This window comes from Oncorhynchus mykiss, chromosome 13, assembly GCF_013265735.2.
Source record: "Oncorhynchus mykiss isolate Arlee chromosome 13, USDA_OmykA_1.1, whole genome shotgun sequence".
Lineage (NCBI taxonomy): Eukaryota > Metazoa > Chordata > Actinopteri > Salmoniformes > Salmonidae > Oncorhynchus > Oncorhynchus mykiss.
The window spans coordinates 58,113,647-58,247,668 of record NC_048577.1 but is presented as its reverse complement, the minus strand read 5'-3'; the positions used below and the strand labels follow the sequence as shown (position 1 = coordinate 58,247,668).

The 134,022-nt window shown below is 42.1% G+C and overlaps 2 protein-coding genes across 10 annotated transcripts in view; one reads left to right on the top strand and one right to left on the bottom strand.

Moving 5' to 3' along the window:
• Positions 1-5,162, top strand: part of LOC110486937 (probable G-protein coupled receptor 139) — a 31,783-nt gene extending 26,621 nt beyond the window's left edge. The window contains exon 2 of the mRNA XM_036939773.1: positions 3,986-5,162. Within this exon, the coding sequence (XP_036795668.1) occupies positions 3,986-4,992 (1,007 nt within the window). The 3' untranslated portion in view covers positions 4,993-5,162. The remainder of the gene's footprint in view (positions 1-3,985) is intronic.
• A 47,027-nt stretch (positions 5,163-52,189) lies between these two features.
• Positions 52,190-116,384, bottom strand: LOC110486938 (lipopolysaccharide-induced tumor necrosis factor-alpha factor homolog). Of its 9 annotated transcripts, XM_036941688.1 has the most exons (8): positions 84,232-84,351; positions 84,021-84,105; positions 81,042-81,160; positions 80,831-80,915; positions 66,525-66,721; positions 64,906-64,974; positions 53,692-53,836; positions 52,190-53,508 (listed from the first exon to the last, which is right to left on the bottom strand). In XM_036941688.1, the coding sequence occupies exons 5-8, from the start codon at positions 66,703-66,705 to the stop codon at positions 53,403-53,405; spliced, it is 501 nt and encodes a 166-aa protein (XP_036797583.1). In that variant the 5' UTR covers positions 66,706-66,721; positions 80,831-80,915; positions 81,042-81,160; positions 84,021-84,105; positions 84,232-84,351; the 3' UTR covers positions 52,190-53,402. The 9 variants fall into 9 exon arrangements, with proteins under 9 accessions (XP_036797583.1, XP_036797587.1, XP_036797584.1 ...); XM_036941692.1 differs by lacking the exon at positions 80,831-80,915; XM_036941689.1 differs by lacking the exons at positions 84,021-84,105; positions 84,232-84,351 and having other exon boundaries at positions 81,042-81,161.
• Positions 116,385-134,022: the final 17,638 nt, after the last annotated feature.

Below are 134,022 nucleotides of genomic sequence, written 5' to 3'. Positions count from 1 at the left end.
AGGTTAGTACTGTGGTGAACCTACAGGCCTTCAGTGTGTGACAGGTTAGTACTGTGGTGAACCTACAGGCCTTCAGTGTGTGACAGGTTAGTGGTTCTGACAGGACAGCAACTGTAACACCAGAGCTCCTATGTAGGAGAGCACTTTTTGTAAAACACAAAGGGCCAGTGGTGTACTGGAGGGTATACGCAGGCAGAAGCATATACTCACTTCTGAATCCCTACTGATACAACTTATCAATTATGTAGTACAGTAGAGAAATCATGCACAAAGTAGCCTACACAATCGCAAAGGACGTAAAATATATTCACACGTGTGCTGCACACAGCCTAGTTTCAGTGGAATATCATTTGCAGGCAGCAAGAGCGTGCATCTCTCAACTGGATTTGGCATGCAGCAGCTCACAGAAGAATGACATCGGTAGCTGGTAGAGTAGGACAGATGTTTCAACATGGTATCTACCAGTATATGCTAACTAAGGCAACAATGGGTATACAAACCAGGTATTGAAAAAGTGTTGGTTGGTAGGCTATTTCTGAATGCGCAATTTTCATCATGTGCTGTTTGCATCAGGGGCGTAGACATGGACCGGCCTGGGTGTACAGAGGCCCACCCTCTAGGGAGCCAGGCCCTGACAGGCCCACCCTCTAGGGAGCCAGGCCCTGACAGGCCCACCCTCTAGGGAGCCAGGCCCTGACAGGCCCACCCTCTAGGGAGCCAGGCCCTGACAGGCCCACCCTCTAGGGAGCCAGGCCCTGACAGGCCCACCCTCTAGGGAGCCAGGCCCTGACAGGCCCACCCTCTAGGGAGCCAGGCCCTGACAGGCCCACCCTCTAGGGAGCCAGGCCCTGACAGGCCCATCCAATCAGATTGATGTAGTTTAAACATTGTTGTATATTTAGACCATCACATTTTTGTTTTTGTTTTCTGTAAAAAATGATTTTGACAGTGACAATTTGACAAATCTATAGGAAAACTCTCTTTTAAATGTTTTGTTAGGAAAACATGGGATTTTCACAGAGGTGCCTTTCCTTCGCTGGAGGGACGAACCTTTTGGCAGAATTAGAGTATACCCACTTCTCCAAGCACCACTTCACCACTGCATAGGGCTGATGGAAAGACAGCAGTCACACACAGCATGATGTTAAATCACCACTACACCACTGCATAGGGCTGATGGAAAGACAGCAGTCACACACAGCATGATGTTAAATCACCACTACACCACTGCATAGGGCTGATGGAAAGACAGCAGTCACACACAGCATGATGTTAAATCACCACTACACCACTGCATAGGGCTGATGGAAAGACAGCTGTCACACACAGCATGATGTTAAATCACCACTACACCACTGCATAGGGCTGATGGAAAGACAGCAGTCACACACAGCATGATGTTAAATCACCACTACACCACTGCATAGGGCTGATGGAAAGACAGCTGTCACACACAGCATGATGTTAAATCACCACTACACCACTGCATAGGGCTGATGGAAAGACAGCAGTCACACACAGCATGATGTTAAATCACCCCTACACCACTGCATAGGGCTGATGGAAAGACAGCAGTCACACACAGCATGATGTTAAATCACCCCTACACCACTGCATAGGGCTGATGGAAAGACAGCTGTCACACACAGCATGATGTTAAATCACCACTACACCACTGCATAGGGCTGATGGAAAGACAGCAGTCACACACAGCATGATGTTAAATCACCACTACACCACTGCATAGGGCTGATGGAAAGACAGCTGTCACACACAGCATGATGTTAAATCACCACTACACCACTGCATAGGGCTGATGGAAAGACAGCAGTCACACACAGCATGATGTTAAATCACCCCTACACCACTGCATAGGGCTGATGGAAAGACAGCAGTCACACACAGCATGATGTTAAATCACCACTACACCACTGCATAGGGCTGATGGAAAGACAGCAGTCACACACAGCATGATGTTAACGGATAAGCAGTCCATAAAATAGGACATAATGAGCCAGTAGGGCCCAATCATAACAGTCCAAAATCACAACCATTAACAATTTCCCAATCGAAATGTACAACTTTTAATTCCCATTGCAAAAAACACTTCACGTTTAGCAAACAAAGTAACCGGTGATCTAAAGTTCAAAGTGGAACTTGCAGCGTTTTTACTATTTTGCGGAAATGAAACAAACAGACAATCATAATATCAGTCAAAAATATCAAATTAATATAATTTACCAATACATTTCTTGGTAGTTCAAAACATATTGCTATCAGGTTGTAAATCACAGCTGGACTGCTACATTGTTGCCTCCATTCAAGATTTCCGTTTCAATGACTCAACATTCTGGACAAAAACCGACGAATGTAACTAAGGCTGGAAATGTCAATTACAATCAAACTAGCGAGGGCAATGATCACAAGTCAGTCATAACGTGGCTAATAGGCTAGCGTGTCTATTTATGTAGCTAAAAACACAGAGCCTAATGTTAGCTAGATAACTAGCTAACTAGTTAGCTGCTAGGTGGATATCATTTTATGCCATTGGAAGAGTGGGTGTGACTGACTTTTTCCCCTCATATCGTTTTTTTTGGTGGCTATACACAGCTAGAGATGTAGGTGTCATTTGGTTATCTAGCAAGAACTTAAACGACTGTTATACAGTTAGCATATCTTTTGTGTCGCAAATTCACTCTACCTATCTTCTCCGATTTCAGAACACTCACGTCTGAGTGCAAAACAACTAATGAATTTGCAAAATCCGAAACACCTGCTGAATATGACCAGTGTCAGTAAATATAGGGGGAAAAGGTCATAGTTATTCAAGAACTAGACTAGGTAACACTCTAGATGACATGTAAACAGCCTAACCAGCTCTGCTACAGCGAGAAAAATTGTCAAAGTGAGGTGTTCTCTCATTTGTGTCTGGGAGTAGCTAGCTCGCAAGCTAGCCAATTTTAGCCAGTTAGCTTGAGTGCTTGGTTGGGACAAGCATGCATTGGCAGGCAATCTGCAGAAGGACGAGGAGGCTACAATTCCCCATCATTTATCAGTGCAATTTTGATGGCCAACTAGCTGAAAAAGTTTGAAAGGGTAAATCAAATGTTCCTTCGTTATAATACTAATTTAGAACTCTTATGGTGGTGATTTGTCTTGAATTGGACATTTTTCTGGTCTCGTCTTGACTCGTCACGGAACCCTTGTCCCCCTCCAGATCTCAGTCTTGACTCGGTCTCGCCTTCCTCCGTTCTTTGGTCTTGACTCAGATTCGATTTGCTCCGGTCTTGGTCTTGAACCAGTCTCGCTTTAAGTGGCCTCGAACACAACACTTGTTAGGGTTATGTAAAGGGTTGTTATTTGGTTCTCTTCATGCCAATAAATGGAAGACAAATTCAACTTTGTGTAGACGTGTGTGTGTGTGTGTGTGTGTGTGTGTGTGTGTGTGTGCGTGTGCATGTGTGTGTGTGCATGTGCATGTGCATGTACATGTGTGGGTGTGCTCTATATAGGTAGAGTGTGTGCTGTTTCTGATTGGCTGAATGAGTGTTGTTCCTTGTCAATGACCTCCCCAGTAAAACTAACTCTCTTCCTCTCTCTTTCATTTTCCTTTGGCATAACCCGTTTTCATTCCACTTTCAATTTCAACCTCTCATCATTGTTTTTTCTTCACTTCCATGCTTTTCCTCTCATGTAATTTCCCCATCGCTTTCCTCTCTTTCCTATCTCTGTCTCCATTCATCTCCCCATATATCTGACCCTTGGCTCATACTCTCCCCCCTCACATCCGTTCCTTTCTTTCGTTGCAACAACTTGTTTCCACTCTGCTTTCTATCTCTCCCTCTCGTCTTCCTTTCTCAACTCTCACCTATTACATTTCCCGCCCACTCTCCTCCTCTCCGCTTCTCTGCTTTCATAAACCACCAATCTGTGCCTCCCCACCCTATTCCTTCATCTCCCAAACCTATTCCCTTGTGTCACCCTCATAACCTTCCCCCTCCCCCTCATCCAGCCAACATACTCACTGTCATCATCCTCTCCCAGCTGGTGTTACGGCGTCAGAAGTCCTCCTATAACTACCTTCTGGCGCTCGCCGCCGCTGACATCCTGGTCCTCCTGCTCATCGTCTTCGTCGACTTCATATTGGAGGACTTCATTTTGGGCGCGCCCCTTCCCCCCTCCCTCAACAAGGCAGTCCAGGTCCTGGAGTTCTCCTCCATCCACACCTCCATCTGGATCACGGTCCCCTTGACCGTTGACCGTTATATTGCAGTCTGTCACCCGTTGAAGTATCATAGCGTTTCCTACCCGGCCCGCACACGGCGGGTCATCATGGGCGTCTATATGGGGTGTTTGGTGTCTGCGGCGCCTTACTACTGGTGGCCTGAGCTGTGGCATGGTTTACCTGGAGGTGGTACAGGAAGTGGAGGAAGGGGGAGTAGTAGTAGTGCTGCGCAGCATGTGCTGGTCTGGGTGCACTGTGCGACTGTCTATCTCCTCCCCTGCTCCGTCTTCTTCTCCCTCAATGCAATGATCGTCAGGAAGCTCCAGCGCCGTCGCAGCTGCTTCCGCCTGCGCGGCTACTCCACGGGCAAGACCACCGCCATCCTACTCGCCATCACTTCCGTGTTTGCCGTCCTCTGGGCACCACGCACCGTCGTGATCCTTTACCACCTGTACACGGCGCCGCCGGCGTCCCCGGGTCCCGCCCGCCTTCTGCACCTCCTAACCGATGTGGCGAACATGCTAGCTCTCCTAAACACCGGGGTCAACTTCTTTCTCTACTGTTTCATCAGCAAGCGTTTCCGGACCATGGCGGCCACGGTTCTCCGGACGTTGTTCCGATGCCGTAAGCAGCCGCCGCCGTTCTACGCTGGACACAACTTCTCTATCACCAGTAGCCCCTGGATCTCCCCTGCCAACTCCCACTGCATCAAGATGCTGGTATACCAGTACGATAAGAACGGCAAGCCCATCTGCATCTCCTCGTGAGGAGGGAAGTGTGGAGGGTTTCCCTGACGACCGACCTTGATGATGACCCGATTCTGGGACTCTTTGAGCTTTTCAAATGTCAACAGACATTTAGAGTGGAGGGCTGGAAAGGTGGAGGAGAGGAAAGGAGAGTTAGAGGAGAGGTGATGAGAGGTGGAGGAGAGGAGATGGAGGAGAGGAGAGGAGAGAGGTGGTGGAGAGGAGAGGTGGAGGAGAGAAGAGTTAGAGGAGCGTCTGAGAAGAGGAGACAGAAAGATATGTGGTTGGTGTATGAATACGCAACAATCTATCTATCTATCTGAAGTGAGAGAAAGAATGTTTGAGAATAAGAAAAATAAGAAAAGTTGAGAAATCAAGTAGGAATGTTGCTGAGCACAAACAGCAGAACAGAACTCACAATCCAGCAACAGTGTGTTGAGAACCATCTCTCCACTCGTTCATGCGGAAAAGCAATCTAACAGACTGATCATTCAGCCTGGATAACTGCCTGTCTTTTTGACTGTATTACTGCTCCGACAGTGTCTGACGATGAGCTTTGACTGTGATCAGGGACTGATAAACGAGCATCATGGCGGCTGCTTATTACTGGGTTTTATAGCCAGCCATTTGAAAATGGGAATGGAGAGTGACAACTGAGGAATTCCTCTGTGACATATCAACCTCGCTTTGACATTGGGACGTTTTTGGTACTGTCTCTGATATACTGCTGTCGACGGATGGGGAGGAGGAGGTGATGGGGGAGGGACGGTGGGAGGATGAGGGAGGCTCTGAATCTGAACAGATGGCCATCATCCAACGGGAGCCCTCTCTAGTCAAAGAGTTCATCGCAGAGACACTCAGCGAGAGAAACCACTCACCTTTGAAGAGGTACCCGTGGCATTGATGCTCAAGTCTTTAGTGATGGCATTAGATTATTTGATTCACAATCACTACTGCTGACATTTCCTGTTAATATATAGTGGGTATCAGAGGTGCATTAGACATTACAGGAGACTTTTTATTCAAAAACGGATCTGTGGATGTTAAGAGTGAATTCATCAAAGGTGGAAGGGATTGGGAAAGAACCATCCAATCAGGAGCCATCTCACAGGTGTTGTTAAGGATAAGTAGGAGCTGCCTGTTGTTGTCATGGTGAAGGATTATGGTAGACTTAACTGTTAGATCAGTGTTCTTTTATACCGATCTTGACGACACATACATGTGCAGGTTTTTGTTCTAGCCCAGTACTAACACACTTGATTCAGCGAATTAACTGATCATCAAGCAATTTGAGTGGTTGAATCAAGGTGTGCTAGGTGTGTTAGTGCTGGGACCAGGATTGAAGGAGATTGTTGTAGACGCACAAAAATAAAGCAAAACAATTACAGCAAAACAAGTAGAGGTTCCATAGGATCAGTAATCTTGTAACCATGGATTCCACAATTTTAAAAGGAGGACATTACTACCATTTTAAAGAGTCTTCAATTAAATATGGGTTGTCTTTGATGATTGTCTTAGTCATATTAGAATGAATGTATTTGTGCAGCTCCTCAGACCCTTAACTTTATATCACTGACTAGATCGTGTGTGAGTGTGAGTGTGAGTGTGTGTGTGTGTGTGTGTGTGTGTGTGTGTGTGTGTGTGTGTGTGTGTGTGTGTGTGTGTGTGTGTGTGTCTGTCTGTATGTATGTGAGAGAGCAAGAGAGGGAGAGAGACAGGCAGAGAGAAAGAGAGAGATAGAGAGAGTAAACGAGAGTTAATTAATCAATAACGCCAGAGGTATGGTATATGGACAATATACCACGGCTAAAGGGTTGTTCTTATGCACGATGCAGAACGGAGTGCCTGGACACAGCCCTTAGCCCCTCAGCCGTGGTATATTGGCCATATACCACATACCCCCGGGGTGCCTTATTGGTATTATAACCAGATTAACAATGTAATTAGAACAGTAAAAAGCCAGTTTATTCTCACTCTCACCCTCATAGCTGTATATTTCTATTCTCTCTTCAACCCTCCTCTGTCTGACTGGCACGAGGGTGAGAAATCAGATGACTGAGAAACTATGAATTTATGAAGCCACGACAACTCATAGATCTGTGTTCTGTCCTGCCCAGAAACAACCTATAAAACCAGCCAGGTTGCTCACGATTGACTGCGAAATTTGAAGTCCGTCCAGGTAACCAGGACGTCAGTAGAAGACTTAAAAACCGTCCGCTAGGGGTAATGGTGAGGGCTATTACCATCATGTAGGCTTGGGTTTTGCTAGGGCAATGTGGATGGGGATGGGGGATGGCCGTGTTCGATCCAACTGCTAGGTTATAAGCCTATCCCAAACCTTAACCCTTACCTTAACCATTCGGAATTAATGCCTGAACTTTAAACATCTAGGTACATACAAGTGTCTTATATTGGTTAAAAGCTTAAATTCTTGTTAGTCTAACTGCATTGTCCGATTTACAATAGGCCTTACAGCGAAAGCATGCCATGCGATTGTTTGAGGACGGCTCCCCATATCAACATATTTTTCAACCAGCACAGGCTTCATAAAATCAAAAATAGCGATTAAATAATCACTTACTTTTTGAAAATCTTCCTCTGATTTGCAATCCAAAGGGTCCCAGCTATAACATGCATGGTTGTTTTGTTAGATAAAATCCTTCTTTATATCCCAAAAAGTCAGTTTAGTTGGCGCCATCGATTTGAGTAATCCACTCGTTCAACATGCAGACAAAGGAATCCAAAAAGCTACCAATAAATTTTGTTAAAACAAGTCAAACTATGTTTCTACTTAATCCTCAGGAACCCTAAAATGTAATTTAACAAATAATATTTCATAAAATAAGTATGTTAAATAGAAAAGTAAAATTAGCAAGTGTGCATCCTCTTCGTCGCGCACCCACAGACTGATTTCCAACTGTGACTCCCAGTACCAAAACTCTAAATTCTTCCTTGTTTGGTAAGAAACAAGCCTGAAACCTTGAACAAAGACTGTTGACATCTAGTGGAAGCCATAGGAATTGCAATCTGGGAGCTGGAATTGCATAGGACTCATTGCAGTTTACTTTGGGCACGTCAGTCAGACAGGAAGTGGAGAAAAATACACCCTAGCCTAAAGAAGTTTTAACTGTGGAGTTCCTTTTGTTTTAAACCTATCCCAACCGTAACCCTAAATTTAACCATTCGGAATTAATGCATAAACTTAACCTTAAAAATCAAACGTTTATAGACGAACTTTGGATTCTGCAGTAAGACTGTGAGAGCTTGTTGTATAAAACACATCTCTGTTATTTTCTGTCCAATGAACATCCACACACACATTACACATGCACACATACACATGCGCACACAAACATACACACACACATATCAATGCACAAACACTTTGTGGCCCCTTAGTCCTCAAGCAAAACATGTACTCATCTATCCACATTGGGTGAAACTAAGCCAGAGGGCAAAATACACAAAACATTTCCTTTGAGGGATTCAGCGTGACATGGCCTCATAAATCGTGCATTAAATGCATGTAACATCTGATGAATGGTAGAAATATAGCTCCATCTCTCATATTTGATATCTCATTGTAGGCTATTACCTTCTCAAAGTTGTCCACTGGCCTCTGGAGGGCAGCACACTCAGGCCGGTCACTCGGGATACAAGTCAGTACTCGACGTTCATCCGTCTCTGAGGATGTTGGGGGATGACGTGGAAACCAGCCACTCGAGGAAACAGTGAGCTCTGTTACCTTCAAGCATCTGCCTCCAGTTGCATGTTCAAATCCAGGCATTGAAAGTTGTGTTAGATTTTTTTTAAAGAAGCCTATCCCAAACCTTAAACCTTACCTTAACCTGACCAATAGACAACTAAATAAAAATGTTAACATGACCAACCAAAAAAACAACATGACCATTAACATGACCAATGGGCAACCACCAAAAAACAACAATGTGACCAATAAACATTGATTGGACAGGGTTCAAGTCAAGGTAAAGAGCATGCTGGGTCATTATTGACTATTGACAGTGTATCAGCTGAGGTCAACTATCTTCATTATATAGCTCTAATAACATACCTCCCTTCCATGCTCTGAAGGGTAGTAGTTCTTTTTAACAAATAAGTGTGTGTGTGTATAATTGGAAAGATAATTGCTAAAGCCTGTGATAAGAGTGATGTTGACAGGTTAACAGGTTAACGTTGTTTTGTGATTGTCCATTGGTCATGTTAATGCTATTTTTTGGTTGTCTATTGGTCATGATGAGCAATATGCATCAATACCACAACAGACACTTCAGTACCACTTTATTTGACCAGTTGCAGTGTCATAACATTGTCGTATTGTCATAAACATGACATGCCAAATGATATAAGATATCCTGACAGTTTGTCACTGAATGTCAAGTGACAATCAGTAGTAAAATGTCAAACAGGACTTCATAACTATCCCAGAAAATGCAATGGGAGTGTATCTAAGCAATTATGGATTTTCTTTATTGAAAGTATCCCAACATTGCTAGTGTGACACTGGTTTATAACCCTCGTCAAAGGTTTCCACCAACGTTAATTAGACTGATTACGGTAATTTGATTTGTGAAAGAGTAAACTACTACTGAAAACACCCAGGGGGGTGCAGTTCTTGCCTGAGCTCTGGTTGGAAAACAGATTCAATGAATACGACCCAGGTGTCCTCTCCATTTACCACGTGAGAGACTCTGAAGCAGGTGGGAGGGAGTGGTAGTTGCTATGGTGATGACTAGGGAACACCCACTGTTGGTGACATTAATAACTCATAACCGGATAATCATAATAGGAAACTCTTATCTCTGGAGGCTTCACGCTTTTCTCAAACAGATACTGTAAACCTGTAGAATATACTATTTTATTTTCCTCCACTCTTTCATTTTCTCTCTGAGTGTGTCGGTATGTTTGTGTGTGTGTGTGTGTGCGTGTGTGTGTGTGTGTGTGTGTGTGTGTGTGTGTGTATGTGTGCTTGCGTGCGTAAGTCTTTGTGTGCTTCCACGTGTGCGCGCATCTGTCTGCGTGCAAGAGCTTTCAAAAGTGTGTAAAATATCAAGTCAGTTAAGACAAAAAATGTGTACAGTAAATGAAGCAAAATATCTCTGTACTCTAAATTATTAAATAGCTTATTTATGCTCCTTGGTGTTGATGACCAGTCCACATATAGAACATTATTATTAATAAATTAGCATATCTGAGATTGTATTTCCCTCTGCTTACAGTATGGCAGTCTACTGATAGCTTTTCCATTGTGTGTTTTCTACATGTCAGGCTCTTTTTAAAATCAGTTGTTCTCGTAGCCTGTTACCAGATCTGTTGGTGCTGTATTGACAACTCAAACCAATGACCATAGGAGTTGTCAAGACAGCATAAGCAGATCTGGGATCAGGCTACCATTTCTCCATGACAGCACTTCATAAGACGTGAATTGATTGAATGTAATGCATTGATTGTTTTGGCTAGCATAATTAAGGTGCAATACGTGGAAATTGCTCTGCCATTTCCTGGTTGCAAAAATTCTAATATTTTGCCTAATGTCAGTTTATATGACAAAACAAGCAGCCATTGTGTAGAGAATCATTGTACCATCTAAACTGCTGTGAAATATATTTTCCATAACCAACAAATATTGTATTTTTAGCTGTTTGAAGCTGGTATACAAAAACGAAAGTAAAACAAGCAAAAACGAAACATAAGAATGGGAAGCATAGAAATAGTGCATATAAAACAGTTATACAGCTTCTCGGACTCGCTTTCAATGAGAATGACAGATCTATAACTCAGATTTCTATGTAAATTTGGTCAGGTCACCCAAAAAGTTACATATTGCAGCTTTTACTAATTAATTTAAATGAATATAATGTATGTACAGTATGTATTTGGTTATTTCCTGTGAGAAGGCATGTTGATATTTTATAACTGAGAATAAGATAAAGATACCCTCTAAAAATCAAAGATGTCTGTCTGGTCTTGTTTGTCTCTGTCAATTGTTTTGAACACGTTCACACATTAAATAACACAGTTGAAGTTGTATTGATTTTCCTAATATATTGTGACACACATGGCATGATTTGACGTGTAAAGTAAAATCCTGATCCTTATTTTTTATTTTATAATGTTCCTAATGATGAACAGAATACGTGTACCAAGTTTCATGGTTGTATCAGAAAGTGCACAGATTCAGTATTTTCTTGGCACTTATCTGCCTATTGTGCAAATCAAAAGGTTTTCAAAATGTTGTAACACCCAATGAATATCACAATATCACAAAGTACATACCAAAATCCTCAAAGAGTTGTCATATCCTACATTAATCTGATTTTTCACATTATACTTCAGACCATCACGTGATACTTCAAACAACAAGGAGGTCAAAGACACTCACTGAATGTGTCCCAAATGACACCCTACTCTCAATACAGTGCACTACTTTTGACCAGGGCCCATAAGGTTCTTGTGAAACGTAATGCACTACGTAGGGAATTGGGTGCCACTCACCCACTGTCACCTCTCACCATGAGAGTTGTGCAAATGTTTTTCCATTGTTACAAAATCATTGCATCATAATGAATCGTAATGCTTTGTACAACCTGTGAGTTGCTATTCACGTCATAAACAAGTACAATGTTCACCGTGGGGGAGAACAACTGCTTTTCACCATCTGCGCCTATTCAATATTGCCTAGATTTGCATAGTTATAACAAAATACAACTTTTGGGGTTCTCATAAGGTTACAATGTTGTTTTGATTATTGTTTGAACAGTCGCTAAGATTATATATGACGCGTTTCAGGCAGCTAGGCGTATGTCGCGGGTCACTATTTCACAGGAGAGCCATTTGAACAACTTTTTTTTAATCAAAATGTGTTTTTTGGCAGAAATGCCTTCTTGAACATGTGAACTTTCATGTGCCTTAATAATAAACTTGTATGTCATCTGTAAATATGAATAACACTTTTCAATTACAAGCCTAGTTGGTTTAGCCCCAAAAAAATCAGCAACCTTCCCTCTAGCCATTATTGGCTGAGATAATGAGTGGGCTAGACATGCCGAGAGATGAGTTTGGATTGGTCTGCCATATATCACGCTTCTGTTTGTTTGAGTTGGTCAGTATGTCTAGGTAATCCTGTCTAAAGCAGCTTTTAAACAAATGGATTGTGTATTAAAACTGCATAAGTGTTGCTTTCCACTTTCTGGAGGACTGAGTTTTGAAATCAGTGGAATTCGAGTTTGATAGCTAAGGAGATGGAGAAAACACCTGTCTCCAGATTACATCTTCAAACTAAGGGTAACCATGGCATCCGACAGGAGACGTGTCCAACCATGAATGATGTAAGATAGTCTAGCTAGCTACATTTTCAGATATTACAAGTTTCTAATTTTGACAAACAAAAGCCATTTGCTTGCTTAGCTATAGCCTAATTTTAGCTAGCTGACATTGAATCTGCTTGGTTAGCTACCTGCAGATTAATGCAGGGTAGTAACGTCATGAGATGGGGTTATGCTTTATTGTTTATCCAACTAGTTAGCTATATATATAGACGAAATACTCCACTATGCAAGCAACCATTTCAGGTGCGTTCTTAATTAAATTGTTGCCTGCAGCACAGTTACAGTCACCAACTCTCTGGATAACATGAAAACAGCCTAACAAACTCTGCTAGGGCGAGTAAAACGGTCAGAGTGGGGTGTTCTGGTCTCGAAGTAGCTAGCAAGCTAGCCAATGTTAGCCAGTTAGCTTGGGTGCTTGACTGCCATTGTGAGGTCAGAATGTTCGGATCAACCCTACTCATTGGCCAGAGCGCCCAGCGCACACTTTGAATGCGAAACACTCAGAATTTACGAATGGACAATCTGACAGCACAGTTGCAGTCACCAATGCTCCGGATAACATAACAACCTAACCAGCTCTGCTAGGGCGAGTAATGTTCATTGAGCTGTTCTCTCTCACTTAGATGTCTGGAGGTAGCTAGCAAGTTAGCTTGGGTGCTTGACTAATGTTAGTACATTCAGATCAAACCTTAAAGAGATGGGTGGGGCTAAAGCTTAAGAGGGTGTGAACGATGCTGAATGGGTGTAGACAAAGAGGGGCTCTCCAGGAGTAGTACCAAAACATTCAAAAGCCATTTTCTCAAAAATGAGTTTACAAGTTGAACAAATTCAAAGCAAAATTACTATCCCATTGTTCCTCGAATGTAGTGTATGATATACCATTTTGTTGCTCTAAACCTCTACTTTTACCCAACATTAAAAAAAAAAAATTAAAAAATGTATCTACCGATTTGAGCCTGTCGGTCAAATATTTGGTTGTGATAGTTGCAAAAAAAACTATTTTGGACACAGCAGATATTAGCTAGAATGCTAACGCTCATTGACATGAGGCTGGTAGCAAAGCAACACTACTAGGCAGCAGGACATTCATAAAAGCCTTACAATTCAATTATAATCCAAAATTAGTGTGCAATGCACTCATTCCCAACATGCAAATGGAGGCTTTCTTTGTTGGCGGTCTATGAGAACTCCCCACAGAGGGAAAATTGTGAGAAGTTGTTGCATGCTCTACCCAACAGTGTGGTACCTTGAATTAATGATTGAATTAGGCTGTTTGAGAAGGTTTAAATCCTAAGCAACATGCCTACACATAGTTTGAAGTACAACACCAACATAGCTCCTGTAATAGGTCAAAGCTGTGTGCTGGAAAACCTTGGTAGAGCATGGGTGGAATAGGTATTCAAATCAAATCAAATTGTATTTGTCACATGCGCCGAATACAACAGGTACACCCATAATCTCACACCCACCTTGCACCATACAGAATCACCAAGCCATTAAGGGAGAGGACTGGCTTCTGGAATGTATTCTTATTTCTTATTTCACCTTACAGTGAAATGCTTACTTACGAGCCCCTAACCAACAATGTAGTTTAAAAAGAAATAAAAACACATGAATAAGAATTAAAAGTAATTAAAGAGCAGCAGCAAAATAACAATTGTGAGACTATATACAGGGGGTACCGGTACAGAGTCAATGTGCGGGGGCACCGGTTAGTCGAGGTAATTGAGGTAATATGTACATGTAGATAGAGTTAATAAAGTGACTATGCATAGATGATAACAGAGAGTAGCAGCGGTGTAAAAGAGAGGGGGGGGGGGGGGGGGGGGACGACAATGCAAATAGTCTGGGTGGCCATTTGATTAGGTGTTCAGGAGGCTTATAACTTGGTCGGTAGAAGCTATCTAGAATTTGTGAATTTCCTTTCTTTTTTTGGCTTCAGACCTCTTCAGACCAATCCCTATTCTCACATAAAACCTTTATTTTTTATTTGTTATATTATAACTAATAAAACATTATATTTATATAAGGGACTGGTACTAGTGGTAATACAGTGCCTTTGAAAAGTATTCAGACCCCTTGACCTTTTCCATATTTTATTACGTTACAGCCTTATTATGAAATTAATACAATTATTTGTTTTCCTCATCAATCTACACAACAATCGATAAAGACAACGCGAAAACAGGGTTTTAAGAAATGTTTGCAAATGTATAAAAAAATCAGAAATACCTTATTTACATAAGTATTCAGACCCTTTGCTATGAGACTTGAAATTGAGCTCTGGTGCATCCTGTTTCCATTGATCACCCTTGAGATGTTTCTACAACTTGATTGGAGTCCATCTGTGTTCATTTAAATTGTTTGGAAATTATATGGAAAGACACACCTGTCTATATAAGGTCCCACATTTGACAGTGCATGTCAGAGCAAAAACCAAGCAGTGAGGTCAAAGGAATAGTCCGTAGAGCTTCGAGACAGGATTGTGTTAAAGCACAGATCTGGGGAAGGGTACCAAAACATTTCTGAAGCATTGAAGGTTCCCAAGAACACAACGGCCTCGATCATTCTTAAATGGAAGAAGTTTGGAATCACCAATACTCTTTCTAGAGCTTCCAACAGGACAATGACCCTAAGCACACGGCAAAGACAACAAGGCTTCGGGACAAGTCTCTGAATGTCCTAGAGTGACCCAGTCAGAGCCTGGACTTGAACCCGATCGAATATCTCTGGAGAGACCTGAAAATAACTGTGCAGTGACGCTCCCCATCCAATCTGACAGATCTTGAGAGTGTCTGCAGAGAAGAATGGGAGAAACTCCCCAAATACAGGTGTGCCAAGCTTGTAGCGTCATACCCAAGAACACTCAAGGCTGTAATTGCTGCCAAAGGTTCTTCAACAAAGTATTGAGTAAAGGGTCTGAATACTTACGTAAATGTGATATTTTAATTTGCAAAAATGTCTAAAAACCTGTTTTTGCTTTGTCATTATGGGGTATTGTGTGTAGATTGATGAGGGGAACAGAACATTAAATCCATTTTTGATTAAGGCTGAAGTGTAACAAAATGTGGAAAAAGTCAAGGGGTCTGAATACTTTCCGAATGTGCTGTATATACATGTAAACAGGAGTAATAGTGACACAATCCATGTCTCAAGGCTTACATGTTTTTAAAGAAGGTCATACCAAGGATCCTTTTGCTATTAGATTTTTTTAAGTCCCCTTGAAGTATAAAAAATATATAGAGAAAAAGTATTTATTTTTTTATATTTTTGACATTACTGCTTTTAGCCCATGCAAAAACATCTAAAGAAAGTTTGTTCTGAAGTGTCTAACCTATATGATGTGGGGGTGATTTGCTGGTGACACTGTCAGTGATTTATTTAGAATCCAAGGCACAGTTAACCAGCATAGCTACCACAGCATTCTGCACCGATAAGCCTTCCCATCTGGTTTGCGCTTAGTGGGACTATCATTTATTTTACAACAGGACAATGACCCAAAACACCTCCAGGCTGTGTAAGGGCTATTTGACCAATAAGAAGAGAGATGGAGCGCTGCATCAGATGACCTGGCCTCCTCAATTACCCAACCTCAACCCAATTGAGATTTGGGATGAGTTGGAAGGCAGAGTGAAGTAAAAGCAAGTGTTCAGCATATGTGGGAAGTCCTTCAAGACTGTTGGAAAAAGCATTCCAGGTGAAGCTGGTTGATAGAATTCCCTAGCGTGTGCAAAGCTGTCATCAAGGCAAAGGGTGGCTACATTGAAGAATCTAAAATCTGAAATACATTTGGATTTGTTTAACACCTTTTTGGTTACTACAGGATTCCATGTGTGTTATTTCATAGTGTTTATGTCTTCACTATTATTCTACATTGTAGAAAATAGTAAAAATAAGAAATACCCTTGAATGATTAGGTGTGTCCAAACTTTTGACTGGTACTGTATACTTCCACAATGTTTTTCAACTGGTACCGGGGGACCTTCAGACGAGTCCTGTGAGGCCTGTGGGAGTCCTAGAGTAAAGAAACAAACATGTACGTGTTCTTGAGTCTCACCTTTACACAGAGTTGTCGTATTAATGCATAGCCCAAACTGTTCGGACACTATAGACAGAAGTTGGCAGATCGGCTGTACCGACTTCAGACGAGTCCCAATACGCTCATGTTCGTGATCTTTCTATAGAGGGGTCATAATAGTTTGTAGGCCAAACCGTTCGGACGCTACAGGTGATTTTGTGAGAAGACCGATATTCTGGATGTCTCATGGTCTGACAAACACCTCTCTAGCTCTGTCACCTTTCACCGCAGATGGGATGCCTCATGGTCTGACAAACACCTCTCTAGCTCTGTCACCTTTCATTGCAAATGTGGAAGTGTTATATAGACGGATGCAGTGGATTGAGATGCATTCTATGCAAAAAAACATATCTCTAGCTTAAATGGACAGATTTGTATTATGTTAATTAGATTAAGGGGATTTAACCTGTACACTTACTGAAGTGGATTTAACAAGTAACATCAATCAAGGATCATAGCTTTCACCTGGATTCACCTGGCCAGTTTATGTCATAGACAGAGCAAGTGTTCTTATTGTTTTGTATGCTCAGTGTAGATAGATACTAATGGTAATAGCAATCAATAATCAGTAGTGATAGTAATACATCTCTAGAGCCTTCTGGTCGAGGGCAGTGCAGTTGCCATACCAGACTGTGATACAACCAGTCAGAATGCTCTCCATGGAGCAGCTGTAAAAGTTCTTAAGGATCTGAGGGGCCATGCCAAATCGTTTCAGCCTCCTGAGGGAGAAGACTCACTGCTGCGCCTTCTTCATGACTGTGTTGGTCTGAGAGGACCATGATAAGTCCTCAGTGATGTGGACACTGCGGAACTTAAAGCTGTTGACCCTTTCCACTGTGGCCCCCTTGATGTGTCTGTAGGTGTGCACCAGCCCTGTTTCTTGAAGTCCACGATCAGCTCCTTGGTCTTACTGACATTGTGGGAGAGGTTGTGGTCCTCGCACCTCCTCCTTGTCGCCATTGGTGATCAGGCTGACCACCGTTGTGTCGTCAGCAAACTTGATGACGGAGTTGCAGTCGTGCGTGGCCACACAGCCATGGGTGAACAGGGAGTTCAGGAGAGGGCTAAGCACACACCCCTGGGGGGAATAACGACTCAGAGTCTATTCACCCCTAGTGTGTACATGGCAATGAGGTACAGAGTGTTCCTGCTGCAGTTGGAAGTCATGGTGACATTTAATTGGCCACTCGTTGGTGATGATCACACAGTTAAGGTTCTACAGGTTACACCTCTGTAATTGCGAACTGCGCAGCCATTTAACTGCGCACACATGCACACATGCACACACACACACACACGCACACACGCACACGCGCACGCACACGCGCACGCACACGCACACAAACTTCTGGATGAATTCTGCTGTAATTGTACATACCGTGTTGATCCTCAACAACAACACTCGGCAGGTAATGTGACGTTTGACTGATGATCCGTGACACTGATTGCAGCCTCGAGGGAACGAATGATCAGGCCATCATTTCTACCCTATAACCTGTCAGCCACTAAAACAGTACAGTACCAACCCCCTCTCACTCACCGTGGGTAGACTGCAGAGCTGTGGGACAGCACCCCTGGGTTGATATTCTATTAAAAATCATTCAAATACTTTGAGCGTTTGCTCTCCCCTGCCTGGAGTGCCACGATGGGTGGGGTTTGCAGTTGTGGGATGATTATATTGGTCCATTTTGTCAGGCAAGCTCAATCGAGCACAGATAAAGTATTTCAAATGATTTGTAATAGTATTTGAACCCAGGTCTGGTGTGGGTGGGCTTCAGAGAGCAGTTGGAGAGACATAGAGTGGGATGCAGGGGGATATTACGATGCAGTGATGAGCACCACTCTGCAGTTACACAGCACTGCAGATACCAGCTGGGCTGCTAAAAACACAGGCAATAACCTCATGAATCTGCCTCTCAGACTGACGCACTAATACGGGTCTCTGAGAGAGGTGAGGATGGCAAGATGTCTGAGTGTGTGAAAGAGAAACTGGGGGAGGGGGGTTGAGGGAGGGAGAGAGAGAGAGAAAGAGCGAAAGAAAGAGAGACCAAGAGAGAGGGAGAGGGAGCGAAAGAGAACGATAGCACAAGAGAGGGGTGGGGGGGCGAGAGAGCGACTTGGCTTGTAAAACCTCTATCACCCACTGTCCCAGATGACCTCTATAGCTGAGAATTGACACACACACACCTTTTGAATGAAAGAGTAGAGGCAACTTTACACCTTTACAGATTTGAACAGAGAGGGTTCACAAAACCAGACCCCACACAGAAAGGCGGATGAGAGGAGGAGGCAATCACTGTCTCTTCCTCACTTACAGAAGACACAGCTAGCTAATCAATGCCTGTCTCTTACATAATACTGTTCAGCAGTGGAGGCTGGTGACTTGGACAATTAAGGAGGATGGAAGATCAATGATATAGACAACAAACTGTTTCATAAATCGTGAAAGACAAATTATTTTAACCTAAAACATTTAATAAAGATATTTAAGGTAAAACATTATGGGGAATGGGAATGAGAGCACTATTTCCACAGTGGAAGGGATCACGGCAGGGATTGAATGAGGGTATTGCGCATCAGTTGAGGTGTTTAGAGGCTTGACTTCAGTGCAGGACAGGGGTTGAGGTGTTTAGAGGCTTGACTTCAGTGCAGGACAGGGGTTGAGGTGTTTAGAGGCTTGACTTCAGTGCAGGACAGGGGTTGAGGTGTTCAGAGGCTTCAGTGCAGGACAGGGGTTGAGGTGTTCAGAGGCTTCAGTGCAGGACAGGGGTTGAGGTGTTCAGAGGCTTCAGTGCAGGACATGAGTTGAGGTGTTTAGAGGCTTCAGTGCAGGACAGGCTCACCGTGAGGACAGGACAGGATTTGACTGGGAAGACAAAAAACAACAACACAACACAGTTAGTCATAGGAGCTAAGAACGAGTAAGTCCAAGCAAGGATTACAACCACATTGATGTAAATGTAACAATAACGGGATTGTGTTTGTGTGTGTGTGTGATTGACTCTACATACAGTAATGAGTGAAAACTGACATGGGCTACTCACAGTGCTTGCAGAGGAAACATTCAATGTGTCAGTGGATTAGAGGACACGTCAGACGTGGCTTCAGTTCATGTCTGGAGAGAGTTGACACTGCTAGTGGAGTGTAGTGGTCATCACCTCTTAATCAGGGAACAGGAGGGGATTTAGCTGTGAATACAAATAGCAGATATATTCAATTACAGCAGTGCCATCATCGGTTTAGGCAACACGTTTTTTTTCTCCATGAAGTTAAACTCAGACATTTCAGGTCAAACACAGACTGTGCATCTCGCCCACTTGACACATCAAAGTAGCCCAAGATTCACAAAACATTCCAGGAAAAAAAGCCCTGATCATCCACATACCTGTTGATAACGGAGAACTGCTAGCGACAGCTGATGTCTGTGGTTTCATCCATTTGCCATGCGGAAAAAATTGCTGCGTCAACTTTTCTTTCAATCTTACTTTTAATGGATGATTAAATGGAAGCTTTCAAATCATTCTGAATTGATTTGACTTTCAATAAAAGACAGTAGAAACGTCCACTTGCTCAACAAGCAAAGCATCGTAATGTGCAATTACCTCTGCAAGCTCTTTGTAGTTGCCCTCGTTAGCGGAACCTCCCGCTCATCATGCCCCTAAAAGCCAACTCTTATACAGTGCCTTGCGAAAGTATTCGGCCCCCTTGAACTTTGCGACCTTTTGCCACATTTCAGGCTTCAAACATGAAGATATAAAACTGTATTTTTTTGTGAAGAATCAACAACAAGTGGGACACAATCATGAAGTGGAACGACATTTATTGGATATTTCAAACTTTTTTAACAAATCAAAAACTGAAAAATTGGGCGTGCAAAATTATTCAGCCCCTTTACTTTCAGTGCAGCAAACTCTCTCCAGAAGTTCAGCGAGGATCTCTGAATGATCCAATGTTGACCTAAATGACTAATGATGATAAATACAATCCACCTGTGTGTAATCAAGTCTCCGTATAAATGCACCTGCACTGTGATAGTCTCAGAGGTCCGTTAAAAGCGCAGAGAGCATCATGAAGAACAAGGAACACACCAGGCAGGTCCGAGATACTGTTGTGAAGAAGTTTAAAGCCGGATTTGGATACAAAAAGATTTCCCAAGCTTTAAACATCCCAAGGAGTGGGACTTTTTGGCAACAATGCAAGACGTTATGTTTGGCGTAAAAGCAACACAGCTGAACACACCATCCCCACTGTCAAACATGGTGGTGGCAGCATCATGGTTTGGGCCTGCTTTTCTTCAGCAGGGACAGGGAAGATGGTTAAAATTGATGGGAAGATGGATGGAGCCAAATACAGGGCCATTCTGGAAGAAAACCTGATGGAGTCTGCAAAAGACCTGAGACTGGGACGGAGATTTGTCTTCCAACAAGACAATGATCCAAAACATAAAGCAAAATCTACAATGGAATGGTTAAAAAATAAACATATCCAGGTGTTAGAATGGCCAAGTCAAAGTCTAGACCTGAATCCAATCCAGAATCTGTGGAAAGAACTGAAAACTGCTGTTCACAAATGCTCTCCATCCAACCTCACTGAGCTTGAGCTGTTTTGCAAGGAGGAATGGGAAAAAATTTCAGTCTCTCGATGTGCAAAACTGATAGACATACCCCATGCGACTTACAGCTGTAATCGCAGCAAAAGGTGGCGCTACAAAGTATTAACTTAAGGGGGCTGAATAATTTTGCACGCCCAATTTTTCAGTTTTTGATTTGTTAAAAAAGTTTGAAATATCCAATAAATGTCGTTCCACTTCATGATTGTGTCCCACTTGTTGTTGATTCTTCACAAAAAAAGACAGTTTTATATCTTTATGTTTGAAGCCTGAAATGTGGCAAAAGGTCGCAAAGTTCAAGGGGGGCGAATACTTTCGCAAGGCACTGTATGCCCAAAAAATGCAGAAGTGTCAATAAGCTGCTTGAGACCATACCTGTTTCTTCTTACCTTCTCGTTGTGTTAGGCATTGTGAATATGCAGACCTTCGTCAATTACATGATTGATTAAACCTTTTCCCAGAACCTTGAATCTGTTGTGGTCAATGAAGGGGTTCTTCAACAAAACAAATCACTACGTTGTTGTTAGCGTTAGCTGTCAATTCTGACGGAGACAACTGAACTCCGATAGAAGCAAGGGTCATCAAAAACGTTAAAAGGTTATTAAAACAATTTGAAGAAATTAAACATTGGACAACGGAGGAAGACACTCCAAATATTTTGCATTTTTATAATCCAGCAGTTATTAAATGCATTATAGCACATTAAACAATTGACTGGCACGGACAATGTTGTGCACGGACAATAATTCAACAATTGTGGCAATAGCAGAATACCTTTGGATTAAAAAACAACACGCTTGGCTCCAGATTAAACTTTTCTAAACATACTTTAAATTGTTTGCAAGATCAGACATAATATCACTATATTCCGAGTTTTCATTTTTGGAAGTTGCTTTCATTTCTAATTTGTAAACATTTAAACTGTATTCAATTTCAGCCATTACCGGGGTGTGTTCGACAGGTCATTACAAACATTTCCGCGCTCATAATGTTAATGGGGAAAAGACAGCAGGCACAAGCAAGAGTAGAATGAAAGCAATCAATCCAGTGAGATTTAAGTGACAAGTGACTTTTGCACCCCTCAAACACAGGAAATAGATGGAAATGACAGATTCTCAGGTGGGAGGGGCATGTTAGCAAAGCAAATTGAAATAAATGACAGTAACTCGACACAAAAATTAAGTTTTAAAACCAAGAACACATTATATAATCTATCGCCTCCATTTCCTGTAGTTCGAATAAACTAATTAGAATTTAACACAATTCTAAAAATGCTCAACTATCACTGTTCACTATCTCAAACTCAATCTATCCAATAATGTTACCAACTCACCAAGCTTCTAAATCACACATGCATAATATAAGATGCATTCTCTGGTCCTTTGATTGGATGAACAACATGTCAGTTCATACTGCAAAAGTTTTGATTGGTTGGAGGACGTCCTCAGGAAGTCTTCATAATTACCATGTAGGTCTATATAAGGGGATGAGGAGCACGAGCCTCCTAGGGTTTGTTATGAAATCAATATAGCCAGAGGAGAATGGAAAATAGCTGTCCTCCCACTACACCATGTTGCTACCGTTTAGGATGCTGTTGAGACTACTGTAGACCATTGCAAAAATGAGTTATTTAGGTTATCAGGTATTTGGTGACATGTGAATATATTTAGTATAGTTTGACCTAAAAATAATAACTTTTTCAAGGGAGGCACTCCTCTGAGGTGCCTCCACTGCTGTACAGAGGGCACCGTTATATAGACACAAGACATATTGCAAAAATGTGTTTTAATCACGTATTAGGTGATGTGAATATATTTAGTATAGTTGTATCTGCATCAGAGTGTGAAAAGCTGTAATCAAGGCAAAGGTTGGCAACTTTGAAGAATCTTTGAAGGTTTTGAACCTTTCTATTCTCAAATCAAATCAAATCAAATGTATTTACATAGCCCTTCGTACATCAGCTGATATCTCAAAGTGCTGTACAGAAACCCAGCCTAAAACCCCAAACAGCAAGCAATGCAGGTGTAGAAGCACGGTGGCTAGGACAAACTCCCTAGAAAGGCCAAAACCTAGGAAGAAACCTAGAGAGGAACCAGGCTATGAGGGGTGGCCAGTCCTCTTCTGGCTGTGCCGGGTGGAGATTATAACAGAACATGGCCAAGATGTTCAAATGTTCATAAATGACCAGCATGGTCAAATAATAGTAGTAACATAACAGTAGTTGTCGAGGGTGCAGCAAGTCAGCACCTCAAGAGTAAATGTCAGTTGGCTTTTCATAGCCGATCATTAAGAGTATCTCTACCGCTCCTGCTGCCTCTAGAGAGTTGAAAACAGCAGGTCTGGGACAGATAGCACGTCCGGTGAACAGTTCAGAATTCCATAGCCGCAGGCAGAACAGTTGAAACTGGAGCAGCAGCACGGCCAGGTGGACTGGGGACAGCAAGGAGTTATCATGCCAGGTAGTCCTGAGGCATGGTCCTAGGGCTCAGGTCCTCAAGAGAAAGAGAGAAAGAGAGAATTAGAGAGAGCATACTTAAATTCACACAGGACACCGGATAAGACAGGAGAAGTACTCCAGATATAACAAACTGACCCTAGCCCCCCGACACAAACTACTGCAGCATAAATACTGGAGGCTGAGACAGGAGGGGTCAGGAGACCCATAGTTTATACAGATTGTAAATTAAAGATAACATTTTTTGCCAAAACTAGTATTATATTATTGATCGATAGAATATGACTCTTCAAATGACCCAGTAGTGCTATTTGCAAAGTTGGCTCCAGGTAAATGTTGCAATTCTTCAGCCATTCCTGAACCTGTGACCAAAAACAAGCTACATATGGACAGTAACAAAACAAATGATCTAATCATTCTCTTCACAGCGAAATCTGCAGAGCTGGGATGGTTGTAGATTGTAATGTTAATTCATTATCTACCTAGCAACTAATTTGTTGCTAATAATTGTTTGAGCAAGAACAGGAAGTAGTTAAGTCATGGTTGTAACTGTGGTCAGTTCATCATTAAATCTGCCCAAGAGTAATTGCTCTCCATTGATGTGTTTGTCTACATAGAGAGTCATGCATCCATCATCTAAAGAACATTCAAACTACACCACTTATTGGACAGGATAATCTTCAACAGAACATTTTTGGACTGGCTAAATTCACCTTGCATGTCATAATTTCAGCACACTGTAGAAAAACAAAATCAACTATTTCTGATTGGACAGATTCAGGTGTCCCTCCCCGTTCCGTCCCGTTTTGCTTCTGCCTGCTTCTTACTGTGAATACACTCCAGCATTCAACTTGAAGACATACCCCAGAAGCTTCTGCTATCATCTTTTAGGAGAAACTGAGGACATAAACTATATTGTTTGAAATGATTGAATCTGGCAATGTCACACTCTTGTATTGGCCCTACTGGTATCTTAGTGTGGGACACTGGGAGATTGTTCCTGGAACTCCTTTACATGGCTGGAATCTCATTTCAACTTAGATGACAGGTAAAGTGATGAAGAGGTGTATTAGACTGCCCTGGGCTACCATTACTCTGTGTGTGTGTCTGTGTGTGTCTGTGTGTGTCTGTGTGTGTGTGGCGTGCGTGTTTGCATGTGTTTGCATGGGTTTGCTTGTGTGTGTGTGTGTGTGTCTGTGTCTGTGTGTGTGTGGTGTGCGTGTTTGCATGTGTTTGCATGTGTTTGCTTGTGTGTGTGTGTGTGTGTGTGTGTGTCTGTGTGTGTGTGGTGTGTGTGTTTGCATGTGTTTGCGTGTGTGTGTGTGTGTGTGTGTGTGTGTGTGTGCGCGCGCGCGCGCGTGTGTGTGTCTGATAGATAGGCCACAATATGGCCCTCGATAATTCAATATCACAGCCTAATATTATTTAAGTGTCCAATATCTCATCATTGTAGGGACCTGTTTGTGGCTGGGTGTTGTATATTTGATTGTTATGTAATATATTCCTGTGTGTGTGTGTGTGTGTGTGTGTGTGTGTGTGTGTGTGTGTGTGTGTGTGTGTGTGTGTGTGTGTGTGTGTGTGTGTATGTGTGTGTGTGTGTGTGTGTGTGTGTGTGTGTGTGTGTGTGTGTGTGAATAAAATAGATGAAAGATGAATAAAATTGAAAGGATATGTTCTCCAAACGATTTGAGGGAGTGAGCACATGCAGCTATTCTGTGTTGAGCGGTTAACAAAGAAATAGGTATTCCTGTATGCTTATTTTAGAGTTATTAATGCAACTTTAGTTGTTCTACAAACGTTGGGCAATATTTTTAGATTTTTAATACATTGTAAGGCTGCAAGATGCGACTCTAATGATGATTTGAAAAAAGTCACTTGAAAGGCATCAGCTGTACACACTACATCAGTCACTCACTCACAATTTGACAAGCACTTGATAATGACTTTTGTGGCCAGTGGCCATTCTGCGCTTCTCACTGAGTGCTGTGCGCTCCTGAGTGCTGTCTTTCTCACAGGCTACAAGTGAAGACAGACACATCGGGAACGCAACTGTGCAGTTATCCAATTCTGAGGTACATATTGATGATATCTGAAGAACTGTCCACATTTACTTTTCATCAGCCAACAAGATGAGTCGACCTAAAGAAACAGCAAAAGCACTAGCCTATGTCAATCTACTATCCCCCATAGTACAAAGGTCGGCCTATTCTATTCTGTGTGAGAAATGAATATTCCAAACATAGTCTGGGATAGTTGTGGGATGTGATAGATCCCAAATGAATACAACCACTAGCATCAAAAAACATTTGTACACGCAAGGAGGCTGACGCAACAGATCAGAACATTTAGCTTGACATGTTGATAAACTATTAGGCTATTTCTTCACATTATAAGTGCATCAATGCGTACATGGCAGTAGGATATAACTGCGAATGTTCCATTAGCGGAAAACGCCATTATCAAAAGTGGCAAATGCAATTATGCATGTAATGATTTATTATAAAGGTGCATTTTAATGGTGAAAATTATCTTCCCCAAACTTGAAACTCACGCGCTACTTAAGTATGCCAGTTAGGCTTTACACCCCTTGTAAAGCAGATTAATGTGCTTCATTTTAAGAAGTTATTTGGCCACTTTAGTTGTAATACAAACCTTATTAAAAAATGTAGGCCTATGGGCTAGGCTACATGAGGTGTGCGACTAAGATTCATTGTATTGTTTCTTATGCTGGGCATCATTCACAAGTGATAATATATAATTCAGAAGTGATAGGCTAATATTGTCACCCATCATACTATTCTTGATTTCATTTTGTCTTCACATATACTAATAAATATATGTGTGACATTTGTATTTATTTAGAATTCATCGTTATCATGCACCTGTATGGAAACAGGAGCTGCGGGAAAAAAATACATGTCATCTATACACTTAAATAGTGACTGGAGGACGCTTTTCCCCCTGGTTCATTTTCATGCCAGCCAGGTAGGCTATACACCTGCTGTAAATATAAGCAATGTGCTTAATATTAGGAAAGTTGAGAAATAACTTTACTAGGCCTAGACTATAGAAACCTGATTATTTTTAGTAGAGGCCATCACTGTGTTTTCTCACTCAATTGCATAGCCTATTGAGATGTTGCGCAACATGAGCTCATGGGATCTCATGAAGTGTTCGATTTTTGAATACATTTGCATTGATGTCAGAGTGATTAGAGGGACAATAGAGTGCCCAGTACCAGGCAGTTAGCAAGTTTGGTAGGCTACTAATCACCATCAGCAGCATCAGAGCTTGGAGAAGGCTAATTACTGTGACTAAACGGTCACGTGAAATTTGACTGCCTTCAGGACTCGTGACCCTAGTAACACAGAGAGTATGAAAGAAAACCTTTACATGTCCGGAAAGAGAAAGGGAGCAGAGGATAGAGAAAAAGAAAGAAAGAAAGAAAGAAAGAAAGAAAGAAAGAAAGAAAGAAAGAAAGAAAGAAAGAAAGAAAGAAAGAAAGAAAGAAAGAAAGAAAGAGAGAACTGTGCTATACCCTAAACTCAGTGACTCCTAAGTCAAACCCAGTCACCTGGCACAAACCGCCACCAGCCATAATTTCATCCATAACCTCCTGCCGACAGTGACACCCACACCACCTCATCTTAAGCTTGGCACTTTATGCCCTATTATAAGACACAGAGAGTAAAGCTGAGTCCCAAATGGCACTATTCCCTTTAAAGTACACTACTTTTGACCAGGACGCAGCTGCAGAGAGCAATATGTACGTGCTTCATCATCACTTTATTAACATTTAAAACATTAGCCAGCTCAAACAATGTCTCTTCCTATTGTATGTGTCCCCTGTGACCCCAGTGCTACCTCACATAAATATAAAGAGGACACTGGGTTCAAATGGGTGCATCTCAAGGAGTTGGAGTTCGTTTTGCCACCCTGTATCACCTACCGCATCAGCCCCTTGGGTGAGTGACTGTGTGAGTGATAGGTGACAGCAATATGGCGTCAGCCCTAAGATTGATTGACTCTTGCCTATCAAGCCCCCCCCCCCCTCCCTATTTTTCCAGGTCAGTGGGAATAAAGGACAAAACGCCATTTCACTTCAAACAAACACTGTATAGCCTCGTTAAAACTATAATTCTGATCTCATGGATCATCAGTCCTTGCATCAACAGCTCCGTCTAGGAACCCCCATCCCATAGCTGTTTACCAAAAGAGAAATAAAAGAGTGGCAGGGAAAGCTTTGTTGTTGTTTGAATCCCAGATTGCCCCTTTAACGACAATTTCCCTGACGTTCACAGGGATCACAGTCACGGTTATCACTGAGGATGTTGACACAAGTGTAAATTACTTTTAAAAGGCAAGTGCAATGCCCGGCCAGGGCATATCAGTTGGAATGAAGGGACTTGTTAGTGTAACAGTATAGCTTCTGTCCCTCTCCCCGCCCCAACCTGGGCTTGAACCAGGGACCCTCTGCACACAGACAACAGTCACCCACAAAGCATCGTTACCCATCGCTCCACAAAAGCCACAGCCCTTGCAGAGCAAGGGGAACCACTACTTCAAGGTCTCAAAGCGAGTGAGGTCACCAATTGAAACGCTATTAGCGCACAGCAGCGCTAACTAGCTAGCCATTTCACATCGGTTACACTCACCCCCCTTTTGACCTCCTCCTTTTCCACAGCAACCAGTGATCCGAGTCAACAGCATCAATGTGACAGTATAGCTTCCGTCCCTCTCCTCGCCCCACCCTGGGCTTGAACCAGGGACCCTCTGCACACATCAACAGCTGACACCCACGAAGCATCGTTACCCATCACTCCACAAAAGCCGTGGCCCTTGCAGAGCAAGGGGAACCACTACTTTATGGTCTCAAAGCGAGTGAAGTCACCGATTGAAACGCTATCAGCGCGCACCACCGCTAGCTAGCTAGCCATTTCACATCGGTTACATTAGGACTAATCCTATGTAGGAATGAAGGGACTTGTTGGGACTAGTCCCATGACAGTGACTCATCTGAGAATGGTCACAGGGTCAGTGGGAATGAAGGACAGGATGCATTTTAAGACTGTTTGGACCAGTCCTATTATATGACAAATCTCTCTCACTTGAGTAAATCACCTCATTATTTTCAGATGATCTCATTTAGCTCTTTCGTAGCTTTGTTAACTGTGTGTGCTTTCTATCCCAGTTCGCTCCTCTCCCTGTAGGCTTTACAGACGCTCCCCACCTGGCTGAAACCCTTCTAATTTAATGTACCCTGCACACACAAACCATGTGGAATTCCTAGTCTCCGGCAGCATTTGGAACTGCCAATATGTTGCCCTTAAGTGCTTACACTTTTTTGGCCCTGACGGAGGGCTACTAATCTCTCCTAAGTGGAGATTTTCTCTTTTCCCCTTTCTCACCTGTCTATTTCCTCATGCTGTCACTGTCACCCTAACCAGTCAGGCTTCAAGATGTCTTACTCAACTGATACCACTCTCCTCTGCGTCACTGGAGGTTCTCCGCTCTGCCAAAGCTGACTCTATCTCCTCTGTTCTCATCCTCCTAGATCTATCAACAGCCTTTGACACCGTGAACCATCAGATCCACCCTCTCGGGTATGTGCATCTCAGGCTCTGCACACTCTTGGGTTGTATCCAACCTGGCAGGTCGCACCTACCAGGTGACATGGAGAGGATCTGAGTCTGCACCACATGCTCTCACTACTGGTGTCTCCCAGGGCTCGGTTCTAGGCCCTCTCCTCTTCTCTCGTCTACTCTCTTCTCTATATACACCAAGTCACTCGGCTCTGTCATATCCTCATATGGTCTTTCCTATCATTGCTATGCGAATGACACTACTTTTCTCCCTCCCCCATTCTGATACCCAGGTGGCGACAAGCATCTCTCCATGCCTGGCAGATATCCCAGTTTGGATGTCGGCCCACCACCGCAAGCTCCAAGGCCTCTCCATCATGGACGGCCAATCCAGGACAAATCCATGGTGTCCCCCTTTCAGAATGAAAAAAAACCCTTGGTGTTGGACAACACCCTTTCATTCTCTGCAAACATCAAGTTTCAGCTTCAAGTTTTAACGTCTCATGGACAAGTACGGTGAAAAGCCTCTCTTGAGAGCTCTAAACCCAACAATGCAGTAATCAATTACAAAATGTGGTAGTAAAAAACTATGAGGTAGAGCAACAACACATGAGAGAAAAAAAAGAAATAAAAAGAACATGAGAAGTAAGCATACTATATACATGGTCAGTTCCAGTAGTGTATTAACAATGTCCAGGGATACTGAAGTGATAGCGGTAGATACACTATACTGTACGTACAAAGGTATGTGGACACCACTTCAAATTCCTGGATTCGGCTATTTCAGCCACACCCGGTGCTGACGAGCGTATGAAACCAAGCACACAGCCATGCAATCTCCATAGACAAACATTGGCAGCTGAATGGCCTTAATGAAGAGCTCAGTGACTTTCAACGTGGCACCGTCATAGGTGCCAACATTCCAACAAGTTAGTTTGTCAAATTTCTGCCCTGCTAGAGCTGCCCTGTCAACTTTAAGTGCTGTTATTGTGACGTGGAAATGTCTAGGAGCAACAACGGTTCAGCCGCAAAGTGGTAGGCCACACAAGCTTACAGAACGGGACCGCCGAGTGCTGAAGTGCGTAGCGCGTAAATATTGTCTGTCCTCAGTTGCAACACTCACTACCTAGTTCCAAACTGCCTCTGGAAGCAACGTCAGCACAAGAACTGTTCGTCGGGAGCTTCATGAAATGGGTTTCCATGGCCGAGCAGTCGCACACAAACCTAAGGTCACCATGCTCAATGTCAAGCGTCGGCCGGAGTGGTGTAAAGATCGCTGCCATTGGACTTTGGAGCAGTGGAAATGCCTTTGGAGTGATGAATCCCGCTTTACCATAAATCTGAGTTTGGCGGATGCCAGGAGAACGCTACCTGCCAGAATGCATAGTGCCAACTGTAAAGTTTGGTGGAGGAGGAATAATGGTCTGGGGCTGTTTTTCATGGTTTGGGCTAGGCCCCTTAGTGAAGGGAAATATTAACACTACAGCATAGAATGACATTCTAAATGATTCTGTGAGTCCAACTTTGTGGCAACAGTTTGAGGAAGGTCCTTTCCTGCTTCAGCATGACAATGCCCCGTGCACAAAGAGAGATCCATACATATTTTTGTTTTTCTGAGATTGGTTTGGAAGAACTTGACTGGTTTGCACAGAGCCCTGACCTCAACCCCATCGAACACCTTTGAGATCAATTGGAACGCCGACTACGAGCCAGGCCTAATCGCCCAAAATCGGTGCCCGACCTCACTAATGCTCTTGTGGCTGAATGAATGCAAGTCCCTGCAGCAATTTTCCAACATCTAGTGGAAAGCCTTCCCAGAAGAATGGAGACTGTTGTAGCAGCAAAATGGGGACCAACTCCATATTAATGCCCATGATTTTGGAGGTGTCCACATACTTTTGGTCATGTTGTGTATATATAGGGGTAAGGTGACTAGGCATCAGGGTATATGATAAACAGAGACTCGCTCCTGTAGGTTCATGGTCTACAACATCCGTAGAGTACAACCCTTCCTCACACAGGAAACAGCATAGGTCCTAATCCAGGCTCTTGTCAACTCCTGTCTAGACTACTGCAACTCTCCATTGGCTGGGCTCTCTGCTTGTGCAATCAAACCCCTGAAACTTATCTAGAACACCGCAACACACCTAGTGTTCAACCTTCCCAAGTTCACTCTTGTCACCCAGTCCTCTGCACACGCCACTGGCTTCCAGTCTAAGCTCGCATCCACTACAAGACCATGTTGCTAAGAGTATCTTACAGTTTTTTCCAACTGCTTACACACAAAATCTTTTCATGTCACACTATTTTTGAAACCTCTCACACAAAGTGCCAAACTACACACCAAATATCCAAAACCATAAGCTATTTCTCAGCCTTTCATGGAGGACGAGGACGCTTGTTTACAGATGTACAAGAGACTGCAATTATAAATAAGGTTTTGGCCAACAATGCATTTAGGATTTGAGAGATAGAGAGCATATCTTGAATAATGACACCATATTTAACAACATCAATGCTGTAAGCCTGTCGACCACACAACGCATCCTCCAACGGCACCGAGTGACGATGAAACAACTTTACAAGGTGCCATTTCAGAAAAACTCTGACAGAGTCAAGAATATGCGACATGACTTTGTAGAGGTATGTATGCAACACTACTTCCAGTTCTTCAGACATACCATATTTACTCATCTGTATATCCTTTTGTCTGTTACAGAGAGTATTGGATCTGGATGCCCATGTAATTCGCCGTGAATTTATTTATGTGGATGAGGTTGGCTTCAACCTCACCAAAACCAGGCACCGCGGAAGAAATGTAATAGGACAGAGGGCAATTACCAATGTCCCTGGACAGCGTGGGGGTAATATAACTATGTATGCTGCCATCACTCAGAACGGGGTCCGCCATCACAATGCCACACTGGGTCCGTACAACACCGGCCATATGCTCACTTTTCTGGATGCAATTTACACAATGCTTGTCCCTGATCCAGATCAGGAGCCTGCTAGATTTGTGGTTTTATGGGACAATGTTAGTTTTCACCAGGCTGTTCTGGTCCAAAACTGGTTTGCCACCCATCCACAATTTGTAGTTTTGTACCTACCCCCATATTCACCTTTTCTAAATCCCATAGAGGAATTCTTCTCAGCCTGGCGCTGGAAAGTGTATGATCGTCAACCCTATGCCCGCATGCCACTTCTCCAGGCAATGGAGGACACAGTGGGGACATAGAGGGTGCCTCTGTCCAAGGTTGGATACGCCACGCTAGGAGATACTTCCCTCCATGTGTGGACATAGAGGTTGCCTCTGTCCAAGGTTGGATACGCCATGCTAGGAGATACTTCCCTCCATGTGGGGACATAGAGGTTGCCTCTGTCCAAGGTTGGATACGCCATGCTAGGAGATACTTCCCTCCATGTGGGGACATAGAGGTTGCCTCTGTCCAAGGTTGGATACGCCATGCTAGGAGATACTTCCCTCCATGTGGGGACATAGAGGTTGCCTCTGTCCAAGGTTGGATACGCCATGCTAGGAGATACTTCCCTCCATGTGGGGACATAGAGGTTGCCTCTGCCCAAGGTTGGATACGCCACGCTAGGAGATACTTCCCTCCATGTTTGGCAAGAGAAAACGTATCTTGTGATGTGGACAAAGTATTGTGCCCGCCCCCCCCCCCCACACACACACACAATTGTGTTCTTTACTGTATTCTAAAGAATATACTTTTGGTTTACATATGTTTATGGTTTTGCTGTCTGCTACTGTATACAACAGTAATGTTCGGCCTAATAAATATTTTCTGTTTCTACATTACATTGGTGTTTACAGTGTACTTGTTACCCCTCTCAGCAGATTACTTTCACTGTAGAACATTGTATTGGTGTTTACAGTGTACTTGTTACCCCTCTCAGCAGATTACTTTCACTGTAGAACATTGTATTGGTGTTTACAGTGTACTTGTTACCCCTCTCAGCAGATTACTTTCACTGTTGAACATTGTATTGGTGTTTACACTGTACTTGTTACCCCTCTCAGCCGATTACTTTCACTGTAGAACATTGTATTGGTGTTTACAGTGTACTTGTTACCCCTCTCAGCAGATTACTTTCACTGTAGAACATTGTATTGGTGTTTACAGTGTACTTGTTACCCCTCTCAGCAGATTACTTTCACTGTAGAACATTGTATTGGTGTTAACAGTGTACTTGTTACCCCTCTCAGCAGATTACTTTCACTGTAGAACATTGTATTGTTGTTTACAGTGTACTTGTTACCCCTCTCAGCAGATTACTTTCACTGTAGAACATTGTATTGGTGTTTACAGTGTACTTGTTACCCCTCTCAGCAGATTACTTTCACTGTAGAACATTGCATTGGTGTTTACAGTGTACTTGTTACCCCTCTCAGCAGATTACTTTCACTGTAGAACATTGTATTGGTGTTTACAGTGTACTTGTTACCCCTCTCAGCAGATTACTTTCACTGTAGAACATTGTATTGGTGTTTACAGTGTACTTGTTACCCCTCTCAGCAGATTACTTTCACTGTTGAACATTGTATTGGTGTTTACACTGTACTTGTTACCCCTCTCAGCAGATTACTTTCACTGTAGAACATTGTATTGGTGTTTACAGTGTACTTGTTACCCCTCTCAGCAGATTACTTTCACTGTAGAACATTGTATTGGTGTTTACAGTGTACTTGTTACCCCTCTCAGCAGATTACTTTCACTGTAGAACATTGTATTGGTGTTTACAGTGTACTTGTTACCCCTCTCAGCAGATTACATTCACTGTAGAACATTGTATTGGTGTTTACAGTGTTCTTGTTACCCCTCTCAGCAGATTACTTTCACTGTAGAACATTGTATTGGTGTTTACAGTGTACTTGTTACCCCTCTCAGCAGATTACTTTCACTGTAGAACATTGTATTGGTGTTTACAGTGTACTTGTTACCCCTCTCAGCAGATTACTTTCACTGTAGAACATTGTATTGGTGTTTACAGTGTACTTGTTACCCCTCTCAGCAGATTACTTTCACTGTAGAACATTGTATTGGTGTTAACAGTGTACTTGTTACCCCTCTCAGCAGATTACTTTCACTGTAGAACATTGTATTGTTGTTTACAGTGTACTTGTTACCCCTCTCAGCAGATTACTTTCACTGTAGAACATTGTATTGGTGTTTACAGTGTACTTGTTACCCCTCTCAGCAGATTACTTTCACTGTAGAACATTGCATTGGTGTTTACAGTGTACTTGTTACCCCTCTCAGCAGATTACTTTCACTGTAGAACATTGTATTGGTGTTTACAGTGTACTTGTTACCCCTCTCAGCAGATTACTTTCACTGTTGAACATTGTATTGGTGTTTACACTGTACTTGTTACCCCTCTCAGCAGATTACTTTCACTGTAGAACATTGTATTGGTGTTTACAGTGTACTTGTTACCCCTCTCAGCAGATTACTTTCACTGTAGAACATTGTATTGGTGTTTACAGTGTACTTGTTACCCCTCTCAGCAGATTACTTTCACTGTAGAACATTGTATTGGTGTTTACAGTGTACTTGTTACCCCTCTCAGCAGATTACATTCACTGTAGAACATTGTATTGGTGTTTACAGTGTTCTTGTTACCCCTCTCAGCAGATTACTTTCACTGTAGAACATTGTATTGGTGTTTACAGTGTACTTGTTACCCCTCTCAGCAGATTACTTTCACTGTAGAACATTGTATTGGTGTTTACAGTGTACTTGTTACCCCTCACAGCAGATTACTTTCACTGTAGAACATTGTATTGGTGTTTACAGTGTACTTGTTACCCCTCACAGCAGATCACTTTCACTGTAGAACATTGTATTGAAATGTAGATATAAGCCTATGAAAGACCAAAGAGCTTTAGATTTAGAACAGTGTTTACATGGTATATCCAGAAATGTACTATTATGAAAGACCAAAGAGCTTTAGATTTAGAACAACAGTGTTTACATGGTATATCCAGAAATGTACTATTATGAAAGCAGTGTTTGCCATTTGATGCAAATGCTTCATTCTGACATGTGTTTATGGCATTTTGAATGCAGTGTTACATTTTGAAGGAGATGTGAGGTATATTGCGTTTTGTGTGTGCAGTTTTGGAAATTGTGTGTAGAGATTTGAAAAAAAGGAGACAGTTTTGAAAACATGTGTAAGCAGTTGGATAAAACTGTAAATGAATCCCACGGTGAGCACTGCTAAATGACTAAAATGGAAACGCAAACATTATTATGATGACTCTGATAGACCCAGGGTTAGTGTGACCCCATTTTCCTGCAGGTCCATGTGCCTCCAGGTCACTGTGACCCAACTGAAACACAGATTGACTGACTGTTCTGTGCACAGTTGTATGTGTCTCAAATCGCACCCTATGCTCCCTGGACCAAAGTAGTGCACTATATAGGGCACATGGGTGCCATTTGGGACAAATCCTCTGACTCTCAGAGAGTGTAGTGTTTGCATGCAAATGAACTCATAACTTCAGCAGTTTGTACATTAGCTGTAATTTTCTCATCTGTGTCAGTATAACAACATGCAAAGAGGATAACACGGGGGCAATTATCTGCATTTACAATTCTACTGTATCTGAACTATATATAGAAATACTCCTGTCATCTACATATAAATACAGTATTTTTTTAGATAAACAGTACATCAAACTGAAGGTTCATAGATCAGGTACAGGGCTTCCGAGTGCTGAACAGAGTGGCCTTGTGCTTTCCACCTGATCCTATTACCTTCATGAAGGAACAAGTTGTTTGATCTGCTCTCCTCCCTTTCCATCAAGCCAAGGGGCTAACACTGCAGCCTCCTCCTCTGCTAGACGTATTACACCTGGCTTCGAACAGTATTTTCTCCCCTTAAAATACTTTGAGCATTTGAATGAGGCTACCTGACTGCCTGCAGTTCATTTGCAATGGTTCCATTGTGCCAGGCATGCTCAATCAAGCACAGATTAAGTATTTGTGACAAACCAGATTTAAACTCAGGTACTATTTGATCGACTCTCCTGACACATCTATTCTCTCAGAGTGTGTGTGTGTGTGTTTGTGTGCGTGTGTGTTTGGGTGCGTGTGTGTTTGTGTATATGTGTGTGTGTATGTGTGTGTGTGTGTTTGTGTGCGTGTACATGTGCGTGTTGCACCTCTCTCCTCTCAGTTTCCCAGCCCCTCCATGTGAACACTGTACCTGTCTAATGTATTCTGTTTCATTCAGCTGCCTCTCCTTTCATCTGGACAGATAAAGGGCCTGGTCTTAGAGCAGTGTTTAAATCAGCATAGTTAAAGCCACAGGACAACAAAGAGGACCGTGGCTCCAGATACATCAACACAAACACAAACTACAAAGACAACAGGAATGAAGGGAGAGTGGGGGACACGTAGCAACTGCCTAATATTAGTTTGGATGGGCGGGGTGGGTGAGGGGGGGGGGAGGGTCTCTCTGTATCTTTGCAATTAGTCTTAATATTAATAGATTTGTAAATATTTAAATGAACACAACAAACACAGACAAACTAGATGGAGAAACCCTCACCGTTTTTTTGCCAGAAGAAAAATGGATGTACGGTAAGATATATTGCTTGTGCTGCAGCAACTCTTTACACAGAGCTAGGATTAACAAGCTAACAACTTCAGTTCTCTTTGTCCTTGACACACACACACACACACACACACACACACACACACACACACACACACACACACACACACACACACACACACACACACACACACACACACACACACACACACACACACACACACACACTGCATAAATCCTGTCCCTGGCTTCAGACCGTACAGTATTTAATAAGGATGGCACCCTATTCCCTATATAGTGCTCTACTTTTGACCAGGCCACATAGAGGCATCCCATAGCGTATTAGTCAAAAGTAGTGCACTATGTAGGGAATAGGGTGCCATTTAGGAGGCAGACAGAGAAACACTCACCTCCCTGCAGAGGTCATAAAGGAATGGACAGAAGGATGGCTAGAGATTTAATGAGACTGTGGAGGAAGGCAGCCGGGAAGAACCAGACTGTATCCCCAATGGGACTGCATCCCAGCCCACGGGGCCTTGGTCAAAGGTGCACCATATAGGGAATAGGGTGCCATTTAAGACGCACATCTAGAATTGATCCAGGATTGTCTTTACCTTGTATCCTCTACGACCAGTTTACTCTCTCTCTCTTTACTCTCTCTCTTCCCCCTTTCTTTTCTGAGGTCTTGGCCAGGCCAGGCCATCTCAGTGGAACAGTGAGTGATGGATGAAGAAGTGTTACTCTACTCAGGCCAGGACATCTCAGTGGAACAGTGTGATGGATGAAGGAGCATTATTCTACCCAGGCCAGACCATCGTAGTGGAACACAGAGTTATGGATGAAGGAACAGTATTCTACCCAGGGCAGGCCATGTCAATGGAACACAGAGTGATGGATGAAAGAACCCTACGGCAGCCATAATGATTAACTCACTCTCTCTGGCACTCCTCCCCATCTTCCATCCTCTCTTTTTCTCTGTCTGTTCTTACTGCTGATCAACATGCCTGATAAATGGGCAGAGCTGAGAAGGTGGTGGGTTAGTTTTAAACTCTCTCCCTTTCTCTCTCTCCCCTCTTTCTCTCACTCTCGCTCTCTGTCTCTCTCTCCCCTCTTTCTCTCTGTCTCCCCTCTCTCTCTCTCTCTATCTCTCTCTCTCTTGCTCTCTCGCTCCCTCTCGCACTCTTTCTCTCATACACAAATGACAAGATAAGGAGTGTCCACACACACACACACACACACACACACACACACACACACACACACACACACACACACACACACACACACACACACACACACACACACACCTCCGTTATCTGCGAAGTACCCACAAGGGAAATTCAGGACTTGAACTCTTTGGGCCTGTTCTATGACAAAAACCTTTCATCAAAACACAGTCTTTCACTGTAAACCTGCTGAACCCAGCACAAAATATACTTACAGTCATAGTATGTAACGCTTTATGGATTTTGCATCTGGTTAGAATGGAAAAAGTGTTGATCAATAAATTGCAGTGGGACCAGGAGAATAAATATTGTTGCTGTTGATTCATTATAATTAAAAGTGAAATGCTTAATCAATAAAGAAGGTAATTTATTGTAAAATCAAGATACTGAATACTGTCAAAGTGTGGGTTCATAATGATGCCTTAGAGTCAGAAATGATTGTATATTCATCTCGGCAAATGGGTGTCTGTATATGTTAACGTGTGTGTGCATGCGTGTGCGCCTGTGCTTGCCTCAGTGTTTGTACATGTGTGTATCTGTTTGTCTGTCTGTATATGTGTGTGTGTATGTGTGTGTACGTGTGTATGTGTGTGTACGTGCAGGTGCTTCTGCATGCTTGCATCTATCTTTGCGTCTGTGTGTTTGCGTCTGTGTGTTTCTTCATGCTCCCACACAGCTATGTGAGTTAATCCGTGTGAGTGTACGTGCGTCAGTACAGTATGTGACTGGATGGAACAAAAATCTGTTATGAAAGCCACACCTGAAAGGTCACAACCTCCTGGGGTCACGGAGCTAAAGGGGGGGGGGGGGGGGCAAGTGACGAGGGTCGCTTTGGGGGTAAGGATCTGACCTCATCCTCCGCATCGCCCTTTACCACTCTCCAGGTGGCTGCCTTTGACCCCCCCCACCTGACCTCCACTTCCCCCTGCCTCTACCCAGCCTCCCCCAGGAACCCAAAACAGGAGGGAAAATGACAGGAACATTGATTTAAGGGACTATTATATTATGTTTGACAAGGATGAAAGGGACATTTAAAGCAGGTTTAAAGGGACATTTGTTCTCCTGCTTCCAGCTGTTGGCCGGTAGATCCTGTGCAACTTCAAAGAGAGGAACAGAGAGAGAGGAAGGAGGAGAAAGGGAGGGATGAGAGGAGGATGGAGGGATGGAGGGGGAGAGGAGGAGAAAGGGTGTGGGAAGAACAAAGAGAGAACAAACCAGATCACTTCCATTTCCTTATGTCCTATGACAAAACCAAGCATCCATCTTCAAACACATGTCCTAAACACCTGTCTTTAAACACCTGTCTTTAAACACCTGTCTTTAAACACCTGTCTTTAAACAACTGTTGTTTGTAAAGGTGTGCGTAACTGGTGGCAGTGAAGTCAGACACAGGAGAGCAGAACTAGGTAATAGCCGGAGCAGTTTAATACAATAACCATCATGGGTACAAAACCCGATGTGCACCAGTAACAAATGTGCACAAGCACTAAAAACAAACAATTCCACACAAAGACATGGGGAGAACAGAGGGTTAAATACACAACACTTAATGAGGGAAATGAGAACCAGGTCTGTAGGAAAACAAGACAAAACAAATGGAAAATGAAAAATGGATTGACGATGGCTAGAAGACCGGTGACGCCGAACGCCGCCCGAACAAGGAGAAGAACCAACTTTGGTGAAAGTCGTGACATTATTAAACACCTGTCTTTAAACACCTGTCTTTAAACACCTGTCTTTATACACCTGTCTTTAAACACCTGTCTTTAAACAACTGTTATTAAACACCTGTCTTTAAACACCTGTTATTAATCACCTGTCTTTAAACACCTGTCTTTAAACACCTGTCTTTAAACACCTGTCTTTAAACAACTGTTATTAAACACCTGTCTTTAATCACCTGTCTTTAAACAACTGTTATTAAACACCTGTCTTTAAACACCTGTCTTTAAACAACTGTCCTTAATCTCCTGTCTTTATACACCTGAAATGTAACTGTACTTAAACTCCTGTCTTTAAACACCTGTCTTTAAACAACTGTCCTTAATCTCCTGTCTTTATACACCTGAAATTTAACTGTACTTAAACTCCTGTCTTTAAACACCTGTCCTTAAACGCCTGTACGTCCTCTCATTCCAGTATGATGCACAGGTGACAGAGGAACAATGACAATGACCATATGAGTTGGCAAGGCAATGCAAACAGATTTGGGACCAGGCTAAGACAGGGGGTCATGGAGTAGAAGACTGGAGACCAGAGGACAAAAGCCAACAGAAGTCCCCACTATAAGGGATGTTTTTTTTCCTATTCTTTCACTTCATAGCTCCTTCCCTCTCCCTGATTAGTTTTCAGTATCAGGGGACGCAAATGGGGGTATCCTGACAGCCCATCGATCAAAGTCTGAGCTCCAATCTGTGTGATGCTAACGCAGGTGTCTGTAATTGTAGTCTATTCAGCATACTCACACATATACACACAGGAGTGTGCAGGCATACACACACAGACACACACTGGCCATGGCCAAAATCTGGCTTGTGTATATGTGTGATTTCAGAAACATAACGAGCTCTGACCGGGAAAGTCACAGAAGTCGTAGCTCTAGGACGATGCCTGAGTTTATGACTTGTTATTTCGAGTTGGGTGACAGTTTAAATCGATTTTTCCCAGTTGGATAAAAACAAGTTCTGAGTTCCCTGTTGTCTTGTACAACTTCATATGAACCAGAAAGGAACTTCTGTAGCCCCACCCAGTGACCTTTCGTGTTGTTGTTTTGGCTAATGTTAGCTAAGTAGCTAGCATTTGGAATTATGTATTTGGAGTAAACATGAGTGTACCGTAGGCCTACGCATGAATCAATTGAAGAGTCCCCTGAAGCTTGAATGGGAGATGCAGTAGAGGAATGCAGTGTTGAGGCAGCGGGCTCATAATGAGGATGACTGGCTACTACTTAGAATATTGTGTGGAGAGCTTTCTGTCGCCCTGAGCTGCTGAGGCATCACCCAAGTGGGTAACATACATTGCAAAGGAGAAGTGCAGTGGCTACACGACTCATGCTGGTTCACCTCTACAAGATCGTCACCAGACTCCTTCATCAACCATCTCCCTGACCACCTTCCTCTGATCAAGCCTTGAACTGTTCCTCTCCATCTTTGGAAGATGCATGCACTCAGACTTGTCCTCTATTGGTTGACCCAGCCAACGATAGCTAGGCTACTCGTGATGTATTGGTTGACCCAGCCAACGATAGCTAGGCTACTCATGATGTATTGGTTGACCCAGCCAAGGATAGCTAGGCTACTCATGATGTATTGGTTGACCCAGCCAACGATAGCTAGGCTACTCGTGATGTATTGGTTGACCAAGCCAACGATAGCTAGGCTACTCGTGATGTATTGGTTGACCCAGCCAACGATAGCTAGGCTACTCATGATGTTTTGGTTGACCCAGCCAACAATAGCTAGGCTACTCATGATGTATTGGTTGACCCAGCCAACGATAGCTAGGCTACTCATGATGTATTGGTTGACCCAGCCAACGATAGCTAGGCTACTCATGATGTATTGGTTGACCCAGCCAACGATAGCTAGGCTACTCATGGTGTATTGGTTGACCCAGCCAACGATAGCTAGGCTACTCATGATGTATTGGTTGACCCAGCCAACGATAGCTAGGCTACTCATGATGTATTGGTTGACCCAGCCAACGATAGCTAGGCTACTCATGATGTATTGGTTGACCCAGCCAACGATAGCTAGGCTACTCATGATGTATTGCTTGTTTGTTTTCATATTTTGATGTGCTTTCAGAATGTTATGAAAAGCACTATAGAAATGTAATCAATTATTATTACCAAATTATATCCATTTATTTTATTTAGTAGAGCAAGAATCTATGAAGAAGGCGACACGGAAAGCATCAATAATAAAGTGATACTAGCAGTAGCAGTGAGCAGGTGTATTTGTTCTTTTAATTGATCTAATTGTTGCCATGCAACTGCAACAATATAGCTTAGATGTGAGTGTGCACTTTTTGATGTTGAAATGTTGAAAGTAAAACACACCAACAGCGGCTGTACCTGTATCAATTTATTTTTATTTTTATTACAAACAAGAAACACATCAATGAGAAAACAGAAATCCACTTTGGGCTTAAAAAAAGGACTTCATCAAAAACAACTAATAGTTACATACAGCGTACATAAAACTACTTGTTAATCCCGGACTCTAAAATGGCCTTAAGGTGTGCCTCCTTGGCAGTCCCCTCCTTCTCCCTCCTCCACATCTGGACCCTTCTGGGAGGGAGAGGACGAGATTGGGTGATGGAGTGGCAGTCCCCTCCTTCTCCCGCCTCCACATCTGGACCCTTCTGGGAGGGAGAGGACGTGATTGGGTGATGGAGTGGCTGTGGCCTCCCACCTGATTCTGGTGGGGAAGCTTTCAGCATCTAACATACTAGCTACACATAAAGGCCTGTAAAAGGTGTTATGCTATTCTCTAGAATACTCCTTTCTAACGTGTCTACTGCATCTTCACACTGAGATGAACTTTCTGGTGAAGCGTAGGAAATAGATGGGAAAGTGTTGTTGCTCTCAGAGAAAAAGGGAAACTTTATTATCCAAGTACAGCACCGCAATAAATGTCAAGATAACATATAGTAGAGTACTGTGTATTTTTGCTTATGGTTATCTCACATATTTTTCACTCACGAGGGCAACAGCTGCCCCTTCAGCTCACACTCCTTCACATAGATCATGAAAAGACGTAAGACCAAGTACAACATTAACCAACACATGAGGATAGTAGAACTTTGTGTAGATAAATACTTTATCAAACTGGAGTGCCAAGGTGAAACAATAACGAGAGCAGCTTCCCATTACTTTCACCACCAGCTACCTCATCCCCATACTGTTATTTATTTTGCTCCTTTGCACCCCAGTATCTCTACTTGCACACTCATCTTCTGCACATCTATCACTCCAGTGTTTAATATTGCAATTATTTTGCCACTATGGCCTATTTATTGCCTTATCTCCCTTATCTTACCTCATTTGCACACACTGTATATAGACGTTTCCTATTGTATTATTGACTGTATGTTTGTTTATTCCATGTATAACTCTGTGTTGTTGTTTGTGTCGCACTGCTTTGCTTTATCTTGGCCAGGTCTCAGTTGTAAATGAGAACTTGCTCTCAACTAGCCTACCTGGTTAATGAAATAAAGGTGAAATAAAATAATAAAAAAATAAAAGGTTATGTGCAATGAAACTAGCCTAGACCCATTCAGGCTGTAACCTTTCAGGTAGAAAGTAATATTGCATCGCATGAACATCACAACACAAACCGACTTGACAAGTCAGGAGAACTAGAAGAAAATAGAAGTGTTGGGACCAGCACCGCTGAGGAAAATAGGAATGTAGTAGTAGGTTACCACGTTACTAACGTTAGCTATAACTAGTGGCAGTGCATAGTGCAGTGGCAAGAGAGCTACAGTAACTATGGCTACATGACTAACTCACAACCTTTGTAGCTGCATTTCTCCTGCCATGTTCACCACTGAATTAAATGCCTGGTATAGAGAGCAATAATAATGGCGTCTTTTTGTAGGCACTAACTCAGTCATTATCAGGTTTCAAGGTAAGACCCAAGTCCAGACTGTGTGAAGTAACAAAGTTTATTGTAACCACAGGGTCAGGCAAACGACAGGTCAATGCAGGCAGTGGTCAATAATCCAGAGCAGAGGCCAAGGTACAGGACGGCAGGCAGGCTTAGGGTCAGGTCAGGCAGTGGTCAATAATCCAGAGCAGAGGCCAAGGTACAGGATGGCAGGAAGGCTTAGGGTCAGGTCAGGCAGTGGTCAATAATCCAGAGCAGAGGCCAAGGTACAGGACGGCAGGAAGGCTTAGGGTCAGGTCAGGCAGTGGTCAATAATCCAGAGCAGAGGACAAGGTACAGGATGGCAGGCAGGCTTAGGGTCAGGTCAGGCAGTGGTCAATAATCCATTGCAGAGGCCAAGGTACAGGACGGCAGGCAGGCTTAGGGTCAGGTCAGGCAGAGGTCGGTAATCCAGAGGTGAAGAAAAGGTACAGGACGGCAGGCAGACTCAGGGACAGGTCAGGCAGAGGTCGGTAATCCAGAGGTGAAGCAAAGGTACAGGACGGCAGGCAGACTCAGGGACAGGCAGTGGTCAGGAGGGTGGATACAGAGTCAGGACAGGCAAAGGTCAAAAACCAGGAGGACGAGAAAAAGAGAGACTAGGGAAAAACAGGAGCTGAGACAAAACGCTGATAGGTTTGAACAAACAAGACGAACTGGCAACAGACAGACAGAAAACACAGGTATAAATACCCAGGGGATAATGGGGAAGATGGGCGACACCTGGAGGGGGTGGAGACAGGTGAAACAGATCAGGGTGTGACAGTTGGACAAGGCCTATGGAAATAAAAAAGGTCTGTGGTAAATACAGGCTTAGCAGATCTTCTACATGTTGTTCTATGAGATAATCTTAATCAAATCAAACTTTATTTGTCACATGCACCGAATACAACAAGTGTAGACTTTAGCGTGAAATGCTGACTTACAAGGCCTTAATTAACCAACAGTGCAGTTCAAGAAGAGTTAAGAAAATATTGACCAAGTACTGTAGACTAAAGTGAAAAGTAATAATAAAAAGTAACACAATAAGAATAAGAATAACGAGGCTATATACAGGGGGCACCGGTACCGAGTCAGTGTGGAGGTTATATACAGGGGGCACCGGTACCGAGTCAGTGTGGAGGTTATATACAGGGGGCACCAGTACCGAGTCAGTGTGCAGGGGTACAGGATAGTTGAGGTAATTTGTACATGTAGGTGGGGGTGAAGTGACTATGCAAGTGACTATGCAATAAACAGAGAGTAGCAGCAGTGTACAAAAGGGAGGGGGGGGGTCAATGTAAATTGTCCGGTGGCGATTTTATTAATTGTTCAGCAGTCTTATGGCTTGGGGGTAGAAGCTGTTGAGGAGCCTTTTGGTCCTAGACTTAGCACTCTGGTACCGCTTGCGGTGCAGTAGCAGAGAAAACAGTCTATAACTTGGGTGACTGGAGTCTGACAATTTTATGGGCTTTCCTCTGACACCACCTATTATATAGGTCCTGGATGGCAGGAAGCCTGGATGGCACTACCCTCTGTAGTGCCTTACGTAAAATGCCGAGCAGTTACCCTACCAGGCGGTAATGCAATCGGTCAGGATACTCGCGATGGTGCAGCTGTAGAACCTTTTGAGGATCGGGGGACACATGCAATATCTTTTCAGTCTCCTGAGGGAGAAAAGGTTGTGTTATGCCCTCTTCACGGCTGTCTTGGTATGTTTGGACCATGATAGTTAATTTGTGATGTGGACACCAAGGAACTTGAAACTCTCAACCCTCTCCACTACAGCCCCGTTGATGTTCATGGGGGCCTTTTTGGCCCTCCTTTTCCTGTAGTCCACAAACATCTCCTTTGTCTTGCTCACATTGAGGGAGAGGTTGTTGTCCTGGCACCACACTGCCAGTTCTCTGACCTCCTCCCCATAGGCCGTCTCATCATTGTCGGTAATCAGGCCTTCCTCTGTTGTGTCGTCAGCAAACATAATCATTGTGTTGGAGTCGTGTTTGGCCACGCAGTCGTGGGTGAACAGGTAATACAGGAGGGGAGTAAGTACACACCCTTGAGGGGCCCCTGTGTTGAGGATCAGCGTGGCAGACGTGTTGTTGCCTCTTCTTACCACCTGGGGGCAGCCCGTCAGGAAGTCCAGGATCCAGTGGCAGAGGGCCTAGGGTGTCCAGGAGGATGTTGTTGATGTCAGCCATGACCAGCCTTTCAAAGCAATTCATAGCTGCCAACGTGAGTGCCACGGGGCAGTTGTCATTTAGGCAGGTTACCTTCGCTTCCATGGGCACAGGGACTATGGTGGTCTGCTTGAAACATGTAGGCATTACAGACTCGGTCAGGGAGAGGTTGAAAATGTCAGTGAAGACACTTGACAGTTGGCCTGCGCATGCTTGAGTACTCGTCCTGGTAATCCGTCTGGCCCAGCGGCTTTGTGAATGTTGACCTGTTTAAAGGTTTTGTTCATATCGGCTACCGAAAGTGTTATCATACAGTCATCTGGAACAGCTGGTGCTCTCGTGCATGCCTCAGTGTTGCTTGCCTCGAAGCGAGCATAAAAGGCATTTAGCTCATCTGGTAGGCTCGAGTCAGAGCCGGTGTAATATGATTCAATCTTAATCCTGTATTGACGCGTTGCTTGTTTGATAGTTTGTCTGAGGGCATAGCGGGATTTCTTATAAGTGTCTGGATTAGTCTCCCGCTCCTTGAAAGCAGCAGCTTTCCATGGCTTCTGGTTGGGATATGTACGTACAGTCACTGTGTGGACAAAGTCGTCGATGCACTTATTGATGAAGCGGATGACTGAGGTGGTGTACTCCTCAATGCCATTGGATAAATCCCGGAACATATTCCAGTCTGTGCCAGCAAAACTGTCCTGTACATCAGACCACTTCCGTATTGAGCGAGTCACTGGTACTTCCTGCTTTAGTTTTTGCTTGTAAGCAGGAATCAGGAGGATAGGATTACAGTATGGTCAGATTTGCCAAATGGAGGGTGGGGGAGAGCTTTGTATGCATATCTTTGTGTGGAGTAAAGGTAGTCTAGTCTTTTTTTCTCTGGTTGCACATGTGACGTGCTGGTAAAATTTGGTAAAACTGACTTAAGTTTGCCTGCATTAAAGTCCCACTAGGAGTGCCGATCTCGGTGAGCATTTTCGTCTTTGCTTATGGCCTTATAGAGGTGGATGAGAGCGGTCTTTGTGCCAGCTTCGTTCTGTGGTGGTAAATAGACGGCTACGAATAATATAGATGAGAACTCTCTTGGTAGATAGTGTGGTCTAAAGCTTATCATAAGGTACTCTACCTCAGGCGAGCAATACCTCGAGACTTCTTTAATATTAGACATCCAGGAGGATGTCTAATATTGTCTAATAATGTCTAATAATACCAGCTGTTATTGACAAATAGACACACAACCCCACCCCTCGTCTTACCAGAGGTAGCGTCTCTGTTCTGCTGGTGCATCCCCTCTAGCCCCTATATTGTCCATATCATCGTTCAGCCACGTCTCCGTGAAACATAAGATGTTACAGTTTTTAATGTCCCATTGGTAGGATAATCTTAATTGTAGGTCAGCAATTTTATTTTCCAATAACTACACTTAGCAAGAAGAACAGATGACAGTGGGAGTTTACTCACTCACCTATGGATTCTAGAAGGCTGCCCGATCTGCGGCCCCTTTTCCTGCGTCTTTTCTTCACGCATAAGGCGGGGATCTGGGCCTGTTCCAGTGAAAGCAGGATATACTTCTCTTCGGACTCGTTAAAGGAAAAAGTTTGTTCCAGTCCGCGGTGAGTAATCGCTGTTCTGATGTCCAGAAATTATTTTGGGTAAGAGACGGTAGCAGCAACATTATGTACACAATAAGTTAAAAAATAAGTTATACAAAATTAAAAAACTAACAAAATAGCACAATTGGTTGGGAGAATGTAAAACGTCAGCCATGTTCTTCGGCGCCATCTTGTGCTATCTTTTTGTGAATTTCTAAGCATTTGTCATAAAAAAAAACACATAAAGCACACAAAAGGCTTCATAATACAAAAGGTCATGTTAACTGACTGGTAATACCTCATAGATCAAAACGTTTAAGATCTTCTAACCTCAGACCTTGTTTTCAGTGTTAATCCCAAAACACTATTCTTTCCCTGTCATTTTACCCATAGGAATGGCTGAATGAGAGGTACAGAGGTAAAGCATTTCTATTTTTTAGGACTACAAGCTGGCTAGCTCTATTGTCATCAGATCATGTAACAGTTTGAACACAAGCCCTGGTATTTACTGCAAGTAGCTAGCTAACAATGCTAATATTAAATATGAAGTTATCACTCAACAGCAAGCCAATGGCTAACCCTGTAGATAATGTTACTGTTCGAACTGTGATAACTTATAAAGCAGATCTGTTTTCAAAGATGTAATGTTACGATTAAATTGTTTTGATAATTTGAAGGAGAACAAGAAGCTTCGCTATTCTCCATCTTCAAAGTTATGTTGTTTACGTGAAGAGATCTTGTGATCAAAACTCCCCCCCAATGCATTGTGGCTTTGAAATTCCTTTAAAGTGTGCAGCAAATTCTACTAAATGAAAACACGAAATGAGTATAATATCCTGGCATTTAAAGCACAATTGATTTTCAAAAATGAACATACTATAAAACATATTTTTCCATACTGAGAATGTGTCATGTGTTTCCCACTACGCCTTGATTTGGGTAGCTCATCCCCATATTTAATCCATCAGCTAATAATTGACCCCCCCTCACCCACACACTGTACCAGCAAATTAACAATGGGTACCGTACAATATTTGGTCTCTCTCTCCTCTCAGCTTGATCTACTGCATTACAGTTTCTTCTTTACTCTCAGTTCAGTGAGTTCACAGTGCTTAACAGTCTGAGGAGGTATGCACTCTCTCTCTCCCTCTCAATCGTTCTCCACTCTGCTTAATACAACAGGGTGTGATTCATTTGAATGGTCGGTAGCAACGAAGGCTCCAATAGGTTGTCTTCACCACTCCAACGGGACTCTCTCTTTCTTCTCTTTCTCCTCTCTCTCTCTCCCTCACTCCCTCTATGGTTCAAATCCACTTCACCATGTCTTCAGCCCAGAGACCTTACTATTTGTGTGTATCTGTAATATATTAGAGCTTACCCAAACCTCAAGGGGGTAAACTTCAGTAGCTTATTAGCCCACTTGAGTTGTAGCGAGGACATTTTTCAATTAACTTCTTATGGCTGCAGGGGCAGTATTGAGTAGCTTGGATGAAAGGTGCCCAGAGGTGCCCAGAGTAAACGTCCTGTTCCTCATTTCCAGTTGCTAATATATGCATATTATTAGTAGTATTGGATAGGAAACACTCTGAAGTTTCTAAAACTGTTTGAATGATGTCTGTGAGTATAACAGAACTCATATGGCGGGCAAAAACCTGAGAAGAAATCCAAACAGGAAGTGAGAAATCTGAGGTTGGTCGATTTTCAACCCAGGCCCTATTGAATTCACAGTGGGATGTGGATGGAGTTGCACATTCTATGGCTTCCACTACATGTCAACCGTCTTTAGAAACTTGAATGAGGCTTCTACTGTGTTGTGGGGCTGAATGAGAGGGGAATGAGTCAGGTTACTGGCAGAGAGCCATTTCCTGGTCATGCGCATTTCACATGACATCGACCTGCGTTCCATTGCTTCTCTAGACACAAAGGAATTCTCCAGTTGGAACTTTATTGAAGATTTATGATAAAAACATCCTGAAGATTGATTCTATACTTAGTTTGAAATGTTTCTAAGACCTGTAATATAACTTTTTGAAGTATTTGTCCGAAGTTATGCGGGACCTGCACGAGCGTTTGGCTTTGTATACCTAAGCCCTAACAAAAGTAGCTACTTGGATATAAATAATGGACATTATCGAACAAATCAAGCATTTATTGTGGAACTGTGATTCCTGGGACTGCAATCTGATGAAGATCATCAAAGGTAAGGGAATATTTATGTAATTTCTGATTTCTGTTGACTCCAACATGACGGAAAACTTTATTTGTTTTCTGAGCGCCATCTCAGATTATTGCATGGTTTGCTTTTTAAAAAAGTTTAAAAAAAATCTGACACAGCGGTTGCATATAGGAGAGGTATATCTATATTTCCATGTCTAACACTTGAATTTTCATCGACATTTATGAGTATTTCTGTAAAATATGTGGCTGTCTGCAATACCAGAGATATAAGTTTATATAAATATGAACTTCATCAAACAAAACATACATGTATTGTGTAATATGAAGTCCTATGAGTGTCATCTGATGAAGATCAAAGGTTAGTGATTCATTTTATCTCTATTTGTGCTTTTTGTGACTCCTCTCTTTGGCTGGAAAAATGGCTGAGTATTTCTTTGGCTTGGTGGTGACTTAACATAATCATTTGTGGTGCTTTCGCTGTAAAGCCTATTTGAAATTGGACACTGTGGTGGGATTAACAACAAGATTACCTTTAAAACGGTATAAGATACATGTATGTTTAAGGAATTGGAATTATGAGATTTCTGTTTTGAATTTGGCGCCCTGCACCTTCACTGGCTGTTGTCATATCGATCCCATTAACGGGATTGCAGCCCTAAGAAGTTAACCAAAATCGTAAACTCCTCTAAAAACCAATGTTCCCAATGTTCGTAAAATGATAAAGATGTCACAAGGAAGACGTCACTAACGGCATTCAATAGTTTGAATCACTCAGAGAAGTGATTGTAGTCTGTTCCTCAATACTTTGTAGAGAACAGCCAATTCAGTAAGGCTGAGTGCCCTCTACTGTCAAGACTTTGTAGAAAACAGCCAATTCAGTAAGGCTGAGTGCCCTCTACTGTCAAGACTTTGTAGAGAACAGCCAATTCAGTAAGGCTGAGTGCCCTCTACTGGCAAGACTTTGTAGAGAACAGCCAATTCAGTAAGGCTGAGTGCCCTCTACTGTCAATACTTTGTAGAGAACAGCCAATTCAGTAAGGCTGAGTGCCCTCTACTGGCATGTTGGAACTACAGTTTCACTGTGGGTGTATTCACTAGGAACCAAACGGAGGCAAGCTGCCCAAAATGGGAAACTTTAATTTTCATAAAAAAACATTTTGCTATGGCTTGCTATGGTGTGTACACTCTTAGGGAAAAAAGGGTTCCAAAAGGGTTTTCAGATGTCCCCATAGGAGAATCCTTTTGGGATCCAGGTAAAACCCTTTTTGGTTTCAGTTAGAACCTTTTTTCCCACTGTGGAAAGGGTTCTTCATGGAACCAAAAGTGATTTTTACATGGAACCAATAAGGGTTCTTCAAAGGCTTTGTGTGGACAGCTGAATAGTCCTGTTAGGTTCTAAATAACAACTTATTTCAAGAATGTACTAATGAATACAACCCATTATTCTCACTGAATCCAGTGCTTGACTTGACAGGAATAGGTGCCAGTTCTATTTACATTGAGGTGCAGGAGCTCCACAATACTGTTGAGCTAATAAGAGGTGCAGGAGATCCACAATACTGTTGAGCTAATAAGAGGTGCAGGAACTCCACAATACTGTTGAGCTAAGAGGTGCAGGAGCTCCACAATACTGTTGAGCTAATAAGAGGTGCAGGAGCTCCACAATACTGTTGAGCTAATAAGAGGTGCAGGAGCTCCACAATACTGTTGAGCTAATAAGAGGTGCAGGAGCTCCACAATACTGTTGAGCTAATAAGAGGTGCAGGAGCTCCACAATACTGTTGAGCTAATAAGAGGTGCAGGAGCTCCACAATACTGTTGAGCTAATAAGAGGTGCAGGAACTCCACAATACTGTTGAGCTAATAAGAGGTGCAGGAGCTCCACAATACTGTTGAGCTAATAAGAGGTGCAGGAACTCCACAATACTGTTGAGCTAATAAGAGGTGCAGGAACTCCACAATACTGTTGAGCTAATAAGAGGTGCAGGAACTCAAGCAGTAGAACATTTGAGGTAGTCAGCTCCAGTGAATACGTCAACATCAAATGACCGTACTGTACATGTCCGGGCATGTTGAACAAAGCACAAACAAAGGACTTGAGTGTTTTGAACAGCACACTGGAGTTTCTAGAAACAAACATCTAACGTCTAACGTATGTATTCATCTCTCCCTCATTCCCTGTGTGACCCTTTCTAATTGTTGAAGAGCAATTGTCTTTCATGAGAGTGTGCACTAAACTGGAGCATTCAGTTATCAGGAGCAATTATCAAGTATGTCATTGAATTGGAACTTGAAAACTCACTTAAACTCGTGAAGAGCACTTATTCTATCAGACGTCAACTGTGTCTCAGTTTAATTTCCACTTCCTCTATCTAGCCCAACAGGGACAATTTCTTAATTGTCATACTGGTCTGGACAGATGAAATGTTAGTTACAGAAAGTTGATGGACTGTTGCAGGAAATTTATACAATGAGTTTTACAGGAATTGGAGCGTTCCAATAATCACATCTTCTTCCTGTTGTGTCCATGGGCTAGAGAGAGAACAAGTCATTTCCTCTCAAATCCATGAAGAGAAATGAACAAGTACACACTTTGGAAAAGAGGAGAGATAATTGGGACGCAACCCTGGTGAGATAAAGTTCTAGCACTGTAGCTGTGAAACCAGTGAGGTTTGAAGTAGTCACAGTTTATGGATGACAAATAACTGTTGGCAGTCTGCTCAGGCTTCCTATCTGTTCATAATAAAAAATGCTGAGTCATCTCTTCAATACAGACAACTTTAATCAGAGCTTTACAGAGCAACTAGACAGGAAGTGAAAAGACAACCATAAGATCCATTGTAATTATTGACAATGGTCTTTTATGACAAATGAGTAGTAGAACTTTCAGAGGAAAAAAGAGAACGAGATCGGTGAGGGAACGACTGCAAGAGTGTAATAACAAAAACATCTCAATGTAACAATATTACAATAAGAAGTATGATGGTGAGATATACACATCTCAATGTAACAATATTACAATAAGAAGTGATGGTGATATATACATCTCAATGTAACAATATTACAATAAGAAGTGATATATACATCTCAATGTAACAATATTACAATAAGAAGTGATGGTGATATATACATCTCAATGTGACAATGTTACAATAAGAAGTGATGGTGATATATACATCTCAATGTAACAATATTACAATAAGAAGTGATGGTGATATATACATCTCAATGTAACAATATTACAATAAGAAGTGATGGTGATATATACATCTCAATGTAACAATATTACAATAAGAAGTGATGGTGATATATACATCTCAATGTAACAATATTACAATAAGAAGTGATGGTGATATATACATCTCAATGTGACAATGTTACAATAAGAAGTGATGGTGATATATACATCTCAATGTATCAATATTACAATAAGTAGAGTGGTTTAGAAGTTCCTTTACTTTCATGGACTTCAGACGAGTACAGAACTACAGTGAAACAGCTATAGCGCAGCTACTACCAGTCTTTGGTATCAGGATTCTCTTTGGTAGTCACTACAAGGGTCAAGTCTGGCCAGGGACCTGATGGAGCTTGGCACTTGTGGGTTTGAATTTCCGCTAGGACAACCCATACAAAAATGGATAAAAGCATCTGCTAAATGGCATATATTATGTAGTATTTTGTGGAGCTGAGGGAAGCTCACCACCTGCTCAGGGACTATATAGGATAGACATAACCCTTTTGGCTACCCCTGGGTTGTATTCATTAGGCACCAAATGGAAGAAAATGGACTGAAAAAGAGAGGGACTATCTGGACTTGTCCAATAAGAATGAGTTTTTGTTTCTTCGTTGTAAAACATTTTCCAACATCACATGCCCTAGTGAATACGAACCTCATACATTTACAGAAATGTTGATTTGATTGAAGTGCCATGTCCCAGTCCTTCAGATAAAGGTAGTACAGTCAGGTCAAATGAATATCAAATGCGTTTGTAGACGTAGATGATATTGTTGCAGTTGGGACAGCTGTGATTCACGTCTTTACATGAGTCTACACAGAAAGGGATGGCGCAGCATGGCCAGCACCTAGAGGGTAAACAGTGGAGTTAATGAATTCTCTCTGTCAAAATGGTACCCTATTCCATAATTCACTAATTAAAGGTATGCCTATAGGCTTTAGTTGAGAGGGCTAACACTTGTGTGGTGCACGGGTTTCCTACCCCAGTCGGTCATATACACAGCATAGCATTACAGAATGATTTCTCTCACCCAACAATGAAGAGGCCACCACAGATAAGCCAGGTGAGCAGGCCAGAGTTGGTCTCTGTCTTGGTGACCACGTGCTGCTGGCAGTGGGGACACATGGTCGAACCTCCGACCTCCATCAGGCTAGGAGTCATTATTACCTGGGTCACTAAGGAGAGAGAGAGAGACACACACAAGTTTAGGAGACATTATTACAAGGGTCACTGAGGAGAGAGAGAGAGAGACAAGGTTAGGAGACATTATTGCATTTGTCACTGAGGAGAAAGAGAGAGAGAGACAAGGTTAGGAGACATTATTGCATTTGTCACAGGAGAAAGAGAGAGAGAGACACACAAGGTTAGGAGACATAATTACATGGATCACTGAGGAGAGAGAAAGTTAGGAGACATTATTACATGGGTCACTGAGGAGAGAGAGAGACACAAGGTTAGGAGACATTATTGCATTTGTCACAGGAGAAAGAGAGAGAGACAAGGTTAGGAGACATTATTACATGGATCACTGAGGAGAGAGAAAGGTAGGAGACATTATTACATGGGTCACTAAGGTTAGAGAAAGTTAGGAGACATTATTAGATGGGTCACTGAGGAGAGACAATGTTAGGAGACATTATTAAATGGGTCACAGAGAGAGAGACAAGGTTAGGAGACATTATTACATGGGTCAGTGAGGAGAAAGAGAGAGAATGTTAGGAGACATTATTACATGGGTCACTGAGGAGAGAGAATGTTAGGAGACATTATTCAATGGGTCACTGAGGAGAGAGACAAGGTTAGGAGACATTATTACATGGGTCAGTGAGGAGAAAGAGAGACAATGTTAGGAGACATTATTACATGGGTCACTGAGGAGAGAGACAATGTTAGGAGACATTACATGGGTCACTGAGGAGAAAGAGAGAGAGAGACAAGGTTAGGAGACATTATTACATGGGTCACTGAGGAGAGACAATGTTAGGATACATTATTACATAGGTCACTGAGGAGAGAGACAATGTTAGGAGACATTTTTACATGGGTCAGTGAGGAGAAAGAGAGAGAATGTTAGGAGACATTATTACATGGGTCACTAAGGAGAGTCAAGGTAACCAAGTTCCCCATCAAGTTCAATTTTTTTCATGATTATTTTTCCTAACATTTCCCAATCTTTTATGTTTTTCTTCTGTCCATCTTTCTTTTCTTGCCTCTTCCCATGTCATTTGTCTCTCTCACTTTCCGTCCATCCTTCTTTACAACTTTAAAAGGGGCACCGATGTGACACGGATTGGAGTGTAATTGAAGAGAGTAATGTAAAAGGAACTGTTTAGTGGATCATGAATACAACTTAAATTTCCCTTATCTAGAAAGACAGAAATAAATATGTGAAAGTCAATGCTGACACCTGGTGGTCTGCTGAGTACAACTGCGCTTTAGAAACTTTCTACACACATGCGCAAGTGCACGTGCACACACACACACAAACACAGTTGAATTGCACTTCCGGAATAGTAGCCCAAAGAGAATCAAATAACCTTCCCTTTCTAAAGACTAAATATTTACTCAGGCATCGTTTTGTTCTGCTAAACAGTTCTCCACAGCAGATAAGGTTATTTCCTTTGAACCAGTTTACTGTAGAATATTAACCTGGTCGTAGACCTGTTTGTGCTCATTGTGACAATTGCAGCAATGGCGTTGTAGATTGCACATCTGGGACCAATGCTAGTCGAGTCTGCCTGAGAGCTGAGGAAGGAAAGCTGATCCAGGATCAGAGACCATTCATTCCCACCAGTCTGCTACACATTTTAGAGTGCCTCCAAATCAAATCAATCATGATTGGCTGGCACCTCTCTGGCACAGCACAATAACATCAGTGTTAGAGAAGGGTCACAACCCAAATGGGTGAGAGAGTCTGTGTCTCAAATGGCACTCTGTACCCTATATAGAGCACTAGTTTTGACCAGGACCCATAGGCCCACTATAAAGGGAATAGGGTTCCATTTGGGATACAAAGTCAGAGAGGAAAAGCCTCGTCCAAAACATGGATGGAAACATTAACTGGCTATCTTATGAATGGATGCACAGATGCTGCTTTCTGAACTTTGCATTCTGTAACTTCATATCCCCTGGTTTCCTGGAGTAGCTCTGACTGAGACATTATGTAACTTCATATCCCCTGGTTTCTCAGAGTAGCTATGACTGAGACATTATGTAACTTCATATCCCCTGGTTTCCTGGAGTAGCTCTGACTGAGACATTATGTAACTTCATATCCCCTGGTTTTCCAGAGTAGCTCTGACTGAGACATTATATAACTTCATATCCCCTGGTTTCTCAGAGTAGCTCTGACAGACATTATGTAACTTCATATCCCCTGGTTTCCCAGAGTAGCTCTGACTGAGACATTATGTAACTTCAAATCCCCTGGTTTCTCAGAGTAGCTCTGACTGAGACATTATGTAACTTCATATCCCCTGGTTTCTCAGAGTAGCTCTGACTGAGACATTATGTAACTTCATATCCCCTGGTTTCCCAGAGTAGCTGACTGAGACATTATTTAACTTCATATCCCCTGGTTTCTCAGAGTAGCTCTGACAGACATTATGTAACTTCATATCCCCTGGTTTCTCAGAGTAGCTCTGACAGACATTATGTAACTTCATATCCCCTGGTTTCCCAGAGTAGCTCTGACTGAGACATTATGTAACTTCATATCCCCTGGTTTCCCAGAGTAGCTCTGACTGAGACATTATATAACTTCATATCCCCTGGTTTCTCAGAGTAGCTCTGACAGACATTATGTAACTTCATATCCCCTGGTTTCCCAGAGTAGCTCTGACTGAGACATTATGTAACTTCAAATCCCCTGGTTTCTCAGAGTAGCTCTGACTGAGACATTATGTAACTTCATATCCCCTGGTTTCCCAGAGTAGCTGACTGAGACATTATTTAACTTCATATCCCCTGGTTTCTCAGAGTAGCTCTGACAGACATTATGTAACTTCATATCCCCTGGTTTCTCAGAGTAGCTCTGACAGACATTATGTAACTTCATATCCCCTGGTTTCCCAGAGTAGCTCTGACTGAGACATTGTAACTTCATATCCCCTGGTTTCTCAGAGTAGCTCTGACTGAGACATTATGTAACTTCATATCCCCTGGTTTCCCAGAGTAGCTGACTGAGACATTATTTAACTTCATATCCCCTGGTTTCTCAGAGTAGCTCTGACAGACATTATGTAACTTCATATCCCCTGGTTTCTCAGAGTAGCTCTGACAGACATTATGTAACTTCATATCCCCTGGTTTCCCAGAGTAGCTCTGACTGAGACATTATGTAACTTCATATCCCCTGGTTTCCTGGAGTAGCTCTGACTGAGACATTATGTAACTTCATATCCCCTGGTTTCTCAGAGTAGCTCTGACTGAGACATTATTTAACTTCATATCCCCTGGTTTCCCAGAGTAGCTCTGACTGAGACATTGTGTAACTTCATATCCCCTGGTTTCTCAGAGTAGCTCTGACTGAGACATTATGTAACTTCATATCCCCTGGTTTCTCAGAGTAGCTCTGTCTGAGACATTATGTAACTTCATATCCCCTGGTTTCTCAGAGCAGCTCTGACTGAGACATTATTTAACTTCATATCCCCTGGTTTCTCAGAGCAGCTCTGACTGAGACATTATATAACTTCATATCCCCTGGTTTCTCAGAGTAGCTCTGACTGAGACATTATGTAACTTCATATCCCCTGGTTTCTCAGACTAGCTCTGACAGACATTATGTAACTTCATATCCCCTGGTTTCCCAGAGTAGCTCTGACTGAGACATTATGTAACTTCATATCCCCTGGTTTCCTGGAGTAGCTCTGACTGAGACATTATGTAACTTCATATCCCCTGGTTTCTCAGAGTAGCTCTGACAGACATTATGTAACTTCATATCCCCTGGTTTCTCAGAGTAGCTCTGACAGACATTATGTAACTTTATATCCCCTGGTTTCTCAGACTAGCTCTGACAGACATTATGTAACTTCATATCCCCTGGTTTCTCAGAGCAGCTCTGACTGAGACATTATGTAACTTCATATCCCCTGGTTTCTCAGTGTAGCTCTGACTGAGACATTATGTAACTTCATACCCCCTGGTTTCTCAGAGTAGCTCTGACAGACATTATGTAACTTCATATCCCCTGGTTTCCCAGAGTAGCTCTGACTGAGACATTATGTAACTTCAAATCCCCTGGTTTCTCAGAGTAGCTCTGACTGAGACATTATGTAACTTCATATCCCCTGGTTTCCCAGAGTAGCTGACTGAGACATTATTTAACTTCATATCCCCTGGTTTCTCAGAGTAGCTCTGACAGACATTATGTAACTTCATATCCCCTGGTTTCTCAGAGTAGCTCTGACAGACATTATGTAACTTCATATCCCCTGGTTTCCCAGAGTAGCTCTGACTGAGACATTATGTAACTTCATATCCCCTGGTTTCCTGGAGTAGCTCTGACTGAGACATTATGTAACTTCATATCCCCTGGTTTCTCAGAGTAGCTCTGACTGAGACATTATGTAACTTCATATCCCCTGGTTTCCCAGAGTAGCTGACTGAGACATTATTTAACTTCATATCCCCTGGTTTCTCAGAGTAGCTCTGACAGACATTATGTAACTTCATATCCCCTGGTTTCTCAGAGTAGCTCTGACAGACATTATGTAACTTCATATCCCCTGGTTTCCCAGAGTAGCTCTGACTGAGACATTATGTAACTTCATATCCCCTGGTTTCCTGGAGTAGCTCTGACTGAGACATTATGTAACTTCATATCCCCTGGTTTCTCAGAGTAGCTCTGACTGAGACATTATTTAACTTCATATCCCCTGGTTTCCCAGAGTAGCTCTGACTGAGACATTGTGTAACTTCATATCCCCTGGTTTCTCAGAGTAGCTCTGACTGAGACATTATGTAACTTCATATCCCCTGGTTTCTCAGAGTAGCTCTGTCTGAGACATTATGTAACTTCATATCCCCTGGTTTCTCAGAGCAGCTCTGACTGAGACATTATTTAACTTCATATCCCCTGGTTTCTCAGAGCAGCTCTGACTGAGACATTATATAACTTCATATCCCCTGGTTTCTCAGAGTAGCTCTGACTGAGACATTATGTAACTTCATATCCCCTGGTTTCTCAGACTAGCTCTGACAGACATTATGTAACTTCATATCCCCTGGTTTCCCAGAGTAGCTCTGACTGAGACATTATGTAACTTCATATCCCCTGGTTTCCTGGAGTAGCTCTGACTGAGACATTATGTAACTTCATATCCCCTGGTTTCTCAGAGTAGCTCTGACAGACATTATGTAACTTCATATCCCCTGGTTTCTCAGAGTAGCTCTGACAGACATTATGTAACTTTATATCCCCTGGTTTCTCAGACTAGCTCTGACAGACATTATGTAACTTCATATCCCCTGGTTTCTCAGAGCAGCTCTGACTGAGACATTATGTAACTTCATATCCCCTGGTTTCTCAGTGTAGCTCTGACTGAGACATTATGTAACTTCATACCCCCTGGTTTCTCAGAGTAGCTCTGACTGAGACATTATGTAACTTCATATCCCCTGGTTTCTCAGACTAGCTCTTACAGACATTATGTAACTTCATATCCCCTGGTTTCTCAGAGTAGCTCTGACTGAGACATGTAACTTCATATCCCCTGGTTTCTCAGAGTAGCTCTGTCTGAGACATTATGTAACTTCATATCCCCTGGTTTCTCAGAGTAGCTCTGACTGAGACATTATATAACTTCATATCCCCTGGTTTCTCAGAGTAGCTCTGACAGACATTATGTAACTTCATATCCCCTGGTTTCTCAGAGCAGCTCTGACTGAGACATTATGTAACTTCAAATCCCCTGGTTTCTCAGAGCAGCTCTGACTGAGACATTATGTAACTTCATATCCCCTGGTTTCCCAGAGTAGCTCTGACTGAGACATTATGTAACTTCATATCCCCTGGTTTCCTGGAGTAGCTCTGAATGAGACATTATGTAACTTCATATCCCCTGGTTTCTCAGAGTAGCTCTGACTGAGACATTATGTAACTTCATATCCCCTGGTTTCCTGGAGTAGCTCTGAATGAGACATTATTTAACTTCAAATCCCCTGGTTTCTCAGAGTAGCTCTGACTGAGACATTATGTAACTTCATATCCCCTGGTTTCCCAGAGTAGCTCTGACTGAGACATTATGTAACTTCATATCCCCTGGTTTCCTGGAGTAGCTCTGACTGATACATTATTTAACTTCATATCCCCTGGTTTCTCAGAGTAGCTCTGACTGAGACATTATGTAACTTCATATCCCCTGGTTTCCTGGAGTAGGTCTGACTGAGACATTATGTCACTTCATATCCCCTGGTTTCCCAGAGTAGCTCTGACTGAGACATTATGTAACTTCATATCCCCTGGTTTCTCAGAGTAGCTCTGACTGAGACATTATGTAACTTCATATCCCCTGGTTTCTCAGAGTAGCTCTGACAGACATTATTTAACTTCATATCCCCTGGTTTCTCAGAGTAGCTCTGACTGAGACATTATGTAACTTCATATCCCCTGGTTTCTCAGAGTAGCTCTGACTGAGACATTATGTAACTTCATATCCCCTGGTTTCTCAGAGTAGCTCTGACTGAGACATTATGTAACTTCATATCCCCTGGTTTCTCAGAGTAGCTCTGACTGAGACATTATGTAACTTCATATCCCCTGGTTTCTCAGAGTAGCTCTGACTGAGACATTATTTAACTTCAAATCCCCTGGTTTCTCAGAGTAGCTCTGACAGACATTATTTAACTTCATATCCCCTGGTTTCCCAGAGTAGCACTGACTGAGACATTGTAACTTCATATCCCCTGGTTTCTCAGAGTAGCTCTGACTGAGACCTCATTTAACTTCAAATCCCCTAGTTTCCCAGAGTAGCTCTGACTGAGACATTATGTAACTTCATATCCCCTGGTTTCTCAGAGTAGCTCTGACTGAGACATTATGTAACTTCATATCCCCTCGTTTCCTGGAGTAGCTCTGACTGAGACATTATATAACTTCATATCCCCTGGTTTCTCAGAGTAGCTCTGACAGACATTATGTAACTTCATATCCCCTGGTTTCTCAGAGTAGCTCTGACTGAGACATTATGTAACTTCATATCCCCTGGTTTCCCAGAGTAGCTCTGACTGAGACATTATGTAACATCATATCCCCTGGTTTCCTGGAGTAGCTCTGACTGAGACATTATGTAACTTCATATCCCCTGGTTTCCTGGAGTAGCTCTGACTTTGACCTCATTTAACTTCAAATCCTCTGGTTTCTCAGAGTAGCTCTGACTGAGACATTATATAACTGAATATGTTCACATTTTCTTCTGAATGCGCTGTGCCGGGCAACCGGACAAAACGATACTGTTTCAGTCTGAACTATGTACAGCTATTGTTGGAGGGGGCAGTTTGGGTCAATTCCGGGGCAATAATTATATTCAGGTCACAAGTTGAGGTCACAAGTTGTGTTCAAACATGTAATCTCATGCATTTGGGTTACTCTTCGAGTAAGTTCCTTATTTAGCTTGCATTGACTCCTTTGATTATGTTGTGTGGGTGTGTGTGTGTGTGTAGTCCCCACAAGTATAGTAAACAAACCAAAATGTGACCAACTGGGGACATTTTGTTAGTCCTGTTAGAATTAGTGTTAGGGTAAGAATTAGGTTTAGGGTTAGGCGCTAGGGTTAGTTTTAGGGTCAGGGTTAATAGCTAGGGTTACGTTTGGGGTTAGGGTTAGGGGTTAGAGTTAAGGTTAGGGGTTAGGGAAAATAGGATTTTTAATGGGACTGAATTTTGTGTCCCCACAAGGTTAGCTGTACATCACTCTGTGTGTGGTGGAAGTGGAAGTATCAACTCACCAACTGGCACCGGTCCACCTGGTCCAGAGGTGTACTGTGGTGGAGGTGTGTACACACCTGCTTGGGGACCTTGAATAGGAGAGTAAGATCCCAATCACAATGTGGTCACAATGCAATGAACGTGTTATTACTATACCACCACGTACTGTGGAATAAGATTGTACCTAGTGGTGGAAATGGACTTGATTAAAGGGAGTTTTACATTTAAGGGAGTTTCACAGTTTTATGTAGATAGTTTTCTGACCTCGAAAGCAGTCTGTTGTTGAAGGTTGCTCGCTCAGACGCCTTTCAAGGTAAGGAATTTTTTTTATTCTAAATATGTAACATTTCTGAACTATCATTTTAACTGGGTTAACCCACAAAGGGGGGCCTGGGGGCAAACTGATTCAGATAATTGCACCATATCATCAACAAAATTCACCCCCAGTGAAATTCATTTCCAGTTCCAAATGGGTTCCACCCCATTTCCAGTTCCAAATGGGTTCCACCCCATTTCCAGTTCCAAATGGGTTCCACCCCATTTCCAGTTCCAAATGGGTTCCACCCCATTTCCAGTTCCAAATGGGTTCCACCCCATTTCCAGTTCCAAATGGGTTCCACCCCATTTCCAGTTCCAAATGGGTTCCACCCCATTTCCAGTTCCAAATGGGTTCCACCCCATTTCCAGTTCCAAATGGGTTCCACCCCATTTCCAGTTCCAAATGGGTTCCACCCCATTTCCAGTTCCAAATGGGTTCCACCCCATTTCCAGTTCCAAATGGGTTCCACCCCATTTCCAGTTCCAATGGGTAGAGTGACTGAGACATTATTTAACTTCATATCCCCTGGTTTCTCAGAGTAGCTCTGACAGACATTATGTAACTTCATATCCCCTGGTTTCTCAGAGTAGCTCTGACAGACATTATGTAACTTCATATCCCCTGGTTTCCCAGAGTAGCTCTGACTGAGACATTATGTAACTTCATATCCCCTGGTTTCCTGGAGTAGCTCTGACTGAGACATTATGTAACTTCATATCCCCTGGTTTCTCAGAGTAGCTCTGACTGAGACATTATGTAACTTCATATCCCCTGGTTTCCCAGAGTAGCTGACTGAGACATTATTTAACTTCATATCCCCTGGTTTCTCAGAGTAGCTCTGACAGACATTATGTAACTTCATATCCCCTGGTTTCTCAGAGTAGCTCTGACAGACATTATGTAACTTCATATCCCCTGGTTTCCCAGAGTAGCTCTGACTGAGACATTATGTAACTTCATATCCCCTGGTTTCCTGGAGTAGCTCTGACTGAGACATTATGTAACTTCATATCCCCTGGTTTCTCAGAGTAGCTCTGACTGAGACATTATTTAACTTCATATCCCCTGGTTTCCCAGAGTAGCTCTGACTGAGACATTGTGTAACTTCATATCCCCTGGTTTCTCAGAGTAGCTCTGACTGAGACATTATGTAACTTCATATCCCCTGGTTTCTCAGAGTAGCTCTGTCTGAGACATTATGTAACTTCATATCCCCTGGTTTCTCAGAGCAGCTCTGACTGAGACATTATTTAACTTCATATCCCCTGGTTTCTCAGAGCAGCTCTGACTGAGACATTATATAACTTCATATCCCCTGGTTTCTCAGAGTAGCTCTGACTGAGACATTATGTAACTTCATATCCCCTGGTTTCTCAGACTAGCTCTGACAGACATTATGTAACTTCATATCCCCTGGTTTCCCAGAGTAGCTCTGACTGAGACATTATGTAACTTCATATCCCCTGGTTTCCTGGAGTAGCTCTGACTGAGACATTATGTAACTTCATATCCCCTGGTTTCTCAGAGTAGCTCTGACAGACATTATGTAACTTCATATCCCCTGGTTTCTCAGAGTAGCTCTGACAGACATTATGTAACTTTATATCCCCTGGTTTCTCAGACTAGCTCTGACAGACATTATGTAACTTCATATCCCCTGGTTTCTCAGAGCAGCTCTGACTGAGACATTATGTAACTTCATATCCCCTGGTTTCTCAGTGTAGCTCTGACTGAGACATTATGTAACTTCATATCCCCTGGTTTCTCAGTGTAGCTCTGACTGAGACATTATGTAACTTCATACCCCCTGGTTTCTCAGAGTAGCTCTGACTGAGACATTATGTAACTTCATATCCCCTGGTTTCTCAGACTAGCTCTTACAGACATTATGTAACTTCATATCCCCTGGTTTCTCAGAGTAGCTCTGACTGAGACATGTAACTTCATATCCCCTGGTTTCTCAGAGTAGCTCTGTCTGAGACATTATGTAACTTCATATCCCCTGGTTTCTCAGAGTAGCTCTGACTGAGACATTATGTAACTTCATATCCCCTGGTTTCTCAGAGTAGCTCTGACTGAGACATTATGTAACTTCATATCCCCTCGTTTCCTGGAGTAGCTCTGACTGAGACATTATATAACTTCATATCCCCTGGTTTCTCAGAGTAGCTCTGACAGACATTATGTAACTTCATATCCCCTGGTTTCTCAGAGTAGCTCTGACTGAGACATTATGTAACTTCATATCCCCTGGTTTCCCAGAGTAGCTCTGACTGAGACATTATGTAACATCATATCCCCTGGTTTCCTGGAGTAGCTCTGACTGAGACATTATGTAACTTCATATCCCCTGGTTTCCTGGAGTAGCTCTGACTGAGACCTCATTTAACTTCAAATCCTCTGGTTTCTCAGAGTAGCTCTGACTGAGACATTATATAACTGAATATGTTCACATTTTCTTCTGAATGCGCTGTGCCGGGCAACCGGACAAAACGATACTGTTTCAGTCTGAACTATGTACAGCTATTGTTGGAGGGGGCAGTTTGGGTCAATTCCGGGGCAATAATTATATTCAGGTCACAAGTTGAGGTCACAAGTTGTGTTCAAACATGTAATCTCATGCATTTGGGTTACTCTTCGAGTAAGTTCCTTATTTAGCTTGCATTGACTCCTTTGATTATGTTGTGTGGGTGTGTGTGTGTGTGTGTAGTCCCCACAAGTATAGTAAACAAACCAAAATGTGACCAACTGGGGACATTTTGTTAGTCCTGTTAGAATTAGTGTTAGGGTAAGAATTAGGTTTAGGGTTAGGCGCTAGGGTTAGTTTTAGGGTCAGGGTTAATAGCTAGGGTTACGTTTGGGGTTAGGGTTAGGGGTTAGAGTTAAGGTTAGGGGTTAGGGAAAATAGGATTTTTAATGGGACTGAATTTTGTGTCCCCACAAGGTTAGCTGTACATCACTCTGTGTGTGGTGGAAGTGGAAGTATCAACTCACCAACTGGCACCGGTCCACCTGGTCCAGAGGTGTACTGTGGTGGAGGTGTGTACACACCTGCTTGGGGACCTTGAATAGGAGAGTAAGATCCCAATCACAATGTGGTCACAATGCAATGAACGTGTTATTACTATACCACCACGTACTGTGGAATAAGATTGTACCTAGTGGTGGAAATGGACTTGATTAAAGGGAGTTTTACATTTAAGGGAGTTTCACAGTTTTATGTAGATAGTTTTCTGACCTCGAAAGCAGTCTGTTGTTGAAGGTTGCTCGCTCAGACGCCTTTCAAGGTAAGGAATTTTTTTTATTCTAAATATGTAACATTTCTGAACTATCATTTTAACTGGGTTAACCCACAAAGGGGGGCCTGGGGGCAAACTGATTCAGATAATTGCACCATATCATCAACAAAATTCACCCCCAGTGAAATTCATTTCCAGTTCCAAATGGGTTCCACCCCATTTCCAGTTCCAAATGGGTTCCACCCCATTTCCAGTTCCAAATGGGTTCCACCCCATTTCCAGTTCCAAATGGGTTCCACCCCATTTCCAGTTCCAAATGGGTTCCACCCCATTTCCAGTTCCAAATGGGTTCCACCCCATTTCCAGTTCCAAATGGGTTCCACCCCATTTCCAGTTCCAAATGGGTTCCACCCCATTTCCAGTTCCAAATGGGTTCCACCCCATTTCCAGTTCCAAATGGGTTCCACCCCATTTCCAGTTCCAAATGGGTTCCACCCCATTTCCAGTTCCAAATGGGTTCCACCCCATTTCCAGTTCCAAATGGGTTCCACCCCATTTCCAGTTCCAATGGGTTCCACCCCATTTCCAGTTCCAATGGGTTCCACCCCATTTCCAGTTCCAATGGGTTCCACCCCATGTTCTTCCCTTGATAAGAGCTTGTTTACATATGTCTGGATAAGAGCATGTACTGTGATAAATGACTAGAATGTGCATAGCTAAATATAATGGTCAGGGTTTATTGTGTGCGTAGGTGTTTGCCTGTTTTTCCACACATATCTGGCACCACACATTATTGACATTGAAGGGGAGTGTTTCCAAAGTGGTGTTACAAAATAGTACTTGAAGGATGTAAGTGTTTTCTGTGCTGTAATCCAAAACACAATCAATATGATTCAAAGGAGGAGAAAGAACACAGAACTTTTTAAACAGTATGTTCATACTTTATATTGTGCTCGAATGGTTTGGGAGAACTGAAGAAATAGGGTACTTTCCAATGCCTCCATTCTCCACCAGTGTAGCCAAAGAGCAGGACAGACAGACATACAGACAACCGCCAATCAAGCTGTTTGTTGTTGTTGTGTGTTCTTACTTGGCTTGGGCTGATTGTATCATATCTACAGTGGTTGCCACAAGGGGCAGAGAACGTTCAATTCATCTCCATAGACCCAAATGTGTATTTTAAAAGAGTTTGTTGTGTGTCCTGTCGTCTTTAAGATGGAGTTGATAATGGCAAAGAAAAAATATAGAAACAAACATTCTAAGCTAGAGGTATTTTTTGTTGCAAAAACTCATGTGAAAATGCTTGGTTCTCACATGCAGAATATACAGTAAATCCAGCCTTCTGAAGTACAATATGAACCAGTAGACACTCACCTCCCTGGTAGGGACCAGGCTGGAACCCTGGTTGTGGAGGACCAGGGGAGGCAGGATATCCGCCTGGGGGCTGGGGGTACAAGCCTGGCTGGGGGCCCTGGCCCGTGGCTATCCCCCCATAGTTCATGGGAGGTTCTGGGTGAGGGGCAGAAGTACCATCCCCGGGATAACCTTTCTCCATCTCGACTGATCTCCACCTGCAATGAGGGAAACTGTTGGTTGTGTTTATTTATTTGTATCCCCATTAGCTTTTGCAGAAGTATCAGCTACTCTTCCTGGGGGTCCACAATAAAACAAAAACATGAATAGTAAAAAAACACACTGACACACTGATACCCTACAGAAAGACTTCATGGTATGTTGCCTGAAAATAAATATGTCTGGGCCTCCTGAGTGGTGCAGTGGTCTAAGGCACTGCATCGCAGTGCTAGCTGTGCCACTAGAGATTCTGGGTTTGAGACCAGGCTCTGTCGCAGCCGGCTGAGACCGGGAGACCCATGGGGTGGCGTACAATTGGCCCGCCGTCGTCTGGGTTAGGGGAGGGTTTGACTGGCAGGGATGTCCTTATCCCTTTGCGCACTAGTGACTCCTGGTTAAGAGGGCATTGTGTGAAGAAGCAGTGCGGCTTGGTTGGGTACTGTTTCGGAGGACGCACGGCTCTCGACCTTCGCCTCTCCCGAGTCTGTACGAGAGTTGCAGAGATGAGAAAATACTGTAACTACCAATTGGATACCACGAAATCGGGGAGAAAAGGGGTAAAAAGTAAATAAAATAAATCTGACAATGTTTTTAAGAAGTCCTATGAAACATTATAAGACTAATAAAAATGATTTATTTTGAGCCTATAGGCTACATGAAATCAAAAGGTATTTTGTTTGTTAAACACACTTACCCTGACCACTGTCAACAACTATATATGTTATGGTAGGCTAAGAATATAATGGAATATAACGGAATAAAATACAAATAATATTTTTCCATCACAGGAACATGTGGAACCACTGTCTAAAATCCACATTTCATCTCTTTTTCAACCTCTGCAGATTTTGGAGCAAAATCATGCACTTAATTTAGGCTACATTATTGCATGACAAATGGTTCTGATCAGTGATAATCAAATCAAATAGTATTAGTCACATGCGCCGAATACAACCTTACAGTGAAATGCTTACTTACGAGCCCCTAACCAACAATACAGTTTTAAAAAATACAGATAAGAATAAGGAATAAAAGTAACAAGTAATTAAAGATCAGATAGATGAGAAAACAAATAGATAAGCTATACCACCTTCACTTATTTGCCCAGCCAGAGAATTAACCAAATATACACACAGAGATTCAGTGAAACAAAATCACATTGATGAAGACAAGTCAAAGGTTTTGTGTCAGTAGTAGGTCTAGGCTACTAAGCGACTAAAGAGGAAAATAATCGATTTATTAAGCTACATTCGCATGTTGGCAAAATGTTCTGATCATGGGCAATAAATGAGCCAACTTGACAAGATGATCATGAGCAGCACTCACCTCAACGTAGCTAACATTTCCACAACCTAGCTGTGGCCTATAACCAATATCCAAACGGAGCCTCAGTGAAAAGAAAATAAATCTGACATTAATTGAATTATTAAGACCAGTCCCCACTCGTCTCAGAGCAGCCCGAAACGGCACTGAAGTTGACCACAGGCAGCAGGCTATTGCTTCAATAAAATGTATTATAACAATTGGATGACTTTGGGAGTTTCAGTAAGCAACAATTTGATGCCTTCAATTGAATTAGCCTACTTTTATTCAGATATTTTGGTCATTCAGTGATATTCATTCCCAAAGTAATTCTTTATGGATCCATCCAGTTGTGGTTATTAAGAAAAAGTGCATATGGTGGTGGGCTTTGCGAAGATGGATGAAGTGACATGCCTCGCAAAGTTCAGAAAGGAAGATAGTAGTAATGACCACTGCCTAGCAACCATCAAGACCTTAAAAATCTTGGCACACCCATCCCTTTAGCGGGATCATTTGTCAATATCCGCTGATTGGCAGAGCGCCAAATTTAATTTTCATGAAATCACAAGTGCAATATACCAAAACACAGCTTAGCTTGTTAATCCACCTGGCGTGTAAGATTTCAAAAAACCTTTACAGCGAAAGCTATCCAAGCGTTTATGTTAGGACAGCTCTCTCAGCAGACAAAACATTAAACAGCAAAGTAGATTGCTTTTCTGACTTTCTTGACCAATCAAATTAATCGCTTAAGATCATCCGATGATCTTCGGATGTTTGCACTCACGAGACTCCCAGTTACACAATAAATGTTAGTTTTGTTCTATAAAGATTATTTTTTATAGCCAAAAACCTCCATTTGATTGGCGCGTTTTGTTCAGTAATCCACAGGCTCGTGCAGGTCACGACGGGCAGACGAAAATTCCAAATAGTATCCGTAAAGTTCGTAGAAACATGTCAAACGTTTTTTTATAATCAATCCTCAGGTTGTTTTTACAATAAATAATCGATAATATTTCAACCGGACTTTAGCTTTTTCAATAGGAGAGAGAGAAAAGGTCTGCTCCAAGCTGTTGGTGCATGCAAAACTCTGGGGACACCCAGCTATGCACTGACGCAATGTGATCATTCTCTCTAATTTTTCAGAAAGAAAGCCTGAAACTATGTCTAAAGATTGTTCACACCATGTGGAATCCATAGGCAAAGGAATCTGGTTGATATCCCTTTAAATGGAGGGAAGGCATGCAATGGAACAGAGAGGTTTCAAAATAACAGCACTTCCTAGTTGGATTTTCCTCAGGTTTTCGCCTGCAATATCAGTTCTGTTATACTCACAGACAATATTTTGACTGTTTTGGAAACTTTAGAGTGTTTTATCTGCCAATTATATGCATATTCTAGCTTCTGGGCCTGACAAATACGCAGTTTCATTTGGGTACGTTTTTCATCCAAACATCAAAATACTGCCCCCTAGTCTCAAGAGGTTATTAAGAGTGTAGTGCATGCCAATGCCGCCTCAGCATTACGGCTTCATTTCATACTAAGCCATAGGCAGAACTTTACCACAATCATGACTAGGCCAGTTCGCGGAAATAAAAGGCTTTGATACCGGCTACACCTTTCAGACATAGAGAAAAGGTGAAACAAAGTTGGAGGGATGATAAAGTCGGCGGGATGCTAAAGTTGGTGGTAAAATGTATTGGTTTGACAAGGACAGTGATGCAAATTTAAAATACAATGATATACAAACAACTAAAGCATAATACGAACAATGCAACTAAAAAATGTTGTGTGTGTTAGAGTGCGTCTGTGTGTGCATGTGTTTGTGTGCGTGTCCACATACAGTCCCTGCCGTTCCATATGTTTTTTAATCTGTTTTTAAAAAGGTATTTAGCTTTTTGCTTTAGTAATTGGAGATGGATCGATTATGGCTCTGTATAATACTGTGCGTTGCCGTGAATTCATGTTGGACTTTGGGACTGTGAAGAGACCCCTGGCGGCATGTCCTGTAGGTTGGCTGAGTGATTAACCAACATTTTATTTTTTAATAACTAATAATTAGTTATTAAACAACTAATTGACCGAAGTTGGTTCAATTTAGTTCTTCTTTTTTTTGTGAGCCGAACACGTCATTTCTCTAGAGAGAAATTAAATAATTAATGAGAGAAATCAAGTTAAGAATCATGTGGGATGCTGGGCTGAAGGGAGTTTTTATTAAGCAAATATTCAAAGAAATACAGTGCAGAAATGTGGTAATTAACTGCAATGATCATAATCCATTGCGCCAGTTTTTATTTTAGCTCAAAGACAGATCAGAGAGGAAGAGATGAACCAAGTGCGTTTCTATGGGCTTATTTTGGACCTAAACCTTTCACCTGCCTTACTGCCTTTGGGGAAAATACTCTCATTGTTATGGCATCGTCATTGTATACGGATCTCTGGAAGGATACTCTTTTAAGCCTGCTAAATTAGGTTTGATGCACACAGACCACATCAATGAGGAATGTACGACAGGGACAGAGACAGTTTGTGAAAAAGTATACCTTATCTACTTTGACAAAAGGTTCACCTTCCAACAGAACAATGACCCTAAGCACACAGCCAAGACAATGCAGGAGTGGCTTCAGGACAAGTCTCAATGTCCTTGAGTGGCCCAGCCAGAGCCCAGACTTCAAACCGATCGAACATCTCTGGAGATACCTGAAAATAGCTGTGCAGTGACGCTCCCCATCCAACTTGACAGAGCTTGAGAGGATCTGCAGAGAAAAATAGCGTCATACCCAAGAAGACTCAATGCTGTAATCGCTGCCAAAGGTGCTTCAACAAAGTACTGAGTAAAGGGTCTGAATACTTATGTAAATGTGATATTTCAGTTTTCTATTTTTAATAAAATATCAAACATTAAAAAACTTTTTGCTTTGTCATGATGGAGTATTATGTGTAGATTGATGAGAAAAAAAACAATTTTATAAATTTTAGAATAAGGCTGTAACATAACAAAATGTGGAAAAGGTAAAGTGGACTGAATACTTTCGGAAGGCACTCTACATAGGCAGGGTAGCTAAATAGTATTAGTAAAGACAGTACTGTACTGGGACCACATAACTTTCTTTAGATGGCCTCGCTGGATGACTGCTACTGCCTGAGCAGAGATTAGATGATTAATTTAAGGAACAAAAAATAATAAAATCTAATAAAAACTAAGAAGCAGTTCATCTCTCATCCACCCCTTAACCAGGAAAGACTGGAATGCATCTTGTTGATGTTAGGTATGTGTGCAGTTAAGGGTAAGGCGTGCTGTTATGCTTTGAACCAGCTATAGCTTTGCTAGGTCTTTTCTGAACTTGACCATATTACCGGACAATAATCAAGATGAGACCAGAGCCTTAACAACTAGTACAGTTTATTATTAATCACTCATTCTGATATTGACTAACTCCTTATTTAGACTTTCAGTGAGCTCCCTGGCTTTGGGTGCTAACATATAGAGTGTATAATCATCCATATACAGTCATTCTAGCTTTGTGTAAGACCAGTGGCAATTCATTGGTAAAAATAGAGAAAAGTGATGGCCCAAGGCAACTGCCCAGAGGGACGCCACATTGTACATGTCTGATGTTAGAAAAGTTTTCATTGGGTTCTATTGGATAAATAACTCTCCAACAATGTGATGGCAGGTGATGTAAAGCCAAAGCAAGTGAGTTTCTTCAATACCAATTTATGATCAATAACATGATAAGCTGCATTGAAATCTAACACTACAGCTCCAACTATTATATTATAATCAATCTATTTTAACCAATCACCTGTCCCCTAAGTCAGTGCAGTACAAGTTGAGTGCCCTTCTCTATATACATAAAGAAAATCAGTAGTTAACTCTGGAAAAACAGCATTGTATTTGGTTAAACACAATTCTCTCCATCAGTTTACTAAGAACAGGCAGCAAACTGATTGGGCGGCTGTTAGAGCCAGCAAAGGGTGTTTTACTATTTTTAGGAAATGGAATTCAGGTAGCTTCCTTCCACACCTGTGGACACGCACTCCTTTAGGCTTTGGTTAAAGATATAGCAAATAGTGGTGACAATCCAGTCTGCTACCATTCTCAATAGTTTCCCATCAAGATTGTCTTCACCTGGTGGTTTATCATTAGTGATGGTTAACAATAGTTTTTCCACCTCTCCCACACTAACTTGACCAAATTCAAAACAATAACCCTTCTATTTCATTATTAGATATTTTATACAAAAATATGACAGTTCCCTGTTCAGTGTTGTCATTTCCCTTCTGAGGTTTTCCACTTCACTAGTGAGTCATTGAAATGATTGGCAACACCAAAAGGTTTTGTTGTAAATGACCCATCAACTTCAATGAACAATGGAGATGAATTGGGTTTTCAGCACATGTTATCAGTTTAGGTACTCCAAAGTATTTTTCCATTGTGTTTTATGTCATTTATCTTGGTTTGGTAATATCATTTATTATTTTTGTTAGGCTTAGTCACAACATTTCTCAATTGACAGTATGTCAACCAATAACCTATAACTCTTTAGAATCACGTCTTTGAACCATACAATTTTTCAATGCATCATCAATTCAGGGGGCTCTACAGTTCTCACAGTTGATTTCTTGCACATCAACAATTTGCATAAATCATTTTACAAATACTTCCAGTTCTGCATCTGGATTCACTTCCCCATACGCATCAGATCAACATAAATGTTTAACATCTTCAACAAAAGAGTCCTGAGAAAATATTTTGTATGATCTCTTAGAGCTTACTTTAGGCCCAACCTTTGGCTTTCCTTGTTATTGTCACAGTGTTATGGTCACTACAGCCAATGTTGTTGTGTTGCATTATATTATTATGTTGTATTAAGCACCTGGTCAGAGTTTCTATACCTACCATACTTATTTCCATCTCCTTTTTCTTCCTACCACACTTCCTGCGGGTTGCCATGACAACTTCTCACAAAAAACATGCGTTTGTTTACCTATAGCTTTTCCTACACAACTCTTATTCTATAATTTTTCTTAAAAGAAAAAGTGAATGTGAAACAATGGGGTCAATTGCTGTAGAATACTAAGGAGGAAGTGGAAAACTATGTTTTTCCTCATCTCTCAATAGTGTGTGACTATCCTATGACCATCTGTCTTTGAAGCCCAGGCTTTAGCTCAGTGGACAAACAGTCTTATGGTGTTGTTGAGTGGTGATAAATGTCACAGATCTCACAAAAACTTCCCTTGTACTTTTCTAGACTGGGGTTCTTGAATTGTGGAACTGAAATGTGAGCCAGTTCCCTATTATCTGGTCTAACCAATGAAACACTTCAGACAATAACACATTGGGGTTGTTAAAGGGGTCCCAGAAGAGACTTAACTCAAGCATGTAGAGAAACAGTAGCGACCATTGTCCCTCATCTAAAAAAATGGCACAGAGTAAATGGCAGCAGTTTTACGAGCACCTAACCAATTGCGCTGTGGGTTTTTTTTGCGTTATTTGTAACTTATTTTGTTCATAATGTTCTGTCACCGTATCTTAATGCAGAAAATAGCTTCTGGATATCAGGACAGCGATCACTCACCTCGGATTAGACAAAGATTTTTTTTTCGTCAACAAGCAGGACTCAGAGGACATTCTTCGAACACCCGACAAGGTCAACATCCCCGTTATTGGCAAGAGAAAGAGATGCAGGTACAGAGGTCACAGGGCAGGGTGCCTCGTAAGGATCCGCAGAAGGCGAGTGGGAAAGCTTCCGCTACCGTCAATATTACTTGCCAACGTACAATCATTGGACAATAAATTAGATGAGGTACGATCATCAATATCCTACCAACGAGACATCAAAAAATTGTATCATCTTATGATTCATGGAATCGTGGCTGAATGATGACATGGATATTCAGCTAGCGGGATATACGTTGCACTGGCTAGATAGAACAGCACACTATTTGTAAGACACAGTAAGACACTATTTGCCATCTATACTTTTCGTGGCTGTTTATTTACCACCACAGACAGATGCCAGCACTAAGACTGCACTCAGTCAGCTGTATAAGGAAATAAGCAAACAGGAAACTGCTCACTCAGAGGCGGCACTCCTGGTGGCTGGGGACTTTAATGCAGGAAAACTTAAATCATTTTTACCTCATTTCTATCAACATGTTAAACGTGCAACCAGAGGGAAAATAACTCTAGATCACATGTACTCCACACACAGAGACACGTACAAAGCTCTCCCTCACCTTCCATTTGGTAAATATGACCACAATTCTATCCCCCCGATTCCTGCTTACAAGCAAAAATCAAGCAGGGAGCACCAGTGACTCGGTCTATAAAAAGTGGTCAGATGAAGCAGATGCTAAACTATAGGACTGTTTTGCTATCACAGACTGGAACATGTTCCAGGATTCTTCCAATGGCATTAACGAGTACACCACATCAGTCACTGGCTTTATCAATAAGTGCATTGAGGACGTCATCCCCAAAGTGACCGTACGTACATACCCCAACCAAAAGCCATGGATTACAGGCAACATTAGCACTGAGCTAAAGGGTAGAGCTGCCGCTTTAAGGTGCGGGACTCTAACAAGAAGCGTATAAGAAATCCTGCCATGCCCTCAGACGAACCATCAAACAGGCAAAGTGCCAATACAGGGCTAAGATTGAATCATATTACACCAGCTCCGATACTCATCTTATGTGGCAGGGCTTGCAAACTATTACAGACTACAAAGGGAAGCACAGCCGCAAGCTGCGCAGTGACATGAGCCTACCAGACGAGCTAAATCACTTCTACGCTCGCTTCGAGGCAAGCAACACTGAGCCATGCATGAGAGCATCAGATGTTCCGGACGACTGTGTGATCCCGCTCTCCGTAGCCGACGTGAGTAAGTCCTTTAAGCAGGTCAACATTCACAATTACCAGGACGTGTACCCCGAGCATGTGCTGACCAACTGGCAGGTGTCTTCACTGACATTTTCAACATGTCCCTGATTGAGTCTGTAATACCAACATGTTTCAAGGAGACCACCATAGTCCCTGTGCCCAAGAAAACTAAGGCAACTTGCATAAATGACTACAGACCCGTAGCATTCATGTCCGTAGCCATGAAGTGCATTGAAAGGCTGGTAATTGCGCACATCAACACCATCATCCCAGAAACCATAGACCCACTCCAATTTGCATACCACCCAACAGATCCACAGATGATGCAATCTCTATTGCACTTCACACTGCCCTTTCCCACCTGGACAAAAGGAACACCTACGTGAGAAATCTATTAAATTGACTACAGCTCAGTGTTCAACACCATAGTACCCTCAAAGCTCATCACTAAGCTAAGGATCCTGGGATTAAACATCTCCCTCTGCAACTGGATCCTGGACTTCCTGACGGGCCACCCCCAGGTGGTAAGAGTAGGTAGCAACATATTTGCCACACTGATCCTCAACACTGGAGCCCCTCAGGGGTGCGTGCTCAGTCCCCTCCTGTACTCCCTGTTCACCCACAACTGCATGCCCAGGCACAACTCCAACACCATCATTAAGTTTGTAGACGACGTAACAGTGGTAGGCCTGATCATCAACAACGATGAGACCGCCCATAGGGAGGATGTCAGAGACCTGGCCAGGTGGTGCCAGAATAACAACCTATCCCTCAACGTAACCAAGACTAAGGAGATGATTGTGGACTACAGGAAAAGGAGGACCGAGCACGCCCCCATTCTCATCGACAGGGCTGTAGTGGAGCAGGTTGAGAGCTTCATGTTCCTTGGTGTCCACATCACCAACAAATTAGAATGATCCAAACACACCAAGACAGCTGTGAAGAGGGCACAACAAACCCTATTCCCCCTCAGGAAACTCAAAAGATTTGACATGGGTCCTCAGATCCTCAAAAGGTTCTACAGCTGCAACATCGAGAGCATCTTGACTGGTTGCATCACTGCCTGGTACGGCACCTGCTCGGCCTCTGACCGCAAGGCACTACAGAGGGTAGTGCGTACGGCCCAGTACATCACTAGGGCTAAGCTGCCTGCCATCCAGGACCTCTACACCAGGCGGTGTCAGTGGAAGGCCCTAAACATTGTCAAAGACCCCAGCCACCCCAGTCATAGACTGTTCTCTCTACTTCCGCATGGCAAGCGGAACCGGAGCGCCAGTCTAGGACTAAAAGGCTTCTCAACAGCTTTTACCCCCAAGCCATAAGACTCCTGAACAGATCATCAAATGGCTACCCAGACTATTTGCATTGTGTCCCCCCCATCTCCTCTTTTCAGCTGCTGCTACTCTCTTTTTATCATATATGCATAGTCACTTAAACTATACATTCATGTACATACTACCTTAAATTAGTCCGACTAACCGGTGCACATTGGCTAGCCTGAAGGTGGGGTTCGCCCAGGGAGCCATACAACCTAGAACCACCACTGCTCATTAGTCTGTACTACTATAAGGTCATTACTAACCCACCTGTTTAAACAAATCAACTTAATATCAAGCATTTTACTGGCTGAATCAGGTGGTGTTAGTGATGGGCAAGAACAAATATGTGCACCTCTGTTGAGCCCCAGAATCAGGATAAAGAAACCCTGCTATATGTTAATACTCCCACGTCTCGTTCATCACTCGGCTTATAAGTAAGCTTGGAAATTGAGGCAAGCTATATGTTATCTGGCTGCTGTATAAACCCATTAAGAAGGAGTAATGTTGTAAATGTTGCCTTGAGACAGTGGACTCCCCCTGTTTCCCTCCCTATGTCCCTCTATCTCTCCTCTTATTGATTAGATAAAGCCTCTGGATAACCTACTAAAGCTTTCACATTATCTAAATGGTGTACTTGGACATGGATGAAGTAGTGCATCTGTATTGTAGTGAATAATACATCTGCATTCTGAAGTAGTGTATCTGTATTGTAGTGAATAATACATCTGCATTCTGAAGTAGTGCATCTGTATTGTAGTGAATAATACATCTGCATTCTGAAGTAGTGCATCTGTATTGTAGTGAATAATACATCTGCATTCTGAAGTAGTGCATCTGTATTGTAGTGAATAATACATCTGCATTCTGAAGTAGTGTATCTGTATTGTAGTGAATAATACATCTGCATTCTGAAGTAGTGTATCTGTATTGTAGTGAATAATACATCTGCATTCTGAAGTAGTGTATCTGTATTGTAGTGAATAATACATCTGCATTCTGAAGTAGTGCATCTGTATTGTGGTGAATAATACATCTGCATTCTGAAGTAGTGTATCTGTATTGTACAGTAAAGCTGTTAGTATGGTTGTGTTTTTCAATATTATGAAATTGCTTACTGTAACTGTATATTCAAGCTATATTAAGTTGAGTCTATACAGTAAACATAGTGTGTATGAGGTTGTGTGTCAGTGTTTAAACTCTACCAGTGGAGGCTGCTGACAGGAGGACGGCTCATAATAATGTCTGGAACGGAGTGAATGGAATGGCATCCAACACATGGAAACCTTGTGTTTGATATTTTATTTTTATACCATTACACTCATTCCGCTCCAGCCATTACCACGAGCCATCCTCCCCAATTAAGGTGCCACCAACCTCCTGTGCACTCTACCCTGAGTTGGCTCCTACTCAGAGTAAATACGGCCAGTCAATTTCCTCCAGCTCGGTGCTATCTCATCATGTTTTCATGAACTCACACCAACAATTTTAGTACACAAGTAGTGCCACACCCTAACAAGGATTTCCTCATGACTAACTGTAGATGACAGAAAGACATTCCCTTTCAACACAGTCATTTTAACAGCTTCTCCTCTCTTCTCATAATAATACTATTTAACAGAGGACAGACCAACATAAATCTCTCCTATAACACAAATACTGCTGTAGAAAACAGGATAAAATACAGATGTTGGATCTTAATTTGACCAGTTTGCTACAGCAGGGAAAATATCCTACAGCAACAGGAAATGTGAACTATAATGTAGATTATAATTAAATGGACGTTTTGTAGGGGTTGATACTTTTCAAAGTGGAAATTTCAAACGTTTAAGTTCTCCAGCAAGAGGGTGATCAAATTAAGATCCTACATGTGTAGGCTCCATACAAGATGAATTAGTAGACAAACATTTACAAGTGACGGTCTGTATCCCAGGCTTTAGGCTAGCTCTTAACCCCAAACCTCTACTACAGTATGAAAGGCCGTTCAGGTCTTGTGTGTCAAAATGAACAAATCAAATAACACTATTTGGTAAATCAAATATGACTATTTCACGCGTCAAATAACCAAGACGACCGTGACCTGAACGGCGTCGCATACTGCAGAGCGTAATACTCCTCTCCTCCTTATCCCTCCCAGTCCATGGTCTCCTAAAGGGAGAATCTCTAATCCCTGGCCCAAATACCTGAAGGATTCCTGGGGTGAACGACTGGACTGAGGACCTGGAACTATCCGGTCCTGGGAGAAAAGAAAGACTGAGGTACCTTTGGTTTAAGAGCGAAGAAGAAGTGGTGGGAGGAGGAGAGTGTATGAGAGGGAGGAGGAAAACCAAGCTTCCCAAGACCTACAGTTTCTGATATTACAGGAAATTGTTTAACTGTTGCAACTCTTACCTTACGTTAGCATTGGGACCTCCTGTGTTTTGTGATGCTGTTCAAGTGGTTGCAATCAAAGTAAGGTGTTTTTGCTTTTACCGCAAACTCAGCTTACTGGACCTGGTACTGCTATTGATGTGCATAGGAAACTTCCCGTTGCTGTGTATTACATGTGAAAAATGACTACCCTTTCTGTTAAGCACGTGCACAGATATTTATCAATCCAATGATACACTTCTGTAGCTAAAACAAAGTTTAAACGGGGTTAGAAGTCCAAAATGCACAGGCGTTATGGTGGGACTTTCTGTCTTATGTAACCATACCAAATGTAACATATCATACTAATTTCAGTGTCCTGGATTTACATTTTCTATGTTACTTCTAGTCTATGAGACGAGCTGTGGACAGGAGCGATATGCTATTGGATGAGCTCATCTGCCATCGCCAGAGAGTGATCTGGGCATCTGAGTCAGTGAAACTGGAAAGCTTTTTTAGGACTATAATTTCCTCCTCATATGTGAGTCTCCACAGACCGAGGCCTGAGCTATTGATTGATTCAAGACAAGGTTGTTTTTATTGAACTTCGATTCTCAGTTTGTCAGTGTCAAAGTAGCCTGTCATTTCCATCATTTGTGCTGAAAAAAAGATTTTGCTCAGCCTCCAGTCATGTAAAAGGACATATAATTGCATCAAATGTGGTAATAAAAGGCCCATTTTTTCCTGGACCCTATGCTAATAAAAATGTTCCCCATGTGTGCAACTTCTGTATGTGCCTCTACTGTACTGCTCTATGCCACTATGCAAATGCACTGATATGCATGCAATGCTTTATTATAAAGGAGATTTTTTTTATGCGTTCTGGTACAAATGAAGCACTGAACACAGGTAGTCTAGACTCTAGCTAACCACCCAATACTAACATATCCTCACAAGCCTCTTGTCCTCACAAACCTCACAAACCTCTCTCTATATGGCCAGCCAGCCATATATCATGGCTATATGATGAAGTTATTATTTAAGAGCATTGAAGATGAATCACAATCAGTAAAAAAAAAGTATTGAGCTAGCTAACTAGCAGATTTACATCAATCATCAATATCAACGATCAGCTGATAGCCCACCCTCTTTTCCTGATGTCAATCATGTCTATAGGAGTCACTGTTACTAGCTTGCTTAACATTTGTGATGAGTGAGTGTGTTGTTGCAGAAATAAATAGGCATATGCTAAAACATTTAAAACTCTATATTAAAATGAGTGCCTAGCACTGGGATTGAACACAAGATCCTCTGAGCTGTAGATCTGTAACGAAGCCCGCTAGCTGTTAATAGGTGCTTACGTTGCCCCTAGTGGATGATAGTAAATTGCTATGGAAGTAAAATAAACCAGGATGCCACATTTTGACCATTTCAAATATGCATAATTATTATGTCATCCACTAGAGTCTGGCCTGCTCTACTTCACACTACCTGCTCAACCTAGAGCTGAACATGGAAACCTAGAGCTGAACATGGAAACCTAGAGCTGAACATGGAAACCTAGAGCTGTCAAAACATGGAAACCTAGAGCTGAACATGGAAACCTAGAGCTGAACATGGAAACCTAGAGCTGAACATGGAAACCTAGAGCTGTCAAAACATGGAAACCTAGAGCTGAACATGGAAACCTAGAGCTGAACATGGAAACCTAGAGCTGAACACGGAAACTTAGAGCTGAACATGGAAACCTAGAGCTGAACATGGAAACCTAGAGCTGAACATGGAAACCTAGAGCTGTCAAAACATGGAAACCTAGAGCTGAACATGGAAACCTAGAGCTGAACATGGAAACCTAGAGCTGAACATGGAAACCTAGAGCTGAACATGGAAACCTAGAGCTGAACATGGAAACCTAGAGCTGAACATGGAAACTTAGAGCTGAACATGGAAACCTAGAGCTGAACATGGAAACCTAGAGCTGAACATGGAAACCTAGAGCTGAACATAGAAATCATTACAGGCTGCATAGAGCAGACCTGAGTAAAGTAGATGTTTCCATCAGGTCTTGTGTGTCAAAATGAACAAATCAAATAACACTATTTGATAAATGAAATAAGACTATTTCACGCGTCAAATAACCAAGACGACCGTGACCTGAACGGCGTCGCATACTGCAGAGCGTAATACTCCTCTCCTCCTTATCCCTCCCAGTCCATGGTCTCCTAATGGGAGAATCTCTAATCCCTGGCCCAAATACCTGAAGGATTCCTGGGGTGAACCACTGGGCTGAGGGCCTGGAACTATCCGGTCCTGGGAGAAGAGAAAGACTGAGGTACCTTTGGCTGGAGAGCGAACAAGAAGTGGTGGGAGGAGGAGAGTGTATGAGAGGGAGGAGGAAAAACAAGCTTCCCAAGACCTCCTACAGTTTCTGATATTACAGGAAATTGTTTAACTGTTGAAACTCTTACCTTACGTTAGCATTGGGACCTCCTGTGTTTTATGATGCTGTTCAAGCAGGAAAGTGTTGAAATACCACTGGAGGCTGAAGGAATGAAAGAGTTCCACAAGAACATGCAAACAAAAGAACCTGCTCCAATAAAGTTTCAGTGAAAGAGAAACAGATGAGGAGAGAGAGAGAGAGAGAGAGAGAGCGAGAGAGAGAGTGAGAGAGGGAGAGAGAGTGTGTGAGAGAGAGAGAGGGAGTAAGACATTCATAAAAATAATGATTGTGTTTGAAAAATTGATTGTATTTCGAAGCAGTTTGGGCTGACTGTTCCGTCATTAGCTTTCAGGAGAATCCCCGCCCTTCACAAACTCATATGATGCCTGACCTCAACCTTTCAGTGGTCACACACCAACGCATGCATTGTTTAGGGTGCTATTTACAAAGGTTTGAGTGTGCTCATAGCTTAATCCTACAGTTAACACTGGGCATGAAATATCATGGACTATAGTCTATATGACATAATTGTAAGAATGGATGGAAATCTCAACCATTTAAGGGATTGTCATCCTTACATAAAGGGTGGATAATAAAATTATAATACAGTTAATTATTCATTAATCATTTATATTAAATAGTTATAAAAACATACCACCTATTTTTGTCAATAGGGGAAAAAATCTTACTGTGAGAAGGAGTGGAAACATCAAGAAAACAGCCGATCAATAGCCAATTAATTTACTATGAGATGTCTGAGAAATATTGGACATATTCTAGATATTAATTCTAGAAACAAATTAGTATAAAATGAATATTTCCACAACCTGTTGTAATTTGAACTTCCTGGATGGTGAATATGATTTAATAGTGCCTGGTCTCTCTCTCTCTCTTTGAACCTTTATTTTACCAGTTTAGTCACATTGAGAGTAGAAACCTGTTTTACAAGACAGACCTGGCCAAAATAGCAGCACACAATGGAAAACATGCATCTGTTAATAGTTGGATTCTCTGACTGTGTAAGACTCCACATTATGAACATTAGACGCAGCACATGGTGACAGACAGGGGAATAACTTTGATTGGAGATGTGGGGGGTGGGTTGCGGGGATTCTGGCCTAGGGGGCTCTTCCCCAGCATTTGTTTTTTCCAAATATAGTTCATTTCATTCACTACAACTTCAACACAATCCAACATGGTCCCATGGCATGGAAATAGGAGAAAAACTTAAAAAACATCTAATGAACAGCCTAACCCTAAATTTGAGATATTGCACAGGGCTTTTACCGCAAACTCAGCTTACTGGACCTGGTACTACTATTGATGTGCATAGGTCAAATTTAGGGTTGGGCTGCTCAGTGAATTTCCTGTATTTTTTTGCTACTACTCAACTTGTATGGAAACTTCCCGTTGCTGTGTATTACATGTGAAAAATGACTACCCTTTCTGTTAAGCACGTGCACAGATATTTATCAATCCACTGATACACTTCTGTAGCTAAAACAAAGTTTAAACGGGGTTAGAAGTCCAAAATGCACAGGCGTTATGGTGGGACCTTCTGTCTTATGTAACCATACCAAATGTAACACATCATATTAATTTCAGTGTCCTGGATTTACATGTACTATGTTACTTCTAGTCTATGAGACGAGCTGTGGACAGGAGCGATATGCTATTGGATGAGCTCATATGCCATCGCCTGAGAGTGATCTGGGCATCTGAGTCAGTGAAACTGGAAAGATTTTTAAGGACTATAATCTCCTCCTCATATGTGAGTCTCCACAGACCGAGGCCTGAGCTATTGATTGATTCAAGACAAGGTTGTTTTTATTGAACTTCGATTCTCAGTTTGTCAGTGTCAAAGTAGCCTGTCATTTCCATCATTTGTGCTGAAAAAAAGATTTTGCTCAGCCTCCAGTCATGTAAAAGGACATATAATTGCATCAAATGTGATAATAAAAAGGCCATTTTTTTCCTGGACCCTATGCTAATAAAAATGTTCCCCATGTGTGCAACTTCTGTATGCGCCTCTACTGTACTGCTCTATGCCACTATGCAAATGCACTGATATGCATGCAATGCTTTATTATAAAGGAGATTTCTTTATGCGTTCTGGTACAAATGAAGCACTGAACACAGGTAGTCTAGACTCTAGCTAACCACCCTATACTAAAATATCCTCACAAGCCTCTCTCTATATGGCCAGCCAGCCATATATCCTGGCTATGTGATGAAGTTATTATTTAAGAGCATTGAAGATGAATCACAATCAGTAAAAAAAGTATTGAGCTAGCTAACTAGCAGATTTACATCAATCATCAATATCAACGATCAGCTGATAGCCTACCCTCTTTTCCTGATGTCAATCATGTCTATAGGAGTCACTGTAACTAGCTTGCTTAACATTTGTGATGAGTGAGTGTGTTGTTGCAGAAATAAATAGGCATATGCTAAAACATTTAAAACTCTATATTAAAATGAGTGCCTAGCACTGGGATTGAACCCAACATCCTCTGAGCCGTAGATCTGTAACGAGGCCCGCTAGCTGGTAATAGGTGCTTGCGTTGCCCCTAGTGGATGATAGTAAATTGCTACGGAAGTCAAATAAACCAGGATGCCATATTTTGACCATTTCAAATATGCATAATTATTATGTCATCCACTAGAGTCTGGCCTGCTCTAATTCACACTACCTGCTCAACCTAGAGCTGAACATGGAAACCTAGAGCTGAACATGGAAACCTAGAGCTGAACATGGAAATCATTACAGGCTGGATAGAGCAGACCTGAGTAAAGTAGATGTTTCCATCAGGTCTTTTGTGTCAAAATGAACAAATAAAATAACACTATTTGATAAATGAAATAAGACTATTTCACGCGTCAAATAACCAAGACGACCGTGACCTGAACGGCGTCGCATACTGCAGAGCGTAATACTCCTCTCCTCCTTATCCCTCCCAGTCCATGGTCTCCTAATGGGAGAATCTCTAATCCCTGGCCCAAATACCTGAAGGATTCCTGGGGTGAACCACTGGGCTGAGGGCCTGGAACTATCCGGTCCTGGGAGAAGAGAAAGACTGAGGTACCTTTGGCTGGAGAGCGAACAAGAAGTGGTGGGAGGAGGAGAGTGTATGAGAGGGAGGAGGAAAAACAAGCTTCCCAAGACCTCCTACAGTTTCTGATATTACAGGAAATTGTTTAACTGTTGAAACTCTTACCTTACGTTAGCATTGGGACCTCCTGTGTTTTATGATGCTGTTCAAGCAGGAAAGTGTTGAAATACCACTGGAGGCTGAAGGAATGAAAGAGTTCCACAAGAACATGCAAACAAAATAACCTGCTCCAATACAGTTTCAGTGAAAGAGAAACAGATGAGGAGAGAGAGAGAGAGAGAGATTGAGAGAGAGAAATGGAAACAGAGGAGAGAGAGAGAGAGAGAGAGAGTGTGTGAGAGAGAGAGGGAAAGAGAGCGAGAGAGAGAGGGAGTAAGACATTCATAAAAATAATGATTGTGTTTGAAAAATTGATTGTATTTCGAAGCAGTTTGGGCTGACTGTTCCGTCATTAGCTTTCAGGAGAATCCCCGCCCATCACAAACTCATATGATGCCTGATCTCAACCTTTCAGTGGTCACACACCAACGCATGCATTGTTTAGGGTGCTATTTACAAAGGGTTGAGTGTGCTCACAGCTTAATCCTACAGTTAACACTGGGCATGAAATATCATGGACTATAGTCTATATGACATAATTGTAAGAATGGATGGAAATCTCAACCATTTAAGGGATTGTCATCCTTACATAAAGGGTGGATAATAAAATTATAATACAGTTAATTATTCATTAATCATTTATATTAAATAGTTATAAAAACATACCACCTATTTTTGTCAATAGGGGAAAAAATCTTACTGTGAGAAGGAGTGGAAACATCAAGAAAACAGCCGATCAATAGCCAATTAATTTACTATGAGATGTCTGAGAAATATTGGACATATTCTAGATATTAATTCTAGAAACAAATTAGTATAAAATGAATATTTCCACAACCTGTTGTAATTTGAACTTCCTGGATGGTGAATATGATTTAATAGTGCCTGGTCTCTCTCTCTCTTTGAACCTTCATTTTACCAGGTTAGTCACATTGAGAGTAGAAACCTGTTTTACAAGACAGACCTGGCCAAAATAGCAGCACACAATGGAAAACATGCATCTGTTAATAGTTGGATTCTCTGACTGTGTAAGACTCCACATTATGAACATTAGACACAGCACATGGTGACAGACAGGGGAATAACTTTGATTGGAGATGTGGGGGGTGGGTTGGGGGTTCTGGCCTAGGGGGCTCTTCCCCATGATTTGTTTTTTTCCAAATAGAGTTAATTTCATTCACTACAACTTCAACACAATCCAACATGGTCCCATGGCATGGAAATAGGAGAAAAACTTAAAAACATCTAATGAACAGCCTAACCCTAAATTTGAGATATTGCACAGGGCTTTTACCGCAAACTCAGCTTACTGGACCTGGTACTACTATTGATGTGCATAGGTCAAATTTAGGGTTGGGCTGCTCAGTGAATTTCCTGTATTTTTTTGCTACTACTCAACTTGTATGGAAACTTCCCGTTGCTGTGTATTACATGTGAAAAATGACTACCCTTTCTGTTAAGCACGTGCACAGATATTTATCAATCCACTGATACACTTCTGTAGCTAAAACAAAGTTTAAACGGGGTTAGAAGTCCAAAATGCACAGGCGTTATGGTGGGACCTTCTGTCTTATGTAACCATACCAAATGTAACATATCATACTAATTTCAATGTCCTGGATTTACATTTTCTATGTTACTTCTAGTCTATGAGACGAGCTGTGGACAGGAGCGATATGCTATTGGATGAGCTCATCTGCCATCGCCAGAGAGTGATCTGAGCATCTGAGTCAGTGAAACTGGAAAGATTTTTTAGGACTATAATTTCCTCCTCATATGTGAGTCTCCACAGACCGAGGCCTGAGCTATTGATTGATTCAAGACAAGGTTGTTTTTATTGAACTTCGATTCTCAGTTTGTCAGTGTCAAAGTACCCTGTAATTTCCATAATTTGTGCTGAAAAAAAGATTTTGCTCAGCCTCCAGTCATGTAAAAGGACATATAATTGCATCAAATGTGGTAATAAAAGGCCCATTTTTTCCTGGACCCTATGCTAATAAAAATGTTCCCCATGTGTGCAACTTCTGTATGTGCCTCTACTGTACTGCTCTATGCCACTATGCAAATGCACTGATATGCATGCAATGCTTTATTATAAAGGAGATTTTTTTATGCGTTCTGGTACAAATGAAGCACTGAACACAGGTAGTCTAGACTCTAGCTAACCACCCAATACTAACATATCCTCACAAGCCTCTTGTCCTCACAAACCTCACAAACCTCTCTCTATATGGCCAGCCAGCCATATATCCTGGCTATATGATGAAGTTATTATTTAAGAGCATTGAAGATGAATCACAATCAGTAAAAAAAAGTATTGAGCTAGCTAACTAGCAGATTTACATCAATCATCAATATCAACGATCAGCTGATAGCCCACCCTCTTTTCCTGATGTCAATCATGTCTATAGGAGTCACTGTAACTAGCTTGCTTAACATTTGTGATGAGTGAGTGTGTTGTTGCAGAAATAAATAGGCATATGCTAAAACATTTTAAACTCTATATTAAAATGAGTGCCTAGCACTGGGATTGAACACAAGATCCTCTGACCTGTAGATCTGTAACGAGGCCCGCTAGCTGGTAATAGGTGCTTGCGTTGCCCCTAGTAGACGATAGTAAATTGCAACAGAAGTAAAATAAACCAGGATGCCATATTTTGACCATTTCAAATATGCATAATTATTATGTCATCCACTAGAGTCTGGCCTGCTCTACTTCACACTACCTGCTCAACCTAGAGTTGAACATGGAAACCTAGAGCTGAACATGGAAACCTAGAGCTGAACATGGAAACCTAGAGCTGAACATGGAAACCTAGAGCTGAACATGGAAACCTAGAGCTGAACATGGAAACCTAGAGCTGAACATAGAAACCTAGAGCCGTCAAAACATGGAAAACATTACAGGCTGGATAGAGCAGACCTGTGTAAAGTAGATGTTTGTATGCAGCAGAGGGCAGCATTCATCTGAGACAGAAATTGGTGATTAAAAAAAGTCATTATTGGTAGTTTTTTGTAGTGACGTGTTGAGAATGGCCAGTCACAGGACTGCCAAAAGAGCCTGAGCCAATCAGATGCGGGCAGGGTCAGTAAAGGTCAGTAACATTGTCATTTCTCATTCTAACAAATCGTCAGTAGGAGTCAGTGTTGAATTGACTAATACATACAATTGAGTAATACTTTAATCTGGCGGGAAGTGAACTGGCAAACGGGGGGATGCTGGTATCAAATCCTAGATGCCATTGCCAGCCGTTGTGCCCTTGAGCAAGACATCCCCCCACACCTCTCCTAAACCTGTAAGTGTATGTGTATGTATGTGTCTTTCGGATGTTGGGTTAAAAGAAGAACTCAAATTCCTGTTGGACCTTGTGTGCAAATGAACAATAAAGTGATCTTATCTTAATAAAGTATCATTACAATACCATAATAAGTCAACATTGCATTACGGTAACATGGATCTGTCACATGACAGTGGACTGGATAGTGTTGTTGTGCCACCATTTATATGGTTAATAATACAACATGGTATTATTAACCATATAAGTATTGATCTGATTTGAGATCAGAGGGACAACAGAGGATCCGGACACAGTTTTTCTAGATGAAATATTGATTATGATCACATGTTGTTTTTGGTCATGGTGGTGTGTGTGTGTGTGTGTGTGTGTGTGTGTGCATGCATGTCTCCATTGGTTCTCAGGAGTTGGGTTGTAACTATGCAAAAATACACATTTCTGTTCTCTACACGACAGTGGCGGTTGGTGCCATTTAAGATGATCCTGGTCTTATTTTTTTCAGCATATTGGATAACTGTCTTTCATATTCCATTCAACCAGCTCAGTGTAACATCGATAGGTTAAGGCTACTACATGATACTCACATGTTCCCTATACCCATCATGAGGTTGCTACAAACTAGCCTGTGAATGAAAGTTTACAACGTAGGTGCACTGGTCGAGAGAACAATTTTTGTAATCATGGTGACAGACAGTGACACATTCAATACCGCCTTGCACACTCTTGCCTGCCTCTAGCTGATCTAGGGTGTAATCATCAGTGGCGAACACTAATTTCTATCGGACAATTTCAGAAACGCACGCACGCACGCACGCACACACACACACACACAATCGAAGGGGTTAGAAACACAGGGGTCAGCAACAATTTATTTTAAACATACATGCATTGTGTAACCGCTCTGAAATAACCACATGCATGTGTACAGTTAGGCTTTGAAATCAAATACACACACACAACAACAATGGCATTGTTCACCTAGTCTGTAAGGGATTTTGATTTGATTTGATTCAATGGGGGGAAATATGCACTGAGTACATCCCAGGGGATAACACATTAACGTGAAATTAACTTTTTCCCAATATTATATGTGGTTCAGCTTCAGATGTTCCACCCTGAGCTGTACAGGCAACAGACCCACTGCTTGGGATTCATTTCCTCCAACATGTGTTCTGGGGGGTATATTAAGCAGATACCTAATGATGTTGTTTGTGACTAAGTGGTATTTGACCTCTGTTTAGTGAAGCTAACAGACAAACAGTTGACATGGAAGTGAACCCTGTCACTGTTTCACATGGAGGCCTGAATAACTCAACCAACATGAGAGAGAGACAAAGAGAGAGAGACAGAGACAGAGTGGGGGAGGGGGGGGGGAAGAGAGAGAGACAAATATATAGAGAGACAGAGACAGAGTGGGGGAGAGGGGAGGGGGGAAAGGAAAAGAGAGAGAGACAAAGAGACAGAGAGACAGAGACAGAGTGGGGGGGAAAGGAAAAGAGAGAGAGAGACAAAGAGACAGAGAGACAGAGACAGAGTGGGGGAGAGGGGAGGGGGGGGGAGGAAGAGAGAGAGAGAGGGAGAGAAGGAGGGAGGGTGAGAGAAAAAGTGCAAGAGTCCATTCTATCTTAACTCAAACCCACCTAACAGCAACTTTTCACATTGTTCAACACCACAGTGAAAACAAATTATTCTTGGATAAGTGAAGTTACTGTTAAACATGAACAATGCTCTGTCAAAGCACCTGCCACCAGAGGGGAAATCTCAAGACATTTTCTATTCATCAGTCTGAGACGCTATGATTCAGTCACTCAGAGAGATGGAGGGGATTGTCTGAGTCTCTATAACAGGGCACACACATACTGTATATATATATATATATATATATATATATATATATATATATATATAACCAGATAGGTTAAATGGATCAGGAAGGACCAGGGAGATTGTTCAAGATTGACGTATAAATTGGTAGTGGTGTAAAGTAACTAAGATGTTTTTTGGTATCTGTACTTTACTTCACTATTTATATTTTGGACAAGTTTTACTTTAACTCCACTACATTCCTAAAGAAAATAAGTAGTTTTTACTTCTATACATTTTCCCTGACTCGTTACATTTCGAATGCTCAGGCAGGACCACAGTATTTTATTACCTTTATTTAACTAGACAAGTCAGTTAAGAACATATTCTTATTTTCAATGACGGCCTAGGTGGGTTAACTGCCTTGTTCAGGGGCAGAACAGCAGAGTGTGGTCCAATTCACGCACCTATCAATATAACGTGGTGTCATCCCTACTGCCTCTCATATGGCGTACTCACTAAATACAAATACTGCATTTGTAAATTATGTCTGAGTGTTGGAGGTGTCTGTGACTGATTGCCCTTAAATAAAAAATAAATAACATTTGTGCCTTCTGGTTTCCTTAATATAGGAAATTTGATGCAAAGCATTTACTTTTACTATTTACTCAAGAATGACAATTTATTACTTTTTCCACCACTGTACTTAAAGACAAACACCACCCAAAAACTATATTTTTGTATTTGCTTCATTAGTCCTTTGTTGACATAGTCCCAAAATGTCACAACTCAAGTTTTCAAGATATGTAACTTTAAAATAAAGAAATCATCCCCATATGATGCATTTAGCATCATATGATGTGAAATGCTTCATACAGGGATGATTTCTGTGACTCTGGATCAGAAGGTTGCATGTTTGATCCCATTCGTGGACACTATTTTGTTTTTATTTGATTTACCATATCCCAGGCCTTAACCCTTACCATAGGGAATGTGTGTCTTAACTTCATGTTCAAACCCTATCCCAGGCCTTAACCTTTACCATAGGGAATGAGTGCCTTAACTTAATGTTTAAACCCTATCCCAGGCCTTAACCTTTACCATAGGGAATGTGTGTCTTAACTTAATGTTTAAACCCTATCCCAGGCCTTAACCCTTACCATAGGGAATGTGTGTCTTAACTTAATGTTTAAACCCTATCCCAGGCCTTAACCTTTACCATAGGGAATGTGTGTCTTAACTTTGTTATGGTGAGTGAATGAGGACCCAAAAGCGAACTAACTTAAACAGAGCTTCTTTAATAACCAAACTTAGGTAGGCTCAGATAGACCGGCAGATTCCGACAGGACAGGACAAGGTTACAGCAAACATGACGATAGTCTGGCTCAGGCATGAAACACAAACAAACAAGAATCCGACAAGGACAGGAGCAGAAACAGAGAGAGATATAGGGACCTAATCAGAGGGAAACAGGGAACAGGTGGGGAACGGGTAGTTAGAGGAGACAAGGGACAGCTGGGGGAAAGCGGGGGAGAAAAGGTAACATAACAACGACCAGCAGAGGGAGACAGGGTGAAGGGAAAGGACAGAGACAAGACACAACATGACAGTACCCCCCCACTCACCGAGCGCCTCCTGGCGCACTCGAGGAGGAAACCTGGCGGCAACGGAGGAAATCCTCGATCAGCGCACGGTCCAGCACGTCCCGAGAGGGAACCCAACTCCTCTCCTCAGGACCGTACCCCTCCCAATCGACAAGGTACTGGTGACCACGGCCCCGTGGACGCATGTCCAAAATCCTGCGGACCCTGTAGATGGGTGCGCCCTCGACAAGGATGGGGGGGGGGGGGGGGAAGACGAGCGGGGGCGCGAAGAACGGGCTTAATACAGGAGACATGGAAGACCGGGTGGACGCGACGAAGGTATCGCGGAAGAAGAAGTCGAACTGCGACAGGATTAATGACCCGAGAAATACGGAACGGACCAATGAACCGCGGGGTCAACTTGCGAGAAGCCGTCTTAAGGGGAAGGTTCTGAGTGGAGAGCCAAACTCTCTGACCGCGACAATATCTAGGACTCTTAGTTCTACGCTTATTAGCAGCCCTCACAGTCTGCGTCCTATAACGGCAAAGTGCAGACCTGACCCTCTTCCAGGTGCGCTCGCAACGTTGGACAAAAGCCTGAGCGGAGGGGACGCTGGACTCGGCGAACTGAGATGAGAACAGCGGAGGCTGGTACCCGAGGCTACTCTGAAAAGGAGATAGCCCGGTCGCAGACGAAGGAAGCGAGTTGTGGGCGTATTCTGCCCAGGGGAGCTGTTCTGACCAAGACGCAGGGTTGCGAAAAGAAAGACTGCGTAAGATGCGACCAATAGTCTGATTGGCCCGTTCTGCTTGACCGTTAGACTGGGGGTGAAAGCCGGAAGAGAGACTGACGGAAGCCCCAATCAAACGGCAAAACTCCCTCCAAAATTGAGACGTGAATTGCGGACCTCTGTCCGAAACGACGTCTGACGGAAGGCCATGAATTCTGAAAACATTCTCGATGATGATTTGTGCCGTCTCTTTAGCAGAAGGAAGCTTAGCAAGGGGAATGAAATGGGCCGCCTTAGAGAACCTATCGACAACCGTAAGAATAACAGTCTTCCCCGCTGACGAAGGCAGTCCGGTGACAAAATCTAAGGCGATGTGAGACCACGGTCGAGAGGGAATAGGAAGCGGCCTGAGACGGCCGGCAGGAGGAGAGTTACCGGACTTAGTCTGCGCGCAGACCGAACAAGCAGCCACGAAACGACGCGTGTCATGCTCCCGGGTGGGCCACCAAAAACGCTGGCGAATGGAAGCAAGCGTACCCCGAACGCCAGGGTGGCCGGCTAACTTGGCAGAGTGAGCCCACTGAAGAACGGCCAGACGAGTAGGAACGGGAACGAAAAGAAGGTTCCTAGGACAAGCGCGCGGCGACGGAGTGTGAGTGAGCGCTTGTTTTACCTGCCTCTCAATTCCCCAGACAGTCAACCCGACAACACGCCCCTCAGGGAGAATCCCCTCGGGGTCAGTGGAGGCTACTGAAGAACTGAAGAGACGAGACAAAGCATCAGGCTTGGTGTTCTTAGAGCCCGGACGATAAGAAATCACGAACTCGAAACGAGCGAAAAACAGCGCCCAACGCGCCTGACGCGCATTAAGTCGTTTGGCAGAACGGATGTACTCAAGGTTCCTATGGTCAGTCCAAACGACAAAAGGAACGGTCGCCCCCTCCAACCACTGTCGCCATTCGCCTAGGGCTAACCGGATGGCGAGCAGTTCGCGGTTACCCACATCATAGTTACGTTCCGACGGCGACAGGCGATGAGAAAAATACGCGCATGGGTGGACCTTGTCGTCAGAGAGGGAGCGCTGAGAAAGAATGGCTCCCACGCCCACCTCTGACGCGTCAACCTCGACAACGAACTGTCTAGAGACGTCAGGTGTAACAAGGATAGGAGCGGATGTAAAACGATTCTTGAGGAGATCAAAAGCTCCCTGGGCGGAAACGGACCACTTAAAGCACGTCTTGACAGAAGTAAGGGCTGTGAGAGGAGCGGCCACCTGACCGAAATTACGGATGAAACGACGATAGAAGTTCGCGAAGCCGAGAAAGCGCTGCAGCTCGACGCGTGACTTAGGGACGGGCCAATCAATGACAGCTTGGACTTTAGCGGGATCCATCTTAATGCCTTCAGCGGAAATAACAGAACCGAGAAATGTGACGGAGGAGGCATGAAAAGTGCACTTCTCAGCCTTCACAAAAAGACAATTCTCTAAAAGGCGCTGGAGGACACGTCGAACGTGCTGAACATGAATCTGGAGTGACGGTGAAAAAATCAGGATATCGTCAAGGTAAACGAAAACAAAGATGTTCAGCATGTCTCTCAGGACATCATTGACTAATGCCTGAAAGACAGCTGGAGCGTTAGCGAGGCCGAAAGGAAGAACCCGGTATTCAAAGTGCCCTAACGGAGTGTTAAACGCCGTCTTCCACTCGTCCCCCTCCCTGATGCGCACGAGATGGTAAGCGTTACGAAGGTCCAATTTAGTGAAAAACCTGGCTCCCTGCAGGATCTCGAAGGCTGAAGACATAAGAGGAAGCGGATAACGATTCTTAACTGTTATGTCATTCAGCCCTCGATAATCTATGCAGGGGCGCAGAGACCCGTCCTTCTTCTTGACAAAAAAAAACCCCGCTCCGGCGGGAGAGGAGGAGGGGACTATGGTACCGGCGTCAAGAGCTACAGACAAATAATCCTCGAGAGCCTTACGTTCGGGAGCCGACAGAGAGTATAGTCTACCCCGGGGGGGAGTGGTTCCCGGAAGGAGATCAATACTACAATCATACGACCGGTGTGGAGGAAGAGAGGTGGCCCTGGACCGACTGAACACCGTGCGCAGATCGTGATATTCCTCCGGCACCCCTGTCAAATCACCAGGCTCCTCCTGTGAAGAAGAGACAGAGGAAACAGGAGGGATAGCAGACATTAAACATTTCACATGACAAGAGACGTTCCAGGAGAGGATAGAATTACTAGACCAATTAATGGAAGGATTATGACAAACTAGCCAGGGATGGCCCAAAACAACAGGTGTAAAAGGTGAACGAAAAATCAAAAAAGAAATGGTTTCGCTATGATTACCAGAAACAGTGAGGGTTAAAGGTAGCGTCTCACGCTGAATCCTGGGGAGAGGACTACCATCCAGGGCGAACAAGGCCGTGGACTCCCTTAACTGTCTGAGAGGAATGTCATGTTCCCGAGCCCAGGTCTCGTCCATAAAACAGCCCTCCGCCCCAGAGTCTATTAAGGCACTGCAGGAAGCTGACGAACCGGTCCAGCGTAGATGGACCGACAAGGTAGTGCAGGATCTTGAAGGAGAGACAGGAGTAGTAGCGCTCACCAGTAGCCCTCCGCTTACTGATGAGCTCTGGCTTTTACTGGACATGAAGTGACAAAATGACCAGCAGAACCGCAATAGAGACAGAGGCGGTTGGTGATTCTCCGTTCCCTCTCCTTAGTCGAGATGCGGATACCTCCCAGCTGCATAGGCTCAGCTCCCGAGCCGGCAGAGGAAGATGGTAGTGATGCGGAGAGGGGAGCAACGGAGAACGCGAGCTCCTTTCCACGAGCTCGGTGACGCAGATCAACCCGTCGCTCAATGCGAATAGCGAGTTCAATCAGGGAATCCACGCTGGAAGGGACCTCCCGGGAGAGAATCTCATCCTTTACCTCTGCGCGGAGACCCTCCAGAAAACGAGCGAGCAAAGCCGGCTCGTTCCAGCCACTGGAGGCAGCAAGAGTGCGAAACTCAATAGAGTAGTCTGTTATGGATCGATTACCTTGACATAGGGAAGACAGGGCCCTGGAAGCCTCCTCCCCAAAAACAGATCGATCAAAAACCCGTATCATCTCCTCCTTAAAGTCCTGATACTGGTTAGTACACTCAGCCCTTGCCTCCCAGATTGCCGTGCCCCACTCACGAGCCCGTCCAATAAGGAGAGATATGACGTAGGCGACACGAGCAGTGCTCCTGGAGTAAGTGTTGGGCTGGAGAGAAAACACAATATCACACTGGGTGAGGAACGAGCGGCATTCAGTGGGCTCCCCAGAGTAACACGGCGGGTTATTGATTCTGGGCTCCGGAGATTCGAAAGCCCTGGAAGTGGCCGGTGGATCGAGGCGGAGATGGTGAACCTGTTCTGTGAGGTTGGAGACTTGGGTGGCCAGGGTCTCAACGGCATGTCGAGCAGCAGACACTTCCTGCTCGTGTCTGCCTAGCATCGCTCCCTGGATTCCGACGGCTGAGTGGAGAGGATCCGAAGTCGCTGGGTCCATTCTTGGTCGGATTCTTCTGTTATGGTGAGTGAATGAGGACCCAAAAGCGAACTAACTTAAACAGAGCTTCTTTAATAACCAAACTTAGGTAGGCTCAGATAGACCGGCAGATTCCGACAGGACAGGACAAGGTTACAGCAAACATGACGATAGTCTGGCTCAGGCATGAAACACAAACAAACAAGAATCCGACAAGGACAGGAGCAGAAACAGAGAGAGATATAGGGACCTAATCAGAGGGAAACAGGGAACAGGTGGGGAACGGGTAGTTAGAGGAGACAAGGGACAGCTGGGGGAAAGCGGGGGAGAAAAGGTAACATAACAACGACCAGCAGAGGGAGACAGGGTGAAGGGAAAGGACAGAGACAAGACACAACATGACAAACTTAATGTTTAAACCCTATCCCAGGCCTTAACCTTTACCATAGGGAATGTGTGTCTTAACTTAATATTTAAACCCTATCCCAGGCCTTAACCTTTACCATAGGGAATGTGTGTCTTAACTTAATGTTCAAACCCCATCCCAAACTTTAACCCTCACCCTTACCATAGGGAATGTGTGTCTTAACTTAATGTTCAAACCCTATGCCAGGCCTTAACCCTCACCTTTACCATAGGGAATGTGTGTCTTAACTTAATGTTCAAACCCTATCCCAAACTTTAACCCTCACCTTTACCATAGGGAATGAGTGCCTTAACTTAATGTTTAAACCCTATCCCAGGCCTTAACCTTTACCATAGGGAATGAGTGCCTTAACTTAATGTTCAAACCCTATCCCAGGCCTTAACCTTTACCATAGGGAATGTGTGTCTTAACTTAATGTTTAAACCCTATCCCAGGCCTTAACCCTTACCATAGGGAATGTGTGTCTTAACTTAATGTTCAAACCCTATCCCAGGCCTTAACCCTTACCATAGGGAATGAGTGCCTTAACTTAATGTTTAAACCCTATCCCAGGCCTTAACCTTTACCATAGGGAATGTGTGTCTTAACTTAATGTTTAAACCCTATCCCAAACTTTAACCCTCACCTTTACCATAGGGAATGAGTGCCTTAACTTCATGTTCAAACCACATCCCAAACTTTAACCCTCACCTTTACCATACGGAATGAGTGCCTAAACTTAATGTTTAAACCCCATCCCAAACTTTAACCCTCACCCTTACCATAGGGAATGAGTGCCTAAACTTAATGTTTAAACCCCATCCCAAACGTTAACCCTCACCTTTACCATACGGAATGAGTGTCTTAACTTCATGTTCAAACCACATCCCAAACTTTAACCCTCACCTTTACCATACGGAATGAGTGCCTAAACGTAACCTTTATGGAACGGTACAGAGCACCAGGAGCAACAAAAACACTTTGAAATGTGCCGTTTGGAGCAACTTCAAAATTTGACGTTTGGAGAACGTGGATGAACATCTAATTCTGCAGTGAGACTGCGAGATCTTGTTGAGAGGGACTGTTATCAGAAGGTAAGAGTAAGCAGGCAGAAATTGAATAAAAAGTCACATGATGTACTTTATAGATTGACTCATTCTCCCATTCGTGTATTATGGCCTAACCACTGGGAAATAACACTGGATTGTAATGCTTCAAAACAATGTGTTTATAGGAGGACTGCAAGGCATTACCAAAATAGTTCCCTGACCATTCACACAGCTGAGAAATTCTTCATGTTGGGACATTTATTTGAGAAGTTCTCATGTTGATTATGTAAACACTGTAAATACCAGAATATCATTTTTATTTCATCTCTGTCTCTGTCTGCCTGAGTGTCTGTCTCTGTCAAACACGCATCTCTGAATAACTACTCACACAGATGACTCACACAGAGTAACCTCAACACCGGGCTAAAATAACATGGATTTAGAGCCTATACATGTATCATTCTTGTGCAATTCGTATCTATAGACTACATTTAGCTTTTTCTTTCATTCTTTGTATCTGGAATTAGGGCATACGCCTAAGCTTTAGGGCCTAACTGTATGTGTGCCAAATACATGGTACTTGCTTTCAGCATGGCTAAATGCTTTCAGGAACTTAGGCAAAAAACATTCACTATGATCCACAGAGGCAAAACACATTCACTATGATCCACATAGGCAAAACACATTCACTATGATCCACAGAGGCAAAACACATTCACTATGATCCACAGAGGCAAAAACATTCACTATGATCCACAGAGGCAAAACACATTCACTATGATCCACAGAGGCAAAACACATTCACTATGATCCACAGAGGCAAAACACATTCACTATGATCCACAGAGGCAAAAAACATTCACTATGATCCACAGAGGGAAAAAACATTCACTATGATCCACAGAGGGAAAAACCTTCACTATGATCCACAGAGGCAAAACACATTCACTATGATCCACAGAGGCAAAACACATTCACTATGATCCACAGAGGCAAAAAACATTCACTATGATCCACAGAGGCAAAACATTCACTATGATCCACAGAGGCAAAACACATTCACTATGATCCACAGAAGCAAAACACATTCACTATGATCCACAGAGGCAAAACACATTCACTATGATCCACAGAGGCAAAACACATTCACTATGATCCACAGAGGCAAAACACATTCACTATGATCCACATAGGCAAAACACATTCACTATGATCCACAGAGGCAAAACACATTCACTATGATCCACAGAGGCAAAACACATTCACTATGATCCACAGAGGCAAAACACATTCACTATGATCCACAGAGGCAAAAAACATTCACTATGATCCACAGAGGCAAAACACATTCACTATGATCCACAGAGGCAAAAAACATTCACTATGATCCACAGAGGCAAAAAACATTCACTATGATCCACAGAGGCAAAACACATTCACTATGATCCACAGAGGCAAAACACATTCACTATGATCCACAGAGGCAAAAAACATTCACTATGATCCACAGAGGCAAAAAACATTCACTATGATCCACAGAGGCAAAACACATTCACTATGATCCACAGAGGCAAAACACATTCACTATGATCCACAGAGGCAAAAAACATTCACTATGATCCACAGAGGCAAAACACATTCACTATGATCCACAGAGGCAAAACACATTCACTATGATCCACAGAGGCAAAACACATTCACTATGATCCACAGAGGCAAAACACATTCACTATGATCCACAGAGGCAAAAAACATTCACTATGATCCACAGAGGCAAAACACATTCACTATGATCCACAGAGGCAAAACACATTCACTATGATCCACAGAGGCAAAACACATTCACTATGATCCACAGAGGCAAAACACATTCACTATGATCCACAGAGGCAAAACACATTCACTATGATCCACAGAGGCAAAACACATTCACTATGATCCACAGAGGCAAAACACATTCACTATGATCCACAGAGGCAAAACACATTCACTATGATCCACAGAGGCAAAACACATTCACTATGATCCACAGAGGCAAAACACATTCACTATGATCCACAGAGGCAAAACACATTCACTATGATCCACAGAGGCAAAACACATTCACTATGATCCACAGAGGCAAAACACATTCACTATGATCCACAGAGGCAAAACACATTCACTATGATCCACAGAGGCAAAACACATTCACTATGATCCACAGAGGCAAAACACATTCACTATGATCCACAGAGGCAAAACACATTCACTATGATCCACAGAGGCAAAACACATTCACTATGATCCACAGAGGCAAAACACATTCACTATGATCCACAGAGGCAAAACACATTCACTATGATCCACAGAGGCAAAACACATTCACTATGATCCACAGAGGCAAAACACATTCACTATGATCCACAGAGGCAAAACACATTCACTATGATCCACAGAGGCAAAACACATTCACTATGATCCACAGAGGCAAAACACATTCACTATGATCCACAGAGGCAAAACACATTCACTATGATCCACAGAGGCAAAACACATTCACTATGATCCACAGAGGCAAAACACATTCACTATGATCCACAGAGGCAAAACACATTCACTATGATCCACAGAGGCAAAACACATTCACTATGATCCACAGAGGCAAAACACATTCACTATGATCCACAGAGGCAAAACACATTCACTATGATCCACAGAGGCAAAACACATTCACTATGATCCACAGAGGCAAAACACATTCACTATGATCCACAGAGGCAAAACACATTCACTATGATCCACAGAGGCAAAAAACATTCACTATGATCCACAGAGGCAAAACATTCACTATGATCCACAGAGGCAAAACACATTCACTATGATCCACAGAGGCAAAACACATTCACTATGATCCACAGAGGCAAAAAACATTCACTATGATCCACAGAGGCAAAACATTCACTATGATCCACAGAGGCAAAACACATTCACTATGATCCACAGAGGCAAAACACATTCACTATGATCCACAGAGGCAAAACACATTCACTATGATCCACAGAGGCAAAAAGGACCATGTCAGAGTTGAATTCAAAAAGAGAAAACCTGTGAAATGGTTCTTTATGAGCATCATAAAACCTGATATTATTTCAACCACAATAAAATATGCATCCAAAAGCCGAACTGAAATCTAATCAGAAACATGATGGGTCGTTTTCATAGATTTTAATTCCCTTAAAACCGGTCAAATATTTGGAAATGTTGCATTTTCTCCCGGTCCCTAAAAAACTTTGCTGGGCGAGAGAAGCAGAGATGAAAGAGAAAATTGTGCAGATGTCAACTAGATTGAAGCATTCATTCTATTGATGTATGACATATTTTCTGGTGAGCAAGGTTTTTTTTAGTCTTCTAGGGCAGTGGTTCCCAACCAGGGGTACTAGGACCCCTAGGGGTACTTGGCCTATCTACAGGGGGTACTTGAGAAGACTCGTGAGATAGTAGGCCTACTGGGAAAATGCACTTAAGAGGGGGGGGGGGGTACTTCAGGGGTACTCAGGGCAGAGCAAAATTCAGTTTATATAAAATAAAATAAAATAAACCTTTATTGAACTGACTTGCCTAGTTCAATAAAGGTTCAATCAAAATAAATACAAAATATCTGAATTTTTCTCTGCCCTGAGTACCCCTGAAGTACCCCCTTAAGTGCATTTTCCCAGTAGGCCTATGGTCTCACGAGTCTTCTCAAGTACCCCTTGTAGATAGGCCAATTACCCCTAGGGGTCCTCGTACCCCCTGTAGATAGGCCAATTACCCCTAGGGGTCCTGGGGATACCACACCTAGTTGGTGGAACAGTAACAGAAAAAGGTTGGGAACCATTTTCTATGTTTGCAGGTTAGGGTTTGGTACAGGCCTCAGATTTTCACTTCATCGCGTAAAGTCAGGCGTTTGCAGATGGGGTTTTACCAATTGCGGGCAGGTGTGGGTGAACAAACAGCTGACCGACGCATTACTTCTGAATACCTTTTCACACAGATGACCAACACAGACTAATATATAAGGAGGTGTGAACTTACTGATTCATGTTTTTGGGGGAATTCGGTGGAAGTCACGTGGCTCTCCGTCAGTGTCCTGTTGTTTTGACAAGATTGACAGTTTGCCTTTCTTTTTGGTTGACAGTTAAAACAGTGTTACTTACAGTTAGTCACAGACATGGACCAGAGTAGTGCAGCGAACATACAGGACAGATACAGACCTGCAACTGAGGTAACAGAAAAAGTGCATGTATTTGAGGACGGCTCATAATAACGGCTGGAATGGATCGAATGGAATGGCACCAAACCATGTGTTTGATGTATTTGAAACCATTCCACTCATTCAGCTCCAGCCATTACTACGAGCTAGTCCTCTCCAATAAAGATGCCACCAACCTCCTGTGATTAAATCCAGATAAAGTTGAAGATGATGAACCTAATGCAATGAGCTCCATGGATATTGATGATGACGATATTGATGATGATTGTCAATGTAAGATCCGACAAGCCCAACAAGAAGGGTGGAGTTGGTGCTCAACATCTTTTCAGTGGTGGAAGGAAACCTCCGGCGTTGGTGCAGTGTGTCTGGGGCTGCTGTGTGCTCTCCTACTGGCTGGGATCATAAGTCTGTTAGTCTATCATAGAAATCAAATGACCAGTTACAACAACCTGGCTAAAGAGAGAAACCAGCTGCAGAAAAGCCGCAACAAACTGACTGAAGAGCGAAACCAGCTAGAGACCAGCCACAGCAACTTGATTAAAGAGAGAGACCAGTTACAGAGTGAAACAGAAAGATTGAAAGAGTCTTTAATGGTCAAAGGGTACTGTTCGCAAGAATGGATGAAGTTTGGCTTCAGCTGTTACTACCTCACCACTCTGAATGGAAACTGGGAGGAGAGCAGATTGGACCATTGCTTTCAGTTATAAATAACCTCCTTTCTTATTATCTTCTCTTTTGTCCTTCCCTCTCTTCACCTCTTATCTCCTCTCCTCTCTTCTGCTCTCTCAATTCTTCTCCCCTGTTCTCCTCTCATTTCTTACCCTCTCCTCTCCTTAAATTTCCTTTCCCCTTCTCCTCTCCCCTCCCCTCTGCCTCTGAAGCCCCAGATCCATTCTACCAGTCGATGCTGTATCAGAGCAGCTGGTGTCTCTTGGTGAACCACAGGTGGCACCAAACACACATCCTTTAGGCAACCTCCTATCAACTCAGGTTCAACCCAGAGAGAGAGCTTTGGGAAATATTTTCATACTCATCTTAGACATCTCTCTCTCTCTTGGTCATGCACATGCACGCACGCACGAAAGGGTTGAAAGCAAAGGGTCAGCCGCGGTGCAGCGCCTTTGTAAAAAGCAGAAGTGAAAGGTCTTTTAATGCGCTCTCTCCGCCTCTCTTTCTCGTAAAATGTATATATGACCATCTAGCATGGTTTCTGCTATATTCCCCTGCCAGCTACTTCTCTCCAGCAAATCCTATTAAAGCTATTATCATACACATACACACATCCAGGCTGTATCACATCCGGCCGTGATTGGGAGTCCCATAGGGCGGCGCACAATTGGCCCAACGTCGTCCGGGTTTGACCGGGGTAGACCGTCATTGAATGTGTTCTTTACTGACTTGCCTAGTTAAATAAAGGTTAAATGAAAAACAAATCAAATAAAATACATTTACTCCTAACAGCCATTGGAGAGCTGACTGACAGTTTGAGAGACAGTGGATTAAGATAATATATAATGGTTAAAGATTTCCCCCTATTTTTCTGTTATTGGTAATGGACACTTGACCTAGGGCTCTCATTCTTAAAGACACAAATATCTGTATCTCAACACCTGCACATTGTTTGCACACATGCATGTGTACAGTTAGGCTGTAGACAGGGTGCCAGGTTAGACACTGGCACACATGGCTGCAGGCACGCAGACACACGCACACACACACACACACACACACAGAGAGAGAGAGAGAGAGAGATGGCATTGTTTAAGGTAAGTGACTAAGTGTTTGACCTGTGTTTAGTGAAGTAAAAAGAGAGACAGACAGACAGTAGACATGGAGAGGAACTCTGGGGACAGGCCCAGTTTAGTCTCTCTGTCACTGTTTCACATAGTAGAGACCTGACTGACTCAGCCACCAGGAGAGACAGAGAGCAAGAGGGAGAGATAGAGATAGAGATAGAGGGAGAGGGAGAGGGAGAGAGAGAGAGGGGGAGAGAGAGGTAGCGAGAGAGAGAGAGAGAGAGAGAGGGGGGAGAGAGAGAGGGGGAGAGAGGGAGAGAGAGGGAGAGAGAGAGAGGGAGAGAGGGAGAGTGAGATAGAGAGAGAGAGAGAGAGAGAGATAGAGAGAGGAGGGCAAGCTGTACAAGCATTTGATTGGGCTCCCTTGGAGGGAGGTTGAGGATGCCTGGTTGTCCCTTATGGACGAACCCTGCTTGTGCGCCTATCGAGCGCTCTAAAAGCCTCCACCAATAGGATCATCATGTATGTGTGCCAACAGCCATGCAGCATGGAACACCAGCTAGAGTGTAACACCATGCAGCATGGAACACCAGCTAGAGTGTAACACCATGCAGCATGGAACACCAGCTAGAGTGGAACACCATGCAGCATGGAACACCAGATAGAGTGGAACACCATGCAGCATGGAACACCAGCTAGAGTGGAACACCATGCAGCATGGAACACCAGCTAGAGTGGAACACCATGCAGCATGGAACACCAGCTAGAGTGGAACACCATGCAGCATGGAACAAACAGACTTAACACTGCTTAAGGACAGGCAGCTCCATGTCTCTGTCTGTCTCGCTCTGTCTGCCTGACTGTCTATCTGTCTGTCTCTGTCTGTCTGTCTCTGTCTGCGTGACTGTCTCTATATGCCTGTCATTTGAAGTGAAATATTACATAGTATCCTTGTAAAGATAATGAATATGAGGTTATAAAGTGCTGAAGTTCCTCTTTAAACGAAGTTGGCCACCGGAGATTCACATGGCGTGAAGCAAACTATTAAAATCTTCTGAGAAAGACTCAAACATACATTTCCCACACCAGGCAGGTATCAATTGATAAGCCACAAAATGTGAACCTTTTGCAAAGTGATATGCGTCACGAACTATGAAGCATACATTGCGTTCAATGCAAAAAGATATGCATCAAGAGTAGTGATGCACAAGTCTATAGATTGTGTTCATTGCAAAGAAGTTGGGGATAAAGCAGCAATGGGTGAGAGACACAGACAGACAGACAGACAGACAGACAGACAGACAGACAGACAGACAGACAGACAGACAGACAGACAGACAGACAGACAGACAGACAGACAGTATACATGGAGTAGAACCCTGTGTAACTGCAGAGAGATAATGAAGGACTATGTTGATCAAATCTAACCACAGTTTATTTGTCACATGCACAGAATGCAGCGGGTGTAACGGTACAATGAAATGCTGACTTAAAGCTCTTCCTCAACAGTGCAGAATAAATGTAAGGTAACAAAAGTAACACAAATAGACAAGAGCAAAATAGTAAATGAAAAAAGAGAAGGTAATACAATATTTAATAAATGAACACAAGAACTGACCATTATAAACAATGTGAAACAGTGTGCAGGAACACTGTGGAGGTAGATCAATAGGCTCAGCAGCAGGGTGAAGAAGAGTGTGTGTGTGTGTGTGTGTGTGTGTGTGTGTGTGTGTGTGTGTGTGTGTGTGTGTGTGTGTGTGTGTGTGTGTGTGTGTGTGTGTGTGTGTGTGTGTGTGCGTGCGTGTCTGTGAGTGTGTACCTGAGTGTGTGTGTTCGTATGTGTGTGTGAGAGTGTGGTTGGTATGGGTGCAGTTAGACAGCCAGTGATAACTGCATGAAAATAGGTGTTTCCGGGTATTTTCCAACCTGTACACAATCAGTGAAATTTATTGTGAGCGGGAGCACACTCCTGACCACGCACTGGCACAAGTATTTCCGGGATCGTACACTCCTGATGTAAAAAAAAAGGCCATTATTTTGCACCTGACCTTTCCCAGAGTCCCGTTAGGGTGGATATCTCTCCATCTCAGCTGTCAATCAGAACGCTGAAGTTTCAGCCAATCAGCATGCCCGAATGCACATTTGGACACTGCACCCGCCCACTCTAGCTCAGAGTGTTTATGTGGTTCCAAGAAGAAGACGCAAGTTTTGGCTTGCTACCAAGGTTTTTCATTGTGTTTACTAGGAAGATTGTGCGGGCATCCAAGAAAGTGAGTTGTGGGGTTTATTGTTGGGATGTTTTATGCTACGTAATGATGATTGACTGCAAGTAATTTACCTTAAGTTACCTTGCTACATCTGCAACTGTATTAAAGTAATGTTCTTATCCTGCAGCTTATGTATATTTCAGATACTCCGTGTTGTTCATGTTGCATAAGTGCCAGTTTCGCCTTGATTGCATGAGCATCTGCGCTGTAGATGCATATTTGTCTAGAGTCATTTGTATAGTCTGTATACCCATGCTACCGCAGCGTTTTCATTGTGGCCATTATTGTTGCCATTTGCAGGTGCCAGGGCAAGCCTCTAGAACAGTCTAGACTAGACGTTTCAGAACTGGAGCTCATGCAGGTGCAGTATAATTTATGACCCCAGAGACAGATCTGATAAGATAGGCCTGAGAGAGAGGGCCATATATCTAGCTTGTCAGACTAGTTAGCTCTCTCTCTCCAGTGAGATGTTTATCCACATGTTGATATGCTGTGTGAATATCCCTATTCAGGTGTAATGTTAGGACATTCCTTCCTGTGTAGATCTTCCTATTGTTTAGTTTCCAACACTGTGTTTCTGTTTTTATCTTTCAGAACCACAAGTCCATTTCTAACTGTAACCACAAAGATACTTCAATGATGTGTGGGTTTGTGCAACTGTGTGGTGGTGACCTAGAGAATAAAGCTCTGGATATGAAAACATCTGCCTGGTTTCTGCCGGACTGCCTGTAGTGGGTCAGACCAAAGTACAGCCAGCGTTAAGTCATTAGCTGGTGAGGGTTCAGAAGCCGACCGCTCAGATGGCTCCAGCTGGCCCTTTTTATACCCGGTTACTCGTTAACAAGGATTTCTGGGATCGTACACTCCCAATTATTGTGCATGAACTTAAACTGACGTTTTCTGGTGTCTGAACTGCATGACACTTACACTTGGAAAGAGGAGACATCATAGCGTTACGTCAATACACACCCAACCAACTAGCTAGTACCACTTACGTTGGGGCGGGAATATTGGAATTTCCGTGTCAGTTAGCTAGAGAGATCCCTAGATCCGTAGACACCTCCGTAGAGATCCACTCACTGCCTGTCCGCAACATTAGCTGTGATTTCAACGAGAAGACTTCAAGACTTTCAACAAAGTCAACATCGAAGGACTTCAAAAGAACCATGGTCTAGGAACAATTTACACAGTAGGTCTTACGTTAGTGTGGTGGTTGTACATTTCAAATATTTACTAGCTAGCTAACGTTAGTCAGCTGAAATAAGTGCCAGAGATGAATAAACATATTTTAGCTAGCTAGCTACTTTGTGTTAAGCAAGAGTTTAGGGGTTAGTTGTTGCAAGGTGCTTGAATGCCTTACAAAATAAGCTGTTTATCAAGGTAATAAGACTTACGAGCACACTGTCCTATTGCAGGGAAGTGATGTTTTTTGTTTTTGTGATCGATATTGAAGCATAGAGGTGTTTTATGGAGAATAAATGAACAATTATTCTACTCAATATCCCTACACCCCAGTCTCCTCTGCTACCTCCCAGGGAGGAGGAATACCCTAAACTCCTCGTTCTCACAGGACTCGGGCTAGTACGCTGTTGCCAGGTCAGTCTTGGGGGTGACCCGCCTGAGGTGATATTTTTTGTCTTTGGAAGATTATTTTAAAATAAAAAAATGTAATAAATAACATGAGGTTATGGCTGAGCAGTTATACACGCATTGTTATTATAAAAATTATAAATATTATTCTATTCATTAGGATTGCAATCAATGTGGCAACTTTTGTATTATCAAAACCTTCTGTCATTGTGTTTCTGTCAGACATGTTGGATACAACACTGGGTCGTTGACCAGCAGTGGTTACCCTCCCCAGGACATGTTGCCCTCCTGCTCCTCCGCTGCTGTCTCTTCCTCAGCCGGGGCATGCAAGCTCCCTGTTACCCAGAGGACCCCCATGCACCTCCTCAAAACAGCTATCACATGGGTCGCCCACGTACCCCCCTACTGCCGCCTTATATCCTAATGAGCCCCAGGTCTACCCCACATATGCGATGCCACCCCCTTCACTCCAGGACGAGCAGCCCCCTCTGGCAGACAAAGTGAACTATTTGTAGAACATTGCATAGGAATCAAAATCCTATTTTTGTAACTTACTCTGGTTATCGACCAATGATTTCCATTTGCATAGTTATTTGTTCAATTCTAGAGTTCACTTGCAGCATTTGAATACATTTCTTCAGTTCCTGCTCTGATTCATCAGTCACACACTGTGTCATGTTTCTTTTGTCTTACAGTGCCTTGCAAAAGTATTCATACCCCTTGGATTTCTTCACATTGTATTGTTACAAAGTGGGATTAAAATGGATCACAATTTAATGAACAATCTACACAAAACTCGGTAATGTCAAAGTAGAAGAAAAAATGTACCATTTTAAAGATTGATATAACTACAACGACTAGATTTGAGTTATTTGATTAGTATTCAGCTCCCTGAGTCACAACATGTTTGGCAGAAGGTTACTGCTGTGATTCTTCTTGGGTAAGTGTCTAAGAGCGGTATACATATTACCCATTATATTAGCCCATTATTATTTTTGTAATTCTTCAACCTCTGTCAAGATGGTGGGATCTTGGCTAGACAGCTATTTTCAAGTCTTTCCAAATATTTTCAAGCAGATTTAGGTCTCAACTGTAATTTGGCCACACAGGAACATTTCCTGTCTTCTTGGTAAGCAACTCCGGTGTAGATTTGGTCTTAAGGTGTATGTTATTGTCATACTGAAAGGTGAATTCCTCTCCCAGTGTCTGGTGTAAAGCAGACTGAAGCAGGTTTTCCTCTAGGATTTTGAATGTGCTTAGCTCCATCTCGTTTCCCGAAGTCAAGCTTACCCATACCATGATGCAGGCACCACCATGCTTGGAAATAAGGAGGCAGTTACTCAGTTATGTGTTGTGTTGGATTTGTCCCAAACATACTGTAAGAATTTGTGTTTAGGACAAAAAGTGAATTAATTTTCCGTGTTCAGTTCAGAAGGACGACTATCTTTGTGTCTGGGTGGTTCAATACATAATGCAAAGCATAATTATTAACTTGACCATGCTTAAAGAGATATTCAATGTCTGATTTGTTATTGTTAACCATCTACAGTACCAATCACTGCCATTTTGATGAGGCTTTTGAAAAGGTCCCTGGTCGTTGTAGATATGTATGTCAATCTCCTCCACTTTCAGCCAGGAGAGATACATATTATTAATATTAGCTCTCTGTGTACATCTAAGGGCCAGCCATGAGGCCCTGTTCTGGGCCAATTGCAATTTTCCTAAGTCCTTTTTTTGTGGCACCTGTGGCACCTGACCACACGACTGAACAGTAGTCAAGGTTGCAAGTTCAAACCCCCGAGCTGACAAGGTACAAATCTGTCGTTCTGCCCCTGAACAGGCAGTTAACCCACTGTTCCTAGGCCGTCATTGAAAATAAGAATTTGTTCTTAATAACTTGCCTAGTTAAATAAAGGTAAAATTAAAATTAATTTTCTGGCTTCAATTGCAGTTCTTACTTTCACCACTAGGAGTAGTTGCCAAACTTGTTGACTAAAGGTAGCAGCAGAGACTGAAGCTTTTTTCAGGACACATTATTTTCACTCCAATTTGATACTAAGTGATTTTCGTAGCAGCTTAGGCGAGCATTTTCGTTTACAAGAATATTGCCGGTATCGGTTAGCAAAATTAGGTGAATTACCTCAAAGTTAACTTGTTTTGACATTGCGTTGTTGTTTTTAGCTGAAGAGATGATGTATTGTATGTGTTCAGTGTATTTTTTAACACTTTCAGACATTGTGATAAAAACAATAGTGCACTAAAACTTGAGTTAACAGTGCTACTTTTAACATGTTACAAAATATAAATAAGGAGACACGGAGTGCTAGCTTCTCTGTTCTTTTCACTGGGTTTCTTCCAAAGTCTGAAGAGGAGAGGTGGGTGCCTGCAGCAGTAACATTCTGAATGGAAGGCTCAGAAATTGGAAATCTAAATATTTAACACACTTGAACTTTCAGAATTTGTACAAAACATTACAGAATTTACAATTCCATATGTGGAAACATTGCTACTGCAACATGTTAATGCCAACTCTTCACATGTGAGGAGAATAACCCCATTTCACCACATGTGATCTTGCAATAAATTGTGAAACTAAAAATTAAATTTACACATGTGAATGGTTTTCACTTGTGAACTTGCAATTCCACATGTAAATGGGAGATTTCACATGAGAAAGTTTTTCACATGAGAATGCATATACACATTTCTGAGGTGAAAACCAGTTTTTCTTCTCACATAAAAAAGTGCTGTAATCATGTGAACTCACATTTTTAAGCTCAACATGTGAAAACAGCTATTTCACATGTGAAAACATCTATTTCACATGTGAAAATTTGATTTGACAAGAGCAAATGCAAATTTTGACGTTTTTTTTTTGTAAGGGTTTTGCAAGTGTTAGTCATCCTCATGGTTGTGAAAAATATTTGTATGATGTGCAATCAAGAAAATGTCATTAGTACAACTCAATATACTGTATGAGTCACATGTTAGCGCTGTTATATTTTTAGATTATGTCATAATACATGTCATTGCCGTTATATTGTCAATATTGTCTGCACTGATAATTAAATTCTATAGACAAAATACTCAAATATTATTGTATCATTCAGATGATACAATAAGGTTTCTTCACATTGAAAACAGCAAAGGACTACACCTACATCCCAGAACTTGTAAAGAACCGTGTTAAGACTTGGCTCTCGACTGGGGCTACCAAGGAGAATGATCCTGAGATCAAATGAACCAAGACTCCCTGAAGTGCCATCACCAACTACGGCTGAGCTTCTATAACTTCAAGGAGATGTCGCAACACAGGAAGCAGTTAGCACACTTTTGAGTGTGGAAGGACATGAGCTTTCCCTATTGTCAGACTTGGTGGCTCCCAGGAAGCGTGAAAACCTACAGAGTACTCAGAAATGTTGTTGAAAGAGGGGGGCCTTACAACCAAACTTATAAATAATTTGTAAATAAGGGAAGTTTGTGTGGGAAACAATACATTTGTGTGAGAAACAATATCTGTGTATTCTTTACCTATCAAATAGAAATTATAATTGCATTTTTGGAAGGGTTTTCGTATTATTTACTAAATTGTTATATTTTTCTGGATATCTATGCTCCTGGCGGTTTTAACTTCAAATTCACAGGCCTACAGAAGGGTAGATATCCAAAAAGACGGACTACCCTGGTGTAAATACAGTACAAAACAAGTCTGTCCGATTAAAAAGATCAGGTTAACTACAGGTTTATTAGGGAGATAAACAAGATTACAAGGTAGTCTCTGTAACCTCAAAATAACAAAATCAGAGTAAGGAAAACATTCTGATAAGGTGCTGAACTGGTAAAGTACTAAATCACCCAGACCATTAAAAAAATGGCTAAAATAATATGGTACATTGTAGTTGTGAAATGTGTTCAACTGTTATGTAAACATACTTGGTCATGATAAATAGAATAGTGGAGTGGTGAAATGTGTTCAACTGTTATGTAAACAGACTTGGTCATGATAAATAGAATAGTGGAGTGGTGAAATGTGTTCAACTGTTATGTAAACATACTTGGTCATGATAAATAGAATAGTGGAGTGGTGAAATGTGATCAACTGTTATGTAAACATACTTGGTCATGATAAATAGAATAGTGGAGTGGTGAAATGTGTTCAACTGTTATGTAAACATACTTGGTCATGATAAATAGAATAGTGGAGTGGTGAAATGTGTTCAACTGTTATGTAAACATACTTGGTCATGATAAATAGAATAGTGGAGTGGTGAAATGTGTTCAACTGTTATGTAAACATACTTGGTCATGATAAATAGAATAGTGTAGTTGTGGAAAGTGTTCAACTGTTATGTAAACATACTTGGTCATGATAAATAGAATAGTGGAGTGGTGGAAAGTGTTAAACTGTTATGTAAACATACTTGGTCATGATAAATAGAATAGTGTAGTTGTGGAAAGTGTTCAACTGTTATGTAAACATACTTGGTCATGATAAATAGAATAGTGGAGTGGTGAAATGTGATCAACTGTTATGTAAACATACTTGGTCATGATAAATAGAATAGTGGAGTGGTGAAATGTGATCAACTGTTATGTAAACATACTTGGTCATGATAAATAGAATAGTGGAGTGGTGAAATGTGTTCAACTGTTATGTAAACATACTTGGTCATGATAAATAGAATAGTGGAGTGGTGAAATGTGTTCAACTGTTATGTAAACATACTTGGTCATGATAAATAGAATAGTGGAGTGGTGAAATGTGTTCAACTGTTATGTAAACATACTTGGTCATGATGAATAGAATAGTGTAGTTGTGGAAAGTGTTCAACTGTTATGTAAACATACTTGGTCATGATAAATAGAATAGTGGAGTGGTGGAAAGTGTTCAACTGTTATGTAAACATACTTGGTCATGATAAATAGAATAGTGGAGTGGTGGAAAGTGTTAAACTGTTATGTAAACATACTTGGTCATGATAAATAGAATAGTGTAGTTGTGGAAAGTGTTCAACTGTTATGTAAACATACTTGGTCATGATAAATAGAATAGTGGAGTGGTGAAATGTGTTTAACTGTTATGTAAACATACTTGGTCATGATAAATAGAATAGTGTAGTTGTGGAAAGTGTTCAACTGTTATGTAAACATACTTGGTCATGATAAATAGAATAGTGGAGTGGTGAAATGTGTTTAACTGTTATGTAAACATACTTGGTCATGATAAATAGAATAGTGTAGTTGTGGAAAGTGTTCAACTGTTATGTAAACATACTTGGTCATGATAAATAGAATAGTGGAGTGGTGGAAAGTGTTAAACTGTTATGTAAACATACTTGGTCATGATAAATAGAATAGTGGAGTGGTGAAATGTGTTCAACTGTTATGTAAACATACTTGGTCATGATAAATAGAATAGTGGAGTGGTGAAATTATTTCAACTGTTATGTAAACATACTTGGTCATGATAAATAGAATAGTGGAGTGGTGAAATGTGTTCAACTGTTATGTAAACATACTTGGTCATGATAAATAGAATAGTGGAGTGGTGAAATGTGTTCAACTGTTATGTAAACATACTTGGTCATGATAAATAGAATAGTGGAGTGGTGAAATGTGTTCAACTGTTATGTAAACATACTTGGTCATGATAAATAGAATAGTGGAGTGGTGAAATGTGTTCAACTGTTATGTAAACATACTTGGTCATGATAAATAGAATAGTGGAGTGGTGAAATTATTTCAACTGTTATGTAAACATACTTGGTCATGATAAATAGAATAGTGGAGTGGTGAAATGTGTTCAACTGTTATGTAAACATACTTGGTCATGATAAATAGAATAGTGGAGTGGTGAAATGTGATCAACTGTTATGTAAACATACTTGGTCATGATAAATAGAATAGTGGAGTGGTGAAATGTGTTCAACTGTTATGTAAACATACTTGGTCATGATAAATAGAATAGTGGAGTGGTGAAATGTGTTCAACTGTTATGTAAACATACTTGGTCATGATAAATAGAATAGTGGAGTGGTGAAATGTGTTCAACTGTTATGTAAACATACTTGGTCATGATAAATAGAATAGTGGAGTGGTGAAATGTGTTCAACTGTTATGTAAACATACTTGGTCATGATAAATAGAATAGTGGAGTGGTGAAATGTGTTCAACTGTTATGTAAACATACTTGGTCATGATAAATAGAATAGTGGAGTGGTGAAATGTGTTCAACTGTTATGTAAACATACTTGGTCATGATAAATAGAATAGTGGAGTGGTGAAATTATTTCAACTGTTATGTAAACATACTTGGTCATGATAAATAGAATAGTGGAGTGGTGAAATGTGTTCAACTGTTATGTAAACATACTTGGTCATGATAAATAGAATAGTGGAGTGGTGAAATGTGATCAACTGTTATGTAAACATACTTGGTCATGATAAATAGAATAGTGGAGTGGTGAAATGTATTCAACTGTTATGTAAACATACTTGGTCATGATAAATAGAATAGTGGAGTGGTGAAATGTGTTCAACTGTTATGTAAACATACTTGGTCATGATAAATAGAATAGTGGAGTGGTGAAATGTGTTCAACTGTTATGTAAACATACTTGGTCATGATAAATAGAATAGTGGAGTGGTGAAATGTGTTCAACTGTTATGTAAACATACTTGGTCATGATAAATAGAATAGTGGAGTGGTGAAATGTGTTCAACTGTTATGTAAACATACTTGGTCATGATAAATAGAATAGTGGAGTGGTGAAATGTGTTCCTGTTATGTAAACATACTTGGTCATGATAAATAGAATAGTGGAGTGGTGAAATGTGTTCAACTGTTATGTAAACATACTTGGTCATGATAAATAGAATAGTGGAGTGGTGAAATGTGTTCCTGTTATGTAAACATACTTGGTCATGATAAATAGAATAGTGGAGTGGTGAAATGTGTTCAACTGTTATGTAAACATACTTGGTCATGATAAATAGAATAGTGGAGTGGTGAAATGTGTTCAACTGTTATGTAAACATACTTGGTCATGATAAATAGAATAGTGGAGTGGTGAAATGTGTTCCTGTTATGTAAACATACTTGGTCATGATAAATAGAATAGTGGAGTGGTGAAATGTGTTCAACTGTTATGTAAACATACTTGGTCATGATAAATAGAATAGTGGAGTGGTGAAATGTGTTCAACTGTTATGTAAACATACTTGGTCATGATAAATAGAATAGTGGAGTGGTGAAATGTGTTCAACTGTTATGTAAACATACTTGGTCATGATAAATAGAATAGTGGAGTGGTGAAATGTGTTCAACTGTTATGTAAACATACTTGGTCATGATAAATAGAATAGTGTAGTGGTGAAATGTGTTCAACTGTTATGTAAACATACTTGGTCATGATAAATAGAATAGTGGAGTTGTGGAAAGTGTTCAACTGTTATGTAAACATACTTGGTCATGATAAATAGAATAGTGGAGTGGTGAAATGTGTTCAACTGTTATGTAAACATACTTGGTCATGATAAATAGAATAGTGGAGTGGTGAAATGTGTTCAACTGTTATGTAAACATACTTGGTCATGATAAATAGAATAGTGGAGTGGTGAAATGTGTTCAACTGTTATGTAAACATACTTGGTCATGATAAATAGAATAGTGGAGTGGTGAAATGTGTTCAACTGTTATGTAAACATACTTGGTCATGATAAATAGAATAGTGGAGTGGTGAAATGTGTTCAACTGTTATGTAAACATACTTGGTCATGATAAATAGAATAGTGGAGTGGTGAAATGTGTTCAACTGTTATGTAAACATACTTGGTCATGATAAATAGAATAGTGGAGTGGTGAAATGTGATCAACTGTTATGTAAACATACTTGGTCATGATAAATAGAATAGTGGAGTGGTGAAATGTGTTCAACTGTTATGTAAACATACTTGGTCATGATAAATAGAATAGTGGAGTGGTGAAATGTGATCAACTGTTATGTAAACATACTTGGTCATGATAAATAGAATAGTGGAGTGGTGAAATGGCAGCAGTTGTGTGTTTTAAGGTTCAAGAGTATTTGGAATGAAGTTTTTAGCAAGTTGAACTTGGAGATATCTCTGGTGGTACTGCTGGACAGTAAATGGTAGAACAGTTGTACGTGTTGTTATAGGCTTTGTGACAGCGCTGGGAGTGATTTCCTGTGCTGTCTTCTGGAGTGAGGACATCAGAGCTCTATCTCTACAGCCTAGAGATTACCACTTGGTTCTTGTCCCAGGGCTCCATACTGCCAAACAACATATTGTCTTTATGATGCATGTCTGTACTCCTTGTGATCTGTGCAGGTTGGCCTGTGGCAAAATTACATTTCTGGTAGACCAGACAGAGCGCAAAGTCCCCTCCTCCAGGCAAAAACGTTTCATGTGTGCCATCCTGCTCACACATCTGTCCAGGCTCTGACCGCAGCACTTCCTCTCAAGGTCAGTGGCCATCTCCTGGCAATTCAGGCAGGTGCACCAGCGGGGCTGTCCTCGGTCTGGGATGTCTAGAGATCTTGGCATAGCTTACCATAAATGAGGACTGTATTACAGTACGTTCCTGTTAGGAATGTACTGTAATATCTACTATGTATAACAGATAATGGTTTACATGCAAAAGGGTGCCACACTAATACAATCGATACAAACCATCTTGATAACCAATGTAGCTAATGCAATGACCCCTTGTAGATACCAAATAAAATGCAGTAGCTAGTTGTTCTTCTATGACATCATACTCATATCAATTTGTTTGACATTGGTGCACATTTATCCCTGCTTGACTACTTCACAAAGGTCTGTTCGATTTTTGTTGTTGTTACTAATTAGCTTGTTAGCCTAGCTAGGTAGCTATAGCTAAGGACTAACACAAAGGTCTGGATTGGTCTGACTGTCAGTTACTGAGAGGACCTGAAAATGGGTGGATGGCACAAACCTGACCACCCCAAGGTAAGAGACTACTACTCCAATTACCCTGATCACAGTGTAAGGACTAGGACTGATTATGTGTGTTGTTCCTGATTCTAGGTTCTGAGAGAGTGGTCAGTCAAACACTGTTGTTCCTGATTCTAGGTTCTGAGAGAGTGGTCAGTCAAACACTGTTGTTCCTGATTCTAGGTTCTGAGAGAGTGGTCAGTCAAACACTGTTGTTCCTCATTCTAGGTTCTGAGAGAGTGGTCAGTCTAACTCTGTTTCTACTGCAGATATCATGGGAATGGACAGCCTGTAAATCATGCATCTGAGAACTGTGGGGATTTTAGAAAAATACCATAAGGCCAAGGAATATGGGGAGACTTGCAATGTAACTGCACTGCTGTTAAATAACCTCTCTAATATCTTAATGACAGTCTGAAAAAGACTGTTGTAATTTTGTAGAATGGTACTGTGAACTAGATGTAGCAGAGAAACACACCCAAGCACACACACACACTTCATTCAATAGCTACTGTCAATCAATCACTTGAGTTTTGTAGTTACACAATATATTTAACATATGTTTGCTTATTGTGCTTTAATGAAGCTGTACATAAACCATGTGTAATTTCTGCTCATTCAATAAATAATTTAACCAATTGTTATGAACCCAATAACCAGCCTACGGATATTGTTACACTCGCATTGTCTATGGGTCCTAGGCTTAGTTACGTGCTCTGTAACCTGAATGAATGTGTGCATTTATGTGAGAAATCAGCGTTTGAGGACTGTGTTGGATGTGCTCAGGAGACAGCAACTTACTGAGGTCAGTGCCAGCTCCGTCTTGACTTTATTTGTTCAGATGGTGATGAAAATAAACATACAAAACATAAAACCACAGGCATGCCCAAACTAAAGACTCAAAGCCAAACGAAAAGCCTCATGGCCACCAAACAAACCAGCAGCCACAAGCTGGGACACTGACTGACCATCACCTTAATTGGTAGCACCTGTGTCCTTATCAATCAGGCTCAGCACCTGGACAAGGTTGCTACTGCCCCCTGGGAAAATAGAGTGTTGTAACCTGGATATTTAACAGTCTTATGGCCAGGTATTTATCACTCTTTGCCTGAGCCTTGATTGCACCGGTGCCGCCTGCCGGACAGGAGCATGGAGAACAGTCCCTGTCTCGGTGGCTGGAATCTTTGGCAATTATTTAGGCCTTTCTCAGACAGTGACTGGCATGTATGTCCTGGATGGCTGGGAGCTCGCCCCCAGTGATTCGTTGGGCTGTCCGCAACACCCTCTGTAGAGCCTTCCTGTTGCGGGCCGTGCAGTTGCCATACCAGACAGTGATACAACCAGTCCGGATGCTCTCAGTGGTGCTGTTGTAAAAGTTCCTAAGGATCTGAGGGGCCACGCCAAATCGTTTCAGTCTCCTGAGAGAGAAGAGGGGTTGCCGTACATTCATGACTGTTCTGGATGTGGACACGTAGGAACTTGAAGCTCTTGACCCTCCCTCCACCCTATTTCCTGTAGTCTACGATCAGCTTCTTGGTCTTGCTGACGTTGAGGGAGAGGTTTTTGTCCTAGCACCAGCAAAGGCACTCTCTGTACTTTCGCTTTGTCTGTCTCTGGAGAAAGGAAGGATGAAAAGACACATGGGATAAAAAAAGAAGGGCACTGCTTTCAGTTATAATTAACCACTCAGGGCTCTCCCCTTGCCTCCTTTCCTCTCTGCTCTGCTCTCCTCTCTTCCCCTCCTCTCCACACCTTTCCCCTCCTCTCCACCCCTTCATCATCTTGTCTCCTACCCTTCCCTCCACTCCTCTACTCCTCCACTCCCCTCATCTCCCTTCCCTTCATCTCTCCTTTCCCTCAGAAGTACCATTAGAGTTCCACTCTACCAGTCTGTATCAGAGCAGCCGGTGTCTCTGGGTGATCCACAGGTGGCACCAAACACACATCCTGTAGGCCAGTGGTTAGGCAACCGATTTTGGCCGATTTTGTCGGAGCACATGGTCGGGGGGCCAGAACATAATTATAATATTTTGTACACTGAAAATTGACCACAACTAAGCCACAAAACAGATTGTGTTTGAAAATAAAGATAATTTCATACCTGGATTACATTGAGACAACCTATCACTCAGGATCAACAGAGAAAGAGCGCTTTGGGAAATATGTGCAAAGTCATCTCAGACTAGGAGTGTAAAGGGAGGGTATATTACTGGAAACCTAAGTCTACCAGTAAACTACCAGTATTTTGCTATCTTTCAAGGATTTTATGTAATTTATCACAGGACATCTAGTGGCCACTTTGGGTACTTCAGAATATCACAGGTGTCTCTAATCATCTATGGCCCTCTGTGTGACAAAATACATTAAATAATTAAACAAGATGAAATAAAACAATTGGATAATATTTTACAGCTTTGTCATTGTAAATATAAACCATCAACTTATTGAATACCATTTGTGTTTAATATTATTTTTTCAGCATGAAATATCCTTTATTACAAACTTTATTTTGTTATGTCAACATGTATTTGTTGTCAATGTTTTGTCGTTAAACTGGTGGCAGTTGTGAATAAAGTCAAAAGTTGGAAGACTTGCAGATGTCATTTATTTATGTATTGAACCTTTATTTTATCAGAGAGTCATACTGAGACCAAGGTCTCTTTTACAGGTGAGCCCTGAATTACAGCAATTATAGAAAATACACACATCAAAATATAAATACAAAATGCAAGCAGAAAGAAATAAAAACATGGTCATAAAGAACACATTCATCAGTAATAAGATCCTCAATCATCTTTCTGAATTGCCCTATGGGCACCAAAACATCACATTCATCAGTAATACGCTCCTCAATCATCTTTCTGAATTGCCCTATGGGCACCAAAACATCACATTCATCAGTAATAAGATCCTCAATCATCTTTCTGAATTGCCCTATGGGCACCAAAACATTACATTCATCAGTAATAAGATCCTCAATCATCTTTCTGAATTGCCCTATGGGCACCAAAACATCACATTCATCAGTAATAAGATCCTCAATCATCTTTCTGAATTGCCCTATGGGCACCAAAACATCACATTCATCAGTAATAAGCTCCTCAATCATCTTTCTGAATTACCCTATGGGCACCAAAACATCACATTCATCAGTAATAAGATCCTCAATCATCTTTCTGAATTACCCTATGGGCACCAAAACATCACATTCATCAGTAATAAGATCCTCAATCATCTTTCTGAATTACCAAATGGGCACCAAAACATCACATTCATCAGTAATAAGCTCCTCAATCATCTTTCTGAATTACCCTATGGGCACCAAAACATCACATTCATCAGTAATAAGCTCCTCAATCATCTTTCTGAATTGCCCTATGGGCACCAAAACATCACATTCATCAGTAATAAGATCCTCAATCATCTTTCTGAATTGCCCTATGGGCACCAAAACATCACATTCATCAGTAATAAGCTCCTCAATCATCTTTCTGAATTGCCCTATGGGCACCAAAACATCACATTCATCAGTAATAAGATCCTCAATCATCTTTCTGAATTGCCCTATGGGCACCAAAACATCACATTCATCAGTAATAAGCTCCTCAATCATCTTTCTGAATTGCCCTAGAGGCACCAAAACATCACATTCATCAGTAATAAGATCTTCAAGCATCTTTCTGAATTACCCTATGGGCACCAAAACATCACATTCATCAGTAATAAGATCCTCAAGCATCTTTCTGAATTACCCTATGGGCACCAAAACATCACATTCATCAGTAATAAGATCTTCAAGCATCTTTCTGAATTACCCTATGGGCACCAAAACATCACATTCATCAGTAATAAGATCCTCAATCATCTTTCTGAATTGCCCTATGGGCACCAAAACATCACATTCATCAGTAATAAGATCCTCAATCATCTTTCTGAATTGCCCTATGGGCACCAAAACATCACATTCATAAGTAATAAGCTCCTCAATCATCTTTCTGAATTGCCCTAGAGGCACCAAAACATCACATTCATCAGTAATAAGATCCTCAATCATCTTTCTGAATTGCCCTATGGGCACCAAAACATCACATTCATCAGTAATAAGCTCCTCAATCATCTTTCTGAATTGCCCTATGGGCACCAAAACATCACATGCAATAACATTTTGAAGATTGTTCCACAAATAAGGTGCAAGAAAACTGAAAGCTGATAACTCAGTAGAGACCAAAGGAATTTCCAGAGTTGGCCATCCCTGAGCCCGTTGTGGTAACTCATGTCTAAAGTTTAGTAATGATGTTAGGTACAGTGGGACCTTTTGTAAAACGGCTTTCTGCTGTATATGAAAACATAGCAATGTATCGACCTATGTGACATCAAAGAGGGCCAACCAACTTTCTGGTTGAGAATGCAGTGATGAATAGTAAAACTGTCGCTATAAACGGCTTTAATGAAGTGGCAGCTGCGTTCATATAGATGATGTCGCAATCGTGTAGGACCGATAGGATCGTTGACTGAATAATCTGCTTTCTACTATTTAGCGAGAGGCAGGACCTATTTCTATAGAAGAAGCCCATGTTTATTCTCAGCCTCTTAACTGACTCATCAATATGCTTTTTAAAAAAGACAGCTTTTCGTTTATCCAGATGCCTTGATATTTGTAAGCAGGGACACAATCAATATGGACACAATCCAAAGTACATATGCTTAAATATTTAGAGTGATTTTTATACACTCAAGAGAACAATGTATACTTAGTTTAACCTGCATTCAATACTCATTTCAGGTCAATAAAGTTCTGTAATACAATGAAGGCAGACTATAGTTCAGATGGCGTCTGGTCAACCAATAGCACACAACAGTATCATCGGCATACAAGTGCAGGTTACAATTTTTTACAGACACGTCAACATTGTTCATGTAAACAGTAAAAAGTACAGGACCCAGAACCGACTCCTGCAGGAAGCCTTTCGTAATATCCAGGAAACCTGATTTAACACCATCAGTAGATACACATTGCGTTCTATCGGTCAAGTCATTTTTAAACCAGTTACATGCAGCCTGGTCTCGGCCAATCGATTAAAGCCTGTGAATTAGCAGTGAGTGAGAAACAGTATCAAAGGTCTTTGACAGGTCAGTGAAGAGGGCAGCACAATTTTGCTTTTTATCCATACATTTAACCATGTAATTTATAACTGGGCTCCCGAGTTGCGCAGCAGTCTAAGGCCCTGCATCTCCAGGTCGTTGTGGAGCTAGAGGAGTTAGAGCCCTGTCTATGTTGGTAGATAAGATGAGAGCACCCCTCCAGCTAGGATGGAGTCCATCACTCCTCAGCAGGTCAGGCTTGGTCCTGTTTGTGGGCGAGTCCCAGAAAGAGGGCCAATTATCTACAAATTCTATCTTTTGGGGGGGGGGGCAGAAAACAGTTTTCAACCAGCGATTGAGTTGTGAGACTCTGCTGTAGAGCTCATCACTCCCCATAACTGGGAGGGGGCCAGAGACAATTACTTTATGCAGACACATCTTTCTAGCTGATTTACACGCTGAAGCTATGTTGCGCTTGGTGACCTCTGACTGTTTCATCCTAACATCGTTGGTGCCGACGTGGATAACAATATCTCTATACTCTCTACACTCGCCCGTTTTAGCTTTAGCCAGCACCATCTTCAGATTAGCCTTAACGTCGGTAGCCCTGCCCCCTGGTAAACAGTGTATGATCGCTGGATGATTTGTTTTAAGTCTAATACTGCGGGTAATGGAGTCAGAGCTAATGGTGGGAAACTTCGGCGTCTCAGACACCGTAACAGGAGGAATAGAGACAGGAGAAGGCTCGGCCTCTGACTCCGACTCGCTGCTTAATGGGGAAAACTGGTTGAAAGTTTCTGTCGGCTGAATGAGCAACACAGGTTGAGCATTCCAACAGCATTCCTACAGCATTCCTACAGCATTCCTACAGCATTCCTACAGCATTCCTACATCATTCCTACAGCATTCCTACATCATTCCTACAGCATTCCTACAGCATTCCTACAGCATTCCTACAGCATTCCTACATCATTCCTACAGCATTCCTACATCATTCCTACAGCATTCCTACATCATTCCTACAGCATTCCTACAGCATTCCTACATCATTCCTACAGCATTCCTACAGCATTCCTACAGCATTCCTACAGCATTCCTACAGCATTCCTACAGCATTCCAAAGCATTCCTACAGCGTTCCTACAGCATTTCCCTCCAGAAGCCATGAGAAAGTTGTCCGGCTGCGGGGACCGTGCGAGGGGATTTATACTAACGTTACTATCTGTACTTACTGGTGGCACAGATGCTGTTTCATCCTTTCCTACACTGAAATTACCCGTGCCTAACGATTGCGTCTGAAGCTGGGCTTGCACCATGAGGTGATCGTTCTCCTGTATATTATGAGTACAGCGACTGCAATTAAAAGGCATCATGTTAATCTTACTACTTATCTTCGGCTGTTGGAGGTCCTGACGAACCAGGTCCAGATAAAGCATCATGTTAATGTTACTACTTAGCTTCGGCTGGTGGAGGTCCTGACGAACCAGGTCCAGATAAAGCATCATGTTAATGTTACCACTTAGCTTCGGCTGTTGGAGGTCCTGACGAACCAGGTCCAGATAAAGCATCATGTTAATGTTACTACTTAGCTTCGGCTGTTGGAGGTCTTGACGAACCAGGTCCAGATAAAGCATCATGTTAATGTTACTACTTATCTTCGGCTGTTGGAGGTCCTGACGAACCAGGTCCAGATAAAGCATCATGTTAATGTTACTACTTAGCTTCGGCTGATGGAGGTCCTGACGAACCAGGTCCAGATAAAGCATCATGTTAATGTTACTACTTAGCTTCGGCTGTTGGAGGTCTTGACGAACCAGGTCCAGATAAAGCATCATGTTAATGTTACTACTTATCTTCGGCTGTTGGAGGTCCTGACGAACCAGGTCCAGATAAAGCATCATGTTAATGTTACTACTTAGCTTCGGCTGGTGGAGGTCCTGACGAACCAGGTCCAGATAAAGCATCATGTTAATGTTACCACTTAGCTTCGGCTGTTGGAGGTCCTGACGAACCAGGTCCAGATAAAGCATCATGTTAATGTTACTACTTAGCTTCGGCTGTTGGAGGTCTTGACGAACCAGGTCCAGATAAAGCATCATGTTAATGTTACTACTTATCTTCGGCTGATGGAGGTCCTGACGAACCAGGTCCAGATAAAGCATCATGTTAATGTTACTACTTATCTTCGGCTGATGGAGGTCCTGACGAACCATGTCCAGATAAAGCATCATGTTAATGTTACTACTTATCTTCGGCTGGTGGAGGTCCTGACGAACCACGTCCAGATAAAGCGTCCGGAGTGAAAAAGTTGAATGAAAAAAAGCTGAGTGAGTGAAAAATGTAAAATATAAACGTAATTAAAAAGTAAAAAACGTAAAGTTGTCAGGTAGCAAAGTAAGGTTGGCAACAAAACGCACAAAACCCCCTCAACACGTAAACAAGTCTGCAAGTTGTGTATTGTAGTTGAGTAGGCAGGATTCTGCTCAAATGCTGCTGTAATAGGCCTACATGTGTCTCTTTTGCATGGTGTTTTTGGGTTATTCATAATCAAGCGTTAAAAACCGAAGCCAGACTGCAATATTTTAGTAGCCTAACTAAGACTGTGGCATATGTCTGTACACTTTCCCTCTGCTGCGCACTGTAAACAGGACACACGAAAGCAGCACAATTGAAGTTGAATTCAAAGACATGAGCACATCAAGCTGTTGTTTCATAAAGTAGATCACTCAACTGACTAATTTATACTCGCCGTGTGTCCTTTTTGGCACGCAGGCCTTGTGTTTGACACATGTGTGCTAGCCTATTAGCCACGTTGTGACTGACTTGTGATCATTGCCCTTGCTAGTTTGATTGTATTGACATTCCCAGCCTTAGTTACAGTCCGTTTTTTGTTTAAAATATTAAGTAATTGAAACAAACAGTGCATCCTGAATGAGTGGAGGCTGCAAACAGTGTACCAGTCCAGCTGTGATATACAACCTGATTGCAGTATATGTTGGACTACCAAGAAATGTCTTGGTGAATTCTATTAATCATGCATCGAACTGCATCCATCTATTCTGCCAACAATGCCTTACTGCATACACATCATGGAATTTTGAGTCAAATTGATTATATTTTTTAAAACCTAATAAAATGACTAAATGTTAAAAAATGTATTCTAAGTTACATTAGATTTCCATAGATTTTCTGTTAATTACCAAAATTACTGAAGATTTCGGTAACTTTTGTAAATTACCAGTAGCTTTCAACCCTGTCAAATCAAATCTAACTTTAATTATATAGCACATTTCAGACATAAATGCATAAATGCAAAGCAATGCACTTAACAGGAAAAAAAAACTACATAAAAAACAACGAAAAAAAATATATACATATTTACCACACATAAGAGGATGGAAAAAACAAAAGAATAACAATAAAAACTGAAAGACTAAAAAATGCACCCTGATGAAAAGCCAAGCTAAAAATGTGTGTTTTAGGATCTCTTTTAAATATGCCACAATTTCACTCACTCTCTCTCTATTTTTCTCTCACACACACACACATACGCTCACAAACACACAAACACACACACACATACGCTCACAAACACACACACACACACACACACACACACGCACCGCTCCTCAAGGGCATCATTAACATGTTGAACGGGAAGCACATTGTTCACATTGTAAATGGGAACCAAGCTACCCCAGGAGGAGGACTCTGTAGCCCTCTGCTGTCATAACTGACCTCAGGAAAGACAATGACTAATGATGAGCATCATAGATTGTGACAGAGGGCAGGTGGCTGCCGCAACCTATCAAAGGTTGTTGGACTGCCAATATGTTCTTTTAGTCTTCTGAATTCTTCTATCCATCCCCTTCCTTCTCTTACCATGGCTCGTAGTCCTCATGCATTGTTTGTTCCTCCTTTTGTCTCCAGCAATGTATTTATTGTGTGTTTGTATGTGATTAGATGTTTTATTTGATTTATTATTGTGTCATTCATCTTCATGATGCCCATCCCACATGGACACTGTATTTGCTGTATCCAAAGAAAATGAACATACTTACATATGCATACCCGTCCATACATACTGTACATACGTAACTACATACATACAAACATGCATATATACACACACACATACAAACACATACACACCCATTTGCATTCCTACTGAAATGAACAAATATTTTTATCAAACAAAAACCTTTCAGTTCTACAACTTGTGTTGTCCCATCTTCCAAGCTTTTGATATAAAATGTGTAACCAGCAACGCTATTCTTCTCTGAATAGACATTCAAGTTTTCCTTCAACACTTCTCCCAGCCTGGTCTCATAGACTAGGCGTAACATAGTAAATGTAAATCCGGGACTTGCAAATTAGTATGATATGTTACGTTTGGTATGGTTACAGGAGACAGATAATTAATAAATGCAAAAACTAAAGTAGGATGGTTGGTCGGCATTTAACAAGAACGTCCAGCAAAGCAAAAGTTACGAGTTCAAATCTCATCACTGACAACTTTGGCATTTGAGCTAAATAGCAACTTTTTTTTAGCTAACCCTGTCACTAACCTTAACCTTAACGCTTTTAGCTAACCCTAACCTTAACCCTTAAGCGAACCCCAACCTTAACCCTTTAAACTAACTCCTAAACTTAACTTTAGCTTAACCATGACACCTAACCCTAACCCCTAGCCAAGCTAATGTTAGCCACCTAGTCACCTAGATGGAATTTGTCATACGTTTAGCAAATTCGTAACATAAAATAGAAATTGAAGTTTGTATAGTTCTGGTTTCTGCTACTGCATTTAAAAAAAGGTTACTCTTAAATCATCATTATAAAGTACAGTAAAATAAAAAGTGCAGTTAATTCTCCATCTTCCTTAAATCGCAGACTGCACTTCATCTATGGCATTAAACCTTCCTACTTCAATTGCCAGATGCAGTATCCCAGTTCTCAACTGGGTACACAAGAATCTTTGACTTCTTGTTAGGTGATAGGTGACATTTATGGCAGTTATGGATCAAACTGTAGGTGTTCTTTATCTGGTTTTACGTTCTGCGCTTTGGTTTTAGCCATATATCAACATTTTTCTTTGTAGCTAAGGGTTAACTTGTGTTTGCTCATGTTGACATTTCATCCAGTGGAGGCTGCTGAGGGGAGGACAGCTCATATAAATGTCTGGAACGGCGCAACTGGAATGGCATCAAACACATGGAAACCATGTATTTGATACCATACCACTGATTCCGCTCCAGCCATTACCACGAGCCGTCCTCCCCAATTAAGGTGCCACCATCCTCCTGTGATTCCATCACAACTTGTTTCAAAATATTTGTTGAAGATCAGCTTCCTTATGTCATTGCATTCCTTTGTCCAAGGGTAATTGTGTGTTTTATCCCAGGTGAAAGCCTGTTGAGTTATTCTGTCCTCTGGCATGTCAATAAGATGGTTCCATAACCTTATTTCATTGGGCTCCCATCCCGATGTCTCCTTGAATAGCCCGATTTGGGGCAAGCTTATACACCCCAAGGAAACATCTGTTTTAAATAAAGTTTGCCGTTTTGGCTTCCTTGCTCCATAACTCCATGTTCAATAAGGACACACACATGAATTGCAGAGCTGTGAACATGTACAATAACCAAAGACTTTACAGATTTTCTATTATCTAGCAACGGACTCCAACACTTAAACCTGCAGGATCAGATTAGGACTTTATACACTCCAAAGGTCATATATTCATAGCTACGGACATTCGGGGTGCTGAGGGTGCTGCAGAACCCTCTGATAAATCACAATATAAAATAATATACAAGAAATATCAAAAAAAAAAAAAAAAATAGTGCACCAGACCTTCATTACTCTTGTTTGAGTTGGGAAAATACTCGTCAGCAGAGAAGGGAGAAAAATATTGTTCCAAACGGATAGTGATGAATGCGTCTTACTGTACCCTTTTATATGATGTGCTTATCTGGGTTTTCTCTTGGTTGATCAATAATCTCCACTTTGTACACCAGAGATTGACAGTGTTCAACATACATTGCAAATCATTCTCAGTCTCTTCAAGGTGGACAATATCGTGTGAGGGTTAAATACACAACATGTAATTGATGGAATTGGAACCAGGTGTGATGGAAGACAAGACAAAACCAATGTAAAATGAAAAGTGGATCGGCGATGGTTAAAAGGTCGGTGACGTCGACCGCCGAACGCCACCCGAACAAAAAGAGGGCCCAACTTCGGGCGGAAGTCGTGACACAGTTCTCACACCCCCCTCCCCCCAACAGACACTTACCCTGCCTCCACCCTCCCCAATGGACATTTAGTATTGCTACAGCTGTAAATATATACAGTACCAGTCAAAAGTTTGGACACACCTACTTGTTCCAAGGTTTTTCTTTATTTTTACTATTTTCTATATTGTAGAATAATAGTGGAGACATCAAAACTATGAAATAACACATATGGAATCATGTAGTAAGCACAAAAGTGATAAACAAATCAAAATATATGTTATATTCGAGATTCTTCAAAGTTGCCACCCTTTGCCTTGATGACAGCTTTGCACACTCTTGGCATTCTCTCAACCAGCTTAATGAGGTAGTCACTTGGAGTGCATTTCAATTAACAGGTGTGCCTTGTTAAAATTCATTTGTGGAATTTCTTTCCTTCTTAATGTGTTTTAGCCAATCAGTTGTGTTGTGACAAGGTAGGGGTGGTATACAGAAGTATACATACCCCTATTTGGTAAAAGACCAAGTCCATTGTCACGACTTCCGCCGAAGTGGGTCCCTCTCCTTGTTTGGGCGGCATTCGACGGTCGACGTCACCGGCTTTCTAGCCACCGCCGATCCACTTTTCATTTTCCATTTGTTGTCTTTGTCTTATCACACCTGGCTTCACTCAATCAATTACTTGTTTATTATTCAACCCTCTGTTCCCCTTGTTGTATTTGTGAGTGATTGTTTATTGTATTTTTGGTCCGTCATTGGGTGCTCGTGATGTTACTTTGTACATTTGTCATTTTGAGTAAAAGTACGTTGATTACTCATATTTGCTGTTCTGCGCCTGACTCTCTACACCAGCTACACACAGAACCCTTACATCCATATTATGGCAAGAACAGCTCAAAAAAGTAAAGAGAAAAGACAGTCCATCATTACTTTAAGATGTGAAGGTCATTTAATACATAATAATAAAAGATTTGCTTGGTCCAAGAATCACGAGTAATGAACATTAGACTTGTGGAAATCTGTCCTTTGATCTGATGAGTCCAAATGAGAGATTTTTGGTTCCAACCACCGTGTCTTTGTGAGACGCAGAGTAGGTGAACAGATGATCTCTGCATGTGTGGGTCCCACCAGGACGCATGGAGGACGAGGTGTGATGGTGTGGGGGTGCTTTGCTGGTGACACTGTCTGTGATTTATTTATAATTCAAGGCACACATAACCAGCATGGCTACCACAGCATTCTGCAGCGATACGCCATTCCTTATAGTTTGCGCTTAGTAGAACTATAATTTGTTTTTCAACAGGACAATGACCCAAAACACACTTCCAGGCTGTGTAAGGACTATTTGACCAAGAAGGAGAGTGATGAAGTGCTGCATCAGATGACCTGGCCTCCACAATCACCTGACCTCAACCCAATTGAGATGGTTTGGGATGAGTTGGACTGCAGAGTGAAGGAAAAGCAGCCAACAAGTGCTCAGCATATGTTGGAACTCCTTCAAGACTGTTGGAAAAGCATTCCAGGTGAAGCTGGTTGAGAGTGCCAAGAGTGTGCAAAGCTGTCATCAAGGCAAAAGGTGGCTATTTTGAAGAATCTGAAATATCAAATATATTTTGATTTGTTTAACACTTTTTCAGTTACTACATGATTCCATATGTGTTATTTCATAGTTTTGTGTTGATGTCTTCACTATTATTCTACACTGTAGAAAATTCTAAAAATAAAGAAAAGGCCTTGAATGAGTAGACCTGTCCAAACGTTTGACTGGTACTGTATATATATATATATATATATAATTGTTTTCATTCATACACTTCTCTTTTTTTGACATGCACAATTTCACGGTACCCTGCGAATACATCTGCGACCATGTGACTAATAACATAACCTAATCTAATCCTATAGGATAAACCTTTGAATAACCCTTTTTAGTTCCAGGTAGAACCCTTTTGAGTTATGTGGAACCCTTTACTCAGAAGGTTGTACGTGGAACCCAAAATAGTTCTACCTGGAAACAAAAAGGGTTATTCAAAGGTTTATCCTAAAGGGAACAGCTGAAGAACCCTTTTAGGATTAGATTAGATTATGTTATTAGTCACATGGTAGAAACCTGGAACACACACACATAGAAAATATTGACACCACACACACACACACACACACCATCACACATGCACACACATGTCTCTGTGTACAGACAGTATTTTATCACCTCTCTCCTCTCCTTATCTTTTTCTCTCTATCATCCCCTTTTTCCCATCATCCCTCACACCTCCGATTTCCTCACGTGACACATGACCTCTTCCATATCCATATTTCCATATTTCCTCCATATTTTCCGCCTGTTCAGGGAAAAAAATGCCTAATTTCATGCAATAATCTTTTATAATACCACTTACATTTTTTATTACCACTTAAACGAAAAAAGAAAAAAAAAAGTTCATTTAAAACGTTACTTCATCCAAATGTATCATGCAACTGAGGCAACAACATGTTCGTAGAAAGGAAATGAATAGATCAGATTGCTATTGACACGTCCCTCATGTTCTTTAGACACAGCCTGTTCTTGGATGAGTAGAAAATATCAATCACATTTCTATTCACCAGAACAGACATTGTGTTAATGTTGATGATGTTTGAAACCCCATGGCCTTTTCAGTTATACAGTTACCTGTGAGTTGAATGGACCCTTCACTAAGCCCCGCCGCAGAATTTTGGGCAACCAATCGCAGAGCTCCAATGGATAGCAACTGTCGTCGAGTGCGACACGACACCTCGGACAAGCTCATGTTTGAAACACAAAGACAGTGAGGACAGTGGGAAAAACAGAGAATTACTTGGAAAACCAAGAACCATCAGTTGCTTTCCAAGAACCAGGCTGAAGAGATGTAATCATGAGCTGATCCATCACATTGAAGCTATTAGCTCTTTCTGAAGTGTAAAAAAATACCTTAATTACCACTTAAACAAACCTAATATATAACTTTCATTTAAAATGATACTTTATTGAAGTGTAGCGTGCAACAGAAGAAAGAACATACTGTACAACCAGTGTTCTTTATTTGTTCACTTCTCTCCTCTCCTTTTCCCCCAACAACTCCTTATCTTTTTCTCTCTATTAACACCTTTTTCCCATCATCCCTCATACAGCGCCCCCACACCTCCTATTTCCTCACCTGATCTCTTCCATATTTCCTCCATAACATCCTCCCCCTCTTTGTTCTATCCAAGAAGACCACACTCTCCATTCCTGTCTGTGTATAGCAGTGTGTTGGTAGGCTATTGTATGTATAATTTACCAATTAAAACAAACCACATTTATTCTCTCCTGCTAACTAGCAGCTAACCTGAAAAGTTCAGCACGACCTCACGGTCTGTTCCGTCGCAAAGAACAATTCTAATTTAAAATCATCCTTCCTCATCTCGAGCAGCCTGTTATCCGTTTTGATTGATTGGAACACATTGGGTGCATGTATAATCATTAGCTCATCTATGCTATTTTAAACCTGACATCCTAAACACTTCCAATACATTTTTTTAAGTTGTTTAACCTAAACAGAAGCTCTAACTTACCATTGACAATAACATGCAACTCTCTGTTAAATTAGACATCACTACATCTGCTTTGACTCAGTGTCAAACACATCTGAATATTCAACATGTTTGTAGACAGAAAATATATAGATTTATCAGATTGCTATTGACACATCTCACACTTACTTTAGACCTCACAGCCTGCTCTTGGATGTGTAGAAAATAAAAATCACATTTCTATTTACCAAACCAGACAGTGTGTTAATGTTTATGTTTGAAACCCCATGGTCTTCATCAGTTATACAGTTACCAATGAGTTGAAATACTCAAATACTTCCCCCCTGTGACTGGGTTCGAATCCGAGTCTCCTGCATGCCACAAGACTGCAATAGCCGCCGAGCTAAAGCCTAGCCATTAGCTAGCTTGGGGAGCTTACTCAAGTCTCCAGGTCTCAGACAAGGTGACTCATCAAGCAAGTGTGGTTCATGGAATCCCCTCCGTAACACATAGGCCTACCCATCCCAAATTAGAGACCTGAAGACTTGCATAAGCTCCCTGAGCAAGCTAATGCCTGGGCTTAAAGAGTGACTGAACGCACCGATTTGCATGTGTTTTTACATTTTTAAATTGAACCTTTATTTAACTAGGCAAGTCAGTTAAGAACAAATTCTTATTTACAATGAAGGCCTACCCCGGCCAAACCCTTACCCGGGAAGACGCTGGGCCAATTGTGCTCAGCCCTATGGGACTCCCAATCTCTGCCGGTTGTGATACAGCCTGGAATAGAACCTGGGTCTGTAGTGATGCCTCTAGCACTGAGATGCAGTGCCACTCTGTTGCTCATTAAACAAAAACTATTTCAGTCTTGGGGATGTGATTTGATGTGGCAGTTGCTGATGTTTGTCTCCCATGACAAACCATAGAAACAAAGCCAGTACTCCCTTAAAAAAAACTACCTGTAAACTTGCGCTTTCACATATGAAAATCAGATATGCATTTTCACATATGATAAACTCCGCATGTTGAAATCTCACTTTCACATGTGGAATTACAATTTCACATCTGGTGGTGAAATAGTGTTATTTCCCCCAAATAGTCAGAAGGAATCTAAGATAACTCAAGGAATCTGTAATTCATTTTGAAGTTTTTACTGAGGAGGTTTTAGTCACCTAATTGTACATCTAGCAATGTGTTGTCTTATGTAAACAAAGTCTGATCCACTGCACTGCTGGGCAGGTTTGTCTCATTGTCTGTGTGTTCTGCAGTAGGATTGGATAGAGAGCAATCAATGCAGCTGTGTATCCTGTGTTAGTGGGCAAGTGAGCATTGTCGAAATCAAAACCAGTTAGTAATGACAAACTCACATACAAAACTCAGTTTTGGACGAGACTGACAATATTATTATAGCCAGTGAAGCTTCAATCTGGAATCTGCATTAAGGGAAACAGCACCACTCTTCGCCCCACAGCCTTTGTTATTGTTTTTGTTTTGTTCATGAAATGGAGGGAAAACTGAAAAGAGGAGCGTCCACAGTGTGGTAAAAAAAAAAGTTTGGAGGAGAAAAAAACAGTGTTTATGGTTTTGTAGTGACTTCTTTGTTATTGTACTATCCCAAACGGACATGGCAGTTTCACCAATTAAAGATGGAGTCTGCATTATGGGAAAAAGTGTCCCTGTTCACCCCAGCGCCTTTGTTATGGTTTTTGTTTTGTTGACTAAACGGAGGTGAGGAGCTTCCAAACGGAGAGGAGGAGCTTCCAAACGGAGAGGAGGAGCTTCCAAGCGGAGAGGAGGAGCTTCCAAGCAGAGAGGATGAGCTTCCAAACGGAGAGGAGGAGCTTCCAAGCGGAGAGGAGGAGCTTCCAAGCAGAGAGGATGAGCTTCCAAACGGAGAGGAGGAGCTTCCAAACGGAGAGGAGGAGCTTCCAAGCGGAGAGGAGGAGCTTCCAAGCAGAGAGGATGAGCTTCCAAACGGAGAGGAGGAGCTTCCAAGCGGAGAGGAGGAGCTTCCAAGCAGAGAGGATGAGCTTCCAAACGGAGAGGAGGAGCGTGGTAAAAAAACATTCTGTACATAATGTTCTGTTCTAACACGCGTGCAGTTTTGTCTGAGGGGGAAAAAACAGTGTTTGTTGTTTGCAGTAACGTCTTTGTTGTTCTAATAGCCCAAACAGATGTGGCAGTTTCACCAGATTCCATCTTTAAGCTTTAGCATTAACTTGAGGACAAACTCAAATCTACAGGCCACAGGCAAGGTTATTTATCACCTCTGTTAAACAGTCATCCATTCCGTCATTAGACAAATCAATAAATTATTATTCAGCCACACGTCCCCATCGAGCCCTCTGGACCCATCTGTCCGTCACAGAAACACCTGTGGGGAGGAACACCGGAGAGAACAATAAAGGCTTTCGGTCCTGAGGATGTGTAGAACAGAAACCTTATACCTCCTCCTTGTCTGCCTTATCTCGTCTCTCCTTCTGTCCTCCTTCTCATTCCTACTTCCATCCCCTCCGTTCTTCCCCCTCTTTTCGCCCAATGGAAAACTTTTCTCCACATAACTGAGAAGTGGTGGTGCTCATACTCCTAGGATTGCCACAGAAGAAAAGTGGGCTGCCCCCCCCCCCCTCTCTCCAGAGTGAGTAAAAAAGGACAAAACCAGAAATGTTCACTTGATACTCAGGGTGTCTTCTTGAAGACACTGGTAATGGGTTAAGGCTTCACCTTTCTTAAGCATTCACGTGGATATAACAACTAAGCCTGTATGTATAGTGGAGAAAAAAACGGTAACAAATTCAACCATTTCAACTTTTCTTCCTGTGTTTTCTGATGGCTGCAGAGTAGGCTCATTCTGTCTCACTTCTTTCGGAAGATTACACTGCAGTAATTCTAGTGGGTCAAGGTCAAAGACCTCAAGCTCAATTCCTTTGAGTTAACAGACCAATATACATCAAAGCCTTGCTGTAGCCTTTAAATCAGAATGAGGAAATCCTTTGAACTCTCCTACAGTGACCTTGCTTACCACTCTCATTTCTCTGCAAAACCCGGAAAGAAATAATTTGGAGAGCTGAGAACACACAGCGCGTTCAGTCACGGGGAGGGTGCTTTACGGCTAGTCACCTCAGATGCAAACGTTTAGACAAGAGCTTTGTTTGAAGCAAAGAATTGTGGCCTTGGAAAAGCAATTTATTTAATGTTAATTGAGGCAGAACGCTTGTTGCAGCTTGGAGGATACAAGAACACACAATCACAACATCTCAATTGGTAAAAACAGATCAGATATTGTGCGCCAAATTAAATATCCTACATGCATATTTCCTCTATAGGAGGAGGAAGTCCTATGCCTGTCAGACGATACTTGTAGGTATATTTAATATTTTGGAAACAATTGTCTGACTACAATACAGCTGCCTTGAACACCTTCAGGATAGCAGTCGTGGGTTCAAATACAATTTTCTTCCTCAAATACTTTAAGCCTTTGATTTGGTCGGGTTTTGTTCTTTTGGGATGATTCCATTGGTTTCACTGCGCAAGACAAGCAAAATCAAGCGTCGCTAAAGTATTTGAAAGAAAACCCAGTTCTGCAGGATAGCGTTGTGCCGCTGACGAGAGTCTGAAGGCTCGAAAAGTCAGCAGCCATCCCCATCACAACACCTTCCACCCAGGCTAGCCTGTCAGGCCGAGGGAAACAATCCGCTCCTCAACCTAGGAATGGGCTGTGGAACCTGGGGAAGCCGGCCGACTTCTGCCACCCCC

Excerpts from the sequence above, each read along its gene's own strand:
- LOC110486938 (XM_036941691.1), bottom strand. The coding sequence starts at position 66,705 with ATGGAGAAAGGTTATCCCGGGGATGGTACTTCTGCCCCTCACCCAGAA. Across the intron at positions 64,975-66,524 it reads GCCTGGTCCCTACCAGGGAG|GTCCCCAAGCAGGTGTGTAC; the intron begins GTGAGTGTCTAC and ends CTCCTATTCAAG. Across the intron at positions 53,837-64,905 it reads AGGTGGACCGGTGCCAGTTG|TGACCCAGGTAATAATGACT; the intron begins GTGAGTTGATAC and ends CTCTCTCCTTAG.